Source organism: Eubalaena glacialis, chromosome 15 (genome assembly GCF_028564815.1).
Source record: "Eubalaena glacialis isolate mEubGla1 chromosome 15, mEubGla1.1.hap2.+ XY, whole genome shotgun sequence".
Lineage (NCBI taxonomy): Eukaryota > Metazoa > Chordata > Mammalia > Artiodactyla > Balaenidae > Eubalaena > Eubalaena glacialis.
Window position 1 is genome coordinate 85,493,398 of NC_083730.1, and position 105,381 is coordinate 85,598,778.

The window sequence follows — 105,381 nt, forward strand, 5'->3', positions numbered from 1 at the left end:
TCTGGTGAAATCAGGAGGGCCTAGCTTGGCTTAACTGCAAGTTTTTCTTCTTGGTCTGATCGAAAATGTCACCTAGTTAAACAACCTTCCTCATCAGATGGACCAGATGCAGTTTCTGCTGATCACTGCATAGTGGATTTGCGTTCCCCACCAGGCCATGGAATTATCCAAAAGAGCCAACGACATTCTCTTGTCGTGAACCACAGGACACCTCACCCTCCGGATACTACAAAGCAAGCTTGCCTCCCACTGCCTCTGGTTGTTCACTCTGTTCCTAAATGCTACCCCCATGTGACCCTGCAGGGCGTGTGGTGTCCTTCTTCCCTGTGCTGTGAGTATATGTGACCAATGAACTGCTGCCAATTTCAGCTGTCCAGTGCTGGGTGTCATATGTTCGGCCATCCCCATACCCTTAGGGTGGGAATCCCTCCCTTACCAATGCGGTGAAGAGGAGGTGATTAAGATACCCTTAAAGCCAGTTGCCCTAAAAAATTAGAGGCTTGGCTTCTGCACAGTCACTGTCTGCACAAAGCCCTGTTTCTTAGAGCCCATGGGGAACTGGGACCACTACCCCCATTTATTTAAAGTAACCATTTGCGTGCACTGGGTGTGGTTACACTTTCTGCTGCTTGTATGTTTCTCAGCCCGCACTCTAATCCAATGCAGTCATCGTTCCAGGAGTCCCTGAGGGTCCGCTGATTGAAATTCTTCTGCTCTCTCTCTTTTTTAAAAAATATTTATTTATTTATTTATTTATTTGGCTGCATCGGGTCTTAGTTGCGGCACACAGGATCTTCGTTGTGGCACGTGGGATCTTTAGTTGCGGCATGCGGGATCTTTAGTTGCGGCATGTGGGATCTAGTTCCCTGACCAGGGATCAAACCCGGGCCCCCTGCATTGGGAGTGTGGTTTCTTAGCCGCTGGACCACCAGGGAAGTCCCCTTCTACTCTCTTTTGAATAGATGTAGACATCACTATCTTCTTTCACTTTTACTGTGATCTTTCAGTTTCCTCTTTTCCAGTCCCAAGAGGGTTATGAATCATGTTTCCAAAACAGATGATGATCTATGGAAAGGATTTTGCATTTCCAACTTCCTTAGTTCTTCTGAATGAATTATGAAGGTCACATGTATGTGAGTCTTCAGGAATCAGAGGGGGAGGCCAACACCAGTCATTTTAATCAAATAATTACCATACTTGACAGGCTTGGATAAGAGCCTTAGGCAAGCCTTAGGCAAGGCTGTTGAGTATAGTAAGTTATGAGTTATTTTATTTCCCCAGGGAAACAAGAAGCTCCTCAAAGGCAATGGGCTTGGTTCTGTGTGCCTGCATGCCTATTCCAGCACACTAGTGCAGTGGGGAAGAGCTGGGACACTGGAAACTGACCACCTGGCTTCAAATCCTAGCCCGCCCACTAATTAACAGAGAGGCCTCAGTTTACCCAATTCTTAGAAACCTTAGTTGTATCTTTGTATCCAAGGGTTGTATTAAATATTAAATGTTCTAAGAGTAAATGTATGTGAAGCACTTAGCACACTGCCTGGCACAGAGTAAGTGGTCAATAAATGTTAGGTATTATTGGACTTCCTTGGTGGCACAGTGGTTAAGAACCCGCCTGCCAATGCAGGGGACATGAGTCTGAGCCCTGGTCCGGGAAGATCCCACATGCCGTGGAGCAACTAAGTCCGTGCGCCACAACTACTGAGCCCGTGTGCTGCAACTACTGAAGCCCATGCACCTAGAGCCTGTGCTCCACGACAAGAGAAGCCACTGCAGGGAGAAGCCCGCACACTGCAACAAAAAGTAGCCCCTTCTCGCCACAACTAGAGAAAGCCTGTGTGCAGCAACGAAGCCCAACGCAGCCAAAAATAAATTAAAAAAAAAAAGAAAAAAAAAGTTAGGTATTATTGTTATTTAAAGTGTTAACCATGTCTAACGATGCTGGCTATTATTGTTATTTGGACAGTGCCCAAGAATCACTCCTAAGCTCTAGGCCCATATATTTAACCATGTGTGGATGAATATTCTACTTAAATAGTTTAGAGGCAACTCAAATAAGTACAGAGGAGAAATAATCATCTCTGCTTCCTCCACCCCCACCCACATGGGCTCTTCTGGAACTCCCAAGCTCGGTTAGTAGCACCACCTGCCATCAGCTCAGTTTCCCAAGTCAGAAATCCAAGGGACAGCCTCACCATCTCCCTTCTCTTTCTCCATTCCATCCAATCTCACCAATTCATTCAGCAAACATTTATTGAGCACCCTGGCACTGGGTAGGTGCCAGGATAAACAAATGAACCAGACAGGCTGTCCTGGAGGTTAGGTGAAGTGCAGAAGATGGGCAAGCAATGTGTAAAGGGATGAGTTGAGCACAGCCTGGGATAAAGGGTCTGAAAGAAATAAGCAATGCTCTGTGCTAAAAACAATGGAGTTATTTCTGACAGGGGTCAGGGATGGCCTCTCCAAGGAAGTGACATTTAAACTAGATCTGAATGTCAAGAAGGAACTGACCATGACGAGTTGGAGGCAGGACATTTCAGGCAGAGGGACGGCAAGCACAAAGCACTGACGTGGGAAAGAAATGAGTGTGTTCCAAGAACTGTCAGATGGCCAGTGTGACTGGGACATTTACAACAAGGTCTCTGGACCTTCTAGTCTAGCCAGGAGGGGCACAAGCTTACTTCTTACTGCTTCATAAACTATGTGGTCCCATCTCAGTGAGACAGAAGCTCAAAGAAAGGCAAAATAAAATCCATACAGACAAGAGTAGTCACAGGGGGCTTTATGAAGCTTGTGACACATGAGCTGGCCCTCCTAGATGAAGAGACTGGAAACATTCAGTGGGATGAGAAAAGGTATTCCCAACAGGACTAGTGGCACCAGCCAGGTCCAGAGAAATGAGTATGGTATGTGCTAAGACTACAAGTAGACTTGACTGGCTCCCCAGGTTGGGAAGAAAGTGGATGAAAGTTAAATAGAGGCTGATTTGGGGAAATCTTTTTTTTTTTTTTTTTTAAGGGCTGAGATGTTTGGACCAATTGCAAAGTTAAGGTGGAGCCATTCTTGGGTTGACAGGAGATGTGAGGAAAGCAGTGACTTAAGAACATCCTTCAGACCTCCATGAGGATGTTGGATGAATGGGGAAACCCTGGGAAGGGAGGTTACTTTTAGAAGTCTGCTGGAATCATATAAGAGTGACTCAAAAAGCAAGCTAGACTACTAATTGGGTGGTGGTAATAGAAAGAACAGAATCTGAGTAAGAATTTTAAAAATTCCTTTAAATCCAACACTAGAGGGTCGGTTAAATAAATTGTGGTACACTCATATAATAGAACTATATGCAGCTATTTAAAATGATGCCATAGAAGGATAGCAAATGACACTGAAAGATGTTCAAGGCAGAACACAATCTACATGACATTTCTTACTTAAGGGAGATGTGAGTCTTCAATTAGGGTTCACTTTTTTCTTGCAAAGATATTTATTAAAAGCCTTTAACCCGGAATGCAAATTTAAGGAGCCAGAGAAGACTCACCTCAATCTTCATTGAAATATGTCACAGATAATAACAAATTCAGAGATATCAGAAAAGGTCAAATGGCGTTTCCTGAAATCCAGAAATCAAGCTTAAAAACCATCTTTTGTGTTTCCCTCTACCATGATTTGTTTTGGGTAAGTCAGTCAAGAGTTGGCGTATATGGACTTCCCTGGTGGTGCAGTGGTTAGGAATCCGCCTGCCAATGCAGGGGACATGGGTTTAAGCCCTGGTCTGGGAAGATCCCACATGTCGTGGAGCAACTAAGCCCGTGCACCACAACTACTGAGCCTGCACTCTAGAGCCCGCGAGCCAAAACTACTGAGCCCGTGAGCCACAAAATACTGAAGCCCGTGCGCCTAGAGCCTGTGCTCTGCAACAAGAGAAGCTACCGCATTGAGAAGCCCGCACACCGCAACAAAGAGTAGCCCCTGCTCGCCGCAATTAGAGAAAGCCCGCGCACAGCAACGAAGACCCAACACAGCCAAAAATAAATAAATTAATAAATAAATAAATTTATTTAAAAAAAAAAGAGTTGGCATATGGCTGGCTCTACCCCTCCTGTAGGCTTAATCTTGCTCCCGCCACCACCAAATGCATATGTTGAAGTTCTAACCCCCATTATCCCAGAAAATGACTGTATTTGGAGATGTATTTGGAGATGTAGCCTTTAAGGAGGTAATTAAGGTAAAATGAGATCATATGGGTAGCTCCTAATCCAATCTGATTGGTGTCCTTATAAGAAGAGGTGATTAGGACACAGGCACAGAGGGAAGATCATGTGAAGATACAGGGAGAAGATGGCTGTCTATAAGACAAAGAGAGAAGCCTTAGAAGCCGACTCTGCTGACACCTTGATCTTGTACATCAAATTTCTGCTATTTAAGCCACCCACTCTCTGGTGTTTTATTATGGCAGCCATACCAAATACTTCGATTCTCTCTTTTTAATTGTGACAAATATATTTTAAATACAAAATCTAATGCTTGGGTTCCTCATGTATTTAAGTTCCTCAAATATTTAAATGCAAAATTACTATATGATCCAGCTATTCCAGTCCTAGGTATATACCCAAAAGAACTGAAGGCAAGGACTCAAATACATACTGGTACACAAATGATCATAGCAGTATTATTGACAATAGCCAAAAGGTGGAAACACCCCAAGTGCCCGTGAAGAGATGAATGGATAAACAAAATGGGTTATATACATACAATGGAATATTATTTGGCCATAAAAAGGAATGAAGTACTGACACATGCTACAACATGGATGAACCTTGAAAACATGTTAAGTGAAGTAAGCCAGACACAAAAGGCCACATACTGTATGACTCTGTTGATATGAAATATCCAGAACTGGCAAATCCATAGAGATAGAAAGTAGAATAAAGGTTACCAGGGGCTGGGGGGGAGAAGGAAATGAAGAGTTAGTGTTTAATGGGCACAAAGCTGCTGCTGATGAAAAAATTCTGGAAATGGATAATGGCCATGGTTGTACAACACTGTGACTGTGCTTAATGCCACTTAATTGTACACTTAAAAATAGTTAAATTTATGTTATGTATATTTACCACAATTTTTTAAATCAACAAAAGCAAAAACCAATGCTTAGGCAACTGTGGGATTTTTATATTTTGTGGAAATTTCCTTATATCATTAAAATATATATAATTTTTTGCAGTCTAGACTCTCTTAGTCTGAGTCTCAATTGGAGGCTTGGTGATGGCTTGCTGTTCATACTTTTTTGTTTCCTCCAACCACATATAAATGTGTCTTGTAAGAAAATATTCCAGTGGAGATCCCCAGCTTGGCCAGCAAGCCAGGAGAACAATATTTGTGAGGATATGCAAAGAAGAAGGGATAAACCAGTGGTTGGTGGATATAAACCTTACCTTTGGCTTTCTTCGGATGGAACTGGAGGCACTGATCTTGCCTGAGGCATTGACTTTGCCATCCACCATCAGGGAAGAAATTTCTACCTCTCTGATGGGAATAAATCTGCCTTCAGCAGATAAAGCACTAAAGGACTACGTTCCCAAAGGCACTTGCTGATGCCTGTGTGGAGCCAGGCTCACAGGCAGGGAGGCATCGCATGTACACCGTGCCCATTCACGGTTTGAGGACGGCCTGGCGCAGTAGCTGGGTTCAGCTTTGCTTGCTCAGGGTACGTCCACATTAGCTCCCGTGCCGCTGGGAGAGCAGAGTGGCTTCGCCTCCCAGGTGGGTAAGGTGAGAAAACCCACATGCAGCCAGGCAGTACCGATGGGTAATTACTGTGAGTATCTTTGTGATGCGGAGGTTTTCTGAATGTGCCACAGAGGCCTTATCAAAAAAGTGCTGGGACAGGTCATCCTGGAAATGGGACAGTAGTGCCCAGGAGAATATAAGGCGGGCTGAAGTGGCTGCCTCATAGAAACAGGTCCAAATGTTGAAGTGAAGCAGAGAGGGGTAAAATGAGAGCAGAATATTTGAGGAAAGGAAGAAGTCCCTGTGGGAAACTCATTTTGAATAAACTCAATCTGCAAGACTCTAGATTTACAAAATAAGTAAATAGGATGGGTAAGCATGATTTTTGCTTATAAGATTCCTTTCAATAACATTTGAATGAAATTAAATGAAAGTGGAGTCCTCCCTTTTAAGAGCTTATCTATCAGAGAGACAGGGGGATGTCCAAAGCCTGGGCTCTGACTAACTGTGAGACCCTTTTAAACCTCATCTTAGTTTTCTTATTTGCAAAAGGAAAGGACTGGGCTAAATATGATCTCTAAGGTACTTTTAATCTCAAAGTGCTTCCCCCATCGTATAAAATGCGATCAGTTTGTACTTGACATCAGGCTTACATAAAGTTCATAGCACATCACCTGGTAAGTGTGGTCAATGAATTTACTGTGTTGGTTAAAATCAAAAGTCCATACCATTGCCTCTGAGGCCCTACTTGATCTGGCCCCTGACTACCTCTCAGGATCTTACCTCACTTCACTCTCCTCCTTGCCCACTATGTTCCAGGTCTTCTTTCTATTCCTGGAACACACCAAGCTCATTCCTACCTCAGGGCCTTTGCACTTGCTGTCCACACTGCCTGGGATCCTTTCCCCCCAGATTTTCAGAGAGTTGGCTCTTTCCTGACATTCAGATCTCAGTTCAAAAGTACTTCCTTCGAGAGGGCCTCCCTCAAGCTAATAGATATACAGAGAATTCAACACCCACTAAGAATGCATGTTCTTTTAGGGTGCACATGGAACATTTGCAAAACAGACATGCATGTATCTCCTTCAATATATTCCCAATGAACAATATGATATAGATCAGGTTCTCCAACTGCATTTTAATGAAATTTGAAATTAATTTTGAAAAGATAAATTTTTAGGGAATTCCCTGGCAGTCCAGTGGTTAGGACTCTGCCCTTTCACTGCTGAGGGCCCGGGTTCAATCCCTGGTGGAGGAACTAAGATCTCACAAGCTGCACGGCATGGCCAAAATAAAAATAAATAAATAAATAAATAAAACTCTTCTAAAAAATAAGGTTTATTTAAAAAAAAGATAAATTTATAAAATATTTGGAAACCAAATAAAATATTGCTAAATGACTCTTGGAAATATTTAAAACTGGATGATAGTGAAAACACCACACGTCAAAATTGGTGGGACACAGACAGTGAAAGCACTATTTTAAAGGGAAATTTATAGCTTTATATACATTTATCAGGAAACAAGAAAGGTTAAGAAAGACATGAGGCTAAGCATTCAACTCAAATACTGGAAAAGAAGCAGCAGAACCAAATGAAAGAAACAAGAAGGAAATAACTATTAGGGCAGAAATCAACAAAATATAGAACTGAGATCACTAACAAAACTAAAAGCTTATTCTATGAAAAGATTAATAAGATAAAAGTCTTGGACTTCCCTGGTGGTCCAGTGGTTAAGACTCTGCGCTTCCACTGCAGGGGGCACAGGTTCGATCCCTGGTGGGGGAACTAAGAAACTAAGCTCTCTGCATGCTGCTCGGTGCCTCCAAAAAAGAAAAAAAATTTCCCTCCACGTTTGGACTTCCTTGCTGGTGCAGTGGTTAAGAATCTGCCTGCCAACGCAGGGGACACAGGTTCGATCCCTGGTCCAGGAAGATCCCACATGCCGTGGAGCAACTAAGCCCGTGCGCCACAACTACAGAGCCTGTGATCTAGAGCCCGTGAGCCACAACTACTGAGCCCACGTGCCACAACTACTGAAGCCCGCGCGCCTAGAGCCCATGCTCCGCAACAAGAGAAGCCACTGCAATGAGAAGCCCATGCACCACAACGAAGAGTAGCCCCCGCTCACCACAACTAGAGAAAGCCCGCATGCAGCAACGAAGACCCAACGCAGCCAAAAATAAATAAATTAAAAAAAAAAAAAATCTCTGTACTTCACAGCCTTTGTCTCTGTGCATTACCAATCACAGCATCAGCCTTTTTCTACCATGGAATAGGAGACCCATCTAGTTACCACAAAAAGTCATAAAGAACACTAAATGGGGGAAACACTTCTACTCTGTTAAACATCTTTATTTTTCCACTTATTTTTTTAAGAAAAAAAATCTAAATTCACACAAATAGTCTTGAAGCTTTTACCTTGTTTGGGTGAGAGATTTATCTTCTGTGCTTATAAAAAATATGTTGTGGGGAGGAATAATGATTTACCTAATTAAGTTAGCTTTGTACATCTCCCTCAAGCTCTAGTCCCTTGCCAGGTATTCGAGTATACATAGAAAAACGTACACCAAAATCCTCCCCAAAGAAAATAAATCAAACTGTCCAAAGATTAAATACTAAGGACAGTAAATTAAATTCTCTGTAGCTTAATCTGAATTAAGAATCTTATGCTTCTCTATGTATCTTCGAGACCTGTCAGCTGTGGCAGTCTCCCTTCCTAGCCATGGAAGAGCATATTCTTGTTTATTGGCAAAGTTGTCACCATTTAATTGGTATCACATTCTGACTTGTACAAGTAACATTCTTCACTTTAAAAACCTGGAGGGTGGGCTTCTCTGGTGGTGCAGTGGTTACGAATCTGCCTGCCAATGCAGGGGACATGGGTTCGAGCCCTGGTCCGGGAAGATTTCACATGCTGCAGAGCAACTAAGCCCATGTGCCGCAACTACTGAGCCTGCACTCTAGCGCCTGCGAGCCACAACTACTGAAGCCCGGGTGCTTAGAGCCCGTGCTCCGCAGCAAGAGAAGCCACTGCAATGAGAAGCCCGCACACCGCAATGAACAGTAGCCCCCGCTCGCCACAACTAGAGAAAGCCCGCCTGCAGCAATGAAGACCAAACACAGCCAGGAAAAAAAAAACAAAAAAACCCTGGAGGGTACTGGGTTATTGGGCAAACTTCTAACTACTGTTCAAATGTTTCTAGGAAACTGAACTAATTGTTCCAATGGATGATGGAAAACGTAGCAAGATATCAAGAAATCCAAAGCAATATGGGTGAAGTCTTATTTAGCATCCTGCAGTACACTGCCAAACATGATTTTAAATCTCAAGCATGGTATTCAAGTGGAGAATAAATGAGTTTCCTTGCTGTAAAAAAAAAAAAAAAAAAAAGAATCTTATGCTTATAGTGTTTCTATGGAGTTAGTAACTATATTCGTTTCCTATTGATGCTGTAACAAACTATGACAAATTCAGTGGCTTAAGAAAACACAAATATATTATTTTACAGTTCTGGAGATCAGAAATCCAAAATGGGTCTAATGGGCCAAAATCAAGGTGTTGGCAGGCTGTGTTCCTTCAGGAGGCGCTGGGGGGAATCCATTTCTTGCCTTTTCCAGAAAGCTTCATTGTTTGGCTCATGGCCTCCAATTAGCAATTTCATCACTCTCACCTGTGCTTCTGTTGTCACAGGCCTTTTCTGACTCTGACCTTCAGCCCCTCTTCCATTTTTTAAGAACACTTGTGATTAAACTCACCTGGATAATTCAGGCTACTCTCCCCGTCTTAAAATCCTTAACTTAATCACATCTGCAAAGTCCCTTTTGCCATATAAGTAACACAGTCACAGGTTGCAGGGATTTGAACACTGATATCCTCAGGGGGATCATTATTCTGCCCCCCACAGTAATTAAGAAAGTTATCATCTGGGAAAGTTATCAGATTTGATACTAATGGGACTGTATCTTCAGGTCCTATTTTCCTGAGTCTGTTGGGTAATCCTTCCAAATATTTAGGTATCTAATAGTTTCCAAGTAAATTTGAGAAGATATTACATCGTATGCTAATGTCGGGGAACATGATGAAATGTATGGGGGTTCCAATAACTAGCATCTCCACAAGCATGACTTCTCCCATTTCAAGATGACCCCCACAATCCTCATTATCCCTTAAACTTACATAACATACCAAGCAATGGAACCATAAAAATAGTCCCACATAATATTACACAATGATTTAGTGGACAAAGTGATTTCACAGCATTTTAAAGCTACATAATGAAATATTTAAGAGCAAAGATTCTGGAATCAGACAGACATGGACTCAAATCCTGACTGAACCCCTTGCATGATCTAAGTTTCAGTTTTACTCCTCAGTGCCCACCTAGGTTCACATGAGACCAAGTGAAAGGAAGCCTATAAAGCTTTTAGCAGCATATTAGCTGTTGGTATTACTATCATAAAGGCGATATCATATTTGACACAATAACACCGATCCCCATATTACATATAAAGAAACATACTCCCGGGTTTCCCTGGTGGCACAGTGGTTAAGAATCCGCCTGCCAATGCAGGGGACACGGGTTCGAGCCCTGGTCCGGGAAGATCCCACATGCCGCGGAGCAACTAAGCCCGTGCACCACAACTACTGAAGCCCGCGTGCCTAGAGCCTGTGCTCCGCATCAAAAGAAGCCATCGCAATGAGAAGCCCGTGCACCACAACTAGAGAAAGCCTGTGCGCAGCAACAAAAGACCCAACGCAGCCTAAATAAATAACTAAATAATAAAATTAATTTATTAAAAAAAAAAGAAACATACTCCCCAAAAGTAAATAGCTCATCTAAGAATGCATAACTAGTAAATAATCATATATATCCCAGTGCCTGGCACACACTGTATCCACTCCTGAATACCTTTGTTTTCAGTAATATCAGATACAACCCCCGCAAGTCGACCTCACAACTGCTCCATCACCTCTTGTATTCACAGTTTTTTTCCTATCCATCCTCTATTCTCTGTTGCCTACCAAAGGATGTGGTCTCTGAGGACTCTATATTACCCTGAAACCAAATGTCAAATGTGCTGAGATTTTAAGACACAGTTTCAGAAACAGGTCCAGCTCATCTGCAAGAATATCATACTTCCCATTTTCTCCATTTTGATAAGCTATAATTCCCCCCACCCACTGAATGGGAGGAAACATTTGCAGATCATATATCTGATAAGGAATTGCAGCTGCAATATATAAAGAACACTTACAACTTAAAATAGACAAATAACCCAATTAAGAAATGGGCAAAGGATCTGAACAGACATTTCTCCAAAGATGTACAAGTGGCCTATAAGCACCTGAAAAGCTCAAGATTAATCATTATGAAAATGCAAACTAAACATTTATATATATATACACATTTACATATACATATTTGAGTGTAGGCCAGTTATATTTCATACTAATTTCTTTCAGGGCTCCTAACGGGATATTAGAAAATATTTCTTTTTAAAGGGACTTTGAGTCTGATAGGTTGAGACCCACTGATCTAGCAGATATGGTCAACATACAGCCTATTAGATATGGAACATACGGCTATGTTCCACACCGGCTTTAGCCTCAAGGACTCCATGGGGAAAGCAACAGTAAAATTATAAAGTGATTTATTCCTCACTTCTGCTACCAACTTGTTCTTTATTTAGGGAATGTGCTGTTTCTGGAGATATATAATTACACATTTGGAGCACATGCATCTGTCATTATGTTATACAATGACAGATTTTACAATGTCTACGTGCCAGATAAGTGAATCTTACATCTATAAATGCCTGAACATTAATTTAAACGTTTTTTTCATTGAAGCATACAGCTTCATCTGACTGGCCTTTTGCATCTCGAGGCCATTGTAATGACCGTGCTATAACCAAACGACACCCTAATATGCACTGAGGTCAGCCACTGCTGGCCTCGCAACTAAATGGTAACAGACTGATGAGCTTTTTGGAGTTCTTTTGGAGCTTTTTATAGGAACTTATTCCTTTTTATGGACTATTAATCTATTTATTGCTGCTCTTAGCATTGGTGGCCTCAAGCAGTGCCTCCCATCTCTAATTCGCTGCATTCATACAAACATTTGTTTTAACGCCCACATTACCAGTGACTGACAGTACATTTTTCATGTCTTGGAACCTAGCGCTATAGCCAAAGCCTTTTCAATCCCAACTTTCAAAAGCCTTCTAGCTTAAGAAAAAAACCGAACATTTATTATAAGCTTATGGGGGTACCTTAAGGGCAAAAGTGAACCAAGGAGGCAGAACCAGGAAGTAGAAACTCAGCAGAAACCAAAGAGGCCATTTTCTTAGTATTGCTCACCTCTGCTCCCTTTGGCTGTCCAGTTTCTTTCTTTTGCTTCTGTAAACTCCCCTTCTTGGCTTCTCCATAAACATGACTCTGCCACAAACCCTGAGGTTACATCAGCTCGGTTCTGGTCACTTGCAGAGAACAAAGAGCTGCCTCTCTCCCAGTGCCAGTCCCAGAGGAGAGAATCAGATTGGCCCTTTTGGGTTAGGTTTCCCTGTGGTCCAATTGATAAGTTCATGTAGTATAAAAATGGCTGCTGGGGCCACCTCTGTGAGGAAGGGCAGTTTTTAGAGGAAGAATGTTGTGATAAACTGGCTTACCATGCATCAAAGGAAACGGACAATCCAGACTGTTGGAACTTTGTCTAAAATAAAAATAATTTCTGTGTGAGGGTCTGAGGTGCTCCCCTATGAAGAAAGAACATGAGGTTTGGCCCCATTATTATGTGGTAGGTACTTTTTTTCTGAGGCCCTTGATTGTCTACTCCCTGTTTCTTTCTTTCTTTCTTCCTTTCTCTTTCTTTCTTTCTTTCTTTCTCTTTCTTTCTTTCTTCCTTCCTTCCCTCCTTCCTTCCTTTCTTTCTTTCTTTTTCTTCCTTCCTCTCTTTCTTTTTTTAATTTGATATAATTCACATACCATAAAAGCCACCTTTTTATTTTTTTAATTTTGTGTTATTAAAATAATTTTATTTATTTATTTATTTTGGCTCGCCGGGTCTTAGTTGTGGCACACGGGATCTTTGTTGCGGCATGCAGCCTTCTTAGTTGGGCATGCAAACTCTTAGTTGCTGCATGCATACGGGATCTAGTTCCCCGACCAGGGATCGAACCTAGGCCCCCTGAATTGGGAGCACAGAGTCTTACCCACTGGACCACCAGGGAAGTCCTGCAACCTTTTTAAAATGTACAAATCAGTGACTTTTAGTAGATTCACAAGCGTTCTGCAACTATCACCATTATCTGTTTTCCAGACCATTTTCATGATCCCAGATGGGAACCTCATACTCGGTAGCAATCACTCCCCATTATTTCTTTCCCCCAGTCCTAAGCAACCACGGATCAACTCTCTGTCTCTGTGGATTTGCCTATTCTGGGCATTTCATAAAAATAGAATCATACAATATGTAGCCTTTTGTACTTGGCTTCTTTCACTTAGCATAGTTTTCAAGGTTCATACACATTGTAGCATGTGTCAGTGTTTCATTCCTTTTTATGGCTAAATATTCCATTGTATGGATAGACCACATTTTATTTATCCATTCATCAGTAGATGGACATTTAAGTTACTTCCACTTTTGGGGGCTTATGAATAATGCTACTATGAACATTCATGTACAAGTTTTTACATGAATGTATCTTTTTAAAAATTTTTGTTTATTTATTTATTTATGGCTGCGTTGGGTCTTTGTTGCTGCGGGCGGGCTTCCTCTAATTGCGTTGAGCGGGGGCTACCCTTCGCTGTGGTGCACAGGCTTCTTATTGCGGTGGCTTCTCTTGTTGTGGAGCACGGGCTCTAGGAGCGAGGGCTTCAGTAGTTGTGGCACGTGGGTTCAGTAGTTGTGGCTTGCAGGCTTAGTTGCTCCGCAGCATGTGGGATCTTCCTGGACCAGGGCTCGAACCTGTGTCCCCTGCATTGGCAGGCGAATTCTTAACCACTGTGCCACCAGGGAAGCCCCAAAATGTTTTCTTAAAGCAGCTGCACCATTTTACTTTCCCACCAGCAGTATATGAATACTCCAATTTCTCCAGCCTTGCCATCTTTTTGATGGTCGATTGTTTTGATTATACCCATGCTAGTGGGATGCAGTGGTATCTCACTGTGATTTTGATTTGCATTTCCCTAGTGACCAATGATATTGAACATCTTTTCATATCCTTATTGACCTTTTGTGTATCCGCTTTGTAGAAATGTCTGTTCAAACCTTTTGCCCATTTTTAGTTGGGTTGTCATTTTACTGATGAGTTATAAGAGTTAAGGAACTCTTTAAGATTTTAGACCCTTCTCAGATATATGATTTTTCCCATTCTGTGGGTTGTCTTCTTTTTCTCAATAATGGCCTTTGATGCACAAAAGTTTTAAATTTTGATAAAGTCCAATTTATCTACTTTTTTTCTTTTGTCACCTGAACTTCAGGTGTCATATCTAAAAAACCACTGCCTAATTCAAGGTCACAAAGATTTACACCTATGTCTTCATATGACTCATAGTTTTAACTCTTACATTTAGGTCTTTGATCCATTTTGAGTTAATTCTCATATATGGTAAGAGGTAGGGGTCCAACTTCATCATTTGCATGTGGATATCCAGTTGTTCCAGCACCATTTGTTGAAAAGACTATTCTTTCCTTGTTGAGTTGTCTTAACATCTTTACTAAAAATCTTGGTTTTTTTTTTTAAGCTAAATTCCCAGAGTTGCTCAATAACTCACTACACTCAGCCAAGCATACGATATGCAACTGAATGTGATTAAGATTATGTGAAGGGCGGCTGCGCAGCGTCGGCAGGGAGCGCGGGCTGCGAAGAGGCGGGCCGGACCGAGCTGGGCGAGGGGGAACGCGGACCGGGGAGACCACGGCGGCAACCTGGGCCTCGCGGCTCAGCCGCGCATCGGAGCAGGCCTCCGCGGCGCGCGCCCCTCGCCGAGCCCGCCCCGGGCCGGCGAGCGCTGGTCACCGAGGCCCAGGCCGCTGCCGCGGCGAGTTCTTGAAATCATGAATCCTGTTTATAGCCCGGGTTCTTCTGCGGTTCCCTATGCAAATACCAAAGAAATTGGTTATCCAGCTGTTTCCCCATGGGTTACGCAGCAGCTCCTGCCTATTCCCCCAACACGTACCCTGGAGCGAATCCTACCTTCCAAACAGGTTACACTCCTGGCACACCTTACAAAGTGTCCTGTTCCCCCACCAGCGGGGCGGTGCCACCGTACTCCTCCTCCTTCAACCCCTACCAGACCGCTGGACACACCGTGCGAAGTGCCTACCCCCAGCAGAGCGCGCACGCACAGCAAGGCACGTACTACCCCCAGCCCCTGTATGCAGCACCCCCTCACGTCATCCACCACACCACAGTGGTGCAGCCCAACGGCATGCCAATGCCAGCGACGGTGTCCCCTGCTCCCATCCCTCTGCCTAGAGGCAACGGGGTCACCATGGGCACGGTGGCAGGGACCACTATAGCCATGTCAGCGGGTACCTTGCTGACTGCCCACCCACTCCCCAACTCCTGTCGCCCCCCACCCCGTCACTGTGCCCACTTATCGGGCCCCAGGAACACCCACCTACAGCTATGTGCCCCCTCAGTGGTGATCATCCTGCAAACGTTTGCGGATGGAGCTGTGCAGTCACATCGTGGAGGTTCCACAGCTGGTGCTGCAGGCCTTGTGCCTCCAACCAGGACTTTCTTCTTAATGCTCTTGACACTTAGCTAAACACTACTACGGCCGGCCCAGCAGGTCCCAGCGCCCTCAGTCTCCAACTGACTCTGTGGGTTGGTCTTAAAGCAAATCCTATTTGGTGGGCTGCCAGGCAATTTTTTAGCTGACTGTAATGATAAAAAAGGGAGTATTAATCTATTCTGAATCATATCTAGCTGAATGCATGTTTAAAAAAAAAAAAAACACAAAAACAAAGCTTGTTCCATCTACCTGCAGTGACTGATGCAGAACCATCATATGCAAAATCCAAAGGAATGGAAAAGTATTTTACAACTTGTATCATTAATGCACTCTTGTAATGTATGCAAAGTCTTAAAGTTATAAGTGTTAAAGTGAATTTCTTCACAGAGCATCTGAAATCTCTTCGATGATTCTTCAGCCTTTTGGGGTTGACGTGGGTTGCCAATTGGAAACATGGACTTCTACTTTCCACCCATCTGTTCCTTTTGCACGGACTGCACTGGGAGAGAGTTGCAGGGACAGGGAGAGTGTGGGGAGGCCACCGCTGCCTGGGGTGCAGCCAGGTTAATGGCTTTCTCTCCATTTAGGCGTGTGGGGTCAGTGTGATGTGGACGTCCTTAGGGATTACCATGAATCCAGTTAGGGACAAAAGGTGGTTTATGTATCAGCAAAGCAATTTTCTCTGCTATATAAATTTTCATTACAAATCTCTTACAGATAGAGATGATGCTTTCTATATGTTAAATGGAAAAGTCCTATGTAGAGCGAAATTATTTTCCTGGGATGGAAGATATGTGAAAGAGAACCAGCCACACTTGGAGAAGGTATTGGCCTCTCCTTTATTTAGCTTAGAAAAATCATTCGTTCCCCCCCCACGCCCCCCCGCCGGGGGAAATGTTTGAGTCACCTGAAAACATATGTAGGCATTGTTGTTCTCCCTCCCACAACAAAGGGCAAAGACTTCATTCAGCTGTGTGTTATGAAGAAAGTTGTATATTTAAGAACTTTTAAAAGGGAACAGAACTTTATTGGATATTGATTGTTCCTTGTAGAGAGGCAGGGCTGTGGCTGTGTTTCGGCCCACGCACTTGATGGGGACTTGTCCTCTGAGACCATGTGGAGGGGACTCGTGGAGATGGCTGTGGGGAGGTGTGAGGGAAGAGCTGGCGCCTGTTGTCTGTGAGCCCCTTCGGCCATCTCTTCTTGCGGCCGAGGATACTCGGCACAAAGCACGTGTGGACAGCAAAGGGCCAGGCAGCATCAGAACGTGTTTGCCTGCCGGAACTTATTACAGAAAGGATTTTGTGTTTAAAATCTGAATATTGTACATAAGAAACCAAGAGGATTTTTTTGCCTAAATGTGCCCAACTTGTATCGATGGGTGTGTGTGTGTGTCTGTCCTCAGATGAAGTCAGAGGGGGTGGGGGGTGAGGGTTGTTCCCTTTCAGCGGTCTGTCAGGGGCGGGGGTGCCCCTGCTCCACCCCATCGTTGTTTCAAGCGCTGTGGGCCTCAGGTGGGGAGGGCACCTTACTCTCCTTACGGCTCCGGCAGCTGGTCGGGGCTCCAGCACTGGGGTGGCATTCAGCCCCGGATGGTGAGTGGGATACCTGACCCCTGAGCCTTTGGTAACCTTATTTTTTATAATGAGTACTCTTCATAATTTTCTTTTTCACATTTTATTTTATAAGAAATTTAGGAATATTTTTGCATGGATCATTGTAAACAGAAGATTTATTTCTGTTTAACCTACCTTCGTATGTGTGTATTCGTGTGTGTGCGTGTGTGTGTGTGTGTGTGTGGCAGCCATTTACCCCAGGCACAGTGTCCACTTCTTCAACTCTTTGTTGGTAATTCCATCTGTGTAGTGGCCAGTTTGTAATATCGATATGTTCTCCAGGGCCTGAACTGATACAGTAACAGAGAAGCTGGTTTCCCCAGTTTGGTGTAATAAGTTAGGAGAAAATATGATTTTAGTATATGTTTTTTAAAAGTCCCAAACAGAGTGCACATACACAGATACACACATGCGACTACCTGTAAGGGTTAGAGTCATTTGAATTCAGGAGGAAGTTATGAGAAATTATATAGGCTATTTCTTCCAGCTTGCCTGAGACTTGGCACACAGAGGGTGAATGTTTTCACGAGCACTGAATTAAATGGTGTTTTCAAGAGAAAGAAAAGAGTGGGTTGCGTTTTCTCCCCATTTATATCAGCTTTATAAACACTTTCCCCCCTGTAATTTCTAAAAAAATCTTGTTTCCCTTTTGTGAAGTTGAGTTGGGAGACTTCATCAAATACTTTTGCATTATGGAATACATCTGTGTGGAAATCTTTTCAATTTTGAAACTATCAGGGCATCAGCTATCAAATGTGAAAGGTAGATCTTGTCTAGCAGGTAAGAATCTGGATATAATGAATAGTAACAAAACTATCATATGTTGTAATTTTAGCAGCATTTAGTTCCAGTAAAATTAAGGAATACAGCTTCTGTTATAAAGTTGCATAATTTGATATCCTAAGCACAATAGTAGAACATTCAGAGAAATTTTGCATTTTTTATATGTGACATTCCTAATTTGAGAGTCTTTCAGCTAAATTACAGTTATTTTAGAAGTTGAGACAGGCAAATAAAGGAACTAATTCCTATAAACATAGATATCATTGTGGACATTTTTAAAAAATTTTGTTCTACAGCCTTCCCCTAAGGTTTAGAAGGTATGTTTCTCTGCTTAGGGAAACCTTGTTTGGATCTGGGCCAGATGAATGAACGTTTCACGATGAGTGATGGTCCCATCAGCTTGCTGCCTCCAGGGCCAGGGCCATTCGTGGTGACAAGCACAGAAGCGCTTCCAGAATCTTTTGTCTCTTGTGTTTGATCTTTTCTCAACATTCTTGTTGGTTTAGTTATTAGGCCTACCAGTTGTATTATATGACTCCGTTCCTTGAGTGCTATGCAAATGTAGTATTTACAGGAGCTGAGAGTGATCCTGAGCCGTGGGCTGGACACCTGGTCGGTACTCGGTACTCGCCCTGCCCTTCCCAAGCTGGGCATGCAGTGCCTCACTCCATCTGCTGGCATCGGCACTTCAAACAAGAGGAAATAGATTCTTGGGGCTTGGGATATACTAATCTCTGGTAGTGCTGTCCTGGCAGCAGGTGGTGAAAGGATGGCAGGAACCAGACGCATCAGTATTGGGGCCTGCTTTTTAAGAAGGAAACTCAGACTTCTTCACCTGTCCTTTGTAAACATTTGGAAACAGTATTACTCCGACCAGTTGGGCCACCTTCTCCCTATCTGGCAGCTAACAGCTGGACGCCCCAGTTCTTGCCAGCCTGGGCATTGCCCAGATGGGACAGGACGCCTGTCTGACATCCTCTGGCCGTGCAAGGGCAGGCTTAAGGGTGTGGGGCTTGAGGTGGGGTACAGCTTCTGGTTCTTCTCTTGGTGCTAAGGACGGGGTGTGTCTCTAGAGAGGAGTGGTTAGCGGAGGGGAAGGGTGGACTGCGTGACTCTCCTCTCTAGCACATTTCACATGTTGGTGTGTTTTTTTCTCCTGAGCTGTTTATTGCGCAACCTGAGCTTTCTGAAAGGAGCCTGCAGAGGACACGCTGCAGAGGAGGGTCTGATCTTTTCAGGTAGAAAGTTGCAGAGTTGATCTTACATGTTTCAGAGGATTTGCCTCTTTCCCCACCCTATTCACTTGAAGAACAGAAAACCTCTGAGGTAATCTTATTTGAATCCCCAGGACCAATGTCAAGTCACTTGGGACACGGAGACCAAGGAGAGGCTGGCATCTCTGTGCAGGGAGCCTGCAGTGAGCTTCAGGGGATGCTGTGCTCCCAGGATTGGTGTGTTGGAGATGACAAGTGTCTTATCTTGGTCTCCTGAGCCCTGTTTGAGTCTCCTGTAGGCCCTCGTGCAGACCAGCAGTCAGCAGAATAATTGGGCAGGACCTGAGGCCAGCTCTCATGTGTTCCTGGTGGGGTTACTGTGATGGCCACTCAAGAGGGACCCCAGGGAGCCACTGTTACTGACTAGGAAATGGTTCCTTTTTTTTTTTTTTTTTTTTTAAATCAGTCATCAATTTTATACACATCAGTGTATACATGTCAATCCCAATCGCCCAATTCAGCACACCACCATCCCCACCCCACCGCGGTTTTCCCCCCTTGGTGTCCATACGTTTGTTCTCTACATCTGTGTCTCAACTTCTGCCCTGCAAACCGGTTCACCTGTACCATTTTTCTAGGTTCCACATATGTGCGTTAATATACGATATTTGTTTTTCTCTTTCTGACTTACTTCACTCTGTATGACAGTCTCTAGATCCATCCACGTCTCAACAAATGACTCAATTTCGTTTCTTTTTATGGCTGAGTAATATTCCATTGTATATATGTACCACAACTTCTTTATCCATTCGTCTGTCGATGGGCATTTAGGTTGCTTCTATGACCTGGCTATTGTAAATAGTGCTGCAATGAACATTGGGGTGCATGTGTTTTTTTGAATTACGGTTTTCTCTGGGTATATGCCCAGTAGTGGGATTGCTGGATCATATGGTAATTCTATTTTTAGTTTTTTAAAGAACCTCCTTACTGTTCTCCATAGTGGCTGTATCAATTTACATTCCCACCAACAGTGCAAGAGGGTTCCCTTTTCTCCACACCCTCTCCAGCATTTGTCGTTTGTAGATTTTCTGATGATGCCCTAACCAGTGTGAGGTGATGCCTCATTGTAGTTTTGATTTGTATTTCTCTAATAATTAGTGATGTTGAGCAGCTTTTCATGTGCTTCTTGGCCATCTGTATGTCTTCTCTGGAGAAATGTCTATTTAGGTCTTCTGCCCATTTTTGGATTGGGTTGCTTGTTTCTTTAATACTGAGCTGAATGAGCTGTTTATATATTTTGGAGATTAATCCTTTGTCCATTGATTCGTTCGCAAATATTTTCTCCCATTCTGAGGGTTGTCTTTTCGTCTTGTTTATGGTTTCCTTTGCTGTGCAAAAGCTTTGAAGTTTCATTAGGTCCCATTTGTTTATTTTTGGTTTTATTTCCATTACTCTAGGAGGTGGATCAAAAAAGATCTTGCTGTGATTTATGTCAAAGAGTGTTCTTCCTGTTTTCCTCTAAGAGTTTTATAGTGTCCGGTCTTACATTTAGGTCTCGAATCCATTTTGAGTTTATTTTTGTGTATGGTGTTAGGGAGTATTCTAATTTCATTCTTTTACATGTAGCTGTCCAGTTTTCCCAGCACCACTTATTGAAGAGACTGTCTTTTCTCCATTGTATATCTTTGCCTCCTTTATCATAGATTAGTTGACCATAGGTGCGTGGGTTTATCTCTGGGCTTTCTATCTTGTTCCATTGATCTATATTTCTGTTTTTGTGCCAGTACTATATTGTCTTGATTACTGTAGCTTTGTAGTATAGTCTGAAGTCAGGGAGTCTGATTCCTCCAGCTCCATTTTTTTCCCTCAAGACTGCTTTGGCTATTCGGGGTCTTTTGTGTCTCCATACAAATTTTAAGATGATTTGTTCTAGTTCCGTAAAAAATGCCATTGGTAATTTGATAGGGATTGCATTGAATCTGTAGATTGCTTTGGGTAGTATAGTCATTTTCACAATATTGATTCTTCCAATCCAAGGACATGGTATATCTCTCCATCTGTTGGTATCATCTTTAATTTCTTTCATCAGTGTCTTATAGTTTTCTGCATACAGGTCTTTTGTCTCCCTAGGTAGGTTTATTCCTAGGTATTTTATTCTTTTTGTTGCAATGGTAAATGGGAGTGTTTCCATAATTTCTCTTTCAGATTTTTCATCATTAGTGTATAGGAATGCAAGAGATTTCTGTGCATTAATTTTGTATCCTGCAACTTTACCAAATGCATTGATTAGCTCTAGTAGTTTTCTGGTGGCATTTTTAGGATTCTCTATGTATAGTATCATGTCATCTGCAAACAGTGACAGTTTTACTTTTTCTTTTCCAATTTGTATTCCTTTTATTTCTTTTTCTTCTCTGATTGCCATGGCTAGGACTTCCAAAACTATGTTGAATAATAGTGGTGGGAGTGGACATCCTTGTCTCGTTCCTGATCTTAGAGGAAATGCTTTCAGTTTGTCACCGTTGAGAATGATGTTTGCTGTGGGTTTGTCATATATGGCCTTTATTATGTTGAGGTAGGTTCCCTCTATGCCCACTTTCTGGAGAGTTTTTATCATAAATGGGTGTTGAATTTTGTCAAAAGCTTTTTCTGCATCTATTGAGATGATCATATGGTTTTTATTCTTCAATTTGTTAATATGGTGTTTCACATTGATTGATTTGCGTATACTGAAGAACCCTTGCATCCCTGGGATAAATCCCACTTGATCGTGGTGTATGATCCTTTTAATGTGTTGTTGGATTCTGTTTGCTAGTATTTTGTTGAGGATTTTTGCATCTATATTCATCAGTGATATTGGTCTGTAATTTTCTTTTTTTGTAGTATCTTTGTCTGGTTTTGGTATCAGGGTGATGGTGGCCTCATAGAATGAGTTTGGGAGTGTTCCTTCCTCTGCAATTTTTTGGAAGAGTTTGAGAAGGATGGGTGTTAGCTCTTCTCTAAATGTTTGATAGACCTTTTTTTTTTTTTTAATGATTTTTGAATACTGCTTTTTTTTTTTTTAGACCATTCTCATAGTACTTTTTTAAAACTTAAGCCAGCATTGTCTTCCAGTGTTAAAGGTACCCCTCACCTCTGCACTGAACTTCAGGTGTCAAACAATACAAAGGAACATCCATCCTGAGCCAATTACATTATGTGTAAATTCATACTATTTTAATTTTTTATGCAATCTGATGAGTAGATGAGCTCAGACTTAAAATTCTTAAAAGCACGTTTATTGTAACAAGAATTGTTATGTATTAATACTGCAGTTTTCAATAAAGATTGACTTGTGTTGCAAAAAAAAAAAAAAAAAGATTATGTGAAAAATCCCAACTGTAATCAGCAGTCACTTTTACTTTATAAACTAGGATTACTCTGGCTAGTGCACTGGATATATTCACTATCTTAATTGTGCTGATGGTTTCATGTGTGTGTACATATGTCAAACTTATAAAATTGTATAATTTAAATATGTGCAGTTTACTGTATGTCAATTATGCCTCAAGAGAGCTGTTTTTAAAAAGAGATAAACTCAGGGCAAGAGTGTAAATGAAACAATTTTTTTTTTTCCTAATCATTTTTCAGGATCACCTTCTCTGGTTGGGCCTAAGGTTACACTACCAACTAGGCACTTACAAAAACTTTTATTTGTACATTTCTCTTAACTGACTTTGTTCAAAAACACAAACAAACCATTTAAATTCAAGATCTGTAAGGCTAGGACCATCTCATTACTATGGGGTAAGTATTCACGAGAGCTGTAAATGCGTTTTGACTCTTAAGGAAAAGTATTTTTAAGCTTCTTTCCAGTGAGAATTTAGTGACTGGGTTTTTCTTTTCTACATAGAATTTAAGTCCCCCCAGTTACACAAAGCTCCATTTTGGCAGAGACTTTATCTGTCTGTTCACCCTCATATGCCTAGCATCTAGAACACTGTTAAGCACACAACAGGCACTCAGTAAATACCTGTCAAAGAATGAATAAAATCCCACTTAAACTGTCACCACCTTTTCCTGGGACCATTTTGAACTGAGGCAGGTGGCAGCTCTATTCCTCCTGTTAACATGACAAGTCCATCTCCAGAGGCAGATACTGTCTTCCTCAAATTTTATTATTATTCACCTTCTTATATTTGTAAAAACAAGGTGGTGTGGCTTAGGAATCTCACTTCCAGGAAAAGACCTAAAATGGTGTGTTAAAGATTATGCATAGGATCCACAAACTAGAAGCAATCAGATGAGAGCGGTTAAGGAAATCATCCCTAGCTGAAGAAACAATCCATGGATTAAAAATTATCGTTATGACAAGTCTGCCGTAACATGGAAAACATGTAGTGTGAATCAGGAATTGAAAAGCACCATCACTGACTATGCTTACAAATTAAAAACGTATACACAATTATCTGCTAGAATTTATACTCCATGAAGGCAGAATGTTTGGGTTTGTTCTGTTCACTAGACAGTGCCTGATATGGAAGGTGTTTATTAACACTTGTTGAATGAATTAATGAAACTAAATATAAAACATACCTATGATAACATACCTGAAGGGAATGAACACAGGTGGAAAATTATGTTCAGGTGGTGCAACTGTGGGTGTTTCCTCCACTTTCCCTCTATTTTCCAATTCTCCCTAAAGTTGTGATAAAACTTTCTCAGTTCAAAGGATGGTCACAGAAACCCCTCACCAGGCTCAGGCTGCTTCCTCCCGTCCTACAACTAAGGAAGCATCGGAATGGGAGTAGGTATGTGGCCTGGCTTCAATTCTAAGAGGGCTATCTTGCAGCGTGTGTGGCGCCAGCCAAGGGTCCCTAGGGTCCCAGATATTTAGGCTTTCCCTCCTGCAGCGAGAAGGCAGTGCTGCCCCCCACTGGAGCCTGCAGGAGAGAGACTGCTCTTTCCCCTAAGCTGCCCGCAGCGCCTCGCCTCGCCCCACCCCGCCCCCAGGTCACTCCTAGACACCCACGGGGGTCGCTCATTACCCCTCCCACCCCTCGGGGGGGGGGTTGTATCTCGTTCCCAAGGTGGAGGTCACTCTCTCTTTCAGGGCTCTATCTCCCCTGAGCGTCACCGGTCCTCCCCGGTCCTCCTCATGGGGTCATTCGTTCCTGAAGGAGAGGTCATCCCGTCCCCGTGGAGCCCATCCCCCTTGAGGGGGGAATCGCTCGTTCCACTAGGCCCTCTGGGGGGGGAGGGTCATTATTCCCCCGTCCCTCTCCAGAGGGGGTCATTCGTTCCCAACGAGGAGGTCACCCCCTCCCCCAGGCCCCATTCCCCCCGAGAGGGTCGCTCTCCCCCGGCCCTCCTGAGGCGGCGCGGCACTCGTACCCGAGGGGGAGGTCACGCCTTTCGCCCGGCCCCGTCCCCCGAGGGTCAGCGCCGCCTCCTTCCGGGCCCTCCCCCACGAACGGCCGCGCCAGGCGGGGCTCCCGGGCGTGGAAGCGGCGGCGGGTCCGGCTACCGGGTTCAGAGCGCGGAGCCGGGCGGCGCGGCGGCAGCGGGGCACCAGCCATGGCGGGCTGCTGCGCGGTGCTGGCGGCCTTCCTGTTCGAGTACGACACGCCGCGCATCGTGCTCATCCGCAGCCGTAAAGTGGGGCTCATGAACCGGGCGGTGCAGCTGCTCATCCTGGCCTACATCATCGGGTGAGCGCGGCCGCGGGCGACGACCCCGAGGGGTCCCGGGGACAGGGGGTGACCCGACGGCCGGGAACTGCCCCTTCTGGGTCCCGGCCACGCACCTGCTCATCTTGGCCTAGGTCCCCGCGAGCCCCGCGAGCGCCCTCCAGGTGGGGTCCAGGGGACAGCGACCCGAAGCCAGGGATACATCCCTACTCCCCCAGCCCTCCACCCCCGACTCTAGCCACCAGGGGGACGGGCTCTGTGCCGGCTCTGGGTCCAGAGGCTGCTTTGATGTTGTGTCTTAAAGGCAAAGCCTAGCTAGACCTTCATCCTCGCCATTCATGCTTCCTGTCCCTTCTGACTTGCTCCATGATGTCCTTTGGCTGGGGGTGGGAGGGCTTTGCCGTAAATGACTCACTCTTTGCCCTGCACTTCCCATTCTGATGATCTGCTGACAGAAACCAAGGTTTGGGATTTCCACTTGGTTCCTTTTGGGTCTATGGCTTCCTGTCCTTTCCTTTGAGCATCATATGGTAACCCAAGATAATAGAGAGGTCACGCTTTCAAAAATCACTTAAAGTTCAGTTCTTTCCTTTTATGAGATTGTTGGAGTTTTTGGTATAGGCACCTGCCTTAGCCTCCTCGTTCCCCATGCTGCCCTCTTTGCTTATATGTCCCTCCACCATCAGTCCTCACCTAGTGCTTAATTTTAATTGATGCACCCTTACAATGTAATAAAACTCGAGAGGAGGTGGAAATTAATTTACCAGCTGGGCCCCCTTTCAAGGTCCACCTGGGGTGTTATGGTGTCTACAGCTGCTGAGCTGACAGATGTTACCTGCTGCACCGTGGGGGGGGGGGGTTGTTTTTCTTAAAAGGCCTAATACAGTGTTCCCCAAACTGCACATAGAGCTATTTGCAAATCTTTAAAAAATACTGACTGCTGGCTCTCAGACCCAGAGTTTCTGATTCAAGTGCTGTAGAGTATGACCAACTCCCCAGGTGATTCTGATGTGCAGCAAATTTTGGGAACCAGTGTCCTAGTGTTTCCCAAACCTACCTGAACATGAAGGACTCATCTGAGGAATTGTTTAAAGGTAACAGGACACCATCCCCCCCCTCCCCCCGACCCTGGGGTGGGGCTTGGAATCTGTTAACACTGCCCAAGGGAATCCTCATGATCTGGCAGGTTTGGCTTCTACCATCTATCAGCGCAGCAGCAGTAGGTACTGACAGTAGTCAGTAAAAGGGCTTTCCAGGTGTGAACTCTGCATCAGAACCACTTGGCCTACCCCCAGGTTTGGACTCTAAGTCACATTAAGTACCATCACAACCAACTCCTTGCCCCCCAGTGATTGTGATGCACCCTTAAATTTTGAGACCCGCTACAAGCTGGTTAACTAAACTCATATTGCTGGGTTGGACCTGAAGCATTTGGAATCAGGAGCTGTCATGCAGCTTTTTCCTTTCAGCTTTTGCTGCTCATAGGAAAATCAGTTTACATCTACTTTGTAAAGTTCTAGACTGCATACAGTATATCTGCACTTGTACAATATGGTAGCCAGGAGTCACATGAAACTGTTGAACATTTGAAACATCCCTACTCCAAATTGAGATGTGCTATCACTGTAAAATGCACGCCAGATTTCGAGGACATAGTACAAAAAACAATTAAATATCATATTAATACATCTTATATTGATAGCATTAATGTATATTGGATATGTTGAGTTACATAAAACATATCATTAAAATTAATTTTACCTGTTACTTTTTACTTTTTAACATGGCTACTAGAAATGTTGAAATTACACAACTCGCGTTGTATTTCTGTTGGGCAGTGCAGCTTTATAGGATTCCTATGGAGTGTTGTCTGCCTCGATCATGAGGATTTTTTAAGCAGTAAATGCTTTGCTTTTATACATCTTGCTGTGATCAGATCTGACTCAGGATCTGAATTTAGGGCTTTTAAGAAAAATTTTAAAAAACCTCATCTCTTAACTTTATGATTCAATTCATCTTGGTGAAATTGTGGTCTCTTTTCCAGTAGTGACCAAAGGTAATCCTTCCTCAAAAAGAGACTGAACAGGACTTCCCTGGTGGTCCAGTGGTTAAGACTCTGCACTTCCAATGCAGGGGGCACGGGTTCAATCCCTGGTCGGGGAACTAAGATCCTGTGTGCTGCATGGCCAAAAAAAAAAAAAAAAAAAAAAAAGAGAGAGACTGAACACTTCTCAGTTATCTAATTGTATTATCAGTCACAGGATGAGGTAATAGTTATTTACATAGAGATTGGGGTGAAACCATGTGTCTCTGACTTAGCAACTCACTGTCCAGTCAGCCTTCCGTATCCTCAGGTTCTGCAGCCACAGATTCAACCAACCATAGATAGAAGATATTTTTTTTAAAAATTCCAGAAAGTTCCAGAAAGCAAAACTTGAATTTGCCACTTGCCAGCAACTATTTTTACATAGCATTTACATCGTATTTACAACTATTTACGTGGCATTTACTTTGTATTAGGTATTATAGGTAACCTAGAGATGATTTAAAGTATAGGGGAGGATGTGCATAGGTTATATGCAAATACTATGCCATTTTATATAAGGGTCTTGAGCATCTGTGGATTTTGGTATCCTCAGGGGTCCTGGAACCAATCCCCTATGGATACCAAGGGGTGACTATACTTGGTGGTAAAATAATAGTGACCCTGCTCTAAGCTTCTCTGTGTCTGACTAGAATTAAATGGAAGCTTATACTGCAGCTGAATTCCTAGAAGCCCTGAAGAAGAGAACTTCTTAGGGAAAAAGCCCATCTCTAAGATGGGTAGTGCACTTGGAGACTACTCAGACAATAAGTAACCAAATAAGCAAATTTCTGAAGTCTCAGCACCTAGAGCTTATAAGGAGGGGAGAGGGATGCTAGTAGCATTTCTTGATTCTAGAAATTACAACAATAGTAGTCACTATTGATGTTTAACAACAGCTCTGATGGGGAGAAGTTCTGATTTGTAGTACTGGCCAATTTCCACGGTGTAAGTGCTCCCATGGTGGCCAATTTCAGCCTGCCGAAAATGGCTCACAAACATTGTTCCAAGCATTTGACATGCATTAACTCATGTAACCTCACAACAATCCTGTGAAGTCTTGTTATCATTCCCATCTTATAGATGGGAAAAACAGGCACAGAGAGGTTAAACAGCTTGGCCAAATTTATGCCTAGTGAGTGATAGACTGAGATAGGCTGGCTTCAGTCTGTTCCAGTGTCCTAACCACTATGCACCAATGCCTTCAGATTTTTAATTATTCAGGCTGGAAGTGAAGTCCCCACTTCAGAGGAGAGAAACATACATGTGACCTGAATTCTTAGAGAAAAAGTAAGAAACTATTATACATTTACTTAAAAGATACGATTCTCCTTTCTAGAGGGCATATATAGCATAGAGGGCAAGAAAGGAGACTTCGAAAGCAAAAAGCTTGAGTTCAGATGCTGACTCTGCCATTCACTAGCTGTGTGACCTTGGGCAAGTGACTTAACCTCTCTGAATTGCAGTTTTCTCCTCTGTAAAATGGAGAATAATAATGACACCTGCCTTATAAAGTGGTCAGTATTAAATTAGTTAATACACATAAAGAGCTTAGATGAGTACCTGACACCTAAACACATTCAAATGGTAACTATCATTATCATAATTTCTGTTATCTCATGGTGATTCTGCAGGTCACAGTGCATTGAAAGTGTTCAAATACCTAGTAATAAAGACAGCATTCACTGAGCATTTTCTTTGTGCTGATCACTGCGCTAAGTTACAAAGTTAAGCAGCTTTTGCAAAGTCACAACTAGTAAACATCATACTTTCAGCCTCTGGCTACCAGAGGCTCCCTAGCATTAATTCAAATTCATGCAATCCTAATGGCAATTTAAGAGACCTGTTTTATTTTGTAGCTGGGTGTTTGTGTGGGAAAAGGGCTACCAGGAAATGGACTCTGTGGTCAGCTCCGTTACTGCCAAAGCCAAGGGTGTGACCACGACCAACACTTCTAAACTTGGATTCCGGATCTGGGATGTGGCCGATTACGTGATTCCAGCTCAGGTAAGCCTCCCACTGTGTCTCTGTCTAAAGCTCAAGCCTCTAGTTAGCTGCTTTCCCTTCACCTTTGCACTCTTGATTAGTGATTGGCATGCCCAGAGTTCTAACATCACCAATGCCCAGACTGATTGTTTTAGTCCAAGAAAGCAGTGCAGACAGACCTCTTTTTGGCTTAGGGTCTAACAGGTAATATTCAATCAGCTACGTTTCTTCAGCCCTAAAACATGGCTGGCTTAAACAGAGGAAGCTTTCCATGTGGACATCTGAGTCTGTCGCCGGACTTGAAAAGTGGAAAAGCATATGTTTTAAATCCTGGGGAAAATGCAGGTGGAACTATTACCTTTCCACATTTTGTGATTTGCTTTATTGTTGTAAACCCACAAGGTAAATCTTTTCAGACAGCGTAAAAACTTTAACAGCCATTAGAGACCCAAAGCCGAAGAAGAAGGAAACAGCCATACCCATATAGGATTCCATCAGGAACACACGGAAGGGAAGAAACTGTTTGATGCCGCATCCTAGTCTCCCGTCTGTTAATCCACAAAGCTCCAAGTTAAATATTGACTCTCTTTAACCATGATAATGGCTCTGATCCACAGTCAAACCCCACATATCCCTCCAGATGGCCCACGTGCTAGGGTGACTGGGGTGGCCACATGCAGATAAGCTGCCAACTCTTGGCTCAGAGCAAGGACTTCAGAAACTCTCTTTCTTCAAATGTGTTCATTTTCCCTCTGCCTTCTCAAGAGAAGGTTCTTGTGGGGTGCCCAGAGAGAAATCAGAGCTAATAAGCCATAAAGGTCAAATGGAACAGGGGATTCATAGTTTGCTGGAGGAAGCTGGTGCTGCTGGCATGCACCTGTCTCTACAGAGGGACCTCTGCTTCCTACGAAGCCACGGCCTCGTCCTGGCAGGCTCGGAATATCACACTCCGTCTGTTTACTGGACCCACAGAAGGGTACGGCCCTCTGCTTCTGCCCCTCAGTGGAAAGGAGCACACAGCAACTCCGCCTTCCACCTCGGACCGGAGCTGGGGGCCGTGTGAGTTCCACAGGGCTCTCTTCATGAGCTTTCACGATATCCTGCTCCTCCAAAGATGGAACACAAGCATCAATTTGCACCGCATCTACTCAGCTCATCTCCAGACTGAAATTTCCCTAAACTTAAAATAGATAAGAAATAGGAAACAAAAAGTAAACCACACTGACTTGTTCAGGTCTAACTCAGGAGAGACGCAGGAGCAGCCTTCTGTAAACACCAAGCAAGCAGTGTGTCTACATATGGAACATGGGAGCCTGCTAGGGCGCCTGACCCGGGCCTCCTGCCACATCCTCACGCCCCCTCCTGTGGCCATTTCCTCATTTCCCAACATGCTTTGTTCCAGGCCTGTCTTTGAAAGATGCCAACTATTCCCAGAGCGTCCACCACCTTGTCAGACCTGGGAGTGGAGATGTCTACAGACCCTTTGGTCCCTGAGTTTCCCTGATGGCTCCCAGCACTGACTGCTCTTCTCAGGAGTATGAAATGCTCAGAGCATTTCATTTTAGAGCACCAGCGCCCAATAAGGAGGAGGTCCAACTAGAATTTGCAGGGTCTTTGTCTTTTTTTCCTTATACTGGGAGGTCACTGTTAACAATTCTTCAGTCTCATCCCCAAGTGAATTGCTCTCCAGAAACTTAAATCAACCATTTGGCACATTCATACTTAGGAGGAGAAAACAGAACTTTCTCAAAAGGAGAAGTGTCAGGCTTCCCTGGTAGTGCAGTGGTTAAGAATCCGTCTGCCAATGCAGGGGACATGGGTTCGAGCCCTGGTCTGGGAAGATCCCATATGCCGTGGAGCAACTAAGCCCGTGCGCCACAGCTACTGAGTCTGCACTCTAGAACCTGCGAGCCACAACTACTGAAGCCCGCGTGCCTAGAGCCCGTGCTCTGCAACAAGAGAAGCCACCGCAATGAGAAGCCCGTGCACTGCAATGAAGAGTAGACCCCGCTCTCCGCAACTAGAGAAAGCCCGCGCGCAGCAATGAAGACCCAACACAGCCAAAAATAAAATAAATAAAATAAATGAATTAAAAAAAAAAAAAAAAGGAGAAGTGTCAATGGCGAGCCCTGATTGGGTCTTCTGTATAGAATGTTTTATGTATTTATTTTAGTTCCTGTTAGGAAAGAGAACCAGCCAAACTTGAGACCTTTGAGGTCTCGTGTTTTTGCACCTGTGAGGTAATCCAGTTGGCAGAGGATATTCTGAGCACTTATTGACTCTTTTCCCTCAACAAGTCAAGCTTTATTAAGGAACCATTTCAGGGTATAGACATGTTTTTTTTAACTGAGGTGAAATTCATGTATCACAATATTAACCAGTTCAAAATGAAAAATTCAGTGGCATTTAGCACATTCACGATGTTGTGTAACCATCACGTCAGTCTCGTTCCAGAACATTTTCATCAGTCTAAAAGGAAACCCCACACTCATTAAGCTATCATCCCCTTTTCCACCTTCTCCCTCACCCCCTCACAACCACTAATCTACTTTCTGTTCCTGGATTTGCCTATTCTGTACATTTCATATCAATGGGATCATACACTACGTGGCCTTTTGTGTCTGGCTTCTTGGACTCAGCATCATGTTTTTGAGGTTCATCCACATTGTAGCGAGGTCTGTGCTTCATTCCTTTTTATGGCTGAGTCATATTCCCTTACAGGTATGGACCACAATTTGTTTATCCATTCATCCGTTGATAGACACTGAGTTGTTTCCACCTTTAGGCTATTGTGAATGGTGCTGCTGTGAACATGTGTGCAAGTATTGGAGTCCCTGTTTTCAGTTAGGTTATAATTGGTGAGAATGGGAGACCATAAGATCAGTGTTTTTAACTGTTTTCTGCATGGCACAGGGGGGGAAGTGAAGGCACTGTCCTAGTAAAGGGCCTTCCTTGTGGCTCTGCTTGGCTCCTCTGAAGGTAACATGCAGCACTGTCTCCCCTCTGCCTGCTTTACAGGAGGAAAACTCCCTCTTCATCATGACCAACATGATCGTCACCATGAACCAGACCCAGGGCCTCTGTCCTGAGGTAGGCAGCTTCTTGGGGAAGAGCCTCGGTTCTCATACCCACCTCTCTGTGCCTGTCCCACTGTGGGTGGGACCAGGCCATGTGAAACCTGTTTTCACTGGTTCTTCTTTTTCCAGATTCCAGATAAGACCACTGTGTGTGAATCTGATGCCAACTGTACTGCTGGCTCTGCAGGCACCCACAGCAATGGTACAAACCTGTGGCTGTGACTCCACAGTAGACGCTTAGCCTGGGGAGGGCAGCCCCCGACCAAACTGCCTCCCCCGTGGGCCCCCTCTCAGAGGGAAATCTCCAGGATGGAGAAATCCCCCACACGAGCCTGGGAGAGCCTGGTGTCCAGACTGGGGTCCTGGGACCCTCTCGACATTCATCTCTGTCATCTGCACCCCAGAAGCCATCCCAGATCTTGCCCTGTCCTATGGCTCGGCATCACCCCAGCCCTGCAATTGGCAAAGCAGTGATGTGGCTAGGACTCAGACAACTCTTTTCCTCCAATTTGAATTTCTGGATGCTGTCTAAATCCCAGAATTAGACTAGCTCAAGATTGATTGCATAGGATGCATGGTGGAGTTTCTACTCTGCCTCACAAAGTAGAAAGTAGGAGACCCCCATAGACCTGGGTGCCCCTCGCCCCTGTAGGAGTTGCGACAGGAAGGTGCGTGCCGTTCAATGAGACCATGAACACATGCGAGGTGGCAGCCTGGTGCCCGGTGGAGGATGACACACAAGTGCCAACGTGAGTCCTGCCAAAGGGACAGAAGTGTCCTAAATGCTGGGTCTCGGGCCTGAGAGAGGTGGCAGGGGAGTTGTGGCTTTGTGCTCTTGGTGTCAGCCTGTGGAGTCAGGCTTCCCTGGGCTGGCGGTTCTCAACCACAAGGCAGCAACCCTCAGTAGCTAGTGGGCCACAGTGTTTGTCACTCATGATAAGAGTGCAGATGACTTATTGCTACATTAGGCCTCTGTCAGTTGCAAGTAACTGACAGGAAACAGTTCTTAGGGCCTTAAACGGGTGTGTACACACACACACACACACCCGCACGCACACATGCACAGTGGGGGTGGCTTCTTGTTCAGCTAACCACAGAGATCCCAGCATGGCTAGACCTGGGGCTCAAAGGACAGCATCCGAGTCGCCACCTCTTGGCTCTGCTTCCCTCCATGGTGGCTTCATTTGCAGGACCCATGGCATAGTCCCTAGTCTCCCTGCCCAGCTGTCCGTAGAGATTCTAGACCTGTCCCTCTTCAGCCACCTCTGTCAACCCGTCCAACCCATCACTGTGGCTGTGGGATGGATTTTGCTTATGGCTCAGGCCTGGGTCATGTGCCTTCCTAGCTAGGGGGGGAGTCAGACCCACCCAAATGACACAGGTTGAGAGTGGGGGAGGTGTGGCTTTTAAAGGAAGTGTGGGGTTCTGTTACCAGAAAAAAGGGGTACAGGTGCTGGGCAGGAAAATTATTAATGTCCGTTAAAGTGTGTTTTATAAATTAGAGCAGGTTCAAGGTTGCCTAGAATAACATTCTTCCTAACTGTGATCAGCTGTGCTGTGAGTGGGTGGTGTTAGAAGTAATGCTCTCAGAACTGCTCGCACCCTGGGGCCTTTCTTGCTCAGCGTTCAGACAGAGGCCTAGATAAGCCCAGGGGAGCAGGTAACCATGTGAGCCTCATCCTGGGTGTGTCGCAACACAAGAAAATGTTGAGGACTGCAGATTGCTGAGGGCAGCAGCTCCGGCAAGGGAGGGAAGTACTAGAAGACGAGGAATCCTCGCATTCTGGAGCCGGAAAGGATTTTATGGAGCCGGTGGCCATGTGTGGCTACTGAGCACTTGAAATGCAGCTGGGTCCAAAATGAGCTCTCAGGGTAAAATACACTCCAGGTTCTGAAGGCGTATTATTAAAAAAAAAAAAAAAAAAAAAAGAATATGTAGTATCTCATTAATAACATTCTGTGTTGTTTACATGTTAGAGTAACATTATAGATATATTGGCTTATTACAGAAAAGTTCATTTCACTTGTTTCTTTTTACTTTATTTTTGGCCGCGAAGCATGTGGGATCTTAGTTCCCCGACCAGGGATGGAACCAGCGCCCCCTGCAGTGGAAGTGCAGAGTCCTAACCACGGGACTGCCAGGGAATTCCCTCTTTTTACTTTTTAATGTAGCTACTAGGAAATTTTAAATTACAGTGTGGTTTGTGCCTCACAGTATATTTTCACCGGACAGTGCTGTTATGGATCTTTTTTTTTTATTGGAGTATAATTGCTTTACAATGTTGTGTTACTTTCTCCTGTACAATGAAGTGCATCAGCTATATGTATGCCTATATCAGCGCTGTTATAGATCTAATCCAGTGTAGGATGATTTTTAAGTGTACACTGATACACGAAATTTCAGCACTGAGTCACATGGAGAGAAAGGCCTTCCCATCTCCGCTCTTATTCAGCCCCTAGCTGATATCAAGGAGGAGATCCTGGTCTGGAGTGTCTTCAGTACCTCTCTGTCCCTCGCTGATTTCCATTTCTCACCGAGAACAAGCCCCAGGCTCAGCACCTTGGGCTGACAAAAATATGTACCACGGCTCGTAACGACATTGTTCTTAGTTATATTTATTTGAACGATGACCTCTAACTTGTGGCAAACGATATTTTTTATGGTCATGATGGAAAGTTTTCTTTCAAAATGAATGTCAGTTAAAAAAAAAAAAGTGAGTTTATCCTAAAGGTGGAAACAACCCAAATGTCCATCAACAGATTGTGGTGAACACGTACAATGGAATGTTGAGCCATAAAAAGGAATGAATAAAAAGCTCTGACACAGGCTACCACAGGGATGAACCTCGAAAACATGCTAAGTGCAAGAAGCCAGACACAAAAAAGTCACATACTGTCTGATCCCATTCATATGAAATGTCCAGAATAGACAAATCCATAGAGAAAGAAAGTAGATTGGTGGTTCCCGAAGGCTGAGGGGAGGGGAGAATGGATAGTAGCTGCTTGATGGGCAAGCAGTTTCATTTCGGGGTGATAAAGATGTTCTTGAACTAGATAGAGGTGATGGTTGTATAACACTGTGAATGTGCTTCATGCCACTGAATTGTATACTTTAAAATGGTTAATTTTATGTTCTCTGAATTTCACCTCAATTTTTTTTTAAAGGAGGGTTAATCTTAAAGACAAGTATTGCACATGAGGCACACAGTGGTATAGGGAGTGACAGAAGTTTGAGAAACCTTGATATAGTCCATCCCCTTGATACAGGGACGAGGGAATTCAAAGCCCCAAAAGAAGTGCCTTGGTCAAGGTCTTTGTCAGCGGTAGCGACAGGCTCAGCTCCCCACATTGTGTGTGGCCTCATCACTGGCCTTGCTCCTTTCTCAGGGTGGGGAAGACTGCTGAGGTTTTTTATAGCTTCAAAGATTCCACCTGGGGGGCTTCCCTGGTGGTCCAGTGGTTAAGACTCCACGCTTCCACTGCAGGGGGCACGGGATCCTGCATGCCATGTGGTGCAGCCAAACAAACAAACAAAAAGATTCCACCTGGGTCAGGGCCCCCCCCCCCCCCCACTGAGGGGTCAGTCTACAGTGCCAGATCCTCCTGTAGAAGCCCTTCACAGCAGTGGGGTCCCCTTGGGGAATTCAACTCCTACTGTCAGCAGGAGCTGACGTGGCACTTGCAAGAGGCAGTGCAGCAGCAGACATGCACTTTTTGTGTCCAGCCTGTAGGTGAATTCACCTTTGCTTTCGCTTCTTTTTTTTTTTTTTTTTAACATCTTTATTGGAGTATAATTGCTTTACAATGGTGTGTTACTTTCTGCTTTATAACAAAGTGAATCAGTTATACATATACATATGTTCCCATATCTCTTCCCTCTTGCGTCTCCCTCCCTCCCACCCTCCCTATCCCACCCCTCTAGGTGGTCACAAAGCACCGAGCTGATCTCCCTGTGCTATGCGGCTGCTTCCCACTAGCTATCGATTTTACATTTGGTAGTGTATATATGTCCATGCCACTCTCTCACCCTGTCACATCTTACCCCTCCCCCTCCCCATATCCTCAAGTCCATTCTCTAGTAGGTCTGTGTCTTTATTCCCGTCTTGCCACTAGGTTCTTCATGACTTTTTTTTTTTTTTCCCTTAGATTCCATATATATGTGTTAGCATACTGTATTTGTTTTTCTCTTTCTGACTTACTTCACTCTGTATGACAGACTCTAACTCCATCCACCTCACTACAAATACCTCCATTTCGTTTCTTTTTATGGCTGAGTAATATTCCATTGTATATATGTGCCACATCTTCTTTATCCATTCATCCGATGATGGACACTTAGGTTGCTTCCATGTCCTGGCTATTGTAAATAGAGCTGCAGTGAACATTTTGGTACATGACTCTTTTTGAATTATGGTTTTCTCAGGGTATATGCCCAGTAGTGGGATTGCTGGGTTGTATGGTAGTTCTATTTTTAGTTTTTTAAGGAACCTCCATACTGTTCTCCATAGTGGCTGTATCAAACCAGATCTGTTGAGCATTCCCGAGAATACCTGAGGGAGGTAAGCCCTGAAACCCAGCACCTGCCGGATGAGTGATTTCTAGTGAGGCCACGAGGCACCACCCCTCCCACCCTTCGTTAGCTATTCCTCAGGTTCTTAAATTCCCGCTGCCTTGAGGAAGAGGCCCTGCCCTTCCATGACTGGAAGAAATCAGAAGCCTTGGTTTGCAGTCTCCTCTCTTGACCTAGTGTTTATGCAGAGGAAAGTAGAAAAGACGAGATATGTTTTACTTTTTTCTGGGCAAAGTGACATTATAAGACACACATGTGTATGTGACTTAAAAATATTACCTAGGTATATTAGGAGTGTACATATGTTTGTACTTTTATTAACAATATGTTGTAATTTTTTTCAGGCCTGCTTTTTTAAAGGCTGCAGAAAACTTCACTCTTTTGATTAAGAACAACATCTGGTATCCCAAATTTAATTTCAGCAAGTAAGTGGTGACCAGCTGTGTGAATTCACCAGTGTCTTGGAGAAACTTCTGGCTCTTCTTTGAGGTTTTCCTTGCTCCTATTTTCTGCTTCCTCCCAACTTTAGGAGGAATATCCTTCCCAACATCACCACTACCTACCTCAAAACGTGCATTTATGACGCTAAAACAGATCCCTTCTGCCCCATATTCCGACTTGGCAAAATAGTGGAGAACGCAGGGCACAGCTTCCAGGACATGGCTGTCGAGGTAGGTGCAGGTCCTGGCTTTTCTAACACAGTCTTTGACACATCTCCTTCTAGAATGGGCTCTGAGGAAGGCTTGCTCTGTCTGTTCGCAACTCACAGGGAGGCATCATGGGCATCCAGATCAAATGGAACTGCAACCTGGACAGAGCCGCCTCCCTCTGCTTGCCCAGGTATTCCTTCCGCCGCCTGGACACCCGGGACGTGGACCACAACGTGTCCCCAGGCTACAATTTCAGGTGGGTGTGAGCTTGGGTCCCATTCCTCATGTGCTGGGGGTGATGGTAGTTGCATCACTCCTCAGTGGGGGCCTCCACGCCCACCCAAGACCAGCACTCAGGCGGCACCCCAAGGGCAGGTGGGGAGGCGTGTGCCAGGGAGAGTGGTCCAAGCAGGGCCTTGCCCCTGTGGCATCCCGACCTGTGAGAGCCCTCCTCGCCTTTTCTTGCCTCCAGAATGACTGTCTGCTTTAGCTTTCCTGGGCCGGCCAGCCTCAGCCAGGACCCTGCTGGGGTTTTTTTCTTTTTTTTTTTGGCTGTGCACCTGTGGGATCTTAGTTCCCCGACCAGGGATTGAACCCAGGCCTCCTGTAGTGGAAGCGCGGAGTCCTAACCACTGGACCGCCAGGGAAGTCCCTCTGGCTCACTCATTTTGAGGAGTGGATGAGCCTGTGGTCCTCCAGTCCAAAGGCCCCTGAGGCCTGATCCATGAATTGGTTTCTCGGTTGATCTGGCGCCCAGAATCTCCAAGGTGCAGGGGATACAAGTTTTAGCCTCAGGAAAGGCCTTTGCTGGTATTTCCCCGCTAGAAGTGCTGTGTATTTGTTTCCTGGGGCTGCCGTAACAAATGACCACAAACTGGGTGGCTTGAAACAGCAGGAATCTGTTCTCTCACAGTTCTGGAGGCTGGAAGCCCAAAATCAGTGTGTCAGCAGGCCAGGCTCCTTCCTTGCTTCTTCCAGCTTCTGGTGGCTCCTGACAATCCTTGGTGGTCCTTGATTCATAGATACATTACTCAATCTCTGCCTCTGTCGTCACATGGCCTTCTCCCGTCTGTGTCTGTGTCTCTGTGTCCTTTGTCTCTCTTCTTTTACGGACACCAGTCATATTGGATTTGAGGTCCACCCTAATCCAGTATGACTGCATCTTAACTAATTACATCTGCAAAGACCCTATTTCCAAGTAGGGTCAGTGGTGCTCTTTTGCTGCTCTTGTCTCCCTCTAGTGGTGATGTGTGGAATCAAATGCACAGAGCATCCGCTGTCCTCTTGAACCGTCTGGCTCACTGATAGAAGGGCAGATCCTTGCATTTTTCCCTAGTAAGGCAGTCAGATTTGCATTGCTCTATCTCTACGGTTACACAGTTTCTTGTAGAAACCACTGTGGAAAACCTCAAGCTTGGGTTGGAACCCCAGAACAGAGAAGCCGATGGGACCCTCACAAGGACACCCATCCCCCTGACCTCCACCAGCATCAGGCCCCACCTGAGTTCCCCAGGCCTGGACCATGGCATGGAAGTTGTGGGCCAGACAGATCTCAGGCCACAGCTTAGGCTCCTGGTGGATCCCCTGTATAACACGGGCAGCAAATGGTATCAGTCTCAGTGGTTCTCCCCCCAGCATGCCCCTTCGTGTTCTATTTTTGCATGTGGGATCTTAGTTCCCCAACCAGGGGTTGAACCTGTGCCCCCTGCAGAGGAAGCACAGAGTCCTAACCACTGGACTGCCAGGGAATTCCCCCTCCTGGTGTCCTTTTTAAATGGTTTTATTGAGATATAGTTCACATACTACACAGTTCACCCATTTAAAGTGTAGAATTCAGTTGTTTTTAGTATATTCACAGAGTTGTGCAACTGTTACCACAGTCAATTTCAGAACATTTTCATCACCTCAGAAAGAAACCCCAGACCCTTTAGCTCTATCCCTCTATCCCTTCAGCTACGTCAACCCCTGGCAACCACTAATCTACCTAATTTGCCGATTCTTGACTTTCATAGGAATGGACTCATACAATATGTGGCCTTGTGTGACTGGCTTCTTTCACCTAGCATCATGGTTTTTTTCCAGGTTCATCCATGTTGTGGCATTTATCAGTACTTCTCTTTATGGCTAAATAATATTCCATGGTGTGGATATAACACATTTTGTTTATCCACTCATCCAATTGATGGATCAATGGTTCTTTAATACAAAAAATGTCCAGTGCTGAGATGCTCGGTCCCCCCACCCACAAAGCAGACTTGGACATCACTGCTGGCTGGCCACCTTCTGTTAGTGGCCAGGGTCTCCTTGAGAGAGACGGGGCTCAGCTGTATCAGGAAGGACTTTCAGAGGAGGAAGTTCCATTTTAAGTCATAGGAAGTGAGGGTGATGACAGAGGAGGGATCTCTTCGTGCGCCCTTGTGCCAGCATTCCAGACCCTCTGCCCTGTGGGCCCCAGCGCCCTCCTCCTCAACAGGCCAGCCCTCCTTCTGCGTGGCTCACATTAGCCAGGAGAAGCCCCGAGGTGCTCGAGTGTGGTTCGTTCAGCAGGCAGAGCGAGCCCTAAGCCAGTGCCAACTCAGCCAGGGCCTCGGGAGTTCGCTCTGACAACCCTCAGCAGGACCCAGAGGCTGTCTCAGGCCTCCCTGTGCCTTTTCCCTCTAACCCAGCCTCCTTTCCCAGGTTTGCCAAGTACTACAACGACCTGACCGGCACCGAGCACCGCACACTCATCAAAGCCTACGGCATCCGATTCGACATCATCGTGTTTGGAAAGGTAGCCTGGCCGCCGGCTCCCCTCGTTCAGAGCCCACTGGTCCTCTTCTGGGCTGGCCAGGGGCAAGGGGCCCTCTTCCCATCCCTATCACAACTTCTTCTTTTTCTCCCATCGTTTGCAGGCTGGGAAATTTGACATCATCCCCACCATGATCAACATTGGCTCCGGCTTGGCGCTCTTAGGGGTGGTGAGTGGCTCACTTAGACCTGTCTGGCCACCCGCCTGGGGCTGGGACGCCCCCCAGCACAGCAAGCTGAGACCCTCTGCTGGCATCCCGGTTCTTCCCCTTGACCCCAGACTTGTTTCTAGGCTCGACCCTCCAGGCTTATTTCCCTTCCCCATCCCTGCCTGCTTCCTCCTGCCTTTCTCCAAGACCACGCCCCTCGGGCCCTAACCTTTTCCCCCGGAGAGATGGAGGAGCCTTTCATTTCCTTGGAAGATCCCAGGCTTTGTGGGAAGGGGCACACACAGAATAATAGGGGCCAAAGCATCCTGTGCTACATTCAGGCGACAGTGCTGTGTGATGTCATAGTCCTCTACTGCATGAAGAAAAGATACTACTATCGAGAGAAGAAATATAAATATGTGGAAGACTACGAGCAGGTAGGCCACCTCCTGAGCTCCCAGCAGGCAGGAAGGTCCAAGGTCTCACCTGCCTCTTGTACCAGCGGTGAGAACCCCTAGTTCATTTAGGTGTGTTGTCCACTCAGGCAGTCACATGCGACTCTTGTCATCTGCTCCATTTCTAGACCATCTATACTAGCCTTTACTTCATACTTTTCTTCAAATGGACTCACTCTTTAAAATCTAGTCTTCATTTTAATCAGTGATGTCTCAGGTTAGTTATGATAACGGATATCATGACAAAACCTCTGTCCACACTCTACTTAAATTCGCCTTGCAGAGCAAGAGGGGTTGGGTACCCCTAGGACCTACCTGAATACGCTCAGCTGTGAAGGGCTGTCCAGACGTCCTCAGGGAAAGTGCCCGATTCCCACCTGCCCCAAATGGTCCAGGCTTGCCTGCGGGCAGCACAGGGGTGGTGCACATGTATCCATAAGCATATTGACTGACGATAAGCATATTGTTCTTTGCAGGGTCTTGGGAGTGAGACAGACCAATGATGCCCACCCCACACCTGGGCTTTCCTTGGCCCTCATCAGAGCACAGCAAGGAGGGAGAAAAGGCTGCCTGCCATGTCACCCCAGAGGAAGTTCCAGATTCTGAGTCAGTCTCCACAAGTACTGCAGGGTTGCCCAGCTGCTCTCATGTCTTGTGTGTAGGGTTTGCATAGTAAACCACTATGCACATTGGTCACCTTCTGTCTGTGGCTGGGTCACCTTCTGTCTGTGGCTGGGTCACCTCCTGTCTGTGGCTGGGTCACCTCTGCTGTTCCTTCTATTTGGGGTCACTGGGGCAAGCTCTGGCCCGAGGGCGGTGAAGTGGCTGTGGCTACAGGGCCGGGGCCTTCTCCAGGGCCGGGTCTCCTCAGAAGCTCCCATCTCCAGCCCCCTTCGAGACAGGCCCAGTCCTCCGAAGCCCAGCAGCTCCACTCAAGCACTGTATAAGGAAGGCGGGACACCTGGCTGTGCTTGTAGCTCTTCGGCACATGCGGGCTGCTGTTCCTCTCCCCCAACCAGAGGCTTCAACCACGAGATCATGAGGCGGAGCTAGTGTTTTTCCTTTGAGAAGAGCTACGTTGAGATGATTGAGGACCAAATATTAAAACAAATGATTTTCTTAATCTCCGTCTGTGTGGTTTCACAGCGTGAGCTAGAACTTTCCTTCCTTCCCCTTTACTTGGACCAGTAAATCCATTTGTTATCCCAGCTCACTGTGCTCCTGAAACAGTCTATTGCTGGAGCTTAGGTTTTGGTTTTTTTTTCTACTTTAACTTTCTCCTAAAGCCTAAGAAGTTTGATCTTCGTTAGCTTGTTTTCCTATAGAGTTTACAAGATTTTTTTTCTGTGGTGTACTATTTGTCTTACCGGTGCTTACATTTTACATAAAAGTGTGGGTCTACACTACAGGGAACAGTTTTAGGTGACATGAAGGTGGCTTATCCTCCCTCCTCCTCATTTGCCTTCCAGAAACCTCCAACCAAAAGCAGCACCCCCTACACCTACCTTGCCACCGATTTGAAATGTTAATGAAGCTATTTCTAGCTTCGCCTTCACACCGACTTCATTCTGCATCAGGTGTTCAGGATCTCCCTAAAGAAAGCAGCCTGCCCCTCCTCCTTGTTATGAATTCATTTCCAACTGCTGAAGGGAACGTTTATTTTAGAAGTGCTCTGCTTCTGCGGGATAAATGGCCAACCTGGGCTTTTCTTGCTCTGGGGAAAAAATAAAGAAGTTTACAGACCCCTTTGAAGAAGTTCTGGTTCAAGCTACATTTCTGAAAAATGCCTGCTTGAACACACCAGTCACATGGAGCTGGAATTTTTAGGAAAGGCTTATTATCTTGCAGGCTAAGGAGTGATGGTTACTGGAGTGAGGAAGACTTCTTTCAGCCTCCCTTTTCTAAGATGGAATGCTACAGCCAGGTGGGATGAGGGCTGGGGGTGGCATTGCCCTTTAACTCACCAGAATCATCTTGCGTTCTGCTACAGCCCCACTTGTTGGCACTCCTTGGCACTGCCTCTTAAGTAGGGTTCCTTCAGCCTTGCATCCATGGATGACCTTCTGGGAGATTCTGAAACCCCTAAAACTGTGCAAAGTGATGCACCTGTGTGCATTTCTGCTCGCTTTCATCAGATTCAGTGGGGTCTTTGAATAGGAACACCTGCTCTTGTCTCTGGAAGGCCAGTATTTCAATGTTGCATTTCTGCAGTAATGGAACAGGAATCTTTCAGATTTCATCTACTGTCGCTTGATAACAGAAAACTGAAGTTCAAAGCTAGTAAAGCAATCCTGTGGGCTAGGTTCACATTTAGAATACAGGGAACCCCCAGCCCGCAGTCTGGAGAAAGGAACCGTTCTAAAATAGTCTCCAGAGGCCGTGAAAACCGGCAACCATCAAGGCTCTGCAGAACACTGAATCTGCTGACAAATTCAGCGTACTTTCTGAGCCTTGGTTTACAGATGATGATCCATAAAATGGGGTTAATACCTACCTCACGGGTGAAGTGTCACGTTGCATGCCTACCCACAGGACGTATTCAGTGTGTGATTAAAACTGCTCCCATAGCTGCTCGCCTGTTTGGTCTCCATCAGAAGAACCTATCTGGCAGTGACCTGCGTGGCAGAGCAGTGCTTTGCAAGCTTCAGCATACAGGTGAGTCACCTGGGGATCTTGTTTAAATGGGGCCTGGGAATATGAATTTCTAACCCAGTCCCAGGTGATGCTGACACGGCTGATCCGGGGACCACACTCTTGAGTAGCGAGGTACTAGGACATGCTTAAATTAGGGATTTGCTGAGTACATCAGCCCTGGTGGGCATTTGATCTTGCTGTCAGCTTAAGGAAGGAAAACAGACATAAGGACAGATGACCTCGAGAGCACTGACTTAATTAAACGACCAACAAAAACATTCCAAAGAGGCCCAGGCTTTGCACCATTTTGCTGTCTGTTTATTTCAAGTTTACAGAGAAGCTTAAACATTTGTGGAAAAACACCGAAGGCTTATTTTTCTTTTAAGTTCATGTACTTTTTAGTGATAAATACACAGTATTTAACTTTGTACACCTGATAAAAGGAAAATGCATAGTAGAAAGGATCAGGAATAAAACAGAAGCATCGGGCATGAAATCAATCACAGGATAGAAAAGTCAACAGTCCCACGAAACTCGGCCCGTCAAGCTGGAGAGAAGATGGGAATCAACGACCTTGAAACCTTCCCTAGCACCTTGGAAGTGAGTGGAGGTCTTGGTTCTTTCCCCTGGCAACGTGAAGCTCCCCTTTGGAAGATGGATGAGAGCGACAGGTGGAGCCTGTGTCTAAATGCACAGCTTTCCCCTCCTTGTCCTGAAAGGCTTTGAGGAGGGGAGCCCTAACTCACGGAAAAGGCCAGACCAGAGGGGAGATGGCCTCTCGGGCCCCAAGTGCCAACAAGGGGCTAGATAAGGCTTTATGGGAGCCACTGGCCAGGCTGCGGAATAGATGGGGAAGTGGAACAGGACAGAAGAAAGATGGGTAGAGAATATGTGCTGCTTCAAAGCCACAGGTGCAGGCCACCGCTTGCTTACACCAAACTGGTCCCACAGATGAGCCAGTAATGGAAGAGACGGATAGGCATCCTTTTTGCTCACCTGGAAAAGCTTCTGCCCTTTCCTGACAGAGCCGGCTTTTGAAAACAATCAATGTTTGTGCTTTAGGAGTGGAGACAAACCCCAAGAGTTTGCGCTCCAAGTAGCTCTAATGCTTTATGTTACAGCCCTCTCTGCTTATACTTTTCTCAGTGGGGCGGTTCCTTTCCACAGCTTTCTTTGGTGTTTCTTAGTGTAAAAAACAAAAAAAAGTAATGAACGTGGGCCTCCCCCAACCCACCCGCCTACATAGCTCAGTGCTGCCTGATCGCTGGCATTCCACATGTGAACCCTTAGACGGAGAGTTTCGTGGTGGGAGAAATGGCGTCGCCCGATGCAGTTGTGTAAACACAGGAGGAGTTCTGCAGAGGCTCTGCATGCTGCCCGCCCTCCCTGGGCGAGCCACTCGGCCAGGCCAGAGTCCAAACAGACAGGCTAGGACTAAGACTAAGGACCGGTTGACCTGAACCACTGCAAGGTGCTTACTGCAAACTAACCAGACCCTGTTTGCTCCCAGGAAGGCTGGAGCCTGTAAATTTAAACAAGCACAGGAGGTGAGAGGAAGTACCGGATTACAGAAAGAAAGCAAGCAGGCCAGAGGACCCTCCAGCAGATGGGTGTCCTTTGCTCTTGGAAACCAGCATTCTCTAACTCGGTACTGCTTTTAAGGTAGCAAGAAGAGTCTGGCTAAACGACAGTCAAGAGCTTATGAAGACTGATGGAAGCCAAGAACACCCGGGCTCTGTGAACGCGCTGGACGGGGGAACAAGGCCTGCTTCTCTGTCTCTCTGCAAAAAGTCCTCATACCAATACTGATCAGCCAGAAACTACAGGAAAGCACGTCCTTCTGAGCCCAATTACTGACACTATTTCCCCCAAGCCAGATTCCACAGAGCACTGGGAATTCCAAAGAAGGAAGGAAGACAAAAGTCCTTCCAATTTTCCTCCCTCTTGAACTTCACACTCACCTACGTGTGGCTCTGGAAGAAGTCCACTTGAACTGCAACCAAACTTCCCAAGGTTAGTTGGAAGTCAGAAAGGTAAATTTTTTCTTTCTGGACTTCTGGCTACAAAAAGGAACTCCCTGTACCAAGCCCTGGTTCCCTTGGACCTGAGGACTGCTCTAGGTTTCAATAATCTTCTCTTAAAGGGTGCCCTAAAGTTATTGTATAGATCCAAACAGAGCTTTGCCGGTAAGGATGATCATTTGTGTCTCAGTTGAATGAAAGTATTTCTTAACTGGCCCTCCAGAAACTGGATAAGTGTTTCATTGACTACAACAATCAGCTAGTATTTAAGAAGAAAACAGAACCTTAGCAGCCTCTAGAATACACAGGTTATAAACAAGGTGAGCTGCTAATATACAGGCACAGATTTCATTGGCTCTAACTCCGATCACATCCCTGAAGCCATGGGAGAGACCCTGGAAGCTCGAAATGATCTCTGAACTGCTCTAGAGTTCAGACTGGTTAGAAAATTGAAAGTATTTTTTGTTGTTGTTTACTCTTAAGCCATGTAATGTACATGGAAGTGTAGGATTTCACCCTGAAGTTTTTGTAATTTAACAAGAGATTTACCAGAGCTCCCTCAACTAGGGAAGAAAAGTTTCAGCTTTGAGCGGCTGTCATAAAGAAACACCCTCGTTCAGTCCTTTAGGGGAGATGTCCCACCACAACCATTGAATGCCCCTCTGAGGCTGGAAAACCCCCCCTGTGAAGCTGTTAAGTGTCAAGCCCTTTCCGTTTTCCTGACTACAGCTCTACTCATAAAAAAAAATTTTAAGTCCTTCTTAGGAATAAGTTGCATCGAAGCTCCCTGCAGCTACTGAGGGCTAGCCCTGTCCTGACTCCTTGAGTCCACAGTTCTAGAAGGTGCCACGGTTCGGGGCTTGGGGTTTTGCGCGAAGTCACACCCGCTCTTCCCCTCCCTTTCAAATGCAGCGAGTGTGGTCTCAGACCACACCACCATAGTTTCCTGCCAGTTTTCCCCGATTTTCAAACTCCACACACATTCACTTGGTATATCTGACATGATTCTGAGTTCACAAGGAAGGATTTTTGGCATAAAAACATTTTAAAAAGCAATTGTCCCCAAATGTACGTGGCTTTGGGTCTGCAACTCCTCACACCCTCCCATTCAGCCAGCCAGCGGCCAAGGTCGATGTCATGGAGTCGTCTTTTTTTTTTTTTTTTGTCTCCTTTAAAACAATAAAGAAATCAAACAAACAAATGGGAAAAACAACAACAACAACAATAACCAGAGATGATGGTCAAGGCTCTACACACGTGCTCGGTTTCCGTAGGACATGCTGCTATGGAAACGCAGGGCGCGGCCCGTGGAGGTGAGACGTGCATGCGAGGTCGAGGTCCGGCAGCTACTCCATCACCTCGTCCGGCCGCGGAGGATGCGTCCGCTTGCCAGAGCTGGGGGCCACGGCCCCCCAACTCTCCACGCCTGGGCCGCCTTTCACAAGAGCGCTTCCTCCTCCCCCACGGGAGGCGGGTTGTGGCCCCGGAGGCTGTCTTCGCTGCCTTGCTTCCTGCTCACCAAACAGAAAACCTGTGTTAAGACCCAGCGCAATGCTGGCACGGCCCTGAACCAAGGTTTCCCGTGGCCCCGCACCACCTGGGACGGACGTTATTTACTTAACTTCTTTTAGATTCCCTCCCCCATTTTTCTTGCTCACATGAAAGTTTCAAAGGAGACTTTGTATCCCCTCTGTAAATGGAAAACCAGCATCATGTGCAAAAATAGCAAGGAACTATAAAAATAGCTGTGAATTTAGGGGCCTAACACCTAAAATCATGGCACATGTCACAAGTCATGTGTGGGCTCCACACTGGGGCCTGTTCACCGAGGGCTTTAGGCTCTAAGCTCTTGCAGAGCAGGAACCGTGACACTTGTCTTCAGCCCCCAGGTGCGTTTCCTGGGGGCAACAAGCAGCATGCCTGACTTGGCCTGGCACATAGCCATCCTTCAGGAAATGGTTGTCAACAGAACTGCCCTCCGCACACGGGCCCAAGGGACACCTCCGACAAAGAAAAGGGCCCTCGGCAATGTATGATCAGAGCAGGAGACCAAGTTGGTGGGAAGAAGTGTCCTGATGTCCCCAGCTAGAGCTGCCTGGGGTGACAGACATGGGCAGTGCGATGGGAAATGTCAGGGAAAGTCCCTAAGGAGAGGCCCAAACCCTTTGCCATCATCAAGCAAACAATGCCCCTCCTAAGGGGAGCCATTGGGCTTGCCATGCAGGACTAATGTCTATTGTGTGCCCTAGGCCCGAAGGGCAACTGCCCTTGCACGAGGGAAGGGCAAGCGTGATGTCTGTACATTCCTAGGAAGAAACTCCTCTTTGTTTAAAACTCACACTCACTGGCTTTTACGTTTCTGCCAAAGAATAGGGGGTCAAGTCTCCTGGGAGGAGAGTTGTAACTGGATAACCAATGAGGCCCTACAGCTGCCTGCTCACACCAGCTGGTCTCCCTGCGGACGGCTAGTGGGCCATGGGCCCAAGGCCTCTAACGACTGACTGAGCCCTAAGAGCTCCAGAGTGCTGGACCATTGGGACAACCAAAGCATCCCACCTGTGGGCTGAGGGCAAGGGCAGGTAATCCCCAGGTGCTGCTGGGACTGAGGTGAGGGAATAAAGAGGCAGTAAAGTCCTCTGGGCCAATATCAGTCTTCGGTGTCTTGCAACTTTGATCTCATTAAAAATAAAAGGTGAAATAAACAACAGACTTGCACGAAAAGGGAGGCAAACTCTAAAACTGAGGTTGAGAAGAGAAGGGCCCAGTAAAGACCAGCCCATTAGGCTTCACCCTGTCACCCTGTGAGGCTCAAAGCGTAGGCGGGGTCACCCCATCATCTGCTGCAGAGACGGCTGGGAACAATTTGGCAGGGACCAAGGCAGCCTTCGCAGGCTGTTGATGATTGGCTCTGATGGCTAACTGCTGCTTTCCCTGCTCCTTTTTTAAGCATAAATGATCCTCAAATGGTCTTCCTATATTATCATATAAGCACCTGACTCCTATGGTGGCCAATAAATTTCATCTCATAAGCCAACTCCTAACAAACGGAAACAGCTGCTGCTTCTACAGGAATGTTCACAGCAGCATTATTCATGCGTGATAGCCCCCAAAATGGAAACAATGTCCATCACCGGATGAATGGAGAAATAAAATGTGGGTATATCCATAAAATGGAATATGATTCACCCATAAAAAGGAATGAAGTTGGGAGAGGAACCAAGATGGTGGAGTAGCACGACATGCTCTCACTCCCTCTTGCGAGAACACCAGAATCACAACTAGCTGCTGGACAATCATCGACAGGAAGACACTGGAACGCACCAAAAAAGATACCCCACATCCAAAGACAAAGGAGAAGCCACAATGAGATGGTAGAGGGGCACAATCACAGCAAAATCAAATCCCATAACTGCTGGGTGGGTGACTCACAGACTGCAGAACACTTATACCACAGAAGTCCACCCACTGGAGTGAAGGTTCTGAGCCCCACGTCAGGCTTCCCAACCTGGGGGTCTGGCAACGGGAGGAGGAATTCCTAGAGAATCAGACTTTGAAGCCTAGTGGGAATTGATTGCAGGACTTTGACAGGACTGGGGGAAACAGAGACTCCACTCTTGGAGGGCACACACAAAGTAGTGTGTGCATCGGGACCCAGGGGAAGGAGCAGTGACCCCAAGGGAGACTGAACCAGACCTACCTGCTAGTGTTGGAGGGTCTCCTGCAGAGGCGGGGGGTGGCTGTGGCTCACCGTGGGGACAAGGACACTGGCAGCAGAAGTTCTGGGAAGTACTCCTTGGCGTGAGCCCTCCCAGAGTCTGTCATTAGCCCCACCAAAGAGCCCAGGTAGGCTCCAGTGTTGGGTTGCCTCCGGCCAAACAACCAACAGGGAGGGAACCCAGCCCCACCCATCAACAGTAAAGCAGATTAAAGTTTTACTGAGCTCTGCCCACCAGAGCAACAGTCAGCTCTACCCACCACCAGTCCCTCCCATTAGGAAACTTACACAAGCCTCTTAGATAGCCTCATCCACCAGAGGGCAGACAGCAGAAGCAAGAAGAACTACAATCCTGCAGCCTGTGGAACAAAAACCACATTCACAGAAAGATAGACAAGATGAAAAGGCAGAGGGCTATGTACCAGATGAAGGAACAAGATAAAACCCCAGAAAAACAACTAAATGAAGTGGAGATAGGCAACCTTCCAGTAAAAGAATTCAGAATAATGATAGTAAAGATGATCCAGGACCTCGGAAAAAGAATGGAGGCAAAGATCGAGAAGATGCAAGAAATGTTTAACAAAGACCTAGAAGAATTAAAGAACAAACAAACAGAGATGAACAATACAATAACCGAAATGAAAACTACACTAGAAGGAATCAATAGCAGAATAACTGAGGCAGAAGAACCGATAAGTGACCTGGAAGACAGAATGGTGGAATTCACTGCTGCGGAACAGAATAAAGAAAAAAGAATGAAAAGAAATGAAGACAGCCTAAGAGACCTCTGGGACAACATTAAACGCAACAACATTTGCATTATAGGGGTCCCAGAAGGAGAAGAAAGAGAGAAAGGACCAGAGAAAATATTTGAAGAGATTATAGTCGAAAAGTTCCCTAACATGGGAAAGGAAATAGCCACCCAAGTCCAGGAAGCGCAGCGAGTCCCATACAGGATGAACCCAAGGAGAAACACGCTGAGACACATAGTAATCAAATTGGCAAAAATTAAAGACAAAGAAAAATTATTGAAAGCAACAAGGGAAAAACGACAAATAACATACAAGGGAACTCCCATAAGGTTAACAGCTGATTTCTCAGCAGAAACTCTACAAGCCAGAAGGGAGTGGCATGATATACTTAAAGTGATGAAAGGGAAGAACTACAACCAAGATTACTCTACCCAGCAAGGATCTCATTCAGATTCGATGGAGAAATCAAAAGCTTTACAGACAAGCAAAAGCTGAGAGAATTCAGCACCACCAAACCACCTCTACAACAAATGCTAAAGGAACTTCTCTAAGTGGGAAACACAAGAGAAGAAAAGGACCTACAAAAACCCAAAACAATTAAGAAAATGGTAATAAGAACATACATATTGGGGCTTCCCTGGTGGCGCAGTGGTTAAGAGTCTGCCTGCCAATGCAGGGGACACGGGTTCGATCCCTGGCCTGGGAGGATCCCACATTCCGTGGAGCAACTGAGCCTGTGCGCCACAACTGCTGAGCCTGAGCTCTGGAGCCTGCAAGCCACAACTACTGAGCCCACAGGCCACAACTACTGAAGCCTGCGCGCCTAGAGCCTGTGCTCCGCAACAAGAGAAGCCACGACAATAAGAAGCCTCCACTCGCCACACCTAGAGAAGGCCTGCTCTCAGCAATGAAGACCCAACACAGCCATAAATAAATAAATAAATAAATAAATTTATAAAAAAAAAAAAAGAACATACATATCGATAACTATCTTAAACGTGAATGGATTAAATGCTCCAACCAAAAGACACAGGCTTGCTGAATGGATACAAAAACAAGACCCATATATATGTTGTCTACAAGAGATCCACTTCAGACCTAGGGACACATACAGACTGAAAGTGAGGGGATGGAAAAAGATATTCCATGCAAATGGAAATCAAAAGAAAGCTGAGGTAGCAATCCTCATATCAGATAAAATAGACTTTAAAATAAAGAATGTTACAAGAGACAAGGAAGGACACTACATAATGATCAAGGGATCAATCCAAGAAGAAGATATAACAATTATAAATATATATGCACCCAACATAGGAGCACCTCAATACATAAGGCAACTGCTAACAGCTATAAAAGAGGAAATCGACAGTAACACAGTAATAGTGGGGGACTTTAACACCTCACTTACACCAATGGACAGATCATCCAAACAGAAAATTAATAAGGAAACACAAGCTTTAAATGACACAATAGACCAGATAGATTTAATTGATATTTATAGGACATTCCATCCAAAAACAGCAGATTACACTTTCTTCTCAAGTGCGCACGGAACATTCTCCAGGATAGATCACATCTTGGGTCACAAATCAAGCCTCAGTAAATTTAAGAAAACTGAAATCATATCAAGCATCTTTTCTGACCACAACGCTATGAGATTAGAAATGAATTACAGGGAAAAAAACGTAAAAAACACAGACACATGGAGGCTAAACAATACGTTACTAAATAACCAAGAGATCACTGAAGAAATCAAAGAGGAAATCAAAAAATACCTAGAGACAAATGACAATGAAAACACGATGATCCAAAACCTATGGGATGCAGCAAAAGCAGTTCTAAGAGGGAAGTTTATAGCTATACAAGCCTACCTCAAGAAACAAGAAATATCTCAAATAAAAAATCTAACATTACACCTAAAGGAACTAGAGAAAGAAGAGCAAACAAAATCCAAAGTTAGCAGAAGGAAAGAAATCATAAAGATCAGAGCAGAAATAAATGAAATAGAAACAAAGAAAACAATAGCAAAGATCAATAAAACTAAAAGCTGGTTCTTTGAGAAGATAAACAAAATTGATAAACCATTAGCCAGACTCATCAAGAAAAAGAGGGAGAGGACTCAAATCAATAAAATTAGAAATGAAAAAGGAGAAGTTACAACAGACACCGCAGAAATACAAAGCATCCTAAGAGACTACTACAAGCAACTCTATGCCAATAAAATGGAGAACCTGGAAGAAATGGACGAATTCTTAGAAAGGGATAACCTTCCAAGACTGAACCAGGAAGAAATAGAAAATATGAACAGACCAGTCACAAGTAATGAAATTGAAACTGTGATTAAAAATCTTCCAACAAACTAAAGTCCAGGACCAGATGACTTCACAGGTGAATTCTATCAAACATATAGAGAAGAGCTAACACCTATCCTTCTCAAACTCTTCCAAAAAATTGCAGAGGAAGGAATACTCCCAAACTCATTCTATGAGGCCACCATCACCCTGATACCAAAACCAGACAAAGATAGTACAAAAAAAGAAAATTACAGACCAATATCACTGATGAATATAGATGCAAAAATCCTCAACAAAATACAGCAAACAGAATCCAACAACACATTAAAAGGATCATACACCACGATCAAGTGGGATTTATCCCAGGGATGCAAGGATTCTTCAATATACGCAAATCAATCCATGTGATACACCATATTAACAAATTGAAGAATAAAAACCATATGATCATCTTAATAGATGCAGAAAAAAGCTTTTGACAAAATTCAACACCCATTTATGATAAAAACTCTCCAGAAAGTGGGCATAGAGGGAACCTACCTCAACATAATAAAGGCCATATACAACAAACCCACAGCAAACATCATTCTCAATGGTGGAAAACTGAAAGCATTTCCTCTAAGATCAGGAACAAGACAAGGATGTCCACTCTCACCACTATTATTCAACATAGTCTTGGAAGTCTCTAGCCACGGCAATCAGAGAAGAAAAAGAAATAAAAGGAATACAAATTGGAAAAGAAGAAGTAAAACTGTCACTGTTTGAAGATGACATGATACTATACATAGAGAATCCTAAAACTGCCACCAGAAAACTGCTAGAGCTAATCAATGAATTTGGTAAAGTTGCAGGATACAAAATTAATGCACAGAAATCTCTTGCATTCCTATACACTAATGATGAAAAATCTGAAAGAGAAATTATGGGAACACTCCCATTTACCACTGCAACAAAAAGAATAAAATACCTTGGAATAAACCTACCTAGGGAGACAAAAGACCTGTATGCAGAAAACTATAAGATAAGACACTGATGAAAGAAATTAAAGATGATACCAACAGATGGAGAGATATACCATGTTCTTGGATTGGAAGAATCAATATTGTGAAAGTAACTGTACTACCCAAAGCAATCTACAGATTCAATGCAACCCCTATCAAATTACCAATGGCATTTTTTACGGAACTAGAACAAATAATCTTAAAATTTGTATGGAGACACAAAAGACCCCGAATAGCCAAAGCGGTCTTGAGGGAAAAAACGGAGCTGGAGGAATCAGACTCCCTGACTTCAGACTATACTACAAAGCTACAGTAATCAAGACAATATGGTACTGGCACAAAAACAGAAACATAGATCAATGGAACAAGATAGAAAGCCCAGAGATAAACCCACGCACCTATGGTCAACTAATCTATGACAAAGGAGGCAAAGATATACAATGGAGAAAAGACAGTCTCTTCAATAAGTGGTGCTGGGAAAACTGGACAGCTACATGTAAAAGAATGAAATTAGAATACTCCCTAACACCATACACAAAAATAAACTCAAAATGGATTCAAGACCTAAATGTAAGACCGGACACTATAAAACTCTTAGAGGAAAACATAGGAAGAACACTCTTTGACATAAATCACAGCAAGATCTTTTTTGATCCACCCCCTAGAGTAATGGAAATAAAACCAAAAATAAACAAATGGGACCTAATGAAACTTCAAAGCTTTTGCACAGCAAAGGAAACCATAAACAAGACGAAAAGACAACCCTCAGAATGGGAGAAAATATTTGCAAACGAATCAACGGACAAAGGATTGATCTCCAAAATATATAAACAGCTCATGCAGCTCAATATTAAAGAAACAAACAACCCAATCCAAAAATGGGCAGAAGACCTAAATAGACATTTCTCCAAAGAAGACATACAGATGGCCAAGAAGCACATGAAAAGCTGCTCAACATCACTCATTATTAGAGAAATGCAAATCAAAACTACAATGAGGTATCACCTCACACCAGTTAGAATGGGCATCATCAGAAAATCTACAAACAACAAATGCTGGAGAGGGTGTGGAGAAAAGGGAACCCTCTTGCACTGTTGGTGGGAATGTAAATTGATACAGCCACTGTGGAGAACAGTATGGAGGTTCTTTAAAAAACTAAAAATAGAATTATCATATGATCTAGCAATCCCACTACTGGGCATATACCCAGAGAAAACCATAATTCAAAAAGACACATGCACCCCAATGTTCATTGCAGCACTATTTACAAAAGCCAAGTCATGGAAGCAACCTAAATGCCCATCGACAGACGAATGGTTAAAAAGTTGTGGTACATATATACAATGGAATATTACTCAGCCATAAAAAGGCACGAAATTGAGTCATTTGTTGAGACGTGGATGGATCTAGAGACTGTCATACAGAGTAAAGTCAGAAAGAGAAAAACAAATATCGTATATTAACGCATGTACGTGGAACCTAGAAAAATGGTACAGATGAACCGGTCTGCAGGGCAGAAGTTGAGACACAGATGTAGAGAACAAACGTATGGACACCAAGGGGGGAAAACCCCGGGGGGGTGGGGATGGTGGTGTGCTGAATTGGGCGATTGGGATTGACATGTATACACTGATGTGTATAAAATTGATGACTAATAAGAACCTGCTGTATAAAAATTAATAATTAAAAAAGAAAAAAAGGAATGAAGTTCTGACACATGCTACATCATAGATGAACCTTGAAAACATTACGCTGAGTGAAAGAAGCCAGACACAAAGGCCATATACTATATGATTCCATTTATATGAAATGTCCAGAATATGCAAATCTATAGAAATTGACAGTAGATTCGTGCTGGCTGGGGAACGGGGGAGTTGGGTGGTGAGAGGTAAGGGTACAGGGTTTTTTCTTGGGCTAATGGAAATGTTCTAAAACTGATTGTGGTGATGGTCGCACAACTTTGTGAATATATTAAAAACTATTGAATTATACACTCTAAATGGGTATGTGATTTATAGCTCAATAAAGCTGCTTTTAAAACTTAGAAATGGCTGCCTGGAGCTCCCAGCTGATAATGAGGTGGTGAGCTGGGCTCAGTGGGCAGAGTACTGGGACTGCTGTCCTGCCACAGGCACGGGGTGGGGGGCAAGTGGCAGCAGGGGTGCAAGTATTTGTCACCTCAGTCTTACGGGGACGAAAATTCTCATCTGTCCTGGGAGGTGCTGGGACTACTGAGCTGGGTATGTGTTTGGAGGAGTCTGGCTGACTGGTGAAAAGGTCTGGATCCTCCCCAGAGGCAGGGGACTCTCACAGTCATTTGCAACAGGCTGGAAGGGGACTTATTTTCTAGGTCTTAACCCATCAGAGAAGAAAGGGTGGATGCTGGAGAGCCCCAGGGGGGAGACCCCGAGCGCAGCATGCCCGATCTAGGCTCTGACAGTTGAACCAGAGCAGGGGCTGCCTCGGCTGTGACACAGCTTCAATGCCATTGACGTGCACTGAGCATACGTGGGTGCCTGACTAGGTCTAAGACCTGGGTGAGTTCACAGGCATTCCAGGTGGAGCGCCATGCACCCGCAGCCCCAGCCCACATGCACAACCCGCCATCGGGTCCAAGCCCCTGGATGCCCCTCGTTTTCTTCCTGGGTCCGGAGGCCCAAGGTGAGCCTGGGCACAGCAGCCTGGGCTGGAAGGAACGTCCGCCTGGGTGGGGATGCCCCGTGCTCTGCAGCTGCCCCCGCCCCCAGGCCCTGGCAGAGGCTAAGGCACAGGCAGGCAGGCGTTACCTTGGGCTCAGACAGGGGCTCACACTCCCTGGTTGGTTTTTTGCTGGAATCGCCAGAGGGGAGGGAAAAGGGAAGTGAGAAGGGACACTTGGGATCCACGGGATTCCTGTCCCCCACCCCAGAGACACTCAGACCCCGAACACCAGCTTCACGGAGCTGTTGCCAGGGCAATTAGAAGCAGGACACCACTCCGCCGTGAGACGTGGGGTCCCATGAGCGAGACTGGCCTTGCTCACCCATCACAGGGACAAAATCCCACCGTCAAGCATGCATGCTTTGGGGTCAAACAGCCTTTCTGATTGTCAACCACTCCCCATCCCCCGTTAAAGTGCAAGTCCCCCTGAGAAAGGTCAAACTTCCCTGTGGATCAGCTGTCAGCAAAGGAGGCGGGCTGAGTCCAGGGTGGGGCAAAACCAAAGCCAGTGGCTGCTCGGGTCTCCCCAGTGTGCCCAGTGGGGCTGGTCTGAGTCTTCCTGGACACGGCCGCTGCAGGGCTGGGCCCACACAGAGTCAGCTGGGCAGGCCTGCCCTGCGTTCAGCCTCCAGCTCCCCACCCGAGAGGAAGGCAGGTGGACACTCACATGAGCAGGTTTCCAGGCGCTGACAGCGAGCGCTCCTCCCGCCGGCTGCCCTCAAACGGGTTCCCGAAGGAGCGTTTTCGTATCATGGTCTTCACCAGGATCTGGAGGAAAGAAGAGGAGGCTCAGCCACCTGGGGGAGATTCCAGGCAACATCCTCCCTCGTGCCACTCCACGAGTCCCGTCTACCTCTTCCTTTCTCCCCATACCCCACCCCCCGCCGCCTGCCAGCTCCCAGGGCTTGTGGCTGATGGCAGGCCTTTGAGAGACACCCACCAGGGATACAGCAGCCAAAGCCATCACCAAGTCTCACTGGACTGCTCCTCAAATCTCCACTGCTCCCTGGCTGCCAACAAGATAAGGTCTAAACTCCTCAGTCTGACATTCAAGGCCTGGCATAAGCTAGTCTTGGCCTACTCAGCTGCCAGGGGACCCTGTGCTCCAGGAGAGCTGGCCTGTACTGTCTGTCCAGTACCCCTGGTACCATCTGTCTCACCTGAGCCATCACTGGACATGCCCTCCTGGCCCATCAACCTGTCTCATCTTCAAGGCCAGGCCTTTATTTTTGGTGAACGCCATCTACAACCAACCCAGCAAGTAACCAACTATTGCTTCCCAGGTATAATCCTGGGAGGGGGATGGGAGTCACTGCACTTTTAACTGAAATGTAATTCACACAGCATAAAATTCTCCATTTTAAAGTGTACAATTCAACGGTTTTTAGCATATTCACATCACCACTGTCTAATTTCAGAACATTTACATCACCCCGAAAAGAAACCCAGTACTACCCATTAGCAGTCAGTCCCCATTCCTCCTCCCCACCAGCCCCTGGCAACCACCAATCCACTTTCTGTCTCTATGGTTTGTCTATTCTCATTTCATATAAATGGAATCATTCAGTACGTGGCCTTTGGGGTCTGGCTTCTTTCACTCAGCATAATGTTTTCAAGGTCCATCCACGCTGCAGCACGAATCATTGCTTTATTCCTTTTTATGGCCTGGTAATAATCCTTTGTGTGTATATGCCACATTTTGTTTATTCATTCATCCTTTGGACTGTTTCCACTTCGGGGCTATTGTGACTAATGCTGCTATGAACAATTTGTGTACAAGTTTTTGTGTGGACACTTTGCACACAAAATGTTTTCGTTTCTCTTGGGTGTACACCTAGGAGTGGAATTCTTGGATCATTTGGTAACTCTAAGTTTAACATTTTTAGGAGCTGCCAGACTGTTTTCTGCAGTGGCTACACGGTTTTTTACAGTCCCACTAGCAATACAAAACGGTACCAGTGTCTCAGGGGGCTGCATTTTAGCTGAGGATGAGAAACATCTGTCCCAGTCTAAGGAGCTGAGGAAACATCCCAGGACACTGAGAGTGGCCAGTCCGCGGGCCGGTGTGGTGTGAGGGCAAGAGAGGTCAGAGGTCCCGAAAGTCCTTTTAAGTCTGAGAGGCACTGGGAGCTGGCACGTCCACTGTCGTGAGTGGGAACGCTTTGGTGTCCCCCACCCCGTCCACCCTAAGACAGACGGGGTCCGCAGCTTGGCTGGGAAACACCTGCCAGAGGAGGGGATCTTGGGGGAAAAGGTAACATCCCTCCATCACGTCCCTCAGCCACTGCTCAGCTTCCCTCCTCTGCCTTCCAGTCTTCCCTTCGGCCCATCCTTTCTGAAACCCAGATCTGATTCCCTTCCTCCCTGACTTGGTATCTCTCACCCATAGGAGTTTGGAACTTATCCTGTTACCAGCCAGGGAGTCATGGAAGGTTCATGGTGATGCTTTTGGCTGCTGTATTTCATGAAGGAATTTTCAAGGAAGTGGCCTCAACACCCTGTAAGGCTCTGGCCTCCTTCCAAGCAGAGCATGATGCCTCTTCAAGCTGTTTCATGTACTGACTGAACTTGTGGATTTTTTTTTTTAAAGGGTTTGCTGCTAAAAAGGAAAAAAAAAAGTGTTTAAAAAACCACTGAAAGGTGGAAACACCCAAATGTCCATCAACTGATGAATGGATAAACAAAATGTGCTCTAGCCATACAATGGAATACTTTTCAGCCCTAAAAAGGAATGACTGGCTACAATGTGGATGAACCTTGAAAACATGATGCTGAATGAAAGAAACCAAACACAAAAAATCACATACTGTATGATTCCATTTATATGAAATGTCCAGAATAGGCAAATCTATAGAGACAGAAAACAGACTAATGGATGTCAGGGGCTGGGGGGAGGGGAGAACAGAGAGTGTGCGCTACCGGGGACGGGGTTTCTTTTGGGATGATGAAAATGTTTCAGAACTACAGAGGTGATGGTTGCACAATATTGTAAATGTACTAAATGCCACTGTATTGTTCACTTTAAGTGGTTAATTTTATGTCACATAAATTCTACCTCAATTTAAAAAAAAAAAAAGAAAGAAAAGAGAAACGCTGAGCTAGAGAATGAAGGCCATGCCCCTTGGCAAGCACTCAAGGTCCCTCCCTTGCCAAGGCCCGAGCTCTGTGCTTCCTGGAACACACGGGCCTGTTTCCTCTGAACCTTTGCAGGCACCATTCCTCCCGGTGAGACTGGCCTTCCCAGTCCTCAGGACCCAGCGAGAGGGGCTCCTACCCTGTGGGGCCTCCCACTCCAGCTCCTCTCCCTGCTGGCCTGTCACCGTGTGACGGCACAAGGGGGTGATTCTTTCTTTCCAGATCCATCTTCCTTATGAGGCCGGGAGCCCCATGAGGGCTGGCACTGTCCCTTGCTCACCTCTGTAACCCCGTGCCCGGCACACCCCGGGTGCCAGGAGGGGGCCTGGACCTCCCCGCTCCAGCCCCTCCTTCTCAGACAGCTGCTGAAGCCCTCACTTCCTCCCTGCCCCCCACAGTCCATTCTCCACGTGGGCCTTCCCAAGGCCAATACTGATCGTGCCGCTCTCCTGAATCAAACCTCTTGGGACCAAGATTTAAACCTCTGCTGTGGCCTCAGGACTTGTATGGTCTGGCCCCACCTCCCGTCCAGCCTCACGCCGCCCTCCCTTCTTTGCCCTGCTTCAGCCACCCTGGCTTTCTTGAGGTTTCTCACGGACATGATCCCACCAGAGGATCACTGCGTTCGCTGTTCCCTTTTCCAGGAATGCCCTTGCCCTTTACCCTCTCTTGGCCTGATTAACACCCCGCCATCCTCTCAGCGTGCATCTTCCAGGAGGCCTCCTCTAACCCATCACCTGGGCTGCATTCCCCTCTTAGGCGTACCCCTCGCAGCCCCTCTGTTACTTGCATAATTTATTTGTTGGTTCTTTGCCCAGCGTCTGCAGGCGCCATGTTGGTTGTATTCATCTCTGTATCCCCTGCTCCCAACACAGGCCTGGAGAAACCACTCAGTGTTCAAGAAGTGTTTCCTGAATAATCAATGCCTATTTCAGACCTCTAGGGTCAGATGCCTTCTCCCCAGAATATCCACAACCAGGAACAGAATAACCCAGGGTGGACGCTGGGAGCCCGAGGTCAGCTGCCTCCCCCACGGCAGGCTCAGGACGTGGGTGCAGCGGGTGGATGAGAAGGAGGGGGTGTGTGTGGGTGAGTGTTCAACAGCGAAGACCATGCAGAGGCCCCTGGTCGGGGAGGAGGAGGAAGACGTGAATGGATGCCCCACCCGGGGGCTCAGGTTTTGGAGGGAGAGAGAAAGTATGTGGGGAAGCAGAGGATGAGGTGCAAAGCTGGGAGCGAAGGAGCCAGCACTGGGGGCTCCTAAGGGGGTGGTCATTCGAGGCTGGACACGGCAAAGCCTCCCCTCCCAGAGCCCAGGGCGCTGCCTGCCTGCTGGGGCTGGTGCTGGCCAAACACACCCGGGACTCCGAGGTGGCCATGGTGGGGCAGCCCACCAGATGCTGCCCCTAGGACTGCGGCCTGGGCCCCAGGGCCCTGAGGGTCCTGGTCTCCCTCCTGGAGCCACACACCCTCTGGGCAGAGGCTTGGCAAGTGGGTGATTCCCTGAGTCTTCGAGGTTAGGCCTGAGGACTCCAATTCTAGCTCCTTCTTCCTGGGTCAGGACCCAAATGTAAGGCCATAAAAGGGGTCCCAGTGGCTCCTGAGCAAACGCCCACCCTCAGAAGTCAGGAAGAGCTTTCTGAGGCACGGGAAGTGGGGGCCCTGCCTCTAGCCCTGGCAGCTGCCCACAGGGCAGAGATGAGACGAGCTCAGTCATCTGCTCTGGGGACTGAAGACCCAGCCAGTGGGGAGCCCGTCTTGGAGACCTTGGCTCCAGCTGCCATCCTGGGCACCTGCCCTGGTCCTTCCCCTCCTCCTGTTCCCCTGACACGCTCTGAAAGCAGGAAATCCAGAAGGGGCAGTACAATCCTTAGAGAGGGGCTATCCCTGTCTACAGTAACCTCGGACCTGGCTGTAGACAGAGCTCACACTAGAAGATGCAGGGGCCACCTGGCCTGATGTGTGACCAAGGCCCAGAGGCTGGGAGCTGTAGGTGAGGGGCAGACCCGGCCATCCCCTGACGTTCAGGCCCAACGTCTACCTCTTAGTCGCCCGCCCACGTCCCAGCTCATCCTCGCTGGCCTGCCGCGGGCTCTCTGTCCCTGCTCTCAGGCAGTGGTTTGCCCCACCTTACCACGGTTGCCAGGCTGGGTATGTGTTTGACCGAATTCTCCACCTCCTCTTCTGTCACCTCGACCAGCGTGCAGTTCTCATCCTCCGATGGCAGCGGCTCCGCCCCGTGCCTCGTGACCCAGGGGTGCAGCTTCAACGAATGACAGGAGGGGTGAGGGGCGGGCACAATTGGCTCCCAGGAACCCTGCCTATGAGCGGAGCCAGGGAGGGGACGCGGGAGGGGAGAGGCAGTGGCCTGAGGTCAGGCATGCAAGAGAGCAGGCAAGCCAGGCAGAGGCTGGGGGGCGAGCGAGGTGGGAGGAAATGTGAAACAGACAAAGGACAGAGAATGGGAGGGAGCTACGAGGCCAGAACGTGAGCCGGGCTGGATTCTCCATCTGGCCCCAGGTCTCGGCAGAAGTGCCTGGAATTCGCCATCTGCGTTGCACGGTTGTCTGAGGAGCACCCATCACTCCTCAGCAACTCTCCCTGATGCCTGGAAGGCTCAGCTCAGAGCAGGCAGCATCCTCCCCATTTCACAGAAAGGGAAACAGAGGCATGGGGTGGCACAGGGAGAAGGACACAATCAGGAGAGGACCCAGGCAGAGGTCTGCCCCCCAACCACTTGCCCCTGGGGTCCAAGCCCTTATCTGTAACCTTCTGGGCTGCCCCCTCTTCAACTGCTAGTTAGCTGAGGTGCCTAGGAGTTCCCGAAGCAAATCTCTAGATTTCTTAAAGATCCATGTGTGTGCACGTGGCATTGGCAGGGTTGTAGGGGGTGGATAGGGATTTCTTCTAACAGTGCTTTCTGCAACAGAGTGGAATTCAGCAGGCCGGGGTCAGAGGTGGGGGGTCAAATTGCTCACTAACTTCCTCCCACCCCAACTGTACTTTCTCAAAGGGACAGGCAGGGTCTAAGAAAAGACCCCAGGATTTCAGCAGCCACACAGTGGAGCACACAGAAACCTGGTCTGGTCCGGTCTAGGGAGGGTGGATGCCATCACCCCAAGCCAATTGGAGCAAGTGCTAGCTCCTCGGCTGGCTCCTCGGCTGGCACTTCCACAATCACAGTGAACACGAGTCCCAAATCCTCCCCCACAAGCCCCCAGCACCCCAGAGGCCCCAGGACATGGGAGGGCAGTGGTGCCAAGAAGGACGCAGTGCTGTAAACAGAGGGGCGTGGGGCCTGACCGAGGCAGGGTTGAGCCAGACAATTCCAAGCAGAGGACACAGGCTGAGCCTCCAGCACACGCCCCAAGGGGCAGCAGCGGCCCCCAGGTACCTTGATCTCAGGCACCACGATCCTCGACTCGGGGTTCTTGTCCAACATGCGGGTGATCAGGTCCTTCAAGTCCTCGGCTATGTCAGGCCTGGGGATGGGAGATACATCAGGGGTGGAGGACGTCACCAAGGGCTCGGAGAGGAAGGCGACTTGGGGTTGATGGACAATACTCACTGATCTGGAAATTCCAGGGCCTGACTCTTGATCTTACTGTGTAAACACATGATCCGCTCATCCATGAATGGGCACTGCGAAGACAGGTCAGGGACAGGGTGGCCGTCAATGGCTGGCACATCTGTCCTGCAAGGGCAGGCAGCATTCCACATGGGTTGCAGCAGAGAAAGAAACAGCCCAGTGGCCCAATCCAGGGACAAAGCAGATCCCATTCCCCAAAGATCTAAAAGGACCAGGACTGTCTTTCCAGAAGGGCTGGAGCCTTCCTAACCACACTGGCTTTCCTCTGTAGCTGTGCTTTAACTTACCAACTTATACAAAAGCAAACATTCTTTTCACCCACCTGCCAGTTGAACAATAATAATAATACAAAGAACAATACAAAAGACAAAGCAGCAGCAGCTGTGATTTGTGAGGGCTTAGCCTGGACCAGGCCCTGTACTGAGGTTTCTCAGCACCAACATTTCATTTGGCTGTTACCTCTGCCCGGAATGTTCTTCCCACCAACATCTGCGTGGCTTGTTTTCTCCCATCCTTCAGGTGTCTGATCAAAGCTCACCCGCTCAGGGGGGCCTTCCGGAGCTCCTGTCTAAAACAGACACCCCCTCCACCTCCATGTGATTTCTCATCATAGCACCTCCCCCTGACATTATATTACATATGTATTTGGGGACTTCCCTGGCGGTCCAGTGGTTAGGATTCCGCGCTTCCACTGCAGGGGACACAGGTTCGATCCCTGGTTGGGGAACTAAGATCCGCATATCACATGGTGCGGCCAAAAAAAAAAAAAAGAGAGGGTAGGAGGGAGGGAGACGCAAGAAGAAAGAGATATGGGGATATATGTATATGTACAGCTGATTCACTTTGTTATAAAGCAGAAACTAACACGCCATTGTAAAGCAATTATACTCCAATAAAGACGTTAAAAAAAAAAGAAAAAGTATTTGTTCACTGTTTAACTCCTGCACAGGAACATCAGCTCCAAGAGGACAGAGATTTTTGTCTGTCTTGCTCACTGCTGACACCCAGTGCCCAGGAACATCCCTGGCACGAAGTACGGGCTCAGTAAATACCTGCTGAATTAATGAATGCTTGAATTATTTCTGTTGATCCTCTCAGAAGCCATAAAAAATAGTAAATATTATTCTCATTTTACAGACGAGAAAAAAACAAGCTCAGAGAGGTGCCGTGTCCTGGGAAGCACAAAGCCTAGAGCAGGCTGACTCTGAAGCCCATTCATGCACCACCTCCTGGGTGACGAGTTGATGCTTTCGCTTGGTGGAGGGCGTGACCCAGGAGGAGCTCAGGGATTGTGCTGGAAAAAGAAACCTTTATGCGGGGTGCTCAGAAGGTTGGAAGAGGTCACAGAAAGTGACCTGGTCCACTCCTGTCCAAGGAAAATGATTTCATTAAGAGCAGTAACAAGATAAGAGTTTGGATTGTGCAGGTGTATCAATTTGACAGAACTCATTAAATAGTACACTTAAGATCTGCATGTTCCATGATATGTAAATTTTACCCCAAAAGAAAAAAATGAAAACCACCAATAGTGAGCTCTAGCTAATGACTGCACTCTGAAGCATATGTAAGGAGGTACAATTCTTAACAACTTGGCTATATGATTGAAAATTTTCTCATCAAATGTTGGGTGGGGGGAGGAGATTATAAACTCCTTTACTTCCTCATGGGACTAGTTTCTTAAGCTTTCCTCAATAGGAGTACAAGCTCATGAAAAGGAATAATCCTCACTTTTATTGCTCACATAATCAATCTGAACTTCAGAGTTTAAAATAGAAGCCCCTAAATGTCAGTTATATAAAAACAACAAAAGAACAACAACAGAAAGAAGACAAAACAGCACTCCCTAAATCAATAATGCCAAACGGGTTTTAACTTCCATTCCAATTCTATTCCTCCAACAACAGCTTCTAGGAACACTGTTGAGAAGAACATCAAAGCAGTACCAGGCTCAGGAAGAAAGAGTGCAGTTATTGATTAGTGATGCCTATCTCCAGTTTAGGAGAGGGTAGAGGTGGCATATTTGCTGTCCTTGCCCTAAATTCATCAACTACTGTATTTACAACCTCTAGAGCCTCTGCCAATCCTTCTGTTTTAACAGCTCGTTTTTTCACACATATGGCTACCATATACAACTATGTATATTTGGGAAGGCATCTTTTTTCATATTCAGATCTAATTGTGGAAATAAAATGAAATAACTTTTTAAGTGAATAAGTTCTATCTCCCTACAAGGAGAGATAATTATTAATCCAAGGGGGCAACCCACAACACCCAGGATACAGGACACCCCACCCTGTTACCTGGCCAAACACAAAGCAGTACAGCGTCACACCCATGGCCCAAACATCCAGTGCCTGCAAGACAAAGAGCTCCGAGTGAGGGGCCAAGGGGCAGTAAAGGGCATCTAATGCTTTCACCTGTCCAGCATCCAATCCTTCAGCTTTTCTTTGGGGAACCACCTCTTCTTGACTGCTCAGTCCATGGGAGTTTGGGCAGGCCTATTCCTGCTCCCCAAACCCCATGCCTCTGGGTGGGCACATGACCCAGGCCTGGCCAATGAATGAGAGCAACACTTCCCCCAGGCACAGTGATTGGTTCAAGGATGGGCACATGACCCACACTGGGCCAATCAGAGCCAATCTCAGGATTTTCACTGGCGCTCTTCATTAAAAAAAAAGCTCTTTCTATTGAGGCTGGTAAACTGGTAGAAAGTAGTCTGGAGCTGCTGATGACCATCCACCCGGGGAGGAAACCAATTCAGGAAAACAGAGCTGAGGGGACTTCCCTGGTGGTCCAGTGGTTAAGACTCCACGCTTCCACTGCAGGGGGCACAGTTTCATCCCTGGCCGGGGAAGTAAGATCCTGCATGCCACGTGGTGCAGACAAAATTTTTTTTAAAAAAAGGAAAACAGAGCTCAGAGATGGAGAGATGATTCATCTTTGAATCCCTGTATCTAGCCAAGCCTGAAAACAAACACACCCCGCTCCTCATTCACATGGTCCAATGGATTCACTGTTTAAGCCAGTGAGTTGGGTTTTTGTCACTTACAGCTGAAAGGACCATAACACAGGCAGAATTCCTCACTGCAGGCAGGGCCAAACCTACCTTCCCAGAGAAGATCTTCCGGGTCTCCGAGAGCGACTCGGGCGCCATGAAGGCGGGAGTGCCCACGGTGTTAGAGAGGAGGGCGTCGCTGCCCTTGAACTCGTTGCTCACGCCAAAGTCCGCAATCTTGACGTGCCCATCTTCTCCAACCAGCAGGTTGGAAGGTTTGATGTCCCGGTGGATGATCTTCTGGTAGTGTACTGGGGGCGGGATGGGAGAGAGGGGGGCAGGAAAACCACGTGAGGAGCTCCATGTGGCCCACACAGCGCAGAGACACAGGCAGGAGCCTCTCTGTTCTCCCAGGGTCCCAGGCCCTTCCCAGCCTTCCCCTCTCAAACCTGCTGAACACCCACAGCTCTGAAAGATAAGGGGAGTGTCTCTAAGGAAGTTGTTCCATCCTCCAAAGTGAGGAGTGAAACACTGACTGCCAACAGCAATTGGTAACTGCCTGCTACAGTCTAAGTCATGTGTGCATGGAGAGTTTTTGCTGAGCTTGGCTCCCAGCTAGAAGCCTCAAGACTTGTGACAAACATCTTTTCATTTACTAATGCCACCACTCAACCTGAACACCAAACCAGCAATGACTGGAGCAGGTCAATTTGAAGTGTGAAGCACAACAGGACTGAGGACTTGGCTAACTGTTCCTGCCTGGATGTCAGCTCATGGGAGAGGACAGTCCTATGGTTTGGAAGACCCAACGGCATTTCTGGGGTGATGATGATGAAGATGATGATGATGATGATGATGGTGATGATGGTGATGATGAAATGATATTGGTAATAGGAGCAGCAGCTGACTTTGCTGAATGCCCAGTCTGAGGCCTTGCCCTGTGTTAAGTGCTTCCCATTCACCCCATTTCAATCTCACAACAATCCTATGTAATAGGCAAAGGGTATGAGTCAACATGTTTAACAACCAGAAGCAGAAAGGACACCCTGCCAGTCAATACTACTGATGTCCTGGCTGATTTCAGACCTGGCAAGAGATATTTTATTCCCATTTTACAGATGAGGAACTAAGGTTCCAGGAGATTAACAGGATCCCAAGGTTGTTGGGAATAAGGGAAGATGCAGGGCACTTAACAGTGCCTGGGACACATAGGAAGTGCTAGATAAACAGTCACTAACACTATTGCTCTTAATTTTTCTGTATGGCAGGAAGAAGGGTTTCTGCTCGCAGGGGGCATGGCCCCAGCAGGTCTCTCTGCAGCTCAGACAGTTCTTTTTTCCCGCACACCTCCCTGTGCTCCAGGAGGGAAATAAGAAACCCTCCACTTTCCATCCACTACCTGGGAATGCTAAGCACCCCCTGGGTGAGAGTCCTCCCACAGGCCCCACTTACAGTACTCGATGCCTTTGATCAGATCCTGGAAATAGAAACGGGCCTGGTCTTCAGAGAGCGGTTTGAGGGTGGGCACTTCCATCACAGGCCTGAAAAGTCGATACATGCATGAAAAGCAAACCAGACACGCTGGCCTTTGCCCTCTCTCACCACCTCACTCAGCTTTGCAGCTCAAGAAGCTTCGAGCATCACACCTGCTGGGAATGGGGACACTCACCCTTGGTTGACCAGTTCAAACACTGTAGGATAGAGAAGGGGGTGAATGGTTACACTGGGAATTTGGAAATCCATCTTCCTCCCCCTCCTCCCCAACTCCCAACCACCCCTAGAAACACCAAGAAGCACTGAAACTAACATTGGGGCTGGGGTGAGGAACAGTCCACTGAACCAAAACCATGGAAGGTTCTGCTTTTCTAAGTTCCCATGAGGAGGCTAGGGGTCAGAGATTTCTGGTATCCCTGGGACCCCAGCCCGGCTGTACTTCTAGTCCTCAAACAGCTGAGGACCCTTCACCAGAGAAAACAAAGCAGGAAGACCCGAGACAGGTGGGGGCGGCTCCTGGACTCCTTTCATCTCCCTCTCATACCTGGGGGGTGGGGGCGACTCCCAGGGATCTAACTGATGCTGAACTGTGTCCTCTCACTCACACCCAGGTCCTGAGCCACCTTATGCCAAAGAACAGGTCTAAGGGGACACAACCCAAACGTCAATTTACTTAGGCACAAAGAAGTAGCCCTAGGGGACTTCTGAACTCTAGCAAAGTTTCAATTCAAGAAACAGCAAGAACAGGTATCGATGACCCCTCTCACATTTTCCAAGCTGCCAGGCTACATCAAGAATTGTTGGATAGGACTTCCCTGGTGGTGCAGTGGTTAAGAATCCGCCTGCCAATGCAGGGGACACGGGTTCGATCCCTGGTCCGGGAAGATCTCATATGCCACGGAGCAACTAAGCCCGTGTGCCACAACTACTGAGCCCGCATGCTGCAACTACTGATGTCCGTGTGCCTAGAGCCCGTGCTCTGCAACAAGAGAAGCCACCACAATGAGAAGCCCGCGCACCACAACAAAGACTCAACGCAGCCAAAAATAAATAAATAAATAAATAAAAAGGGTAACATTGTTCCAACTCTTCAGCACTCTGTGGTCAGCTGGCCCTCAAACCCTTTCCTGTGACTCTCAATCCAAACCAAGACTTGGAGCTAGAGGTGGGGGATGGAGATCTCCCCACCACCTCAAAGGCCAACTCATCCTATTCCTCCTAAACGGGCCCTTCTTGACTCACAATCACGTGCAACACACAAATGCCTCACTCCCTGCCAGCTTCCTCCCAGCCCTGTGTATGTGGGGACCGCCCCCCAACCATCAAGTATTACATAAATCATATTCAGGGAATGCACAGTTTTTTTGTTGTTGGGGGGGTGGGTTATTTTTGGCATTTCTAAAAGTTGAGGTGAAATTTTCAGAAGATTAAACTATTTTAAAATGCATGATTCAGTGGCATTTAGTATTCCACTGCCTCCAGTGAAAGCATCGCCTCTATCTAGTTCCAGAACATTTTCAGCCCCTAAAAAGAAACTCTGTGCCTCCCCCTAGCCCCTGGCAACCAGTAATCCGCTTTCTGTTTCCATAGATTTGCCTATTCTGTACATTTCATATACGTGGGCTCATACAATATGCAACCTTTGGTAACTGGTTTTTTCACATAGCATGTTTTCAAGGTTCATCCATGTTGTAGCATGTATCAGTACTTTGTTCCTTTTTATGGCTGTATAATATTCCATGGTGTGGATATGCCACATTTTGTTTATCTATTCATCAACTGATGGACATTTAGGTTATTTCCACATTTTGACTATTATGAATAATGCTGCTATGAACATTCATGTTAAGTATTTGTGTGGCTATCTGTTTTCAGTTCTTTGGGGTATATACTTAGGAGTGGAATTGCTGGGTCATGTGGTGTAGTTATTTTAATTTTGTTCTGGTTGTACAAATATAACTGGGAATATGAAGCTGTACCTTAGGAAATGAAAAAACAGCACAGTGGATTTCAAAATCCAGTGGAGAATGACTTTGGAATTGTCTGTTTTCTGGAAGCATCTACCCACATTGGAGCTTCTTATGGAAGAAGGGTTGTTTCAAAGCTTGTCCAAGGGCTGAGGTGGCCAAGGGGAAAGAGCCGGCTCCTCAGACAAAAAGAGGGCTTAAAGGTTCTGACCTGAAAAGGAACTTAACTCCCCCAGGGCCCCACCCTGTTTTCACATTCATCAACCAGTGTTGGCCAAACCCTAGTTAGGGGAAATCTGCTGTGGCTTCAGGCTGTGGTTAGAAGCAAAAGTAATGGTGCTGAAGGTAAGGCTTCCACCGACAGGAGCGCTGGTCCCCTCAGCTCTCGCTTTCCCACCTTGGTTATGTAAACTTAACTTTCAAGAGCTGCTTCATGAATTTCTGTGCTTCCTCCCAAGCACTATAACTCGGTTGGCATGAGGGAAGCTGGCCTGTTGAAACAGGTCTATTTTCAGTCACTTACAGTTTAACCGCTCCTGGAGGCGAGCAGTGGTGGAAAGTTTTTAACCCCAAGAAATACCAGTCGTATTCTCTACCCTTTGAGGGTCAGGCCTGCAGTTGCAGAACGCTTGCTGATACCTGCAACCTGGCTTCACACACTGCCCTGTCTGTCCTCACCACACACAGCTGTGGCTGGAAACTAAAAAATAACAGTGTCGGGATTTTTTCAAAACCGCTGGAATCACATACCAAAATCGCATGGCTCCTTCCCACACTGCCACCTCAAGAAGTAACAAACTCTGTCCATGAAGCTGCCTGGTCCAAATGGCTTAGGAAACTCTTCTTTGAGGCTTGGGTCACGTTCATAACACACTCATTAGACTCCTTGGCTCAAAACCCTCAAGGGGCTCCCTTCTTGCTCAGAGTAAAAGGCAAAGTTTTACAATGGTGTGAAATGTCCTCTGCCATCTGGTCTCCACTGTCCTGCACAAATGTCACCTCAGTGAGGCATCTCGAGGAGCCACTCTGTTTCCCAATTCCCCAACCTGGAACTCCTGACTCCCGTGACCCTGCTCAGGTTAGCTTTTTCCCATGATACTGTCACCTTGGAAGCCTATGCCTAATACTTAGGTCTGAGTGTGTCTGTCCATCCTCACCAGAGCAATGAAGTGCCCTGAGGGAGCGGGGGTGGGGGGGTAGGGGTTGAGTTTCATTCCTTGAAGAACCTAGAACAGGGCCTGACAAACTGTAATGTTTGTTGAAAGAACAACCCATCTCCTCAGAAACAGCCCAAAGCCATTCGGTGTCAGGTCTGGGGCCCCAAGTGAGCAAATTATGCTGGGGATGCCATTCTGGGCCAAAAATTATCTTTTACATTTTATGATTTCTTCTATATTTCCCCAAACTTCACTCGTTTGCCTACCATGTTTATAACCTGGCCATATCTATATACCATGTAAACTATTGTTTATTTCACACTTTTCTTTAAATTGACTTAGTCTTAAAACTTTTAGCCTTATCCCAGGTAATAATATCCAGGAAATCATGAGTTTAGTGTGCTGGTTATAGTTTTTCCTATGCAATGATAAATTAAATCTAAAAATTTTTTTAAATGTTGGTCAATATACCACCTAAAATCGTCTCATATATTTAAAGTGGTGTTGGTACCACATTTTGAGAAATTATGACTCTGTGATGTTCATATTTTTATTATATGAATGTTTCACAATTTTTTAAAGTTATCATATCTGATGTTGTTTACTGTGTACCTTCTAAAATGTTTCTAAAGGAAGGTTTTTAAAGTTCTAAAATTGGAATATGGCCTGCACACTAGATGCTCTTAAGGAACTGGCATTAACTTTTCCAGGTGCAATAACGGGAGGATTATTGTGATCATGTAGGAGATGCAGGCCAAAATGTTTAGGGGCTGAAGTGTCAAGATGTCTGCTACTTTACTCTTGGGTGGTTCAGCAAAAAAATACAGAGAAATGGATGGGTGGGTGGCTAGACTGATAAAGCAAATATGACAAAAATTACTAACTGTTGAATCTGGGCGGTAGGTAAACAGGTACTCATCGTACTCTTCTTTCAACTTTAACATTTTTCATAATAAAAACCTGGGTGGGGGAGGTGATGAAAAATAAAATGTCCTAAGCAACAACAGCATCCTTGGAATTGAACCATGGCAACTACTTTAGGGGAAATTGAGCTCTGAGCTCTAGTTCCAAACCAGACCCATTATTTATGATTAACCACTCCCTGTGCAGCAAAGGATCACCCTGTGCTCATCCAGGAGACAGGCTGGGCTTGGCCCTGCCCATACCACTCATCTCCTTAATACCCCTCCCGGCTGTCATCTGTACCCGCGCGAAATGCATACCCAAGCCAGACAACAGTGGGACACGTGACCTGTTGATCACGCCTTCCTGGGCCTGAGAGTCTGCTGTCCAGCTTTGAATTAGTCCTGCACTTCCTTCCCTCATCAGTGCTTATGCTGGGAACTGACTGAGAACTGCCCCATGTCCTCATCATTTTTTAAAAACGAGGTCTCTGAGGACATACCTGAGTCCTTCCATTTCAGTGTGCAGGGCCCAGACCCTTCAATGGCCCCTCAAGGCTCCAAATGCCCCATCATGGCCTCCCAGGCCCTCCATCTTCATCCCCACCCCCTCTCCCTGGTTTTCTCTGCTGCAGCCACATTTTTCTCAAACACACTAAGCTCTCACCAGCCTTGGGGCCTTTGTACCTGCTGTTTCCTCTGCCTGGAATGCTCTTCCTCAGATGCAACAGAGCTGTGTCCTTGATATTCAGGTGCTAAATGGTCACCTCTTTTCTGCCATGGCCCCTCCATCTCTCTCTCACATCACCCTGTTTAATCTTCTTCAGAGTATCTATCTGAAGTTGATTATCTGCTTTATTTACAGTCATCCCTCGGAATCCATGGGGAATTGGTTCCAGGAACCCCCGTGGATACCAAAATCCACAGGTGCTCAAGTTCCTTATATGAAATGGTGTAGTATTTGCATATAACCTATGCACATCCTCCCCTATACTTTAAATCATCTCTAGATTACTTATAATATCTAATACAATATAAATGCTATGTAAATAGTTGCCAGTGCAATTTTACTTTTTGCAAATTCAAGTTTTACTTTTTGGAACATTCTGAAATTTTTTCTTTTTAATATTTTCGATCCACATTTGGTTGAATCTGCAGATGCAGAACCTGTGGACACGGAGGGCCGACTGTAGTTGTTGACTATCTGTCTTCCCTGACTAGAATACCAGCTTCATAAGAGCAAGGGCCTCATCTTTCGTACTCATCACTGCATCCTTCATGCCTAGAATGGTGTCCAACACACAGTAGGTACTCAATAAATATCTGCAAATGGATGAATAGGACACCCAGATAAATTCCCAGCAAGAACTTCTTTCCACCTCCCGCTTTGAACCAGGGGTGCAGCCTTCTGTGTGGGGCCCAGTTGGAGTAGGAAAGGGTGGGAGATGCCAGGGGCAGGGGATGCCTGGAGAGCACCCCTGGGCTTTGGCAGGAGCAGCTGTCTGAGCAAGGGTGGCAGGAAGCAAGGGCTCTCTTACCCATGTACAGATGGTCCTCATTGGGGTCGTCCAGGACCTGTTGGCATAGCCACATGGAACAGGCCGGAGATGAGGAGCAGGAGAGAGGAAGAGGGAGAAAAGGTATGAGCAGGGAGGAAGCATCTCCACATGACTGCATTTGCCAATGCGAGGGCTGCGCTTTCCACTGTTTTTCCTAGTTAAGATGAAGGGCACAGGAAAAAACCCAGAGTGCATGATCCAAATGGCCATCTGGAAAATAAGCGTGTTCTAGCCAAATCCTCAAGGGTCCTAAATACCCAGAAAGGAGGTTATGAAAAGGAGGGGGCAGATGCCTCCCCTGGAAAATGTCTCAGCTTGAATAAGAATCCCACCTGTCTCCTAGGAGACGATGGACTGGTCATCAGGGTGAAAATTCAAATCCTGTCCCCATTCCCCCTGCCCTGGCAGGAAATGATGTCTCCCTGCCTGGAACTGCCACAGCACTTTCTTTCTCTCTTTTACAGCCTTCCTGCTTTCATTTTATCACTATTTCTATCTTCCTCTCTCCAAAGGGCAGGCACCATGTTGTATCCACCTTGGTTGCCTCCTTGGTGCCCTCTAATAGGACTAGGCACCTAGTAGGTGCTCAGGAAATGTCTGATGAATGAATGAACAGGCAAGCTGGCAAAGAGTCTTGTTGGGTGGGGAGCCCACACACCACAGGGCACAAGGGAAAAGGGAGATCCTGCCAGGACCCAGGCACATGCGCTAACCAAGTGCCCTTGGGCTTCCTCTAAGATGGCCGACTCAAGCATCAGTGAGTTGAAATTGTGAAACTCGGTGTGACAGGTGGAGATAGCCTGCAGCCACCATCTCTCTTCTTTTGGGAAGAAACAAAGACAGACTCCTTGACTAGACTGGTCCTCCCACCTCTTCCCATACCACACTCACCTTCCCTAGTCATCTAAGAGTCACAGGACAAGAGCCCTGAGAAAGGGATGCATCCTAGGCAGAGGCCTGGGACAGACAACCTGGAACCCTAAGCCCTGCCCTTTGAGGAAAAGTCAGACCCAGGCATTTGCCAACCTAGAGTTCTGTTATTTTTCTTTGAAAAAATCACTTACGTTAATGTGTAGGATTATTGTTGTTTTTAAATGAATTAAAAAATTGTTTAGCTTCTCAGTTTTAAATTCTAATGTGATAAATATTAATAAACATAACCCCCATAAGCAAAAGTTTTCTGCATTCTTCAATTATTTTTAAGAGCATAAAAGGGTCTTGAGACCAAAAAGTGTGAGAACTGCTGATCTAGAGCAGGGGTTGGCAAATTACAGCATACAGGCCAAATCTGGCCCTCCCCTGTTTCTGTAAGTAAAGTTTTATCGAAACACAGCCAGGCCCATTTGTTTACATGCAAATGGCTGCTTTTGTGCTACAACTACACATATGTATAGTACAAGGAGAACCAGCTCCAAAAAGAGAGAAACAGGTGAAGGGCAAGCCTCAGTATCCCTCTGAGCCTCAATTCCTTCGTCTATAAAATGGAAGTAATAGTCTAAGCGACGGGTGAGGATTACACAAAATAACAGGGTGAAGGCGCCTGGAGAAATAACTACCACTCAGCCCTGCAACAGGCTGTTTGATGTGATGTGGCTCTCCCTGGAAACCAGTGGTATGGCATTTTGATAATAACAGAGACAGGGCTGGACCATCACCATTCCTCCCTCTCTCCTCCGTGTCTCCCCACCTCACCTCCACCAGCTTCACCACGTTGGGGTGGTCCAGCTTCTTGAGGATGGCAATTTCCTGGTACACCTGCTCAATGGGGCCCCTGGGCTGGATGCAGCCCCTGGGGGCTGGCCGGGTCCCTCGGGGAGGGGGGCGACCTGGAGGAGACATGAACCATCCCAGAGTCAGGGCAAAGGACTTTCCTCTGCAGAGGGGGACTGTAGGCAGGACAAATGAAGTGGGGGGCTCTCAGAAGGGCTGGAATGGCTGATGCCACAGGGGGCTTTATTTACTTATTTATTTATTTTGGCTGCATTGGGTCTTCGATGCTGCACGCGGGCTTTCTCTAGTTGCAGCAAGCGGGAGCTACTCTTCTTTGCGGTGCACAGGCTTCTCACTGCAGTGGCTTCTCTTGTTGCAGAGCATGGGCTCTAGGCGCACAGGCTTCAGCAGTTGCAGCACGTGGGCCCAGTAGTTGCGGCACGCGGGCCCTAGAGCACGTGGGCTTCAGTAGATGTGGGGCACTGGCTCAGTAGTTGTGGGATCTTCCCGGAGCAGAGATCAAACCTGTGTCCCCTGCACTGGCAGGCAGATTCTTAATCACTGGGGCTTTAAAAGCCCCACCAGGGGCTTTAAACAGCCTTCTCTTCATCTGACGCCTCTGCTGCTGGAAACTAGTGACGCTGGAGACCCAGTCCCCTTGCCCAGCCTTCTGTTAATTCTCTCCTTCCTGTCCCATTCCCCAGGCCACAGTGAGAATCAAGAGTTCACTGAGGTACAAGGAAAAGAAGTCTGAGGTCTAGTTCAGCAATCTCAATATTCCCCTCTCTGGGGCTCGGTTTTCCCACTCCATAAGATGGACAAAAACATTATCCTTCACCTCCATAACCCATGGAAGTAGCAGAGATATAAAATAAAGTCCAGGATAGGAAAAGAAGTAAGAGCTGATGAGAGAAAAAACAAAGGACTTGCTTGGCCCTGCAGTGACTGATAGTCAAAAGGTCACAGTGATGGAAAGGTCCACAGTCAAAACACTTGCACTGCATATTATATGTAAGTAAGGATCTAAGTGTGACTAATAGAACAGAATGTGGATGTGTCAGCCTTGGAAAAGTAAAAGCAGAGGTGCAGGTGTCAGAGTGGGATGTGAACAGAGGCAAGGCAAGTTCAAAGGAAAGATACTTGCTGCATCTGCTGTAACAAAGAAGAAAGTGACAAGAGTAGTAACAACAAAGGAGCTGAACATTGTGGTATCACCTCATTGCCTGGTTAGGGAAAGGGAGGAAGGGAGTGGTTTAAGTCATCCTCAGAGCAAGTCAGAAGTAAATGTCAAAAATTAATAAATCAAGAAATAATGGCACAAGGATATTATCTGGCTCAGAGTTCAGATAAGCAGGATAAACCAGGGTCCTGGTGATAGGACAGGGTTTTGGGATTTATGTTTCTTCTTATCTACTTTCTCTTTTCAGCTCAAGCCAACATTCTGCTCAGCACTGCTGGCAGGGAGCTTATGCTGGAGCAGCATATGCTCACCTACACCTGATCACATGCAGTAACTACCAGCTGCTAAAAGAGCTAAAAGTGGGGGCTGCCTATAGGGAGAGGGAGGAGTACAGCAAGAAACTGTTGGTCTCCATTTTACACCCTTCTGTTCTTTTGCATTTTTGTAGATATAATTGAAATACCTTATGGTATTTCAATTTTTTTTAATTCATCATTTTAAAATATATAATTTAATGGTTTTTAGCACATTCACAAGGTTGTGAAACCATCACCACTAGGTCTTTTTTTTTTTTAATTTTTTAAATTTTTGGCTGCATTGGGTCTTGCTGCACGCAGGCTTTCTCTCTAGTTGTGGCGAGCAGAGGCTACCCTTCATTGCAGTGTGCGGGCTTCTCACTGCAGTGGCTTCTCTTGTGGAGCACGGGCTCTAGGCGCACGGGCTTCAGTAGTTGCAGCACGCAGGCTCAGTAGTTGCGGCACGCAGGCCCTAGAGTGCACAGGCTTCAGTAGCTGAGGCGTGTGGGCTCAGTAGTTGCGGCACACAGGCTCTAGGGTGTGTGGGCTTCAGTAGTTGTGGCGCACGGGCTTAGTTGCTCTGTGGCATGTGGGATCTTCCCAGAGCAGGGATCGAACCCGTGTCCCCTGCATTGGCAGGCGGATTCTTAACCACTGCGCCACCAGGGAAGTCACTCACCATTAAGTCTTGAACATTTTCAACTCCCCCCCACAAAAAAACCCATACCTATCAGCAGTCAGTCCCCACTCTCTTTTAACCCTAGCCCCTGGAAATCACTAATCTGCTGTCTCTGTGGATTTACCTATTCCGGACATTTCATATAAGTGGAATCATACAATATGTGGCCTTTTTGGTCTGGCTTCTTTCATTTAGCATCATGTTTTCAAGGTCATCTGCGTTGCAGCATGTATCAGAATTTCATTTCTTTTTATGGCTGAATAATATTCCATTGACTAGACAGACCACCTTTTGTTTATTCATTCATCCGTTGACAGACATTTGGGGTTGTTTCTACATTTTGGCTATTATGAAGAGTGCTACTATGAGCCTTCATGTATGAGCTTGTGTGAACATGTGTTTTCAATTCTCTTGGGTATATATGCCTAGGAGTAGAATTGCTGGGTCATACGGTCACAGCATGTTTAACTTTTTGAGGAACAGTCAAACTGTTTTCCTCTGAGGGATTTTTTTTTACTTGATACCTATATTACTTCAATAAATATTTTTAAAAGAAAATGAATTTTAAAACATCAGCAGGAGGCCCAACGCTGTCTTAGGGGAATCCACCCAGGACACCTCTGCAGGGGACACCATTCAGTGGGTCTTCTCTGTATTGCCCCAGCCCCTGCACCTAAGAACAAAGGCCCTGGCCCAACAAACTCACGTGGAAAGCCCGCCTGTCGGATCAATTTCTTTTTGGACAGCACCTTCATTGCCTGTGGGAGGAAAGACCCCACGTCCTGGTTAAAATGGGGAGGAGGGTGGAGGGAGAGTTCCTTCCACTCCTAGGCCTGCCCAAGCTGTCAGTGCCCCCAAGCAGCCGCAGGACAATGTAGTGAGCACCTTGTCACTGGAATGGGTCAACTCCACGGGTTGTGTGGAAGCTGGAGTCCTGGGGTCCCTCCAGGCCGGAGGGTACTTCCAAGGTTCCAGGTCAGCTCTCCCAGCTGGGAGGCCACAAACCTTGGGATTCGCTACCACTGAATCAAGACACAAGTGACCTGGAGTGATGGGCAAGGGACATTTTACACGTGGGGAAACAGAGGTTCAGCATTTATGTCACTTGTCCAAGGACACATAATTGGCACATGGGAGAGCAAGGATTTGAACCCATATTGGACTGATTTCAAAGTCTCAGCCACAGGGCAGTTTGTCTCACTACCACCCAGTTCTTAGTGCTATGGAGGATGCAGAAAGGGTAGCCCAGAGTAAGGATATGAGACGTTTGCTGAATTTATTCACTCAATCTTCCTGAGCCAATCACTTCACCTCCCCATTTCCCCACTTCCTTCCTAATGCACAGAATAAACATGACCTAAGAATAAAATGAGACAACAGCTAAGAAAACCTTCCAGGAAGGCAAGTGCTAGAAAGGAGTCTTTTTCTTTGGACAAGGATGGGGAGGGAGGGGGATGTGGATACTCACGTAGTAGGTATTGTCATTTTCATTGTAGGCCAGCTTGACCACGCCATAGGAGCCCTGGATAAAGGGAGATGCCTGTGACATACTATTCAGAAGTTATGATCTGCAAAATGAGGACCCTAATACAGAGCTTGCAAACTGGCAGCCCACTGGCAAAATCCACCCTGTATGTTGCTGGATCTGCAGTTTTTAGAAAGTTTGAATTGGTGGCCAACATTTTAAAACAGGTCAGATATAAAAATCCAGATTCTGATATGGATATGGAGCCATAATCATTTCCATATGTTAACAGTTTGCCACAGTCCTCACCACTCCCTACTGTCTTATACCTAGCATGTTTTCCTCATTTATATTACTCACTTGTTCTCTATTTGCATTTGAGTTTTTGACCCTCGCAATGATACTGCCCATTGGCTGATATAAAAGCAAAAACAGATGTGAGAGTACCTTAAGGAGAAAAAAAGCCAACACCAATGTTGGTGATATGGAATTTCCCTGGAAGCTTTGTGAGATTTTGTAAACACAGTACGATGTAAAAACAAAACAAAATGAAACAAAACAGATGGACCATAAATGACAAAACCCTCCTCCTCCCAGCCTCATCTCCAAGGACTCCTCTCCCACTCCCAAATCTAGTGGGGTTCCCTCCACAGTATCCGAGACATCCTTGGTAGGTATGGAAAACCAGCCTGGCTCCTGGGATATTTACCTTTCCAATTTCATCCTTCAGTGTGTACTGATTCAGCTGTACACAATCCTGGAAAATAAGTAGAAACACATAGAATATGAATTGTAAGTTTGCAGCTAGATACATTTTTCACAAACTTAAGTTTGCAGCTAGATACATTTTTCACAAACTTAACAAACCAAAACAAACAAACCTTAACCAGGACCCAAATCAAGAAAGGGAACATTCCCAGCTCCCCAGAAGCATCTCCCATATACTGGCCCCTGTCCAGGGTGACCACTATCCTGACTTCTACCAGCACAGTTGTTGTTGGTTTTTTTTTTCCTTTGGCTGTGCCACGCAGCATGTAGGAGCTTAGTTCCCAGACCAGGGATTGAACCCATGCCCCCTGCAGTGGAAGCTTGGAGTCTTAACCACTGGATCGCCAGGGAAGTCCCTACCGGCACAGCTTTTGTACATTGTAAGAGCATAATTATATAGTATGTACTCTTTTAATACCCATTTTAAAGGTTCTTCCCACTTTTAAAAAGTTTATTTATTTTTTAAAAGTTAATTTAAAATTAAACAATAATCCATGACTGTGTTATCCTGTAAAAAATGTAAAGTGATACAAGAGGAGAAAATCTGAATGTCCTTAGCGCAAACAAAAGTTTCTTAACAGTTTCTCAAAAGTTCTTTTTTGTATAAAAAAAGTGCAAAATATAAAAGGAAACAAGTGATTGGATTTCAATCAAAATTAAAACTTTTGCTCTTTGAAACACTACTAAGAAAAAAAAGGTAAGCCACAGACTGAGAGAAACTATTTGCAACACTTACAGTGGACAAAAGACTGGTATCCAGAACATATAAAGAACTCCTGGGCTTCGCTGGTGGCGTGGTGGTTAAGAATCCACCTGCCAATGCAGGGGACACGGGTTCGAGCCCTGGTCAGGGAAGATCCCACATGCCACGGAGCAACTAAGCCCGTGCGCCACAACTACTGAGCCTGTGCTCTAGAGCCCACAAGACACAACTGCTAAGCCTGTGCACCTAGAGCCCGTGCTTTGCAACCAGAGAAGCCACCGCAATGAGAAGCCTGCACACCGCCAACGAAGAGTATCCCCCCTTCGCCGCAACTAGAGAAAAGCCCAAGCGCAGCAATGAAGACCCAACGAAACCAAAAAAAAAAAAAAACCACTTTAATAAATAAATAAATAAAAAAGAACTCTACAACTCATCAATAAAAAGACAACCCAATTAAAAATGGGCTAAAGATTTGATAAGCTATTTCTCCAAAGAAGGTACACAAATGATCAATAAGCACATGAAAAGATGCTCAACATCATTACTCATCAGGGAAATGCAAATTAAAGCCACACCCACTAAATTGGCTAAAATCAAAAAGACAGACCAAACCAAGTATTGTCACAATGTAGGGCAAATGAACTCTCATACGCTACTGGTGGGAATGTAAAATGGTGCAGCCTCTTTGGAAAACAGTTTGGCAGTTTCTTAACAAGCACTTCCCATATGACCCAGCCATTCTACACCTAGGTGTTTACGCAAAAGAAATGAAAACTTGTGTCCATGCAAAGACTTGTATACAAATGTTCACAACAGCTTTATTAGTAATAGTCAAAAACTGGAGGGCCTCCCTGGTGGCGCAGTGGTTGAGAGTCTGCCTGCCAATGCAGGGGACACGAGTTCGAGCCCTGGTCTGGGGGGATCCCACATGCCATGGAGCAACTGGGCCCGTGAGCCACAATTACTGAGCCTGCACGTCTGGAGCCTGTGCTCCGCAACAAGAGAGGCCACGATAGTGAGAGGCCCGCGCACCGCGATGAAGAGTGGCCCCCACTTGCCGCAACTAGAGAAAGCCCTAGCACAGAAACGAAGACCCAACACAGCCATAAATAAATAAAAAAAAAAAAAAAAAAAAAAACTGGAAACAATCCAAATGTCCATCAATAGGTAAATGGATAAACAAACTATGGTATATCTGTACAATGGAATACTATTTAGCAATAAAAAGGAATGAACTACTAGTATGTACAAAAATATGGATAAATCACAAAATCATTATGCTATGAAAGAAGCTAAGCTAAAAAAGAGTACGTACTAAATGATTCCACTCATATAAAATTCCAGAACTTGTAAGCTAATCTATAATGAAAAAAGGCAGGTCAGCCGCTACCTGGGAAAGGGGAGGTGGGGGAGGGATGTGTTGTTGGGTGTGCTGGAAATGTCTGCGATCTTGATGGGGGTGATGGTTTTATGGATGTTTACATACATCACAACTGATCATACTGCACATCTGAAATATGTGCAGTTTATTTCACTTCAATTATACCTCAGTATATTTAGGCTGAACATGTTAAGTGATACAAGAAGTAAAACTGGGAAAAGAAACACGATAGAAAGCAAAACTTCAAGTGTTACAGAGAAGCCCAACATTTCCCTTGAAACCCCTCCCATGCCCCAATTCTATCCCTCTCCCTGAACCTTGATATCAGTTTGGTGTACAAATTTCTAGGCCTTTTTCTATGTAAATGCACACATACATGCATCTGTAGAAAATACAGAGTACTGTTTTGGGATGGGGTTGGGGAGGCATAGACGGTGTCACACTAAATCAGTTCTCAACTTCCTTTGACTGGAGTTAGTTCCACATCAGACCTGCATCTTTGACTTGCTGTGTAACGGGCCCACAGATCTCTCACCTCACTGGTGGACTTTTTAGTTTGTTTTGTGCTTCTCTCCAGTATTGTTTTCATTCCCCTGAGTCCTGAAGGGATATGACAGGCAGAGGTAGGGCCCTGCAGAGCTGTCCTAAGGGGTCTCATTGCCTCATAATCTAGCCCCCACACACTGCTGAGTTCATCTTCCAAGAATACACTCTGACCACATCAGCCCCAGCTCGCTGCTGCTTCCAGAGTCAAGTCCTGACTTCACAGCCTGACCTTCAAACCCTCTAAAGCTCTGACCTTGGCAGAGTTGTCTAGTTGCCCACCAAACACCAGTCTCTCCTTTCTTCCTTATAAGTGGAACTCTGCGTGGCAACATTCCAGGCTAGAAAACTGCATTTCCCAGCTTCTCTTACAGCTAAAGTGGCCATGTGTTCTGGCTAGTGGGAGATAAGCAGAAGTTGCTGGGTAGAGCTTCCAGGAAAGAGGACTGACTTAGGAGGCAGACATCTTTTGCCTTTCTTCCCTGCTCCTTCTTCCTGCCTGGAATGGAGCTGTGAAGGCTAGAGCCACAGCAGCCATCTTGAGATCATGAGGTTTTAAGGGCAAAAGCAACAACACAACTACCACACCAATCCCCAATGCCTAGCTCTAGATTTATTTTACATGGTTAAAAAAACCCTATTGTGTTAAAGCCACTGTTGTTGGGAGATATCTGTTTCTCTAAGCTGACTCATTTCTAACTGATGCAAACTCGAACTCGCTCTCCAGCCCTGCTTCCACAGTGCCCCCCATTTTGGGCCCCACACTCCAGTTAACTGAATCCCTGACCTATCCTGAATTCTATGGAAAGGAATATGTTGGTATACATAGTTGGTACTTAGCGGGGTTATGGTAATCATACTTTTAAAACTAAAATATTAGAGGAATGAGACTACCTCTGTCACCTAGGTGGCCTGTGGCTAGTTAATAAACTAGGAGATGAAACAACAATAACAATTTTTTTTAAATGGGCTCATGCCTTCTACCTCGGGGCCCTTGCCCATGCCATGCTCACCCCCTGCAGTGAACTCTCAGTGTGTAGTTAAATATCAGCCCCTTTAGAAAGCCATTCCTGATTTCCAGATGTCCCCCAACAAAATGTATTCCTTCTTTCAACAAATATTTTTGAGCGACTATGCGCCAGGCAGCGTGCTCAGTGCTGGGGACCCTGTGGTGGACAGGACTGTTCCTAACATCCTAGCTGAGGCGGGGGCGGTGGGGGGGAACAGGCAATAAACAACTTAACAAACACACAGATAATCAGATGGTGACAAGTGCTGTGAAGGAAAGTCAACAGGGCAACAGGACAGAGAGGGACGGAAGGCTGTTTAGAGGGGGTGGAATGAGAGGCCCTTCAGAGGAGGTGATATTTGAGTTGAGACTTGGAAGCCAGATGGAGATGCCCTTGCAAAGATGGCGGGGGGCGGTGTGGTTCCAAGCAGAGGGAACAGCAAGGGTAAAGGCCTAATGGAGGGAATGAGGAAGACAAAGAAGTGGGTAAGGTCGGAGCTCTGTGAGTTGGCAGCACAAAGGTAGGAGATGGGGCAGGAGGTGGGGCGGGGGCGGATCAGGCCCTGTGAACCCCGCTGGGGATCTGAGTTCCAACCCACCTCCCAGAAGTTTACGGTAAAGATCAAGTGAGAAGTGCAGGTACAGTGCTGAGGGCAGTGCCTGGGAAGGCAAACACTCAGCAACTGGGGCCGTGCTGTTTGTCAGGGTGGTTTTATGGATGTATAAAAGGTCAGGGCATCTCACTGACCCACCAACCCCATTTCAGAGCCCCCAGCACAACTTCCAACTGCCAGCACGTGCATCTCTTTGTGAGAGGCTCTGTCTGTCCCAGAGATGCTCTGCCCACACTCAGGGACTGCCAGCAGTTGGTGTAACAGGCCCAGCTCCCGGGCCCTCAGATGGAATAACTCTGGGGCTCGGGTCCTACACTGTCTCCCAGGGCTGCCCAGAGGTGGCGGCCCAGTTGCCCACAGTGGTAACTGGCTCCAACATGCACCCTTTATTGACGTCTCCCTGGGTTTCCTGGGGTCACCTCCCCAATCAACTGGTTGCGCTGGAATCCTTCTGGGGGAGCCCAACCCAACGCGGAGGCATTCCGGGCGCGGGGCAGGGCACCAGGGGCCGCCGCTCACATACCTGCACCCCGGTGATGGAGACGTGGTGCGACTCCACCGTGGGCCTCCGGGGCAGCCGCGGCGAGGACTGTGGAGAGCCCACGGGCGAGTGGGGCAGGGCCGGGTAGACGCAGCGCCCATTCGCATCCAGCAGGGACCGCTCTTGCAGAGAGAGCTTGCGACTGGAGAGGTGGAGCCGGGCCTGGGACCCGGAGACATCGAGGCGGACCTCTCCGCCAGGGGCCAAGGGCCGGTCCCGGGCCAGGCCGCCGTCCACAGCGCAGGCCGGCTCGCACTCAGTGACCACGATGAAGGACTCCATGCCCAGATGGATGCTCAGGGACGAGAGGCCCCGCAGGGCTTCACAGGGCTTCTGGCCTTCGCTGCTGTTGCTGCTTCCGCCCCCGCCCCCCAGCTCATCCTGGGGGGCGGCCCGGTCGCTACTGGGCTGGCTAGAGACGCATGATGACATGGTGCATGTGCCGACCTCATGCGACACGCACGTGCCCAGGCACTCCCATCCGGCAGCGGCGCCACCTGCAGGGAGAGGAAGGGTCAGCTGCCCCAATCCTGTGCGGCAGGGGCAGGGACGGGGGTCTCTCCTGCTGGGCCAGACTGGTGCCTCATTCCTGCTTTGAGTCGCCGTCCTTGAAAAAAATATCTTGCAAAACACAGTGTGATCTAAAATCTTTTGCGTCTATATAGAAGAGCTTACTCCACATTTCCTCACTGTATCCTTTTTTTTTTAATTGATGTATAGTTGATTTACAACGCTGTGTTAGTTTCTGCTGTATAGCAAAGTGATTCAGTTATACATATGTATACATTTTTTTTATATTCTTTTCCATTATGATTTATCACAGGATATTGAATATAGTTCCCTGTGCTATACAGTAGGACCTTGTTGTTTCACATTTCCTCATCCTAAAAGCCCCTCCTCACACAAAACAAGAATCCCAAATTCAATTCCTGTAGAAACCAAGTATGAGAAAACCCCAAAATAGAGCCCCCATGCCTCCTACAAAGGTGGCAGCTACCTCCAGCTCAAGCCAATTGTTGTTAAACAGGGATTGGGGTCTAGAATTGTCTGGTTACCTCCCCAACCCCTCTTTTTTTTTTTTTTTTTTTTTCTTCAAGAGAAGCCCTAAAGCCAGGATGTTAGGTGAGATCTCTTGGTTTTTTGGTTTTTTTTTTAATTAGCAATTATTTTAAATATTTTAAAATGCTGGGCAGGCCAAATGAAACATTTCCACATGGTGACCTCTAGGCTGCATCACTTCACAATAGCAATGATTCAGACAGCTCTTTACAGTTTATAAAATATCTTCCACACCTCAGGATAACTTCACAAGCACCCTAGGTTGTTGGTTTGCCATTATACCCTCATTTTGTAAATGGGGAAACTGAGGCTCAAGAGAGGGAGAGGGATTTGTCCAGGTCTCCTAATGCAAAGATCATGAGCACAGGAGACCAGTCCCCTGGCCTGGCCTGGCCTGGCCGATGAGTCTCAACTGAGGCGTGGGGGTCAGGGGTCACACCAGCAGAGAGTGTGTGAGCCAGGGAAGTTTGTGTCGTCTGAGGAGCTAGGCTCGACATACCTATTACCTAATGTTCCCCTAGTTCAGCCCCCAGCTAGTACTTGCAAGGTGTAAGGCAAATATGAGATAAAAAAAGGTTAACATCAAATAGCTTGGTGGTTCCTCAACAAATTAAACAGAGAATTACCATATGACTGAGCAGTTCCGTTCCTAGGTATGTATCCAAACAGCACTACTCACAACAGCCAAAAGGGGAAAACCACCTACGTGTCCACAGACAGATGAACGGATGAGCAAGATGTGGTCTGTCCACACAACGGAATATGACTAGAAAGGAATGAAGAACCGACACAGGCTACAAACTGCATGAACCTCAAAAACATGATGCTAAGTGAAAGATGCCAGACACAAAAGGTCACATGTGTATAATCCTATTTATATGAAATTTTTTCTTTTTTGGCCATGCCACGTGGCTTGCAGTATCTTAGTTCCCCAACCAGGGATCGAACCCGTGTCCCCTGCAGTGGAAGCGCCGAGTCCTAACCACTGGACAGCCAGGGAATTTCCCTGTATGAAATTTTTCAAATAGGCAAATGCATACAGACAGAAAGTAGATTACTGGTTGCCTAGGGCTGGGGAGGTGTTGGGGGAAAAGGGGAGTGACTGCCAATGGGTATGGGGTCTCCTTTTGGAGTGATGAAAATATTCTGGAACTAGATAGAGATGGTGGTTGTACAGCACTGTGAATGGACTAAATGCCACTGAGTTGTACATTTTTAAATAGCTAATTTTATGTTATGTGAATTAAAAAAAAAAAAAGATTGACACACTCCCTTAGACTGTCAATTCCTTCTGTCTCTGGGACAGAATATTAACCTTTGGTTCGTATGTTTGACAAATTCTGCTGGACAAATGTCACAGGTACCACTGGAATTCAGGGAGTATATCCACAATTACAGACAGTGGCAGCTCTGTGCTGATCACCCATGTCACAAAGGTGCCAGGAAAACAGTGAGGGCTGAGTAGAGAGATTTTATGAATGAATAAAATGATATCTCTTTAAGACACTGGGTGGCAGTGGGGGGATACAGAGGAAAGTAAAGATGGGAGCAGAAAGCCAGTGCTTCCTGGAGGGCTTGGTTGAGGGGCAGAGAAATGCTACCCGTCCTCTTGGGACAGTCCTGCAATAAGTATTTATGGAATAGCTTCTATGTATGCAATCTGGACCATGACGTGGGCAGATGGGGTCCCTTGTGGAGCAGGGAAAGATCAATGGGAAAGGCACTAAGGAACTAACAACAGCATGCCAGCCTGGACATGGCACAATTTATGAACACAGAGTACAGTGTAAAGGAATAACAAAGTACCCAATCATGTGACAAGATGCTCAGCCTCAGTTATGGTAAGAGAAGTGCAAATTCAAACTACAACGAAATGGTTTGGTGGATCCTCAAAAAGTTAAATGTAGAATTATCATTTGACTCAGCAATTCCTCTTCTAGGTGTATATATATATATATATCCCCAAAAGAATTGAAAGCAGGGATTCAAACAGATACTTATACACCCATGTTCACAGCAGCATTATTCACAATAGCCAAAAGGTAGAAACGTCCCAAGTTTCCATCAATGGAAGAATAGATAAACAGAATGTGGTCTATTTATACAATAGAACTCTATTCAGCTATAAAAAGGAATAAAGTTCTGACACATGGTACAACATGGGTGAGCCTTGAAAACATGCTAAGTGAAACACGCCAAATATTAAAGGACAAATACTGTATGACTTCACTTATAGAATAGGCAAATTCATAGAGACAGAAAGTTTAGAATAGAGGTTACCAGAGACCAGGGGAGAGAGGAGCAGGGAGTCATTGCTTAAGGGGTATAGAGTTTCTATTTGGGGTGATGAAAAAGTTCTGGAAATGGATAGTGGTGATGGCTGCACAACATTCTGAATGTAAATAGTGCCATTGAATTGTACATCTGAAAGTGGTTAAAATGGTAAATTTTATGTTATATATATTTTACCAAAATTAAGAAAATAATAATAATAAAGCTACAATGAAATATCTTTTTTCCAACTATCGGATTGGCAAAGACAAAAAATATAATAACAGCACTATTTTGATGAGGCTATGGGCAGTATGAATTAGTATCACCTTTATGAAGGGAAATTCACCAATATCTAACAAAATTCCAAATGCACATACCTTTGACTTAGCAATTCTGCACCTGGGAGTATTTACCTTACAATCTCACACATAAAAAAATGATATACGTACAAAATTATTTTGGTAATGTGGTTTGAAATGACTATCCACGGGGGACTGAGTAAATAAAATGAGGTACATGCAGCCCAGGAGAAAATCATGCATTTATTTTAAAAGAGGTGACTCTGTACATCCTAATGTGAATTAGCTCCAAGACACACTGTTACATGGAAAAAACCAAGGCATTCGAATGCTGCTGTTGGCATAGGGGGAAAAGGGCCATACGCACGTACATAATCATATGCAGAGCATATTTCTGGAAAGATACACAAGAAAATGATAAGAGTGGCCTCAAGAGAAGACAACTGGTTTGCAGAAGTGGGGGGGGGCAGGGTGGGAGGGACTTAACTTTCACTGTATTTGCTTTTACTTTTGTAAAAGTAACTGTGCAAAGGGTAACTATTCAGAAATGAATTTTTAAAAGAAAGCAACTGTAACCACAGTAGGAGTTAGGATGATCAGGCCCGAGTGCTACCTCTGGGGTGCGAGGCACAGGGAGGGAGCAGTTGGCTCTATCTCCTAATCCTTTATCCCACTCTGACTGTATCTGAGAAAGAAATCATTCAATGTGTCCCTGTCTTGTCTTCCTCATCCGTGAAAGAGTACAACCCAAGTTCAATGTTCTCCACGGTCTCAGCTGCTGTTCCTTTACATATCCTTTTTATAATCCTTATTTCCCAGGAGGGGAAAAGCAGGGTCCCTGAAGTTCGACTGCCTGGGGCCACAGCCTCAGTTTTCTCTTCTATAAAATGGGCACTCACCCAAGAGTCATGAGGACTAACTGAACTAAGAACTCAGTATTCATGTCTGGTGCATGGTTAAGTGCTCTTCTTTCAACAAATACTTCCGGAATGCCTACTACCTGCCAGGCTATGCTCCAGAATGTTCCTCCTCCTGTGTGTGTTCTGTAGCCCTGGCAGCGTGGGCCTGCCTCCCCTCCACTGGCCCGTCCTCCCTCCCAGGCCACCTCTGACATGGCTGCAGAGTTCCTGAAAAGAAAACTAGTCTGGCAGCACCTGAGACAGTTAATGGAAAATTTTTCTTCTTGCCAACAGAAAAACAATTGCTTATCGATCACCACTCCAGGCCAAGGACACCAAGCCATCCACCCCCGGCAAAGCTGCATTTAATCAGTCTCCTTGACGAGCTGGCGTCTGGCCCCGTGCCTTGGCCCTTGAGGCCTGGAGGAGAAAGGAGAGAAAAAATGCACTGTCTGGCGCTGGGGCAGAGGTGCGGGCCCCTGTGCTGGAGGGATAGGTGTGTTCAGGTCTCAGGAAAGAGCCCCAAGGGACACAGACCTCAGTGCCTCGAGGCCACCTGGAGGCCCCTCACTGGTCTGCAGCAGGCCTGGCAGGCAAGGACTTGGCCATTCAGCACCACTGACCCCACAGAGTCCAAGCCAGAATCTGACCGTTTCTGAGGTCACAGATCCTATGAGGTCACACGCCTTTTAAGGATCTGTTGAAAGCTACCAACACTCCCAGGAGAAGAAAAATCATACAAAAAGACAATGGTTTGCATTATAACAGCTAACATCCAACTGAGCATTTCTTCACCAAACATTGAAACAGCTCTGCCTGGGTCATTTAATCCTCACAGGCCCTCTGCGAGGGAGGGACAGCTAAGCATTCAGTTTTCGGGGGGGCCGAGGTTTGACGAAATTCCAAAAGCCCCCTCCCCGAGCCTCCTGCCCCAATCCATGGGTCCTTCCCCAGGCCCTGAAGCCTCTCCACCGCCCTAGGCTGGCAGCCCCGAGCTCCCCTCCCTCCCCTCTCACAGGCAGCTCCATGGAGGACCAGACCTTTCCTGGAGCGGATGAACCCGGCTCCAGGCCAGGATGAAGGGAGCGCTCATTCCTCTGCCAGGAAGCCAAGTGCGAGCGGCCTCCAGGAAACACATTCCCATATCCTGGGGGCTTTTTCCAACCTGCGCCTGCTTACCAAATGCCGAGCCACCACCACGGGAGCTGCAGCACAGCAAGTAGCCAGTGAGTGGGCCCGTGACATGCCCTGACCCATGATACACCCTTTGCGTGGTCCCCTGAGGTCCCAGGCAACACGGGACAACAAAGAGGCCCAAAATAGCTGTGAGGATCCTGCCAAGGCCAGGGACAACGTCCTCCCTGGGATAACAGGCTTGGCCAGCCACATCTTCTCTCACCTGGGGAAACTGAGGCCCGGGGAGGTCCTAAAGGAAACTCACTCACCCATTTGTTCCTTCCACAAGTAATTACTGGGGACCTACTACGTGCCAGATAAACAAAACAGATGTGATTTCTGAAAAGTAGGTGCACAAGTGACTCTATAAGCACAAACTGGAGGAGAAAACCAGGATGAGATAAAAAAGAACAACACAGGGACCCAGGGGAGATCTGAATGGGAGGGGGTGAGTCAAGGAAGGCCTCACTTGGGGAAATTATATTTAGGCTGAGATCTACAGGGTGAGTAGGTGCTAAGGGGGCGGGAACTTGCTCCAGGAGGAGGAAACACATTCTGAGAAGGCCTCGCAGCAGGAAAGAGGTGGGAGAGCGGAGAGAACAGAAAGAAGACTCCTGGGATTGAATGAGGTTGGGAAGCGGGTGAGGGTGGATGGGCATGCTGGAGGGGCCAGAGCACAAGAGCCTTGTAGGAAGCTGATGAGAGCAGGAGGGGTGTCCCAGGCAAAGCCATAGGGACCCCACTCGGCACCTGTTACGGGTTGTGGAATTGTGACCCCCCAAAAAGATATGCTGGAGTCCTAATGTAATAAGACTGGTGTCCTTATAAAAAGGGGGAAATCTGGACAGACCCGCAAACAGGGAGAACACCATGAGAACGTGAAGGCAGAGGTTGGGGTCCTGCACCTACAAGCCAAGGAACGCCAGATCGCCAGCAGCCATCAGACGCCAGGAGACAGACATGGACCAGATTCTCCTTCATGACCCTTGGAAGGAACCAACCCTATCAACACCTTGGTCTCAGACTTCTGGCCTCCAGAACTGTGAGATAATACATTTCTGTGGTTTAGGCTGCCCAGTTAGCGGTACTTTGTCGAGGCAATCCCAGCAAACTAACACAGCTCCCCTCCCAACCACAGAAGCCTGCTGCCCCAGCGGCCACGGATTCAGAGGGTGTTTCCCAATACTTAAGTGGGAGACCTGGGAGGCTCAGTTGTACAGCCGATGCAGCGCTGAGGCTTGACACCAGCTAGAATATTCCAGATTCGGGGCCTTGGCCCAAACAAGCAGTCGCATCAGATTCAGTGACACAGACTCTTACAGCTGTCTTTCCTCGCATATTCTTTAGTTTAGAGGCACTGAAACTGATTGTCTCCCCAGAGACAAGGGCCCTTCCTTGGCAGAGGGCACGAGGGATAGTGCTGGCTTTATTTTATCTATCTATCTATCTGTCTATGCCACACCGCAAGGCTTGCAGGATCTTAGTTCCCCAACCAGGGACTGAACCCAGGCCCTCGGCAGTGAAAGCGCCAAGTCCTAACCACTGGACAACCAGGGAACTCTGATAGTGCTGGCTTTAGTGTGCACAGACCCCATCCCATCACAGTTCCTGGAGCAAAAAGTCCCTATCGCATGACATCTGGCCACCGATGTATTTTGTTTGGCCTACACTGTATTTAAAACTATTTGAATGAGATGCCAACATTTTAGAGCCAGGAGAGTTCAGATAAAAATCAAAATTTCCAGAGTCTCTTGAATAACTGGACACTGATAGCACTGGACCTGTATTCGCTCCTGGCAATAACTCCCTGAAGCTTTGGACAGGAGATATGCTCGCCGGCGTGCCACAGTCCTCACTGCTTCCCCTCATCTCCCCAACGCCAAGGACAGGCTGAGTGCCCTATTACATGTCCTTCCCTTTTCTACCTCTCATGACCTATCTCACCCTTACAGGCCCTACTTTGAGATGCACTGGATATTAGTGCTATGAGATCAGTGGTCACCTGTTCCAACAATTTCATTTCACCAATAGGAAAATGAAGGCTCAGGAAGGTTTACTAATTTGTCCAAAGTTACGCAGTGGTTCCGAGTAGAGCTAAAATTGGTCTGAGTTTTTCAGAAAGGGGCTAAAAATTACAGGTACAGCCCTGCAATGTCCACATGTTGTATCCGGAATGAAGTCCAGGCTGAGCCAAAATCTCTAACAAAGGGGAATATCTAGACCATTCCTCTGGCTCCAACCTGTGTGAGAGGGGAGAGTGTGAAGGCTCAGTGTTTTACAGCATTCAGGAAAGACGTGCATGGGCACAGAGACATCGATTTGACTTAACTTGTGAGAGCCGTGCCTTTGCCTTTTTGTTTACTGCTGGACTCCAGGACCTAGAACTTTCTAGAACACTGCCAGCACTCAATAAATATTGGCTAGAGGTCATTGTTTATTTCATTCATCCCAAGGCCACTCAGAAGGTCAGACGCTTTCTTTAGCTGGCCTAGACTCTATGTTCCTTTAGTCTGATAACAGCAGCCTGATTTATGTCTGGAACCCATCCTTCTGTGTGAAAGGTGACTCCATGGAGCTGTCCGTGCCATCAGCTTCAGGGGTTCCACTATGACTCAAGTCTGGTTAACTGGGCATTGACTGCTCTGGTCAAGTGACTGTTTCAAGAGTAGATGTGTGGGGCTTCCCTGGTGGCGCAGTGGTTAAGAATCTGCCTGCCAGTGCGGGGAACACGGGTTCGAGCCCTGGCCTGGGAAGATCCTACATGCCGCGGAGCAACTAAGCCTGTGCACCACAACTACTGAGTCTACACTCTAGAGCCCGCGAGCCACAACTACTGAGCCCGTGTACCACAACTACTGAAGCCCACATGCCTAGAGCCAGTGCTCTGCAACAAGAGAAGCCACCGCAATGAGAAGCTTGAGCATGGCAACGAAGAGTAACCCTCCCTCGCCACAACCAGATAAAAGCCCGAATGCAGCAACGAAGACCCAACGCAGCCAAAAATAAAATAAGTAAATTTATTTAAAAAAAAAAAAAAGAGTAGATGTGTGACCCAAGTCAGTCTACTAAGTTTTATTCTAGGATTTTGTGGAAGTATTAAGAATGTCTTTTTCTGTGGAACATAGAGCAATGAAGATGTACTTCTAGAGTTACCAGGGCCTTGGGAGAACCCTGCCTTAGAATGAAGTTGACAGAGAGAGAAGAGAGCCAACAGATAGAAAAGAACTAAAACTGGAGACATTGCATGGGCACCTGGATCCAGCCATGCCTGAAGCCCACCTACCCCAGGAGTTTTTAAACTACATGAGCCAATAAATTCCCATTTTTGCTTAAGTTAGTTTGCAGTTGGTTTTCTGTCATTTACAATCAAAGGTCCTAACGGACAGATGACACAGAGCTGATTGACAGGAAAGCTTTTCCACTAAGCTCCCTGCCAGATGATAAGTTCCCTACACCTTAAGGCTCCCAGCCAGGCCAAACTGGCAGGTAGCTGCAACTCCCCTGACAGCCTTCACCTTGATGGTCTGGCAGAAACAAGAACTTCCAAACTCCTTTTTAATTTCTTTCTTTTTTTTAATTTTAAAGGAAAAAAAAATCAAAAACAGGGAAGGAAAGGGCTTAAGAATAGGACGAAATGAAGGGAAGAAACTGACTAGTACTTTTAACACAAGAATCACATCACTACAGTGGCAGCCATAGTAGTTGTAGATACAGTAACAGTGATGACTAGTCTTCTTTATTGCTGGCCAAGTGCCAGGCGCTATTCTAAGCACCTTGCATGTATCATCTCATTTAACCACAATAAACTTATGAGTTAGTTACTATTATCATGATCTCACCAATGAGGAAACTGAGGCACAGAGAGTCTGAGTGACTTGCCCCAAATCACACAGCAATTTGGGAGGGCACAGGTGTGAAATCAAAGGCTCCTAGAAAGGGGGGCACATCGTGATCAGGGGCACAGCCCTTCTCCTTAGCTGGTGACCTTGAGGATAACAATACCTACCTCACCTACCACACAGGCCCCTGCAAACAGCAAATGCTCCCTGAACAGAAGCTGTTGCCAAGAAAGCACTTCAACGGCTATCAAGTTCAAGCCCCTCAATTGGTTTTAATTTATATTAAAATAAAATTTTTGTTTCTAATCACAATCTGCCAACTTAACTCTTTTCATCTTCCCTTCTAATTCTTATCCATATGCATCACTTTCTACAAAATTAAAAGAAAAGTGTGCATATAATTTCGCATCCTTGCTTATTTGTGTCACAAGAATTTTGCACGAACTCTCACAGCTTTCATAATCAACGCACTAGGGCTCCAGAAGGAGTGCCTGAGACCCAGGGAGGTGAGATGACCTCTCCCAGGCAGCCCAGCAGGTTCTAGGCTAGGCCAGGGCATGACCCCTGACCCCTGCAGTGTCCCCTTCGGCCCTGGATGCTGGCGGAGCAAGAAGCTCCACTGCCTTAAGAGTTCCTAGGCAGCTACTGTTGGGTCAATAATGAAGTATCACGGAGAAGCGGCCCCCATCACACACCCGGTACCTAAAGCCAGGTGTGCACAGGAGGCCCCTGCCTTGAAGAGCCAGTAAGTGTGAATGGGTGAGTCTGGGTGTGGATGTTGGGGGTATTTAGAAAAGGGAGGTGGGGACCATCATACTTCCTTCCTCTCCTCCTACTGAATCCCTCCCAGTCTTTCACTGAACCTAAGGAAGAGGCTGGGAAACAACTGAAATTTCAATTTTTAATGAAAAGAAAAAGACTTTGACTCCAACATTCTGTAGCTTGACAAATCAGAGAGGGAGGGGGCCGACTGGGAATCCACAGGCATCCGGGCCTCGCCCACTCACAGCCCTTCTCCTCCTTCTTCCCTGCTGTTTGGAGGTGATGCTAAATCTAGCTCCTCCCTCCCCAGCCTCCAGCACAAAGCAACCCCGGGCAGGGCCAAAGAGGGGCTGGGAGCTGGCTCTCGGGGTCCAACCCTGTCCCCGACACCTGTACCCAGAGGGCAGAAGAACTGTCTGGGAAGAATCTAAATAAAATCTCTTTCTGCCAGAGGCCTTAACGGCAAAATCCCAAAGTAGCTTTAAAAACCCATAAGGGAGGTGTCCTTTCCTCCACACCCTGCCCACCACCCAAACCACTGGTTCCCCATTTAAACTTCTCCAGCAGAGGCTTATCTCAGCCACCTCCCACAATGTCCCTTCCCCACCCACTCCCACTCACTTCCTACCTCATGCCCAAGCAGAGGGGCAAGACCTTGGCCTCTCCCCCCATTTCCTTGGGGGACCATCAGTCGCTCCTCTCCAGGTTAGAATTAGCATTTTTATCTCTGCAACCGCCGTCTCTCAACTATTTACAGAAGCCAACGGGATAAAAAGGGACAACATAAAAATAGTTGCTCAGCAGCTTTCAGGATGGGGTGAGGGTAAGGGCACAACAACTCTTCCAATTTTCTTTCTCTCCTTTTCAAAAGGGAAAAATGCTAGAATTGTTCATCTTTTCCAAAGTGATCCCCAACAGTTCCAGACCCCTCACCCGGGAGCTCCTTAGGGACAAGGACCAATTCCCAGTGTTCCTTGGTTCCCAGAGCAGGGCTTGTCACCAGCCCCTCCCAAAAGTGTGGGTTCAGTGAAAGATCATCAGGGTTCCAGAGCCAGCAGCCTGCTCTGTCCCGTTTCCATCACCTCCTGGTTCTCCTTCCAGCCGTCCAAAACCATGAGCCAGTCAAAAACAAAACAAAACAAAACTTTGGGTTTTTTCTCTATCCTTAAAATGGTTCATAATTGAGGGGGAAAATTCAGCAGCAACACTACGCACATGACTGAAGCTGAAAACACTGGCAGCTAAAATAATTCCTTCACCATTTTGGTCACTAGCATGCCCCAGCAGGGAATGCCAGAGCCAGAGGCCCTCCCTATGAAGTCTAACAGCGCTCACCTTCTTTTAAATATGCCCCTCTTTTGGGTTTTATCAAGGAAGGGATCCAATCAGGGAAGAAAGAAAAAATAATCATTCAAAATCTTATTTTCCTGAGAGCACAAGCATTTGGAAATTATTTCCACACCATAACCTCCTGGAGAATGTGGATTCCACTCCATGAGAAAATGGGCATCGTTTGGCATCATAAGGAGGTCGAGGGAGACATGAGAGCTCAGGATTAGAAGATATGTCAGGAAACTATACAGATCTCAGGGGACTTGGGCCTTGATTTTCTCAGCTGTAAAATGAAGCTGCAGCAACCTACCTAAAGGGCAGCTGTAGAGTCGATCTTCTATAAAAGTGCCCAGCACACAACATGGCTCATAGGCGACGCTCTCTCTAAAAAGACCATGTTCTCCCTTCCTCTCCGCCCTCCACTTTTCCCAGTCGTCAAATGGGAGGGGTTGAGGGGTTAGAATTTTCTGGACTTCCCCCTAGCTCAGTTTTCACGCTGCTCCATTTCCACGTCCTTGGTGGGCATTCCTGGCAAGGCTATCAGGAGACTGAGTTGACTCCACGCCTGGCCACAGGGTTCAAGCACCAACTGTCTGGTGAGGTCTTCTCTACTTTATGGATTTACTTACCTGGAAAAAGGTCTCACAAAATATATACCAATAAAATCACATGGGACCTACATTAAACAAATCATGATCGAAAAGAATGAAACTGAATGAAATCCAGGCTCTCCCTGAAAATCACACTTGTAATACCTGTGAGGTGACCTGAGAGGCGATGGGCTAAGACGGAAGCTAGGATTCTCGTGGAGGAGCAGGTGGGAGTGGTGTTAAGGGAGTCTCAAAAACCTTGTTCCAGGAAGCTCGTCTCCAATTGATTTTGGAGAACCTTCCTTCCATCACCCTCTCCCTGCAAATTCAGTGACAACACAGTGTTTTGTGCCCAGAGGTTTATTAGTTGGGGGCTGTGGAGACAAAGGAATGGTCAAAGTGGCCTTAAGAAGCTCTTATGGCAGAAACAACCCAAATGTCCATCAAAAGATGAATGGATAAGCAAAATGTGGTGTATCCATACATGGGAATATTATTCAGTCATAGAAAGGAAGCACTGATATATTCTACAACATGGGTGAACCTTGAAAATATTATGCTCAATGAAAGCCAGACACAAAAGGTCACATATTACTAACAGGTCAGTAAAGTTGTAACAAGCACAGCCTGAAAGAAGAAAAGTCAATTCCAAAAGGGAAATGCAATTTCCTCAATCTTCCAGGAAAGAAGGCACAGGAGTGAGGCTGAAGGCCACTGCAGCACCATGGAGCCAGTGAACCCCACATCTGGGCTCTCTAACCCAGTCCAAAGAGGAGAAGCTACTGGGAAAGCAAAACATCTGCGAAAAATAGCAAAACAAGGCCCTCTGACCAGAAGGAAAATCTGAAATAGCATTTGCCCGAAATCCCCGGGATCAGGAAAGGAAATGGGAACCGTATGCTTCCCACAACCACCAGAAGAAGGCATGCTGTGGAGGTCACAAGTGATCCTGAATGAGCTATTTAGCTTCTCCAAGCCCTTCCATAAAATGGGTTCATGATGGGGTAAGGGTGATTCTGCGGCCCACGTTAAAATCTGAGCCCAAAAGCCTTGAAAACAGGCTTGGCCTGGCTCACCAGCCCATCCCTTCCTCCTGAGAGAGGTGCTTCCCCACCCACCAGCCCATCTTGGATGCAGTTCTCAAGGAGGGCATTCCGGGTCATTCCAGAAAGTTCCCTCTGCTAGGTCATCCCGTCCTAGTTCTTTCCCCTCCTACTCCCATCCAATCTCCACTTTTCAGCCCATCCTTCAAAATTCAGTACAAACGATACCTCCTTCAGGAAGCCTCCTGGATTCACACCTGCCAGAAGGGATTTCTCCAGAACCCCCACTGCCCTGTGCTTCCTCACTCCCACAGCACTTATTCCTCCTGGTATTTCTCAACAGGAGCACTCCTGGCATTTAGGGCAGGGCAATTCTTCACACCTGCTGTGAATCTGGCCTGCTTGCAGGGTATCTGGCATCACCAGCTCCTGCCTACCAAAAGTTAGGAGTGCTCAGCATCATTTTGACACCAAAATTCGCCCCACACTTCTCCAAACGCTCACCAGGAAGGTGGAACCACCCCTGATGAGAACTACTGCATAGTTATTAGTGAATATATTTGTCTACCAGCCCACTAACAACCTGGAAACAAACACAAGCCCAAGTCGATCAGCAGCACCACCATGGCTCCTTAGGTTGTTTTAGCAAACATTTGTGGGCTCCCCAAGAACCTGAGGGCAGCCTTGCAAAGGCCTCTGCTCTAAAACAGGTGGTAAAGTGCAAAGGCTTTAAGACCTGACATGCCTGGGTTGGCTGTGTGACCCTGGACAAGTAACTTAACCTCTCTGAGTCTTTCTATAAAATGGGCTAACTCCTAGCAATACGGCTGGATTGTTTTTAGCCTCAATTTCCTCATTTCTCCGATGGAGATAAAAATCTCTGTGTCACAGGATTTTGGTGGGCAGTAAATGGGATAATGCCTGCAACACACAGCACAATATCTAACACACAGTAAGAACTCAATAAATGTTAGTTATGAACATTATTATTATTATCCAAGTTAGGGGTCCATCAAATGATGGCTATTACTTTTTATTACAAAAACACATTGTGTGCTTTCCCTACAAATGGCTGCTTTCTATACAGGAAGAGTTTCGGATCAGCAATCTGGAAAGAAGTTACAGGACCCACCATGAAGCTGCATTTTGCATAGCATGCACACTGTTTATTCTTAAAGTGTATGTTTTTGTGAGGTGGTTTGTCGGGGGGGGGCTATCTCATCTAAAGGCCTACCCTTGTTGCTGCCCCTGCCTCCCCCTAGGAGCAAGGGAGTCTTTCCGGACAGAGCTGTCTTACTCTCTCTCCTGGGGGCAGAGCCAGGGGAGGGGGAGTGGTAAATGACAGCAAAGCTCTAAGGCACAAGAAGTTTCTATCTCTAGCACTGTGGGACTTCCAGACTGAGGAAGGTAAAAGTTGCCTCTAAGGAGGTGGACACTGCACGACCCACCCCAGGCCAGCGTGCCCCTCTTACTGACGGCACTGAGATCCCCGCCCACCAGGCACCATCCCTCTGCCCCAACCTTCGCGGGGAGATAGGAGGGGCTTCGGTGCAACCTCTTCAGCGCCAAGTGAGAGCAGCAGGGCCGCTGGCAGAGCTGTGAAAACACCCCGCTTCCCAAACTGGTCAGTGCAGGGGGTGGGGAAGCCAGGAAAAGCTCAAGGCTGGAACGGGTGGCACCCCAGGCACCAAGACCCAACGCTGAGCGGGGCCGGGCCCAGCATCCCCGCGAGCCCAAGAGTCAGGCGGAGGGTGCCGGTGAAGGCAGCTCTCCGCGTTCACAGTAGGCAGCGGCCCCGAGGTGAATTTAGGTCAAAAGGACCAAGCCTGTGAGGTTCCGGCTGAGAGAAGGGGGCGGGGGCAGAGGGCCGACTGAGGCGAGGCTAAGGGACCCCGGTCCCACAGCTGCTGGTCTAGGGTCCTGCCGCCAGGTATCCAACCCCCCACGGCCCAGGTGTGCCCCCAAGACAAGAGGGGAGCGGGGACGGGGGTGCGCAAAGTCCGTTGGCCCTCTCCTCGCCTGCGCGCCCTAGCTTTCCCCACCTGTCAAACGCGAGGGGGTGGGCCTAGGCCGCCTCCAAGATCCTTGACTGCCCCGGCCCCCGGTGACAACGGTTCCAAACTCCGGGATCGCCCCTGCCACCCCGGGCCGAGCGCGGCCCAGCCAAGGGGGCCACCCCCAGGCCCCCGGTGCCCCGAGGACGCGGGGGAAGGGGCGCCGGGGGCCGCGTCCCCACGTGGCAGGGCGTGGGGCGGCGCACGTGGGGTCCCCTAGGTGTTGGGAACGTGGAGCCGGCCTCAGGGCTTTGTCTGCAATCCTGGCCGTGGTTCCGCACCCTGAGAGGGCGAGGGCGCCGAGGCTGCAGCGGCTGCTTCCCCCGCCCGCGGCCCAGCTCCCGCCCGCTCACCTGGGCTCCACGCCGCCGCCGCCGCCTCCCGCGCTCTGCGCCCCCGGCTCGGCTCCGCTGGGCTCGGCGCGGCCGCGCGCTCCTCTCCGCGGCCCCGGCGGGCGCGCGGGGGGCGGGGGCGGGGGGAGCCGCGGGGTCCGGGCTCGGGCGCGACGCTGCCGCGGGCTGCGCAAAGATTGGCTGCGGCCGCTGGGAACCCCGGCACGGAGCCGCCCGCGCCCGCCGCGCGCCCCCGAGGGCTCGGCCCCGCGCCGGGGAGGGCAGGGAGGCGGGAGCGGTGGAGACGAAAGTAGCGGCGCGGCGGAGAGAAGGGAGAAGAAAGGGGAGGAGGCGGAGGGGAGGGAAGTGAGGACGGAACGGGAGGGGGGTCGGAAGAGGTCGTGGACCCGCGAGGACAGAGACCTTGCCGGGCCGCAGGAGCGCGGGAGGCTGCGCTACAACTTTGCCCCCGCCCGCGGCGTCACCTGCCCCGGTTCTCCCCGCAGCGGCCGGGGCACCCTCGGGCAGGCCGGACGCGCCGGCTGCGCTCGCTTTGTTTAGTCAAATGTAGGGACTGCAGGGCGGCGTCTGAGCTGCGGGAAGTTCCCCAAGCCTGCGAGTCAGCCGTAGCCCCGCCTCGAGGCCCGGCTCCCGTCTCCCGGCTGCTGCCCCTCCCAAGCCTGCGAGTCACCCGGGGCCCCGCCTCGAGGCTCGGCTCCCGTCTCCCGGCTGCTGCCCCTGCACCAGGCGCCCGGCGATGGATGCGGCCTAGATTTGGGGTCACCACCCATTCGCGGAAACCCCCTTCCGCACCTGCCTCCCCATAGACCGCTGTTCGGGGCTCGCCCTAAAGGCTGGGAACTGGGTTCCTTTCCCACCCCCCTCCACCCGGATGTACCAAACTACAGGAAACCCAATGAAGTTCTGGCTTTCCTGAAGACTACTTAGATGCTTTTTGTGACATACATCATATTCTTCCCAAACATTCTACCCCTTTGCCGCCCTACTTTGCTGGAGCCCTTAGAGTGTGTTTAGTGTCCCAGCTGGGTAACAGCACTCCGAGGAGGGGCGAAAGAAGACCTCACAAGGGCTGCCTGACGCCGCAGTCCTTGGGTGGTTGCAAAGCTCAGTCCTGAGTCAAGGGCCAAATTAATTAAAGGTTCAAAGTCCCTTTCATGCTGCAGGGGCGCTCACAAGCAATTCAGAGTGTTCCGCTAACATGACCGCCCCTTCTGATGTTTTTCAACGTGCAAGCATGTGTTGGTAATAGTAAAAATCTGGGAACAACTGTCTTAAATGTTCATCAGGGGAATGGATCAATGAAACGTGTTATAGCCATTTGATGGGATATGATGCAATAGTTTAAGTGAATGCATCATATCTGTTTGTACAGACATGGGGAGAGCCCAAAACAAAATGCTGAGTAAAAGAGCAAGTTGCAGAATACAGTCTATACTGTTCACAGACCAAAGCTTACATACAAGGGTTTTAAAAGTCAAAGGGGATGAGTGCAAATGACAGCCTGCCATAAAGAGAAGGAAGAATAGAGATGGGGAGCATAAGGAATGTTAAGTTTTATGCCTTTTACTGGTAAATGGATTTGAAGCAAATGGCACAAGGTTAATTAACAACAGTCAATTCTGACTGGCAGATGCATAGTTCTGTCTTTTTCTATATTTTTCTATTTTCTCCAAAAAATATATTTATTGGGGCTGATGGGGAGCATTTTGAACAGGTCTGACTCTGTGACAGGGGTCGTCTAACGTTTTCTGTAAAGGGCCAGATAGTAAAAATTTTAGGCTTTGCAAGCCATCCAGTCTCTGTTGCAACTACTCAACTCTGCCATTCTAGCAGCCATAGACAAAAATAAGTGAATGGGCATGGCTGTGTTCCAATAAAACTTTATTTACAGACACTGAAAGTTGAATTTCATGTAATTCTCACATGTCACAAAATATTATTATTTTGATTTTTCTTCAACCATTTAAAAATGTATAAACCATTGTTAGCTAGTGGGCCATATAAAAATAGGTGGCATGCCAGACTCAGCCCCTGGGCAAAAGTCTGGCAACCCCTGCTTTAAAGAAACCAAAATAGATACTGATCTTTTCCTGTTGCTTATTAAAATGTGCAATTCTATATGTTTACATTGTTACTAAATTGCCTGTTTTATTAGAACACTGTAGCTAACACAGGCAAACACTTAGATATATTGATACATACAGCTATGTAAAGTAAGAAGCCAGTTATGTGAGAAAGGTAAGAAAGTGTCCATTCAAATCCAAACTCAAGCCCAAGACCCACTTCTGTCTGGAAGAATTTCCTGAAATGCTGTGACTAGGCCCTCCTTGACCTCTCCCCTCTCTGAGCTCCTACAGCAAGGACTCTTCCACTTATTTGATGCTCAGCCACCGTGTCTTCTTTAGTCTTTACTTTTCACTCCTGCATTCTGACTTGCCAATAGAGTTATTCATTCCTGGAATACAGATAGATACCACACTGAAACATTTGTTTACCTTCAACACTGGGGTAGAAAGCAGTGACTTTGGAGTCAAACCTAACTAAAATCCCAGCTTCGCTAGTTACCAGGTCTGTAAGCCTTGGATGAGTGACTTTGGGTTCATCAGCTGTCAAATGGGGATAAAAACCTAGCTCACAGGCTCGGCTTGAGGTTAAATACAATATTGTGTGTAGGTCCATTGATAGATAAATGGATAAAGAAGATGTATTTATACACAATGGAATACTAGTTGGCCATAAAAAGAATGAAATCTTGCATTTGCAACGATGTGGTTGGAAGGTATTATGAAGGTATTATGTTAAGTGAAATAAATCAGAGGGTGAAAGACAGAAACTATATGATTTCACTCATATATATCTAAAAAACAGAAAAACAAAACGAAACTCATAGACACAGAGAAGACACTGGTGGTTACCAGAGGGGAAGGGGAATGGCGGTGGAGGAAATGAGTAAAGGGGACCAAGTGTATGGTGATGAATGGTGACTAGACTTTTGGTGATGATTACCGTGGGATGCACACAGACGTCAAATCATAATGCTGTACACCTGACACATATAATGTTACATAATTTTACCTCAAAAAAAAAAGATAATACTTCAGTGCTGGCACTTAAGCACTCAAAGGTGCTAACTATTAATATACTTAGCACAGAGCTAAAAACCCCATCAATTATGTGCCTTTCTTATTAAAGTGAATTGGAACAAAGCAGAGAAACCACAATTGCCTTTCACTGACATTCAGCCCCTCTTAAGATAGGAGTCGTCCCACTCAAGGGAACCGTTTTCTTCTTAGAGATATGAAAATAAGAATTGGCTTTGCTTTTTGAGTTTTTCTCCTCCAAGAACACCAGAAAAACCTATTCTAGGCAAACAGCTCTTGTTCTCTTGACAACACAGATTGCCAAGAAAATAAGTAAACAAAGCATCTGAGTCTTATTTTTAAGAAAACTTGGATAGCACAAGGGGGGGGATGAAAAGCAAGACTTTCAAATTATCTCGCCCACTAGCACGGCATCATAAACTCCTGCCAAGACTTTGTCTTTTCCTTTCTGAACTGTTCTGTGTTCTACTCACATTGTCCACTGGAATGTTCCACCTCCCAAATCTTGAACACCCGGATAGAGACAGAAGGATTAATCACACCAATGTAACTTATTTGTTGAATTCTTTCCCACTCAACAGGACAGTAGAAAAATGCTGAGATAAAAAAAGAGAAAGAGAGAAAGGAAAAAAGAAAGAAAGAAAGAAAGAAAGAAAGAAAGAAAGAAAGAAAGAAAGAAAGAAAGAAAGAAAGAAAGAAAGAAAGAAAGAAAGAAAGAAAGAAAAGAAAAAAGAAAGGAAGGAAGAAAGGAGGGAAGGAGGGAGGGTGGGAGGGAGGGAGGGAGGAAGGAAAGAAAGAAAAAGAAAGGGGGGAAGGAGGGAGGGAAGGAAAGGAAGGAAGGAAGGAAGGAGAAAGAAAGAAAGAAAGAAGACCCTGAGAAGTTTCTTGTTTCTCCTCAACAGGCAGTGAGATTAATATGTTTGTTAGTCCCAAACATAAACAGCAGCATAAAAGAAGTCAGCAGGAGCACAGATGAAATTCTTCATTTGCCTTCGCTGTATTATGAGGAAGAAAAAAATCAGTGTGACCACCCCAAAATGACAAAATTTAAAACACTCTAAACAACGAGTGTTCAAGATACATAGGTGAACACAAAGGCAGCCTGGTGATGAGAGAAAGAATGTAGGTTGAGGAAGCTGTCACACCTGCACTGAATCCTGACTGGTCCTCCCTGCTGAGGGGGCTGGGCCAGGCCACGTCTCTGGGCCTAAGTTTCCTCAACTGTAAAATGGTATTTGGCTTACAAGCATTAGAAATGGTATTGATATGTGTGAAAGTACCTGGCACAGTGTCTGGCCTATCCTGGGCACTAGATAAATGACAACTGATTTTATCAATTATATATTCAACAAACGAAAAGAATGTTCCCCCAAACAGTAAAGTACTTTTGAAAACTCTGGGAGCAGACAGCTCTAGGGTAATGCAGCAGCAAGGTTGGATTTCCAGCCCTGCAACCTACTAAGAGTGTGAGCTTGGGTTGTGAGTGACTTAACTTCCTTATGCCTCAGTTTCTGTCTGTTAAATGGGATTATTGCTATTGCCTACCTCTTAGGACTGTTATGAAGATTAAATGTGTTAGTATTTAATGAAAATAATTTAACACTCTGTAAGTGTTAAGCTGTTTGTTCCCACCTGCCCCAGGACTGGAAACACTCAACACCAAACCTGCTGGGGAGAGTTTCCCACTCCTCTCTTCCCCTTTGAGGATCTATCCTCAGGTCTCTGGTATAGACCCAAATGCCCATTGGTTATTTACTTTTAGTTCCCTCCTCACCAAACCCCTTCTCCATTTAACCAAATCATTGATTCTTTTTTTTTCTTTTTTTTAAAATATTTTAATTAATTAATTTATTTATTTTTGGCTGTGTTGGGTCTTCGTTTCTGTGCAAGGGCCTTCTCTAGTTGCGGCAAGCGGGGGCCACTCTTCATCGCAGTGCGCGGGCCTCTCACTATCGTGGCCTCTCTTGTTGCGGAGCACAGGCTCCAGACACGCAGGCTCAGTAGTTGTGGCTCACGGGCCTAGTTGCTCCGCGGCATGTGGGATCTTCCCAGACCAGGGCTCGAACCCCTGTCCCCTGCATTAGCAGGCAGATTCTCAACCACTGCACCAGCAGGGAAGCCCAAATCATTGATTCTTATACCCCTACGTTAAACCACCCATAATTACACTGGTCTGATTCTTCCTTCTCCCACCAAATGCTCCACCAGGAAAAAAGGTAATTAGCTGTAATCCAGACGGTTATGAGTTTTTGGGTCACTCTGATGTTTCCAACTTTCCATTTAACCCACTATTCCTTCCTGAAGAAGCCAGGCTCCAGCCAACAAATCTAAGTCACAGATGGCAGGGAGCCTCAGACTCTTTATATTAGCTTTGGATGCAGGCCTGTCAGGGTGAATGTGCAGCAAGCTGAGAGCAGGGTCGGGCAGGAGACTTCACGGGCATGCCAACTGTGCAGTCAAACAGGGCTGTGTGTTTAGAAGGGCCCCGTACCTGGTTTAACGCTCCACTTAATATAGGCCTCGGGACTTCCCTGGTGGCGCAGTGGTTAAGAATCTGCCTGCCAATGCAGGGGACACAGGTTCGATCCCTGGTCCGGGAAGATCCCACATGCTGGGGAGCAACTAAGCCCGTGCACCACAACTACTGAGCCTGTGCTCTACAGTCCACGAGCCACAGCTACTGAGCCTACGTGCCACAACTACTGAAGCCCGCGCGCCTAGAGCCTGTGCTCTGCCACAAAAGAAGCCACAGCAATGAGAAGCCCGCGCACCCCAACGAAGAGTAGCCCCCACTACTCCGCTCGCCCGCAGCTAGAGGAAGCCCACATGCAGCAACAAAGACCTGACACAGCCAAAAATAAATAAATTAAATTAAATTAAAAAAAATTATATATATATATATATATAGGCCTTGTATTTTTACTTTGCACTGGACCCCACAAATTATGTAGCTGGTCCTGGTCAGGTGTGATGATGTCTAGTTTTTATGTCACCCCATCTCTTGAACTTTCTTACACTGAGGCAGAGTAAGATCACTTCTTAGATTGGAAGGAGCTTAAGTACATTGACCAAAAAGGACATCATATTAGAGAATATATGGGAAGAATGGAAAGAAACTGATTAATAATGGTTACTTCCTGGGAGGAAGAATTACATCTTACTATACAGCCTTTAACAATATTTAATTTTTATCATCTACATATATAACCTTTCAAATAAATTTAAGGAAAGATTTTTAAACATCAACATACTAACTAGTGTCTCTGTCTCCACACTGAGTCTCTTATTT

General features: G+C 46.6%; 2 protein-coding genes, 1 non-coding gene and 1 pseudogene across 6 annotated transcripts; 3 read left to right on the forward strand and 1 right to left on the reverse strand.

Annotated features, from left to right (window-relative positions):
* Positions 1 to 8,398: 8,398 nt before the first annotated feature.
* Positions 8,399 to 8,529, forward strand: LOC133076074 (small nucleolar RNA SNORA24). Its single transcript, XR_009697483.1, has one exon. It is a non-coding gene; the product is annotated as a small nucleolar RNA SNORA24 (small nucleolar RNA).
* A 6,256-nt stretch (positions 8,530 to 14,785) lies between these two features.
* On the forward strand, positions 14,786 to 15,379 carry LOC133075719 (myelin-associated neurite-outgrowth inhibitor-like; annotated as a pseudogene).
* Positions 15,380 to 24,531: 9,152 nt separating this feature from the next.
* Positions 24,532 to 41,630, forward strand: P2RX4 (purinergic receptor P2X 4). Of its 3 annotated transcripts, none has more exons than XM_061169660.1 (12): positions 24,532 to 24,768; positions 28,690 to 28,837; positions 31,835 to 31,906; positions 32,023 to 32,095; positions 32,546 to 32,642; positions 36,808 to 36,888; positions 36,993 to 37,134; positions 37,233 to 37,369; positions 39,793 to 39,886; positions 40,008 to 40,073; positions 40,196 to 40,489; positions 40,984 to 41,630. In XM_061169660.1, exons 1-12 carry the CDS (start codon positions 24,635 to 24,637, stop codon positions 41,008 to 41,010), a joined length of 1,365 nt encoding a protein of 454 aa, XP_061025643.1. In that variant the 5' UTR covers positions 24,532 to 24,634; the 3' UTR covers positions 41,011 to 41,630. The 3 variants fall into 3 exon arrangements, with proteins under 3 accessions (XP_061025643.1, XP_061025644.1, XP_061025645.1); XM_061169661.1 differs by having other exon boundaries at positions 40,394 to 40,489; XM_061169662.1 differs by lacking the exon at positions 40,196 to 40,489.
* Positions 41,631 to 43,505: 1,875 nt separating this feature from the next.
* Positions 43,506 to 99,031, reverse strand: CAMKK2 (calcium/calmodulin dependent protein kinase kinase 2). 2 transcript variants are annotated; one of them, XM_061169136.1, is made up of 17 exons: positions 98,992 to 99,031; positions 83,294 to 83,808; positions 78,462 to 78,509; positions 77,756 to 77,809; positions 76,994 to 77,045; positions 74,115 to 74,248; positions 72,402 to 72,438; positions 67,013 to 67,034; positions 66,796 to 66,884; positions 65,455 to 65,654; positions 64,649 to 64,702; positions 62,328 to 62,401; positions 62,154 to 62,241; positions 60,894 to 61,022; positions 56,292 to 56,392; positions 55,711 to 55,753; positions 43,506 to 46,673 (listed from the first exon to the last, which is right to left on the reverse strand). In XM_061169136.1, exons 2-17 carry the CDS (start codon positions 83,741 to 83,743, stop codon positions 46,509 to 46,511), a joined length of 1,740 nt encoding a protein of 579 aa, XP_061025119.1. In that variant the 5' UTR covers positions 83,744 to 83,808; positions 98,992 to 99,031; the 3' UTR covers positions 43,506 to 46,508. The 2 variants fall into 2 exon arrangements, with proteins under 2 accessions (XP_061025119.1, XP_061025120.1); XM_061169137.1 differs by lacking the exon at positions 55,711 to 55,753 and having other exon boundaries at positions 46,516 to 46,673.
* Between the last annotated feature and the right edge of the window lie 6,350 nt (positions 99,032 to 105,381).

Coding starts and splice junctions, on each gene's coding strand:
- P2RX4 (XM_061169660.1), top strand. CDS start 24,635: ATGGCGGGCTGCTGCGCGGTGCTGGCGGCCTTCCTGTTCGAGTACGAC. Junction 31,907..32,022: donor CCCAGGGCCTCTGTCCTGAG/GTAGGCAGCTTC, acceptor TTCTTTTTCCAG/ATTCCAGATAAGACCACTGT. Junction 37,135..37,232: donor TCCAGGACATGGCTGTCGAG/GTAGGTGCAGGT, acceptor CGCAACTCACAG/GGAGGCATCATGGGCATCCA.
- CAMKK2 (XM_061169136.1), bottom strand. CDS start 83,743: ATGTCATCATGCGTCTCTAGCCAGCCCAGTAGCGACCGGGCCGCCCCC. Junction 78,510..83,293: donor TCTCCATCACCGGGGTGCAG/GTATGTGAGCGG, acceptor CTTATTTTCCAG/GATTGTGTACAGCTGAATCA. Junction 64,703..65,454: donor GGAAGATCTTCTCTGGGAAG/GTAGGTTTGGCC, acceptor TTTGTCTTGCAG/GCACTGGATGTTTGGGCCAT.